The following is a 144,179-nucleotide window of genomic DNA, read 5'->3' as shown; positions in this document are numbered from 1 at the left end:
GGCTAAATTATTACTCTAAGTGGGCTGGTTAACTGGCTAAATTATTATTTATTTTATTTATTTAGATTCTTTTTTATACCGAAGTATAGCGAGAAGCCTTCACTCCGGTGTACATTGAACAACTTCATACATGAAAACATTTAATAACAGAGAATATAAACGTAAAAACATTGGTGTTATAATTAACATCTCAGCAAGAGCAGAGTGATAAGGAACATCATTAGATATCATAACTATAGTATCATATAATTGGGTTTTCTTAAGAAAAGGTGAATATTAGTTTATGCCGGCAGACTCACCCCCATAACTGGCAGTGTGTTTGAGATGGGAAAGTTCACTTTGAGCTAGACATCAGGGCTTTCCAGAGCATTGTAACAGGAGTGATTCACTCTGTTAAACCAAACTTAAAACAATATCTACTGCATATAAAACTATTGCCATAATAAAAATTATTATCCACCTCAAGAAAGGTGCAGACATTCTGCTGCCTCTAAATGAACCTGGACCTTATTTTATCTGATTTAAATGTCAAATGTGTAAGACAGATTATTCCTTACATTCGCCCACAGTCCATCCCACCACTGAAACTGACCACTCTTTAAAAAAACCAATAACAAACTCTTAGCCCCTCAGGCATTGACCCCCTAAGCCCACAGTTATGCGTAAAACATCTGTCTCTTTCTATTTACTTTATAATGAATATCATCTGCCATTGATTGCTGCAATAGTCCAAGCAGGTTGCACAAGCCTTTGCAGTATTTTCCTGGAATATCCTGCTTTGTGCTGGAGCTCCAGTTATTCAGTTCACGTCCCTCGTTTGCAAGCCTCCTAAGCATGCACGTTGTGCAAATGTACTGACCTTTCCAGGCAGGTCTTCCGCCCTCAGCGCAGCTTTAAGTCCATTCCAGGGGATACCCTGAGAAAGCTCTGTTTCTGATTTTACCTCTCATCTTTAAGAAGGCCGTTATTTAATGCCCGTTTCCTGCGTTTGGTTTCCAGGGTTCCTCCAGACAGCTCCATCCAGACGGGGGGAGCAGGATCAGACCAGCTGAGGTGTTCTATTCTGGCGTGCAAGGCTTCGTTGCTCACTAAGATCAGTCCTGGAGTACGATGTGTGTGTGTGTGTGCGCGAAGGGAGAGAATAATATTTACTTGTAAGTTGAGATTCCCTCCATCTACTACAGGCGACAGTTCCCTTAATTTATTTATTTGTTAAAAATTTCTATACTGGTATTTGGTGGGGACCGTCATATCGGTTTACAAGATTACAGAAAAACATTTAAACCAAAAATCAAAAAATTTACAAATAATAAAACGACAATTCTAATAAGTTAAAACTTCATACAATTTTCATAATAATGGCCTAACAGTGAGAGATCTAGACAACATAAGAATGGACCTTTTTTCCTGTGCCTCTTGTGAGAGATGATGAACCTAGATCTGGGGTTGACGCAACATTAAAGTCCCCTTCCAGGATTACAGGAGCCCTAGCAATGGAGGCAAGGTTATCCAGGACAGCCGGGAAGGGGCTCTACTCCTCTTCGGCGCACAAACATTCGCTCTGGTTATAGGGCTTCCTCTGCCGGAATTAGCCCTCTCTTGAATGTGTGTATCCAAACTTTTATTCAAAAATAGTCCAACTCTTCCTGTTTTGCGTGCTGTATTTTGAAGGCTCATGAAATTTCCTATGTCTTGAAAGACTTTTGTCAGATTCTCCGAGATGTGTTTCCTGGGAAAAGAACATATCCCGCCCGTGGATAAAAGACCCCTCTTCTGAGATAACCTGAGTCCTTTGCTATTTGAAGCAATTAGTTGAATGCTCCCATACATTTCAAGTGTACTCAGAAGAAGCAGCAAGACATCACGCATTTAGGCCTCTAGGACTACATCAGGACTAGAGAAATGGCAGACAGAAGGGAGAAGAAGAGAGAAACGTACGCATAGGGCAGAGGCACTCTCACAATTCATGAACATTAAACACAAATATGGGTTACAAAAATATTACGAAACCGTCAGACCAAGGCCGTGGTAATTTGCCTATAGATTGAAACACAACGGTTTTAGCTAAGCTGAGTCTGACTCCGGAGCAGTGACATAAATTCAAATTAAGGACCCGCATGGGAGAACTTCAAAAAGGTCCCCCACAGCCTAGGGGAGCGGCTGCCATTGGGTCCCTTTCTTCCTCGGGCCCCTGCTTGGCAGGAATTTCTGGCCCTGTTCCGGACACAGATGGCGAGAGGTGCGTAGCTTCCAGAATGCAGGAATAAATCGAAGAACAATTCCGGCATCGATTGAATATCCGGAACAGATTTTTTTAAAATCGCGATGCGGTTAAGCACGGCGGCAATCAACTGAAATTACGTGTAAAGGCAACACACTCTCAGGATTGTTGATGCCCCGTGTAAGCAGCAGGAAAATCATTTTCTGGGCTGGGAAGGGGAACTCCTCCTGCGAGTGCTGCAGGGATGCCCATGTACAGCTGCCACAATGTCCCTGATCCATGGGTGCCTTGCTGCCCGTGCCTCGGATTAACTTCTCAGCAACACAGGAATAGTCCACTTTATTCTCCTGCTATCCTCTTACACACATTTCTATTGTACTCTTTAGCAGATATTCTGTTTATGCTGGCAATAAAGAGTGCGACTGTGTCTGCTGATCTCAAGGTAGCAAAACAGTGTGAAAAGACAGAGCTAGAGGGATGCAAAGGTGCATAGGAAGAGAGAGAACCAGCAGAGGACAGGACATGATCATTCTTTTATCCAAATAATTGGTGAGACTGCTCCAAGAATATAATCCAGCTCTGGAGACCATACCTCTGAAAGGACAGACAATGGTGGCAATGTATGCAAATCTGTCTCATGCATATTCATTGTGGATATCCTGAAAACCTGGCCTGTCAGTGGTTCTCAAGGTCCTGAGTTGGCCAGCCCGATCTAGTTTATTTTTTCAGCTTGTTTCTGCTTTGCCCCACTATGTGATTTACTGCCTTAAATCATCACTGTCATATATGAAGCTATATAAAGCTCTTCTGCATAGCCTCAGTATTTCCAGTCATAGTGCATCACTATGCTAGGGAATTTAACTAGGAATTCTCTCTGAATCCAACAATAGTTAATGCATAGAACAGCCTCCCAAGAGAGATGCTGGAAACAAGAGACACATCTCTGTGAGCTCTGACCCTTGACTCCCCTATCCCCAGCATTTTAAATCACCAAAGGGGCCAGACTCCATGGGGGACCCCCTTCCTTGATCCTTTCAGTGATGTGACCTGCACCACACTTGGGAAGGGAGAACCTTCTCATCTTTTGCCTCAGGCAGCAGGTTGCCTTGAGCCACTCCTGCTACCAACTCTTCCCCCTGCAGTAAGTGCAGTTTGAAAATATTTTGTCTCTTTATCTCCCTTCTCGATGCTAAGCTGCCTTGTGATGCTTGCCTTTGTCTCTCTTTCAGCTCTGTGAACAAACTCATCTATGAACCTCCACATCATATAGTTCAATGTTAATTCTTATCCTGGTCTGGTTTCTAATGCATTCATTGAGGAGTCGTATGAATCTGGTAAGCTGCACATTAATACTGTTGACATATGATTATCTTTCAAATCTCCCATGCATCTCAGTCCCTCTGTGATTTCTAACACAGCATTAATATGTTCTACCATTTCTTGGGATTCTTTCAACCTCAGACTGTATAATTTGCAAAGCAGCAACTCTAACCCAGACGGTGTAGCTTTGCACAGTGTCCTGGGAGTCTCTAATTTCAAGTGGGAAATAGCGGGGACATCAGTAACTGAGAAGAGGGACCACACAGTTGATGCTCAAATTATTTATATGTCTGGACTATGGCTTTACCAAGGAGAAAGTGTATTATGGGTGAGGTTAAGACTACTGAGCAAATGCCTTAGTAAAGACTGTATGCTAGAGCATGGTTCATGTGTCCTTCTGGTTTTTGTGCATTGAATGAAGCACTGAAAGACCAGGGCCTAGGAGGGTAACCTTCCCACAGCGAATCCACTATGCATGGCTTAAAGAGAGTGGGTATATTGGACTGAGACTTAGTCCCAGTATTGAGTGAGAGCCTTTGAACCCGCAGTAAGTCAGTTCAGTTGGGGCTACACTTCCAACAGTGACCCACCCTTTAGAGGATGGACCCTCCTATCACTCATGCAAACCACTAACACCCCCTGGGTCCAGGGCCGGTGCAAGGGGATTAGGTGCCCTAGGCGAGCCTTCCCCCTTGCACCCCCCGGTCTCGGCCCCGACTCCTACATCGTTCTCGATCACGCCCGCCGGCTGTGTGGTTTTCTGGGTCGCGAGCAGGTTGGGCACTGCTCGCGGCCTGCCAAATCTCCACTTCTCTTTGCTGCCGCCTGCAGCCCCATATGGTTCGCACCCAGTGGTGCACCAAGGGTCTCCGGCGCCCGGGGGCTAATGCATTTGTGTGCCTTTCCAGCATCCCCCTGTTAATTCTAAAGAAATCACTGCAGCAATATGTAATATAAAACCTTAATGAGAGAGAGACAGAGAGAGAGGGGATAGGGACAACGAGGAGATAGTTTGTTCCGGGAGGCGACAGGTCTATACAATGGTATAATCACCCAGTCACCCGATGTTCCAGTAATACGCATAACCTTATATACCCTTCATACTGACCAATTAGAGCATATTCAGAGTGTTGTTTCTAGATAAGTGCAGGGCATCTGATTTGGGAATGTATTAGACCAATCAGCTAATGGGTCTGGGGTGTTGGCTGGCTGCATTCCAGCACGTAGTCAGAGTCCTCTGCATTCTTTGTCTAACACAGGAATACAGCACAAAGGGGTGTCAGAAAGACAGTGCATACCTACACCCCCCTTAATCCTTCTTGTACTAATGCTTAAGGTCACAGAAAACCAGTGGCGTCTCTAGACAGAAGAATTTTTTTTTGGGGGGGGGGGAGCCAAAATGACATTTCCTCATCACACCCACCTCTATAGCATGGATCCTGCTTTAAAATTGGTTAAAAAAGTGTTAATAAAAAAGTCCAAAGGGTCTTCTGCGTAATTTTAAAAAGCTGGCCAGTTTCACACTATAAAATTATTTGATAGCCTCATTCAACTAATTCTATATCAGAGTGAAGTCTGGAATTTATAGGAAGGAACAGAATGTCAATATAAATCCTGCACCTCCAGTTCTGTAACTCTGTGCATCCACAGAAAATTCCTCCAAAACAATGGAGCTTGGATGTTTCCCTTACAGCTTATCATAGTAAAAGTTATTTTCAAATTCTGGTGTCCCTCACAGTAACAGCAGCACAAACACCTTCCACTGCCAGGCACATTGTGAACTAACACAAAACCCCGCAAAAAAGACACTCAAAATCTATACTGCAATCCCATCATAACATAACAGTAATAACACCAAGGACTCAAACAACAATAACCCTACCTGTGAAAAAGCAAGGGTAAATATTACACTGGGTCCTAGAATACCAATACACCACCTACTGAGGAAACAAAACAAACCAGATTGCTATAGATCCCTATACAGACACTACATGCTAGCTGAATCTCTCATCACGGTCACACACACAGAGCAATGACAGACCCTCACCAAATACAGAATACAAAATAAAGGAGCACAAATTAGAAAAAACTGAAATGGAAACCCCAAGAAGCCAGACTCTGTGTATTAATAATGGAAAAACAGAACCACCATTCCTCATAAAACAAATAAAATCAAAAAACATAAAGCATCAGTTATAATAGTAAAACCATACTAATAAAAGAATATTTTAAAACTATTGATAAATAGAATTTCTATTAATTAAAATCATATACATTTTTTACAATTTCCCAAACACCAATAAAATATTTCAAAACAGCACATATATCAAATAACACCCAATAATTAAAACTAATAAGGATTTTAAAAAGCCCCTGCTGTCCATACGTGGGAGCTCTTGATTTCCAGTCACCCTGATATTGTCAAGGATTAGGAGGTTATCCTCTCTCTCTCACACAGACTCACATGTCCATTCTCTCTCACACATACACTGTCACATACTTACACATTCATGCTCTTATACCCACCATAACCTCTCACTCTCACAGACACTGACACACTCTCAGGCTCTAAGACAATCTCTCTCCCTCCACCACCCCCCCCCCCCCCCAAACTCTTACTCCCCTGGATTTTCTCATACACATTCATGCTCTCACACTCACTGGCTCCCTCACATGCACACAAACGCACACACCCAGGCAGGCTCCCAGTCATTCTCACACACATACACTGACCCCAAGGCAGGCTCCCATTCATTTTCACACCACTCCATCCCCATCCTCTAGGCATGCACACAATCATTCTCACACACACAGACCCTCAGGCAGGCACCAATTCATTCACACACACACACACACCACACACAGGCAGGCACCTGTTCTCACACATACAAAACTCAGGAAGACACCCATACATTCTCATACACAGACACACCCCCAGGCAGGCACCCATGCATTCACACACATACACCCCCAGGCAGACTCCCATTCATACACATGCACACACTAAAGGCAGACCCCCTCTCTTTCTTTTGCCAGCAACCTCGGAGCCTCTCTCATTCCTCTGCTGCCACTGTCACTGCTGCCACATGGCTATTGGGGAGGTGCCGATCGCTGCTACTGGCACTGAAGCCCATTCTGCTGCCTCCTCTGTGCAGGCCCCGTGGGTTTCCACGTCCTCCATGCTGATCTCGTACATTGTGAGATCCGCCATAGAGAAAGTACTATTCTTGCACATTTCCAAAGATTACATGTGCCAATCACTAAAAAGTAATTTATTATTTTTTTTTACCTTTGCTGTCTGATCTTAGTTTTCTAATTGGTTGGTCACAGGCTTTTTTGTTCCACCTCCCCTTTCTTATTTTTTTGCCATTTCCTTTCATATTGTCTTTTTTTCTATTTCTTTTCTCTCCATCTTCTTCCCTCAAACACACAGTCAGGTTCTCATTCTCACATGCATTTCTCTCTCTCTCACACACACACACACACACACAGGCTCTCTCACATGCTGTCTCTGCAAACATTCAGGTCCTCACTCCCACACACAGTCTCTCAACTCATCTCATACACACACACACTCTCTACAGACCCTCAGTCTCTCTCTCACCTCTGGGCCTCCTCTTCTCCGGCCGCTGTGACTTGGGATTCTCGGAGGCCCGTAAGCGCTGCTCCTCTTCTGCACGCGCTGATGCTCCTCCTCCTTCCTGCCCACGCGGCTCCGGCAACGTTTACTTCCGGGGCCGCGCAGGCAGGAAGGAGGAGGAGCATCAGCGCGTTTAAATGCGACCTTTTTCTTCGGGCCGTGGTGACGTGAGCTCCACCACGGCCCCGCTGATCTGCCTGCTTATATGCGTGTCGCTGCTCAGCGGCCGCATGAGCCTCCCTGCGCCCGGGGGCATTGGCTCCCCTCGGGATACCACTGATCGCGGCGCCCCCTAATACTCGGCACCCTAGGCCCAGGCCTAGTTCGCCTGGTGCTTCCACCGGCCCTGCCTGGGCCTCACATCCCTGTAACCTTCCAACATTTTTATGCTATGGCAAGGCCCAGCCGACTCTACATAAGAGAATCACCACGTGCCTTGGGACGAGCGGTTCCGGCTGACCCAACGTGCGAGGGACGGCGCTTTACATCGTAGGAAATGGCGCCAAAAGCAATCACTGAGATATGATAAGGCACCTCCGAAGTTTATTTTGCTGCAAGCTTCCTCCCAGCGAGCGAGCCAGCCTTTGATTTGAATGGCGAGAGCCTTTTCTCTGTTGTCCTGCCCCCCCTGCCCTGGAGCTCTTTGCCAGTCGAGTCGCGAGCCCCCGATTGCAGAAAGAACCTATAAAAGGGGCTTCTAAAGACGAAATCCCCCCGGCAGGCGTTTGACCGTTAAACCTTCCGAGGGCATGATTTACGGTTTTCTGTTTCTTTGTTTTAACTGTATTTGATGTATATTTTAATTGTAAGCCGCCTGGAGCTGTCTGTAGGCGGAATATAAATTTCTTTAAAATCAAAAAAATAAATTATTATTTATGGGTTAAAAAAACCACCACAGGGAAAACTGCTGCTGAACACGGGAGGGGGGCAGTAGTCTTGTCATTTGATTGGCTGAATGGCCCCTGGCAGGGTAAGAGCCCCTGCTTTTTTTTTTTTTTTTTTTTGTTATCAGCTCTTGTACTGAGGCTGCGCGCTGTTTAGCAGCCGGCGGGTCCCTGTCTTGTGTGACAGCGCCTCCTGCTGCTGAGGGCACCACATGGCTCCCCCAGCCCCCTCTAAGGCTGACTGTGCAATGGCAGGGGCTTCGGTTACAGAGCAAGCCCAGGCCTTGCCTTCACGCTCACAGCAGCTGCCCCCCCCCCCCCCGCGCCGGGAGGGGACGAGAACAACGCTGGCCGGGCACTTTAACGCCTGGAGGCTGACGAAGCTGGGCAGAGCTCGGCCCCTAAGGCCGGGGCATGAAAACATGAGGTGGGAGGCGCCTCGGCAAAAGACGAGATGAGCGAGGGAGGGAAACTGTGGCCTGGCGCTCGAAGTAAAGGGGACCTGAGTTCAAATTGTGACCCAGCACGTGCCGTGAATCTGGGCAAGTCATCTTGCTTCAGGGCACTGGTTCCCAGGTTTAGGGCACCTCCTACCCCCCCCCCCCCCCCCAAAAGAGAGAAAACAGCAATAAATGATGACCAGTGCCAAATGTCTTTCTTATAGGTTATTCCTGCTTTTGAGCCTTTTTCTCTGCAGGCTGTGAGTTATCGGACTCTTTCCCACTGTCTGTCCGTGCACAAAGGCCATGCTCATTAAAGTGTTTATAGAAAGAGTTTATGGCCAGGGGAGGGCAAACTTGGATGTTTCTGATTTTCTAGATACATCTTGGGAGGTTGTGGTGACTGATCAAATCAGAAAACAATTTCCTGCGTGCTCCAGATCCCATCTCATGGACTCAGCTCTTTCTTCATCGCCCGTCCTCGTGGGCGTTTCAGGATTTTCCCAAAGATCCTATTCGTGTCAGCAGGCTGAGACCATTGCTCCCGAAGTCACCACACATTATGGTGGCAGATTTACATATTTTTCTAAATGATGGCAAGGTTTTTAATGCCCCCTGAAACTCCAAAGGTGGCAGAGGCTGTAAAGAAGCTGTCACTGGAGTCGCAGGCAGCTGCACCGCCGGCCCTAGGATTTCTGCCTTTCTGGGATTCCCTCCTGTCCCACCGTCTTTGGGTCTTACTGACGCCAGTCACATGAGCAGAGGCTACCTTAATCCGAACTCTGAACTTTGGCAATTAAAAACAAAATGTGTTAGGATGCATTTGCTCTGCCCAGATACAGTAGGTAAGTCCTTCCTGGGGACACAACGTTTACAACGCTGAATGCGCTTCCTGCTTAGACACTCCCAACACTGTCCATTTAAAGTCAGAGCGCCACTGTGCTGTTCACCATCACAGTCTCTCCCACCCACTTCAGGTATGCAAATGGAAACAAATAGAGGGTCATTTTCAAAGGGTAGAAACTGAAAGATATCCAGCTAAATGAGTTAGCCAGATAAGACTTATCCTTCTAACGTACATGGAATATAACAGCACAGCCATGCTGCTGAATATACCTGGATAAGTTTAAGGTTAATCAATAGTAAATCAGGTAATCCCAAGAATATGAATATGGAGAACTATGGCATATACTAATGTGTCAAAAAGATTGCCAAAAGTGCCAACAATACATAAAAGACGCTTTAGTTATGCAGGTTGACCAATCATAATAGGCTTCATCGTATGAGCAGCATCGCTTTATGACTCAGCCTTACAATCATAGGTCAGTTACAGGTGAACATATATTTTTTTAGTTTTTAAATTTGCTTAGTGAATTGTAAGTAAGGCTGAGTCATAAAGCGATGCTGCTCATACAATGAAGCCTCTTATGACTGGTCAACCTGCATAACTAAAGCGTCTTTTATGTATTATTATTTTAAGTTTAAGGTTAGCCAGATAAATCTTATTCTGCTAACTTTAGACTTGAAATTGAGCAGGAATAACATATCTGGTTAACTTAACTAGATAAGTTCAAATATTGCTATATATCTAACAGGGTCATTCATCAAAAGGCGTTATGGCGTTAATACACATGATAACACGCATGTGTTATTGTTCATAATACAGAGCACAAATGCACATTTTTTGGAGGGGTGGGATCAGGGAGGAGTTTGGGCAGGATAAGAACATAAGAACATGCCATGCTGGGTCAGACCAAGGGTCCATCAAGCCCAGCATCCTGTTTCCAACAGAGGCCAAACCAGGCCACAAGAACCTGGCAATTACCCAAACACTAAGAAGATCCCATGCTGCTGATGCAATTAATAGCAGTGGCTATTCCCTAAGTAAAATTGATTAATAGCCATTAATGGACTTCTCCTCCAAGAACTTATCCAAACCTTTTTTGAACCCAGCTACACTAACTGCACTAACCACATCCTCTGGCAACAAATTCCAGAGCTTTATTGTGCATTGAGTGAAAAAGAATTTTCTCCGATTAGTCTTAAATGTGCTACTTGCTAACTTCATGGAATGCCCCCTAGTCCTTCTATTATTCGAAAGTGTAAATAACTGAGTCACATCTACTTGTTCAAGACCTCTCATGATCTTAAACACCTCTATCATATCCCCCCTCAGCCGTCTCTTCTCCAAGCTGAACAGCCCTAATCTCTTCAGCCTTTCCTCATAGGGAAGCTGTTCCATCCCCTTTATCATTTTGGTTGCCCTTCTCTGTACCTTCTCCATCGCAACTATATCGTTTGGTGACCAGAATTGTACACAGTATTCAAGGTGCGGTCTCACCATGGAGCGATACAGAGGCATTATGACATTTTCCGTTCTATTATCCATTCCCTTCCTAATAATTCCTAACATTTTGTTTGCTTTTGACTGCTGCAGGACACTGAGCCGACGATTTCAATGTGTTATCCACTATCATACCTAGATCTCCTTCCTGTATAGTAACTCCTAAGAGGATGTGGTTACTGCAGTTAGTGTAGCTGGGTTCAAAAAAGGTTTGGATGACTTTTTACTGTTCCTAGTTTAAAAGCTGCTCTATCTCCTTTTTAAAGGTTAGCGCCAGCAGTCTGGTTCCACCCTGGTTAATGTGGAGCCCATCCCTTCGGAAGAGACTCCCCCTTCCCCAAAAGGTTCCCCAGTTCCTAACAAAACTGAATCCCTCTTCCTTGCACCATCGTCTCATCCACGCATTGAGACTCCGGAGCTCTGCCTGCCTCTGGGGACCTGCGCGTGGAACAGGGAGCATTTCAGAGAAAGCCACCCTGGAGGTTCTGGATTTAATCTTTCTACCTAAGAGCCTAAATTTGGCTTCCAGAACCTCTCGCCCACATTTTCCTATGTCGTTGGTGCCCACGTGTACCACGACAGCCGGCTCTTCCCCAGCACTGTCTAAAATCCTATCTAGGTGACGCGTGAGGTCCGCCACCTTCACACCAGGTAGGCATGTTACCAGGCGATCCTCACGCCCACCCGCCACCCAGCTATCTACATTCCTAATAATCGAATCACCAACTATGATGGCCGACCTAACCCTTCCCTCCTGGGCAGTAGGCCTTGGGGAGATATCCTCGGTGCGAAAGGACAATGCATCACCTAGAGAGCAGGTCCTTGCTACAGGATCCTTTCCTGCTGCACCTGGTTGATGCTCTCCCATCATGAGACCTTCTTCCTCCAAGGCAGCACCAGGGCTGCCAGTCTGAAGTTGGGACTTGACTACTATGTCCCTGAAGGTCTCATCTATATACCTCTCTGTCTGCCTCAGCTCCTCCAGGTCTGCCACTCTAGCCTCCAGAGATCGGACTCGTTCTCTGAGAGCCAGGAGCTCTTTGCATCGCATGCACATGTACAACTTCTCACCGGTGGGTAAAAAATCATACATGTGAAACTCGATGCAAAAGACTGGGAAGCCCCCCTCTTGCTGCTGGGCTGCTGCCTTCATCTCAAATTTGTTCAGTTCCTACTTAAGCTTTAGGTTGCTAGGGGTGTAGGATTGCATACAATTAGGGGCCTTTAAATGTATTGGTGTATTCACTATATATCTGGCAGTGACCTACAAGGAAATGATCAAACTCTTGGATAAGGTATGGGGAATATCTGAGTTTAAGTTAAAAGGCTGATTTTTTTTATATTTTTTGTTTTTTTTAAGTGTGAAAGTGGCACCTGCCTATAAATTAAAGGATGAGCTAGGGGTGGGTGGGAAATACAAACACACTAACCTCTGTTTGTTGCCTGCCTTTCTGGCTACCTGTTTAAAACAAAACACACAAGCACACTAAATAATATACCCCAATGGTTTACTTCTCCAAGCAGTGCTTACTGATTCTTTCCAGCCGCCAGCACGGTGATCCTCCCCTCTCCGTGCTCCCATGGATGTGCCCGTCCGGGGGGATACGACTGTGGCGCAGACGGTGTGGATCGGACTGCGGGCAGCCTCCCGCCCTGTTCGGGAGTAGCTTGGGTACATCCCACTGGTTCTGGATCCACCCGTCCGTATGCTAAGAAAGGAGAAATGACTACTTACCTGATAATCTCCTTTTCTCTAGTAAGGACAGGTGGCTCCACCTTCGCACCCTTAGCTGCTGGATGGCTGCGCTATTGTCCTCCTGCGTGGCTGCTGGTAAGTGTTACTCCAGTCCTAGGCTAGCGCTGTTGCACTCGTTGCCTGAGCTCAGTGGTTTCCTGTTGGCTGATGGCGGTGCCCTTTTTAAATATCGGGGTTACATCGGCCACCCTCCAGTCTTCAGGTGCACGTCAGACTATGATGAACGGAGGAGGCATCCTGGGCATCGACACAGGTGCTGCCTTGGTTATAGGACCGTGGGCCCTTCGGTTAATGTGTAGACCAAGCCTCTTTTCTGCCCCGCACAGCTGTATTTTCCCGACAGATGTGCAAAACTGCCTCAGGTGCTCCAGCACGGTTTCGGGCCGAGAAATAAATGCACAGCTGGGGCAAGCAGCTGTCAACTCTTGGGCCCTCTCATCCACACGCCGCTGAGAAACTGAACAGGCTGCAGCGGTTCGGGCTCGGTTCTGTACATCCTCTTCTTCCAAATCAACCCCGAGGAGATCCGTCACCCCAGGAGGTGTTGGAAAAATGTTGCTCTCCAGTGTCAGCTAACAATTTCCTGCAGCCCTCACGCCCGACATTCCCCTTTTATTGAGCTGTCCTGATGTTATCAGTATTGTGGACCCGGATCTGAAACATGAAGCATTGACACATCCCCTTCTGATTCTGAGGTGTTATCTGAATTTATAAAACATTTTGCAATGCTTGAAGTGGAAAGCAGGAGGACTGGAAGGGACCTTGGGGGTCATTTAGAATCAGAAAGAGGACTGGAAAGGACCTCAGGAGGTTATCTAGAGTTCCAGACAGAAGGGATTTCAGGAGTCTTAGACAGAGAGGAACCTCAGGAGTCTTCTAGAATCATAGGGCTGGATGCTGGAGAGGGACCTCAGGAGGTTATCTAGAGTTCCAGACAGAAGGGATTTCAGGAGTCTTAGACAGAGAGGAACCTCAGGAGTCTTCTAGAATCATAGGGCTGGATGCTGGAGAGGGACCTCAGGAGGTTATCTAGAGTTCCAGACAGAAGGGATTTCAGGAGTCTTAGACAGAGAGGAACCTCAGGAGTCTTCTAGAATCATAGGGCTGGATGCTGGAGAGGGACCTCAGGAGGTTATCTAGAGTTCCAGACAGAAGGGATTTCAGGAGTCTTAGACAGAGAGGAACCTCAGGAGTCTTCTAGAATCATAGGGCTGGATGCTGGAGAGGGACCTCAGGAGGTTATCTAGAGTTCCAGACAGAAGGGATTTCAGGAGTCTTAGACAGAGAGGAACCTCAGGAGTCTTCTAGAATCATAGGGCTGGATGCTGGAGAGGGACCTCAGGAGGTTATCTAGAGTTCCAGACAGAAGGGATTTCAGGAGTCTTAGACAGAGAGGAACCTCAGGAGTCTTCTAGAATCATAGGGCTGGATGCTGGAGAGGGACCTCAGGAGGTTATCTAGAGTTCCAGACAGAAGGGATTTCAGGAGTCTTAGACAGAGAGGAACCTCAGGAGTCTTCTAGAATCATAGGGCTGGATGCTGGAGAGGGACCTCAGGAGGTTATCTAGAGTTCCAGACAGAAGGGATTTCAGGAGTCTTAGACAGAGAGGAACCTCAGGAGTCTTCTAGAATCATAGGGCTGGATGCTGGAGAGGGACCTCAGGAGGTTATCTAGAGTTCCAGACAGAAGGGATTTCAGGAGTCTTAGACAGAGAGGAACCTCAGGAGTCTTCTAGAATCATAGGGCTGGATGCTGGAGAGGGACCTCAGGAGGTTATCTAGAGTTCCAGACAGAAGGGATTTCAGGAGTCTTAGACAGAGAGGAACCTCAGGAGTCTTCTAGAATCATAGGGCTGGATGCTGGAGAGGGACCTCAGGAGGTTATCTAGAGTTCCAGACAGAAGGGATTTCAGGAGTCTTAGACAGAGAGGAACCTCAGGAGTCTTCTAGAATCATAGGGCTGGATGCTGGAGAGGGACCTCAGGAGGTTATCTAGAGTTCCAGACAGAAGGGATTTCAGGAGTCTTAGACAGAGAGGAACCTCAGGAGTCTTCTAGAATCATAGGGCTGGATGCTGGAGAGGGACCTCAGGAGGTTATCTAGAGTTCCAGACAGAAGGGATTTCAGGAGTCTTAGACAGAGAGGAACCTCAGGAGTCTTCTAGAATCATAGGGCTGGATGCTGGAGAGGGACCTCAGGAGGTTATCTAGAGTTCCAGACAGACGGGATTTCAGGAGTCTTAGACAGAGAGGAACCTCAGGAGTCTTCTAGAATCATAGGGCTGGATGCTGGAGAGGGACCTCAGGAGGTTATCTAGAGTTCCAGACAGAAGGGATTTCAGGAGTCTTAGACAGAGAGGAACCTCAGGAGTCTTCTAGAATCATAGGGCTGGATGCTGGAGAGGGACCTCAGGACGTTATCCAGAATCATAGAAAGGTGACAGGTCCCTGTGTCTGACTTCCCCCACTGACAGAGAGTTCTTTCTTGTCCGGGCCAGCTGGTCTCAAACCAGTGGCCATAGGGACAGCGGGCCAGGATTCTACCAAGAGCTGCGAGGGCAGTACCTTTCCCACCCTTCAGGTATTCAGGACTTGGACGCACCCAATAAGGCCCCTATTGGTTCCACGAGAAACCTGCCCCGATAGCGCACCCTGCTTAAATGGTCAGCAGGCAGAATGAAACACGAAGCTTGTCTCATCCTTGTTTTTGGATTCAGCCTTGCTTCCCTGGACCCTTCTCTTGCTCCTCTCCAATCTCTGGTCTGTAAGTGCTGCCTTGGATCTTGATTGAGTTCTGGTGAGCTCCATTTGCCCTGTCAGGAAGTTATCCTGTGTTTCTCCAGCATGGATCTCGTTATGTGTGCTGCCTGCTTCCGTCCCCTCGTGAGTCCTGAATTGTTCTGCCGGAGCCTGGTAGTGCTCCATGACTGCCTGCGTCCCAGTCAGTCCCTGATATTCCCAATGTCTCACCTACATCTCCTTGTTTGGAATTTAAGTGTTTGACCTTTCCTCAGTGCAGAGCGACACATGGACCATTCTTTACATATTTGAAGCCAACTCTTAGGCCAATCCTCAGGCTTCTCTCAGTGAAATAAATCCTTCCATCTCTCCTTGTAGGTCATATGACCTACAAGGAGAGATGATGGCAGAAAAGGACAGGTTGGGCCTAGCCATTCTGCTCAGTTGTTCCTGTCTACCCTGCTTTACCTAAGGAGATCTCCCAGCTGTCTGCTGTACAAGCTTGACCGCCTGCAGGATATCGCTCCCTATTTCCATTAGTTTCATTGTTTCTCTCCATAGTCTCCTACCATTCTAGGTAGTTGGGTGTGCCTTGTCCTGGACTGCTGCCTGATTGCCCAAACACTCACAAGTGCAGTCAGAGGCAGCTTTGTTTGCCAGGCCAATCACAATTCTGAGAAGAGAGCAGTGCCTTAAGCCTATATTCTGATGCAGGCAGACCTCCTGTTCCCCATAACAGATTCAGGCTGTACTGTGAGCAGCTTTCAGCTGCGGCTCCCACCAGCTTCCCTGCCTCCTGCACGGTGATATCACCGCTCAGGATGTGTTTTGACCACTTCCAGCTGATGGAGCAGAATGGCCAGTGGTGGCCGATGGCTAGCTTGTTGTCCGCTGGCATCAACTTGGCTGCAAACTCATTCTGAGCCTTGTGGTCTGCTTGTGAGGTGATCTCCTTAGCATAAAATCTCCATATATCTACATATGCAGGCAGAGTCTTGCTTTGTTATATTTGCATGCTTAATTGGGAGCCTAATGATGTTTAGATGAAAAAGCAATCCAATTTATTGGTCACCCTAACTGCTAGTGGTGTGCAAGGCCTCATCAGTGCTGTGTACAGGCACGGAGGGCGATCTGGCTTACAATTTCCAGGCACAGCGCCTTGCTCGTGGGGCTAGGGGTCCTGCAGACACGCTGTGCTTATAACTACTGCTGTGATAGCCAGGATTAGGGGGGAGAGGGGACTATAGGGTTAAAAAGGGGGGGATGGGGAGACAGGTACTTGTGAATGATGGCAACGGAGCCATCGAGGAGGATCATTCTGAGAACTGTGGGACCAAAATTAAAAACCACATCCAGTAAAGTGGATACAGAGCCATAGAGGTTGCTGGCCCCAGGCACTGGGGGACTGGCGTGGTGTGTGGCTGATTCAGGTGCTGGAACTGCTAAGAGCACTCGGACACTTCAAGCCTTAGCTTCCCAGGGGATACCGAGTCCGGAGGAAAACATTGGTAAACCTGCATTCAACTAGGAGAGAAACCATTGCATTCACCAGCCGTTTTATAAAATGTACCAAGTCGTTGCAGCAGAAAACAAAATGAGTCCTGAGACCAGCGTCTGCCCCTCTGAGACTGGTAAAGGCAGCTTCGGCCCTGCGTCTGCGTCCTCTCTCCCGCCGTGAGCCTGCCTCCGTGTCACCCCCCCCCCCCAAGATGAAGCCATACTCTCAGGTAAGGAAAACGATTTCATGTCTAAGCTTTGCTGCACTGGGGATAACTGGGAGGGACTGGTCAGACTCTTGTCCAGTTTTGTCCGCGTCCTCTCTCTCTGGCCAGCTTGCCGAGGGTTCACTCGCCGCTCTCTGTGCCCTGCCATTTTATCTTACCGTCGCCGTGACGTGTTGTGATCATTCTTTCTATTTTTATGGTAATCATCACCGAGAAACCGACTCGCCAGTCCCAGGATCGGAAGGCGCAGTGCGGAGCGCGGCTGACATCCCTGGGGGGCTGAGACCGTCTCGACCGGGTGACGCCCGGCCTCAGCTCTTCTCCCCCAAGGAAGGCAGGCGGTCAGCTCGGCCTTCCCCACTCAACCCACCGCATTTCCTCCCAGTACCGGACCCGCGACCGCCGGCTTCCTCCAACACCGTCCGAAGCAGCCCGTTTTCTGTCCACAACAGTGGACAGTTAGCAGTGGGCACCCTGCCCAGCTTTCACCTCTTCACCCCTTCCGGCCTTCTCTGGCTGCAGTGCCCCTCCCAGAACACTCATCCCCACAGAGCACCCCAATATCCTGTAAAGCAGACCCCCACCAGCCCTCCTCCTCTCCACGCTACACCCCCACATTTTGCCTCTGATCCACAGAACATGCCCACGAGCGGCACAAGAGTGTCAGTTCTCCTTTAAAGAGCTTCTCTCCTCTTTTGTTTCCCTTAGCTGGGGATGGAGCTGGCATCCTCCGTTCTCCGACCCGACCCGTTGGGAAGGAAGCATGACTAAGGGAGGAAATATCTATAAATCATCTGTGCGCATACTGCACCCAGCGTGAGCCGGCATGGGAAGGGAAAGAGGGAACTCCAGCTCACGGCAGGATCCCAGGCGGCCAGAGCAAAGGCACAGACCGCCCAAAGCAGGGTCTGCTCTGCACACAGCTATCAAAGGCTTTCCAGAGACCGTCAACCCCTCCCGCAGCATCTCGCAGCTCGGGACAGCCCTGGGAAATGACAAGAGGAGAGGAGAGATTCTCTCTCAACACGGAGTGAACTGGTGTGCAGACCAATAACACCCAGAGGCAGTGATTTACCAAAGGAGCGCACACTGCACTGATAACACCCAGATGCACTGATTTACCAAAGGAGCGCACACTGCAGTGATAACACTGAGAGGCACTGATTTACCAAAGGAGAGCACTCTACACTGAGAGGCACTGATTTACCAAAGGAGCGCACACTGCACTGATAACACTGAGAGGCACTGATTTACCAAAGGAGAGCACACACTGCACTGATAACACTGAGAGGCGCTGATTTACCAAAGGAGAGCACACTGCACTGATAACACTGAGAGGCACTGATTTACCAAAGGAGCACACACTGCACTGATAACACTGAGAGGCACTGATTTACCAAAGGAGAGCACACTGCCCTGATAACACTGAGAGGCACTGATTTACCAAAGGAGAGCACACACTGCACTGATAACACTGAGAGGCACTGATTTACCAAAGGAGCACACACTGCACTGATAACACTGAGAGGCACTGATTTACCAAAGGAGCACACACTGCACTGATAACATTGAGAGGCACTGATTTACCAAAGGAACACACACTGCACTGATAACACTGAGAGGCACTGATTTACCAAAGGAGCACACACTGCACTGATAACACTGAGAGGCACTGATTTACCAAAGGAGCCCACACTGCACTGATAACACTGAGAGGCACTGATTTACCAAAGGAGCACACACTGCACTGATAACACTGAGAGGCACTGATTTACCAAAGAAGCACACACTGCACTGATAACACTGAGAGGCACTGATTTACCAAAGGAGCACACACTGCACTGATAACACTGAGAGGCACTGATTTACCAAAGAAGCACACACTGCACTGATAACACTGAGAGGCACTGATTTACCAAAGGAGAGTACAATGCACTGATAACACTGAGAGGCACTGATTTACCAAAGGAGAGCACACTGCACTAATAACACTGAGAGGCACTGATTTACCAAAGGAGCACACACTGCACTGATAACACTGAGAGGCACTGATTTACCAAAAGAGGGCACACAGCACCGATAACAGTGAGAGGCAGTGATTTACCAAAGGAGCACACACTGCACCGATAACACTGAGAGGCAGTGATTTACCAAAGGAGCGCACACTGCACTGATAACACTGAGAGGCAGTGATTTACCAAAGGAGCGCACACTGCACTGATAACACTGAGAGGCACTGATTTACCAAAGGAGCACACACTGCACTGATAACACTGAGATGCACTGATTTACCAAAAGAGGGCACACAGCACCGATAACAGTGAGAGGCAGTGATTTACCAAAGGAGCGCACACTGCACTGATAACATTGAGAGGCACTGATTTACCAAAGGAGCGCACACTGCACTGATAACACTGAGAGGCACTGATTTACCAAAAGAGGGCACACAGCACCGATAACAGTGAGAGGCAGTGATTTACCAAAGGAGCGCACACTGCACTGATTAATACTCAGAGGCACTGATTTACCAAAGGAGAGCACACTGTGCTGATAACACTGAGAGGCACTGATTTACCAAAGGAGCACACACTGCACTGATAACACTGGAGATGCACTGATTACCAAAAGAGGGCACACAGCACCGATAACAGTGAGAGGCAGTGATTTACCAAAGGAGCGCACACTGCACTGATAACACTGAGAGGCAGTGATTTACCAAAGGAGCGCACACTGCACTGATAACACTGAGAGGCAGTGATTTACCAAAGGAGCGCACACTGCACTGATAACACTCAGAGGCACTGATTTACCAAAGGAGCGCACACTGCACTGATAACACTGAGAGGCAGTGATTTACCAAAGGAGCGCACACTGCACTGATAACATTGAGGATACAAGGCACTGATTATACCAAACTGAGCTAAGCACACTGCACTGATAACACTGAGAGGCTCTGATTTACCAAAGGAGCGCACACTGCACTGATAACACTGAGAGGCAGTGATTTACCAAAGGAGCGCACACTGCACTGATAACACTGAGAGGCAGTGATTTACCAAAGGAGCGCACACTGCACTGATAACACTGAGAGGCACTGATTTACCAAAGGAGAGCACACTGCACTGATAACGCTGAGAGGCACTGATTTACCAAAGGAGCACACACTGCACTGATAGGCACTGATTTACCAAAGGAGCGCACACTGCACTGATAACACTGAGATGCACTGATTTACCAAAGGAGCGCACACTGCACTGATAACACTGAGAGGCGCTGATTTACCAAAGGAAAGCACACTGCACTGATAACGCTGAGAGGCACTGATTTACCAAAGGAGCGCACACTGCACTGATAACACTGAGAGGCTCTGATTTACCAAAGGAAAGCACACTGCACTGATAACACTGAGAGGCACTGATTTACCTTAGGAGCACACACTGCGCTGATAACACTGAGAGGCACTGATTTACCAAAGGAGCACACACTGCACTGATAACACTGAGATGCACTGATTTACCAAAAGAGGGCACACAGCACCGATAACAGTGAGAGGCAGTGATTTACCAAAGGAGCGCACACTGCACTGATAACACTGAGAGGCAGTGATTTACCAAAGGAGCCCACACTGCACTGATAACACTGAGAGGCAGTGATTTACCAAAGGAGCGCACACTGCACTGATAACACTGAGAGGCAGTGATTTACCAAAGGAGCGCATACTGCACCGATAATACTGAGAGGCAGTGATTTACCAAAGGAGCGCACACTGCACTGATAACACTGAGAGGCACTGATTTACCAAAGGAGCGCACACTGCACTGATAGGCACTGATTTACCAAAGGAGCGCACACTGCACTGATAACACCGAGAGGCACTGATTTACTAAAGGAGCGCACACTGCACTGATAACACTGAGAGGCACTGATTTACCAAAGGAGAGCACACACTGCACTGATAACACTGAGAGGCACTGATTTACCAAAGGAGCACACACTGCACTGATAGGCACTGATTTACCAAAGAAGCGCACACTGCACTGATAACACTGAGAGGCACTGATTTACCAAAGGAGCGCACACTGCACTGATAACACTGAGAGGCACTGATTTACCAAAGGAGCGCACACTGCACTGATAACACTGAGAGGCACTGATTTACCAAAGGAGCGCACACTGCACTGATAACACTGAGAGGCACTGATTTACCAAAGGAGCGCACACTGCACTGATAACACTGAGAGGCTCTGATTTACCAAAGGAGCGCACACTGCACTGATAACACTGAGAGGCTCTGATTTACCAAAGGAGAACACACAGCACTGATAACACTGAGAGGCACTGATTTACCAAAGGAGCGCACACTGCACTGATAACACCGAGAGGTACTGATTTACCAAAGGAACACACACACTGCACTGATAACACTGAGAGGCGCTGATTTACCAAAGGAGCGCACACTGCACTGATAACACTGAGAGGCACTGATTTACCAAAGGAGCACACACTGCACTGATAACACTGAGAGGCAGTGATTTACCAAAGGAGTGCACACTGCACTGATAACACCGAGAGGCAGTGATTTACCAAAGGAGCGCACACTGCACTGATAACACTGAGAGGCTCTGATTTACCAAAGGAGAACACACAGCACTGATAACACTGAGAGGCACTGATTTACCAAAGGAGCGCACACTGCACTGATAACACCGAGAGGCACTGATTTACCAAAGGAGAGCACACTGCACTGATAACACTGAGAGGCACTGATTTACCAAAGGAGAACACACAGCACTGATAAAACTGAGAGGCACTGATTTACCAAAGGAGAACACACAGCACTGATAACACTGAGAGGCACCGATTTACCAAAGGAGAGCACACTGCACTCATAACACTGAGAGGCACTGATTTACCAAAGGAGCACACACTGCACTGATAACACTGAGAGGCAGTGAGTTACCAAAGGAGAGCACACTGCAGTGATAACACTGAGAGGCACTGATTTACCAAAGGAGCGCACACTGCACTGATAACACTGAGAGTCTCAGATTTACCAAAGGAGAGCACACTGCACTGATAACACTGAGAGGCACTGATTTACCAAAGGAGAGCACACTGCACTGATAACACTGAGAGTCTCAGATTTACCAAAGGAGAGCACACTGCACTGATAACTCTGAGAGGCACTGATTTACCAAAGGAGCGCACACTGCATTGATACCACTGAGAGGCAGTGATTTACCAAAGGAGCGCACACTGCACTGATAACACTGAGAGGCACTGATTTACCAAAGGAGCGCACACTGCATTGATACCACTGAGAGGCAGTGATTTACCAAAGGAGAGCACACTGCACTGATAACACTGAGAGGCACTGATTTACCAAAGGAGCGCACACTGCACTGATAACACTGAGAGGCTGTGATTTACCAAAGGAGAACACACAGCACTGATAACACTGAGAGGCACTGATTTACCAAAGGAGCGCACACTGCACTGATAACACCGAGAGGCACTGACTTACCAAAGGAGAGCACACTGCACTGATAACACTGAGAGGCACTGATTTACCAAAGGAGAACACACAGCACTGATAACACTGAGAGGCACTGATTTACCAAAGGAGAACACACAGCACTGATAACACTGAGAGGCACCGATTTACAAAAGGAGAGCACACTGCACTCATAACACTGAGAGGCACTGATTTACCAAAGGAGCACACACTGCACTGATAACACTGAGAGGCAGTGATTTACCAAAGGAGAGCACACTGCAGTGATAACACTGAGAGGCACTGATTTACCAAAGGAGCGCACACTGCAGTGATAACACTGAGAGTCTCAGATTTACCAAAGGAGAGCACACTGCACTGATAACACTGAGAGGCACTGATTTACCAAAGGAGAGCACACTGCACTGATAACACTGAGAGGCACTGATTTACCAAAGGAGAGCACACTGCACTGATAACACTGAGAGGCACTGATTTACCAAAGGAGCGCACACTGCATTGATACCACTGAGAGGCACTGATTTACCAAAGGAGCGCACACTGCACTGATAACACTGAGAGGCACTGATTTACCAAAGGAGTGCACACTGCATTGATACCACTGAGAGGCAGTGATTTACCAAAGGAGAGCACACTGCACTGATAACACTGAGAGGCACTGATTTACCAAAGGACAGCACACTGCACTGATAACACTGAGAGGCACTGATTTACCAAAGGACAGCACACTGCACTGATAACACTGAGAGGCACTGATTTACCAAAGGACAGCACACTGCACTGATAACACTGAGAGGCACTGATTTACCAAAGGAGAGCACACACTGCACTGATAACACTGAGAGGCACTGATTTACCAAAGGAGCGCACACTGCATTGATACCACTGAGAGGCAGTGATTTACCAAAGGAGTGCACACTGCACTGATAACACTGAGAGGCACTGATTTACCAACAGAGCGCACACTGCACTGATAACACTGAGAGGCAGTGATTTACCAAAGGAGAGCACACTGCAGTGATAACACTGAGAGGCACTGATTTACCAAAGGAGCGCACACTGCAGTGATAACACTGAGAGTCTCAGATTTACCAAAGGAGAGCACACTGCACTGATAACACTGAGAGGCACTGATTTACCAAAGGAGCGCACACTGCACTGATAACTCCTGATTTACAGCTGTGTTAGCGTTACTCTTTATCCTGGGTCCTTGCAATGATCACATCTTGCTTGCAAACAGAAATGCAGTAGTGCTGTGTGTTTCTGTCAGTCTGTTGCTGGCAGGTGGAACGTATCCTTGCAGTGTGGACAGGAACATGTGCGCAGATGGATGAGCCGCAAGGTCGTTCTCTGCCTCCATCTCCTATGTTAGTATGCAAGGCGGGGACTCTGCAGGACCGAGTGCTCTTCCACTTATTTTGTGTGGTGCATGCGGGACTTTGCAGAAGTGCCGAGTACTGCAAGGCATGAAGCAGCACAGACTATGGGAGGCCGGATGCTCAGTGGAGTTGGGGCTGCCTAAGAGGTTACTGTTGTAATCGTGAGGCCTGAAGCAGGCGCTGAAGGGGGGGGGGGGGGGGGGTGCTGCAGGCAGGTGCAGTCTGTCCAGGCTCCTCCTCCTCCCGTGTCTCTTCTCCTTCCTATCTCGCCTGCCTCCTCCCTTAAGAAGCCTGAAAGTCATGTCCCAAGGTTGTGGTGAAGGGCTCTGGGATCACCGAGCAGATTAGGCTAGCGACAGGAGATGAGTCAGGGCAGTGATAGGGCTGCAGCAGAAGTGGGTGTGAGAGGGGGAGACGAAAGCTTCCGTCCCAAATACTTTGCCGCTGCTTATCTTAAGTGAAGGGGCCCGAGCCACTTACAGGCTCAGTCCTGGATAGCCCTCTGCAGTCTTCGGAGACCTGGGTTTGGTCCTGGACTCCTGCTGCTGGGCAGGGCACGGCAGCGAGAGCGGCGGCATCAGATGCAACAGTGAAGCCAGCCCTGGGTTTTTTTTAAAGTCTTCTGTCCCAGTGCATTCTGGAATTTATCCCCCTGCTGTCCCCGTGGCGCGTACTAGAATACATCAGCAAGCCAAGGCTGCCGTAGAATCCAACAATCCAGTCGCCTGGCGCAGCCTCACTAGTGTATGGATAGTAAGGGTGGGTGTGCATAGGAGGGAGCAGGGGAGAGAGCCATGGGGAATGGGGTGAGGTTCAGAAAGGAATGACAGTGGCATCCCTCCAGAGAGTAAGGATAGAAAAATGTTCAGAAAGGGACACCTACAGCTGTTCTCTCTTCTGGAGGGACAAGGAGTGAGGGGGTGGATGGGATCTCAAGGCTAGTCCCATGTGGGACCCGGTATCCAGGAGCTTCCTATAGTGGTCTTGTGCTGTGGGAGAGGAGAAGATCCCAGAGAGATCAAAGGATGGCTGGGTACTGAGTGAGTTGGAGCTGAGTGGAAACTCCTCAGTCCTCCTCCTTTTAAACATTTCAAACTGGCTGTCACACATTCTCCCCCATCCACCCTTCCCTTTGGAATAAGCTCAGGAGATGTCGATGTTTCCTAAATGACTGAACTTGTGGCTTTTTATACAGGCTTTTTAGCTGGGAACAATTTAGATAGGTTGGGGTGGCTCTGATAAAATTGATAGGTTGGTTCTAAGAGGATTTCAGTATTGCATTGGGATGTGCAGTCTTGGGCGACTGCATGTGGTCTTGTGTGACTGCACTGGGATGCGTGGTCTTGGGCGACTGCATTGGGATGCGTGGTCTTGGGCGACTGCATTGGGATGCGTGGTCTTGGGTGACTGCACTGGGATGCATGGTCTTGGGTGACTGCACTGGGATGCGTGGTCTTGAGCGACTGCATGGGATGCGTGGTCTTGTGTGACTGCATTGGAATGCGTGGTCTTGGGTGGCTGCACTGGGATGCGTGGTCGTGGGCGACTGCATTGGGATGTGCGGTCTTGTATGACTGCAGTGGGATGTGTGGTCTTGTGTGACTGCATTGGGATGCGTGGTCTTGTGCGACTGCATTGGGATGCGTGGTCTTGTGTGGCTGCACTGGGATGCGTGGTCTTGTGTGACTGCATTGGGATGCGTGGTCTTGTGTGACTGCATTGGGATGCGTGGTCTTGTGTGGCTGCACTGGGATGTGTGGTCTTGTGTGACTGCATTGGGATGTGTGGTCTTGTATGACTGCAGTGGGATGTGTGGTCTTGGGCGACTGCATTGGGATGCGTGGTCTTGTGTGACTGCATTGGGATGCGTGGTCTTGTGTGGCTGCACTGGGATGTGTGGTCTTGTGTGACTGCACTGGGATGTGTGGTCTTGTGTGACTGCATTGGGATGCGTGGTCTTGTGTGACTGCATTGGGATGTGTGGTCTTGTGTGACTGCATTGGGATGCGTGGTCTTGTGTGGCTGCACTGGGATGCGTGGTCTTGTGTGACTGCATTGGGATGCGTGGTCTTGTGTGGCTGCACTGGGATGTGTGGTCTTGTGTGACTGCATTGGGATGTGTGGTCTTGTGTGACTGCATTGGGATGCGTGGTCTTGTGTGACTGCATTGGGATGTGTGGTCTTGTGTGACTGCATTGGGATGCGTGGTCTTGTGTGACTGCATTGGGATGCGTGGTCTTGTGTGACTGCATTGGGATGTGTGGTCTTGTGTGACTGCATTGGGATGCGTGGTCTTGGCTGATGCGCTTGAGGCTGGCAGCTTGAAAATGTGCTGGGGGATGTGAAATCTTACATTACTATTCTCAAGGTAGGCATCCTGAACAGTTTGAGAACTTGCGCCAGTATATAGTGCTGGCAACTGGGAAGTAGTGATTATGGTAAGTGTTTGTAATTTTTCTATTTCTTACTTCTGTTGTACTTTTGATTTGATTATGTGTGTTGGATGTAATGCCTGGCAATTGGGGTAGTAGTGATGAAAGTATTAAAGTTAGGGGTGGTTTGTTTATCTGATTACACATGTTGTAATATTTATTTAATTGTAGGCATTGGATGTTATGGTTTGCATGTCCCCTTTTTGGGATCTGCGCCTTGCTTAGAGTTTAATAATATAAGAGGGTAAGAAATTCTTTTAAATAAATGGGAGTAAAACATTTGTATATAACTATCTAGAGTTTGTGGAGGAGTCAGGGGACTGAGGTACATGTTAACAGCAGCTGTCCAGATTCGGGAGGGAATTGTGCTGTAAATATTTCTCCTTCTGTAAGAAGCGCTGTTTATCAGTTCCCGCCAGCAGCTCCTTGGATTTAACTTTCTCCTGTGGATCCGATAAGCCCCTCTGAGGGGAGAACAGGGAAAATGGCGCCCAACACGGGTCCCCCACTGCTGAGAGGAGGGCCGAGGACTTCGTGGCACAGGAAGTTTCTGATGTGTTTTCCCAGTTTCGGGACGGTGCTGTGAGGGGAAACAGGACAGCCCATGGGAATGCCAGCAAGGCCGGTGCTGGGAGCGCGCACCGTCCGACGCGAACGTTTAATGCTGTGAGGCAACCCATCAGAGTGAGAGGCAGGGGTGAGGAGGGCACAGAGAGAGATCCTGCATGCGGCAGGGAGCAGAGGAAGGAGCCTCTGCTGCTTTATTTGCGTTCAGCCCCCTCGGCTCTTCCAGAATAAAATCGTACCACTTTGTCCGGCTTTAGGTAAAAATGGCATGGCGAGGGTGGCCTGGAAACGTACACGACTGAATCCGGGCTGCCATCCGGGAGGGGACGGATTGTACTGTGGTCTGAACGCGGGTCATGCCTGCATGCGTCGCTGGCTGGGCAGGTGAGCGTGGGCTGTGAGGCCTGCAAAACGATATCTGTTTGCTTTGCTAGCACCAGATGTCTGATGGCTCCGGAGGACCCTGGAGTTTTAATGTTGGCGTGCCGGTGTCCGGCGAGCCCGTGAGCACCTTGACCAGCTCTCCCCGCTGTATTATCTGAGGCTGAGCCGCAGGAGACAGTGACGGGCAGAATGCGTGGCAGCGAGGGCGTCCTGCTGGCCCTCGGCCTGAGCTGCACCAGAGGAGACTGCGGCTCACTTTATTTCACTCTGTAAACCATCGTGAGTTTCTGACGAGAGGGGATATATTCAGGGCAGGCCTGACGTGTACAATCGTAGACTGAATACTTGTTTATGTCATTTAATGTGTTGTATTTTTTAACTCGTACACTGCTTTGAGTGGTCTTTGGATCAGAAGGTGGTTTATGAAAAGTGTTTCATGTTTCACTTACCTGAGGACTTCGTTCACCACCTATTCCAGGTGATCCTAGTTTAAAGCCCTCCTCAGTAGCTTTCCCAGCCCATTCTGAAGGACTCTGTGCCCCTTCCTTGACAGGCGCACCCCATCCCTGCTCAGCAGTCCTTGAAATACCATCCCACGATCCAGGAAGCCAAAACGCCCACGTCAACACCATCTACACAGACATTCACTTATCTCCAGAATGCGAGCTTCCCTGCCCGGAAGGATGGAGGAGACCATTACCTGTGCACCCCTCTCCCAGAGTCATGAAAGTACTTTGATACACTCACGTGCTCACTCATCTCACCTCTGTCTCCCACACACTCTAATACATTCACATGCTCACTTTCCTTCACACACTGTTGCACTCACATGCTCACTCATCCTCACCTCTGCCTCCCACTCACTCTAATACATTCACATGCTCACTTTCCTTCACACACTGTTGCACTCACATGCTCACTCATCCTCACCTCTGACTCCCATGCACACCTCTGTCTCCCACACACTCTAATACATTCACATGCTCACTTTCCTTCACACACTGTTGCACTCACATGCTCACTCATCCTTACCTCTGTCTCCCACACACTCTAATACACTCACATGCTCACGTTCCTTCACACACTGTTGCACTCACATGCTCACTCATCCTCACCCTTGTCTCCCACACACTCTAATACATTCACATGCTCACTTTCATTCACACACTGTTGCACTCACATGCTCACACACGCATGCATTCTCTTTCACATGCTCACACACACACACACACTCTCTCTCTCTTTTTAACTCATTCACATGCTCATTCTCACACAATCATTTTCTCTACCTCCCCCTCGGTGGCAGCAATAATTTCCTTTCAGTCACTGCACCCAATAGGCCTTCCCCCTCTTCTGGCCATGCTGACTGACACTGCTGCAGCCACCCGGACCAGATTTGGGGGCCGCACTCTTTTGACTGCACCTCGCTAGACTGCTTCTCTTTCTTCCTGCTCATGCGGGCCCTGGCTACAGAGCTCCCTCTTCTGCGCCCCTCGCAGGCCCGCAGTAGAACTTCTGGGGCCCATACGGGCCTCCTCAGCTGCAGTCTGGGGTTTGCTGGGGCTTTGCCCAGGGACCTGGAAATTTCTTCAGAATTCTAAAGTGTCTGGGTCAGACCTGGAGCGTTCCCGAGCAGGAAGAGGCAGCCTCGCGGGCTCGAGGGTGTGAGTGAGGGAGAGTCAGGCCCCCATGGAAGAGAGTGTGACTCGGGGAGTGTTGGGCCCCATGGAGGAGAGGGTGAGACTGAGGGAGGGTTATGCCCCCCAAGGCGGAGAGAGAGTGAGACTGAGAGAATCATCCCTCGGAGAGGACAGGGGGGCACTGAGGGATTCATCCCTCGGAGAGGACAGGGGGGCACTGAGGGATTCATCCCTCGGAGAGGACAGGGGGGCACTGAGGGATTCATCCCTCGGAGAGGACAGGGGGGCACTGAGGGATTCATCCCTCGGAGAGGACAGGGGGGCACTGAGGGATTCATCCCTCGGAGAGGACAGGGGGCACTGAGGGATTCATCCCTCGGAGAGGACAGGGGGGCACTGAGGGATTCATCCCTCGGAGAGGACAGGGGGCACTGAGGGATTCATCCCTCGGAGAGGACAGGGGGGCACTGAGGGATTCATCCCTCGGAGAGGACAGGGGGGCACTGAGGGATTCATCCCTCGGAGAGGACAGGGGGCACTGAGGGATTCATCCCTCGGAGAGGACAGGGGGGCACTGAGGGATTCATCCCTCAGAGAGGACAGGGGGGCACTGAGGGATTCATCCCTCGGAGAGGACAGGGGGGCACTGAGGGATTCATCCCTCAGAGAGGACAGGGGGGCACCGAGAGATTCGGGCCCCATGGAAGAGAGTGTGAGACTGTTGTGTGCGAGTCAGGTAGCCTGGACAAGGATTTTAGAAATGAGAAGCAAGCAGCTTCTGGCCCTGCCCAGGCAGAATGAAGAAATCCTTGATTTTATCTCATGCGACAGGCAGAGGTTGGCCTGGATGCTGGTGCCATGATGACTCCCACACAGAGAGAGAGAGAGAGAGAGAGTCCGCACTGCGCGCCGCGGCCTGCAGAACACTCAATCATCTGATTTTTCACTGCTTCGCGCCGGATGACATCATGTTTACAGTGACTTTCACATCGCAGGCGTGAGAAAAAAAACAGAGAACTCGTCCATCTTTTCTGACTTGTGAGGTCTCTGAGTGATTAGCATCTCGGCCCCGCCGTATCCATCTGTGTTTGCGCCACCCCAAGCTCCGAGAGCAGGGGAGGGGACCCACCAGGGAGTGGAGGCTGAGTAGCACTGCCCTGCTCAGGAAGGGGAGATAGAGAGATAAAGGAAGAAACCGAAAAGGCAAACGTAGATAAGTCGGCCTATGGGCTGCAGTGAATGAACAATACCGCCAGTCAAAAGAGAAGAAGGAGGAAGGGAGTCCCCTGCCCCGAAGAGCTTACACTCAAAGAAGAGACGTGAAAGTGGGAGCAGTGGCAGGCAGGGTATGGGGGAGGGAGGGGGTGGGATGATGTCCAGAGGAAACGCATCTTAAGGCAGGAAATAAAGGGGGGGAGGAGAAGATTGAGGAAGAAAAAGAAAGAATGGAAACTGCATGGGAAAAGATTTGGAGGTGTGAGGAGGCCAATGGGATGAGAGGAGAGAGGACTGTGCTGAGTGCAAGGTGAGAAGATATAATTGGGGTGGGATGTGGGGAGGGCTATGGAGAAGAGAGACTTGGGCAGAGTGCAGGGTGCATGGAGAGTGGATCTGGAGAGAGACAGAGAGGAGAGAGGCCTGCGCTGACCACAGAGAGATGGAGAAGAAAGTGGAGGTGAGAGAGAGAAATGGGACCGGGGAAATGGAGAGGAAGGAGAGGAACCTGTGTGTGTGTGGTAGAGGAGAAGGGACTAGGGAGGTGGAGAGAAGAGAAACGTGTCTGTGTATGTAGTGAGGGAGATGGACCCAGGGAGGTGCAGAGGAGAGGAGAGGAACCTGTCTGTGTATAGTGGGGGAGATGGGACTGGGGAGTGGAGGATCCTGTGGGTGTGTAGTGAAGGAGATGGGTCTGCAGAGGTGGAGAGGAGAGGAACCTGTCAGTGTGTAGTGAGGGACGTGGAACCAGGAGGCAGGGAGTAAGGGGAGGAACCAGTGTCTGTGTAGTGAGGGAGATGGGATCGGGGAAGTGACGAGGAGAGAAACTTGTGTGTGTAGTGAGGGAGATGGGACAGGGGAGATGGAGAGGAGAGTGGAGGAGACTGCATGTGTAGTGGAGAGAGATAGGACATGGGAGGTGGAGGGAGAGGGGAGTAGTGGGGAAGAACCTGTGTGTGTGTTAAGCAAAGGAGATGGGAATGGTGAGGTGGAGATGAGAGGAAAGAGACTTGTTTGTGTGTTTAATGAGGGAGATGGGACAGGGAAGTGGAGAAGGGAGGAGAGGAACCTGTGAGTGTTTGGTGAGGGAGATGGGACTGGGGAGGTGGAGAGGAGAGGGGAGGGGAGGAACCTGTGTGTGTGAAGTGAGGGAGAAGCGACCGGGGAGGTGGAGAGGGGATGGGAGGAACCTCTGTTGGGCTATAGTGAGGGAGAAGGGACTGGGAAGTGCGGAGGGGAGGAACTTGTGTGTATGTGTGTAGTGATGGAGAAGCAACAGGGGTGGTGGAGAGGAGAGGAAAGGAACCTGTGTGTGCATAGTGAGGGAGAATGGATGGAGGAGGTGTAGAGGAGAGGCAGGATCCTGTGTGTGCATAGTGAGGGAGAATGGACGGAGGAGGTGTAGAGGGGAGATAAGGAACCTCTGTGTGAAATGAGGGAGATAGGTATGCAGAGGTGGAGAGGAGAGGAACCTGTCAGTGTGTGTAGTGAGGGAGAAGGGACCGAGAAGGTGGAAAGGGAAGGGGAAGAGAGAAGAGGAGCTTGTACGTGTGTAGGGGGAGAGATGGGACTGGGGAAGAGGAGAGGGGAGGAACCTTTTTGTGTGTAGTGAGTGAGATGGACTAGGGAGGTGGGGAGGGGAGGGGAGGAACCTGTGTGGGCTGTAATGAGGGAGAAGGGACTGGGAAGTGTGGAGGGGAGGAATCTCTGAGTGTGTAGTGAGGGAAAAGGGACCAGGGAGGTGGAGATGGGAGAGAAGGAACAATGTGTGTGTAGTGAAGGAGATGGGTCTGCAGAGGTGGAGAGGAGAGGAACCTGTCAGTGTGTAGTGAGGGAGAAGGGACCAAGGAGTTGAGGAGGGGAGGAGTCTGTGTATTTAGTGAGGGAGATTGGACCAGGAAATTGGAGAGGGGAGATGAGAAATTTGTGTGTGTGTAGTGAGGGAGATGGGACCGGGGAGGAGAGGAGAGGAACCTGTGTGTGTGTGTGTGTAGTAAGGGAGAAGAGACCGGTGAGGGGGAGAGGGGAGATGAGGAGCCTGTATGTGTGTAGTGAGGGAGATGGACTGGGGAGGTGGGGAGGGGAGGAGAGGAGAGGAACCTGTGTGTGTGTGTAGTAAGGGAGAAGAGACCGGTGAGGTGGAGAGGGGAGATGAGGAACCTGTATGTGTGTAGTGAGGGAGATGGACTGGGGAGGTGGGGAGGAGAGGAGAGGAACGGAACCTGTGTGTGTGTGTAGTAAGGGAGAAGAGACCGGTGAGGTGGAGAGGGGAGATGAGGAGCCTGTATGTGTGTAGTGAGGGAGATGGACTGGGGAGGTGGGGAGGAGAGGAGAGGAACGTGTGTGTGTGTGTAGTAAGGGAGAAGAGACCGGTGAGGTGGAGAGGGGAGATGAGGAGCCTGAATGTGTGTAGTGAGTGAGATGGACTGAGAAGGTGGGGAGGAGAGGAGAGGAACCTGTGTGTGTGTGTGTAGTAAGGGAGAAGAGACCGGTGAGGTGGAGAGGGGAGATGAGGAGCCTGTATGTGTGTAGTGAGGAAGATGGACTGGGGAGGTGGGGAGGAGAGGAGAGGAACCTGTGTGTGTGTATGTGTGTAGTAAGGGAGAAGAGACCGGTGAGGTGGAGAGGGGAGATGAGGAGCCTGAATGTGTGTAGTGAGTGAGATGGACTGAGGAGGTGGGGAGGAGAGGAGAGGAACCTGTGTGTGTGTGTAGTAAGGGAGAAGAGACCGGTGAGGTGGAGAGGGGAGATGAGGAGGCTGTATGTGTGTAGTGAGGGAGATGGACTGGGGAGGTGGGGAGGAGAGGAAAGGAACGGAACTTGTGTGTGTGTGTAGTAAGGGAGAAGAGACTGGTGAGGTGGAGAGGGGAGATGAGGAGCCTGAATGTGTGTAGTGAGTGAGATGGACTGAGGAGGTGGGGAGGAGAGGAGAGGAACCTGTGTGTGTGTGTGTGTAGTAAGGGAGAAGAGACCGGTGAGGTGGAGAGGGGAGATGAGGAGCCTGTATGTGTGTAGTGAGGGTGATGGACTGGGGAGGTGGGGAGGAGAGGAGAGGAACCTGTGTGTGTGTGTAGTAAGGGAGAAGAGACCGGTGAGGTGGAGAGGGGAGATGAGGAGCCTGTATGTGTGTAGTGAGGGAGATGGACTGGGGAGGTGGGGAGGGGAGGAGAGGAACGGAACCTGTGTGTGTGTGTAGTAAGGGAGAAGAGACCGGTGAGGTGGAGAGGGGAGATGAGGAGCCTGTATGTGTGTAGTGAGGGAGATGGACTGGGGAGGTGGGGAGGGGAGGAGAGGAGAGGAACGGAACCTGTGTGTGTGTGTGTAGTAAGGGAGAAGAGACTGGTGAGGTGGAGAGGGGAGATGAGGAGCCTGTATGTGTGTAGTGAGGGTGATGGACTGGGGAGGTGGGGAGGGGAGGAGAGGAGAGGAACCTGTGTGTGTGTGTAGTAAGGGAGAAGAGACCGGTGAGGTGGAGAGGGGAGATGAGGAGCCTGTATGTGTGTAGTGAGGGTGATGGACTGGGGAGGTGGGGAGGAGAGGAGAGGAACCTGTGTGTGTGTGTAGTAAGGGAGAAGAGACCGGTGAGGTGAGAGGGGAGATGAGGAGCCTGTATGTGTGTAGTGAGGGAGATGGACTGGGGAGGGGAGGAGAGGAGAGGAACGGAACCTGTGTGTGTGTGTGTAGTAAGGGAGAAGAGACCGGTGAGGTGGAGAGGGGAGATGAGGAGCCTGTATGTGTGTAGTGAGGGAGATGGACTGGAGAGGGGAGGAGAGGAGAGGAACCTGTGTGTGTGTGTGTGTAGTAAGGGAGAAGAGACCGGTGAGGTGGAGAGGGGAGATGAGGAGCCTGTATGTGTGTAGTGAGGGTGATGGACTGGGGAGGTGGGGAGAGGAACCTGTGTGTGTGTGTGTAGTAAGGGAGAAGAGACCGGTGAGGTGGAGAGGGGAGATGAGGAGCCTGTATGTGTGTAGTGAGGGAGATGGACTGGGGAGGTGGGGAGGGGAGGAGAGGAACCTGTGTGTGTGTGTAGTAAGGGAGAAGAGACCGGTGAGGTGGAGAGGGGAGATGAGGAGCCTGTATGTGTGTAGTGAGGGAGATGGACTGGGGAGGTGGGGAGGAGAGGAGAGGAACGGAACCTGTGTGTGTGTGTAGTAAGGGAGAAGAGGCCGGTGAGGTGGAGAGGGGAGATGAGGAGCCTGTATGTGTGTAGTGAGGGAGATGGACTGGGGAGGTGGGGAGGGGAGGAGAGGAGAGGAACCTGTGTGTGTGTGTAGTAAGGGAGAAGAGACCGGTGAGGTGGAGAGGGGAGATGAGGAGCCTGTATGTGTGTAGTGAGGGAGATGGACTGGGGAGGTGGGGAGGGGAGGAGAGGAACCTGTGTGTGTGTGTAGTAAGGGAGAAGAGACCGGTGAGGTGGAGAGGGGAGATGAGGAGCCTGTATGTGTGTAGTGAGGAAGATGGACTGGGGAGGTGGGGAGGAGAGGAGAGGAACCTGTGTGTGTGTATGTGTGTAGTAAGGGAGAAGAGACCGGTGAGGTGGAGAGGGGAGATGAGGAGCCTGTATGTGTGTAGTGAGGGAGATGGGGAGGGGAGGAGAGGAGAGGAACCTGTGTGGGATGTATTGAGGGAGATGGACCAGGGCTGTGCCTCACCTATTCTTCCTTTCTCCTTACTGACTCTAACCCTTTCTCCATCCCTTGTAGTCTCTCACTCTCTATCTCGTTCAATCTCTTTCAATCTCTCACCCCTTCTCCCTCTGTTCTGTCTCTAACCCTCTCCCCTTCCTTTATAGTCTCTCACTCTATCTCTTACAGTCTCTCACACATTCTCCCTCCCTCCTTACAGTCTCTAACCTCTCCATCCCTTACAGTCACTCCCCCTCTCTCCTTTAATGTCTCTGACCCTCTCTGCATCCCTTAGTCTCTCACTCTCTATCCCTTACTGTGTCTCAAGTATTCTCCATCTCTCCTTACTGTCTCTAACCTTCTCCCCATTCCTTAGTCTTTCATCCTCTTAGTGTCTCTCATCCCTTCTCCCTCTCTTATTATTGTCTCTAAACCTTTCTCCATCCCATATATTCTCTCGTCCTTTATCTCTTACTGTCTCTCATCCCTTCTCCCTCTCTTCTTATTGTCTCTAACCCTCTCTGCATCTCTTACAGTGTCTCACTCTCTATCTCTTACTGTCTGTCACCTTTCTCCCTCTCTCCTTACTGTCTTATCTTCTCTCCATCCCTTACAGTCTCTCACTGACTGTCCCTCACTGTCTCTCACTCCTTTCTCCCTCCCTCCTTACTGTCTCTAACTCTCACTCCATCGCTTACAGTCTCTCGTCCTCTCTCTGTCTCTCACCCCTTCTCCATCTCCTTATTGTCTCTATCCCTTTCTTACAGTCTCCCACTCTCTATCCGTTACTCTCTCTCACCTCTTCTCCCTCTCTCCTTACTATCACTAACCTCTCTCCATCCCTTACATTCTGGCACCTGTATCCCTTACTGTCTCTAATCACCTCTCCAACTCCCTCTCCCTCTCCCATACAGTCTCCCTCTCCCATACAGTCTATCCCTCTCCAACCCTTACATTCTCTCACCCTCTATCCCTTACTATCTCTCACCTTTTCTTCCTCTCTCCTTACTGTCCCTTAACCCTCTCTCCATCCCTTCCAGACTCTCACTCCCTCTCACTCTCTCTCACTTTCTGTCTCTCACTCCTTTTCACTCTCTATCCCCTACTTGTCGCTATCTGGCAGTCTCTCCTGCACCTTCTCTGCTCTCTCACTGCAAGGTATGCAGTGACTCTCTCTCTCTCTCTCTCTCTCTCTCGTTTGTTCAGGCTGAAGGAAAAGGATTTTTCAAAGTCTCTCTCCCTCCCTTGCTGCAGCTCTCAGTCTCTCGGGCTCTGTGTGTGTTTGTGTGTCACAACCTGCCTAATTTAAGAAGCCCGTGGAGGATTTGCCTGTGATAATGAGGTGCAGGGTGGGGGCTCCAAGAGCAGGTCCTGGTCCGCAGCCCGAACATCAAAGCCCCACTGCCCCCTGATAACCCGCTGTCTGGGGAGCCCCGAGGTGCTGCCAGATGAGCACAACTCACTCTCACTGGGCTGCAAGGGGGCCCCGCTCCTTCTTTTATCTTTTACAAAGTTCTTTTATGTCTTGTTGAGTCTCTGTAATGTACTCAGTCAATAACCCTCCACACCACACACAGACACACACAGACATACACACAGACACACAGACACATACACACACACACAGACAGACACACACAGAGACATACACACACACACACACACACACACACACAGAGACATACACACACAGACACACATACACACAGACACACGCACAGACACACACACAGACACACACAGACATACACACAGACACACACACACACACAGACACACACAGACAGACACACAGACACATACACACACACAGACAGACACACACACAGAGACATACACACACACACACACAGAGACATACACACAGACACACAGACACACGCACAGACACACACACACACACACACACACACACAGACACACACAGACACGCACAGACACACACATACCCACACACATACATACCCACACACACACACAGACACGCACACACACACAGAGAGACATACACACACACACACACACATACACATAGACACACACAGACAGACGCCCAGACACCCAGATACACAGAGAGAGAGACACACACACACACACACAGACGCCCAGACACAGAGAGAGAGAGAGACACACACACACACACACAAACAAACAGAGAGCAGATGCACAGACATAGGCACACACAGACAGACACAGAGAAACAGACATTCATGCCTCCATCCCACATACCCTATTCCTTCCCAAACATACAGACACCATCAGCTTCTCTTCTTTATCTAACATTCCCCGCCTTCCCTCCATCCCATGCTCACCTCCTTTCTCGCCTCCACCCCACACACCCCTTGTGTCCTCTCTCCAACCACATAAACCCTCTTGCCTTCCCTCCTCTTCCATCGCACACACAGACACTTTGCATGGCCCTGCTGCATCACACACACATGCAACACACCCAGGCACCCACCCACCCACCTTCCTTCCCCTCCATCAGACACCCCCACACCCCAAAACCACTCTGGCAAGCTGCTCCGGGCTTTAACACTGCCCAGACGTTTTACAGTCAGTGCAAGCGAGCGAGTGCTTGTGAAACGTCTCTCTCTCTCTCTCTCTCTTTTTTCTTTTTTAATATTTTATGTATTTGTTCCGTTCACACCTTCCTAGTGACAGCTTCAGGTGATTTACATCCAGGCCCTGTCCCCAGCAGGCTCATGGTCTGAAGGCTTGCTTTCTCCCATTCCCTGCCATTCTGGCTTTACCCTGCTTCTCAGCCCCTGCCCTAACCTCGGGGACCTCATTTCCAAAAGGTGCCGGTGAGCTCCGCACTTCCCAGGTGAGGCAGGGCAAGTGGCAAGAAAGTTCCAGAACATGCGGGCAGGTGAGGCCGGGACAGGCCGCACCCACCCAGGGGTCACAGAAAAGAGCCCCCGGTGCAGGGCAGGGCGGGGGTCCTCCCAGGGAGCTTTGATCTTGGCAGAGGCCTCCGCTTCCAGCCCACTCCTGGCAGGGCTCTCGGCTTCTCTGCTGAACCACGCTTTCCAGGATGACCCCCACAACACCAGCTCTCCCCTGACAGCTCAAACAAATAGATTAAAATTCTTGAACAAGACAGAAGAATGTAGCCAGGCAAAAAAAAAAAAAAGGTTTTATAATTTGTAATAACATCATAACAAAGGGAGGGGAGGCAGGGGGTCTGGATGTGGACAGCCGGAGAGAAACCAGAGACAAGTAGCTTTCCCTTGCAAGCCGCAGATCTTTCGGTCTCTCTCACACTTAATCAGGGGGCTTGAAGTGGGGCAAAAAGGGGGGATGGCTCTCCTCGTTAGCCTTCTGCCCCCTTTCAGCTCGTCTCTCCTCTCTCCCCCTTCTGCACCCCCCTCTCTAATCACTCCCCCCCCCCCCTTACCCCCCTTCTCTCTCATCCTTGACCTGTGCTCACAATGTGCCCTCCTGTTTTTTTTGGGGGGTTGTGCAAGGTGGAGTACCAGGCTCTGCGGGCTGTTCTGTGAAGCCTCGAGCGTGCGAGCTTCTCCTGTGTGCATGCACACGCTGGGTGCAGCTCACCCGTCTCCTGTCCCCAGGCTCAGTGTTCCCCTCTTCCTGTCCCTCTCTTAGCCCATTCTCATCCCCCCCTTTGCCTCCTGTTTCCCACGCCGGCTGGACGGTCACTGCAGTGGACGTCTGCTAGGGCTTCGTGATTCTGGCTTGCATGGTGCTGGCAGTAGAAGGGCAGCGGAGCTGGCAGCCTGGCAGAGCTCAAACTCAGTCATCCCCTCTGGCTGTAACAGCAGAATCAAGGTCCTGCTGGGTTCAGGAGTCAGGCTGAAGTGGGGTAGAAAGCTGTCACGAGTAGCATATTATATGCCACTCCTTTCCAAACTCTGCTCTCGTGTGTGTGCATGCACATGGGTGTGTGTGTGTGAATGACTGTGTGCTTGCATGTGAGTGTGTGACTGCATCCATGTGTGTGTGCATGTGAGTGGCTGTGTGCATGTGGGTGACTGCATCCATGGATGCATGTGTGTGTGAATGGCTGTGTGCATGTGCCTGGGTGGGTGGCTTCATGCATGGGGGTGTGTGTGTGTGCGCGTGTGAGTGGTGGGCGGGTATGCATGCATGTGTGTGTATATGTGAATGGCTGTGTGCATGCACGTGGGTGTGGGACTGCATCTATGTGTGTGTGCATGGGTGTGTGTATGTGTGTGTGTGTGGGGGGGGGAATTGTGCATTTCACTAGAAATGAATGCTGACTGAGAGTGATCACGCCTCACCTGAACAGGTGAACGAATCTATTGGGGTTGAAGCCAGATCCATTTTGTGCTCCGGGCTGGTTGTGGCTCTGCATTATTATTATGTTATTTGATGGCTGTGCGCTTGGATGTGCAATGACCAGAAGGCAGGAGCTCCTTCCCGCTCTGTTCCTTTCCAGCTCCCCGACTGACCGCGGAGGCGCCCAGACGTCATGTTCAGGGGCAGAGCTGAAGTCTGGGGTTACCCCTTTTGCGACTTGTGGCTGCTGTGTGCAGGACCCCCAGGCTTCTCCAAGACTTGATTTCAGCAAGTTCCAACTCCCAGGTCTAAACTGCAACGGCTGCCCCTATAGACTTCCCCTCCACTGCCTTCCTCCTACTGGGAAGCTGGGAGTTTGGCTATTTGTGAGAGGGGGAGAGTGGGAAAGGGGGACGGCTTACAAAGGAGGATCTTTTACAATGTGCTCAGAAATGGTTTCTCTGACAGAAGCTGTGAAATTCCTGGAATTGTGCTGCTTTTTATCTTCTTGTTACTACTGAACCCCGCTGTAGCGCTACTGTAGTGTAAGCAGCACTGTACAAAAACGTTCAAGAGATCGCCGCTGCTCAGCAGAGATTACCAAGCACTCAAGAGAAACAGACAGGGGAAGCAGGTTCTCGGCGATATCCATCATCTGTCTCACCTTCTGTCCTTCCATCCTTCTGCCTATCAATTTGTCATGAGAGGTCTAGAACGAGTAGATGTGAATCGGTTATTTACTCTTTCTGATAGTAGAAAGACTAGGGGGCACTCCATGAAGTTAGCATGGGGCACATTTAAAACTAATCGGAGAAAGTTCTTTTTTACTCAACGCACAATTAAACTCTGGAATTTGTTGCCAGAGGATGTGGTTAGTGCAGTTAGTGTAGCTGGGTTTAAAAAAGGATTGGATAAGTTCTTGGAGGAGAAGTCCATTACCTGCTATTAAGTTCACTTAGAGAATAGCCACTGCCATTAGCAATGGTTACATGGAATAGACTTAGATTTTTGGGTACTTGCCAGGTTCTTATGGCCTGGTTTTGGCCACTGTTGGAAACAGGATGCTGGGCTTGATGGACTCTCGGTCTGACCCAGTATGGCAGGTTCTTATGTTCTTATGTACACATGAATCCCTCTGTCCATCCATTGGTTTACTCATGCACACCTTAGGGAAATGCATCGTGGCTTAGCTGAACCCCAAACCACTGCAGGATGGTGGCCCCACATCCCAGGGCCACCATCCTGCAAAAGGGCTGATGTGTGCCCAGAGCTCCACCCTGAGCACTAAAATCAATGGAGGCCTCTACAGACCCCTCCCCCCTCGCACCCCAGCTGCCCCCCCTGAGGCCAAACACTGAGGCAAATGAAAAGCAAAGGCCCGAGCTCCTGACTCCAAACCCCAAACCCCACTCCCCTGTCCAAAAATCTCTGCACCCCCCCCCCCCCCACCTGGGATTCCCCCTCACATGGTGTCTTTGTTTATTTATTTATGGTTTTGTACCGCCTGCATGAACAGGACCTTCTAAGCGGTGCACAACAAACATGCAGGTGATATTAAAACACGTTTTACAGCTTCAAAGAAGACATGCGACTTATTCAGAAGCATCATACAAGAAATAAGCCTTCGAATACGATGCCACGTGTTCTGAGAAAGGAGCTCGTACGCTGGCAACCCTTTTTGCTGTGAGGCACTCAGAGCGGAGCCGAGGCGCTGGCCTGCATCTGAGCATCGGGCAGCGGTGACTTATTCGTGGCGCGCCTGATCAGGCCTGAGGGCGCACTGCTTGGGAAGGATTGCACCAGTACATCCTGCAGGTAACTCATGAGATAAACGCCCAAGGTGGCCTTTCATGGAAGAACATCCTACGCATACAGCAGGGCAAGCAGAAGCCAGCATGGCAGCGTCTGAGGACAAGACCCAGAGAACACCAGGGTTTGGAGCCCAAGAGCACCCAGATCGTTACTGCATCCTATGAGTTTGTTATTGTACCTAAACAGCCCCTTGTTGAAAGCTGTGAACCACCGCCTTCAAACCTTGACAGAGTAAACAATCAAAAGCAAACCAACACCAGGATTAATTCACATGTTCTTTGCTGATCTTCCTAGCATCTAAGCTGTTTGCAGTTAGCTGCTTGCCTGAAGGACACGACAGGTGCTTCAGGTACGATGTCACATACTGTACTACCGTATAAAACACCACCCACCGCCCGCGCTCTTCCCTAGCTCAAGACCGCGGCTGCGGTGCTGCTGGAAGCTAGGCATGGCCAGGTTGGCCGCAACTACAGGGAGGCCGCAACACCTGGGCCTCTACCTGCACTGGGACCGCGGCAAGCAAATGCTGGGAGTGCTCTCTACCCCCCCCCCCCCCCCCCGGCTCGATGAGGGAGAGGAGGGACCTGCCGGCACCGCGGCGGCTCCTCACCCACAGCCCGCCCCACTTCCTGCGCTCTTCCCGAGTACAAGACCGTGGCTGTGACGCCGGAGGTGCGAGTCACTACAAGCGCACAACTACAACACAATAATGGAGTCACAACACTTGCTGAAACCCAGACAAAGTCAGAACATATATGGAAACCTAGGGAGAGCCACAAGAAACAACCAAAGAAAGAAAGCTAAGGTGGCCTTCCCGACTATGGGCCAGATTTTCTAATCTACGCCCGATTTTGTGCACCTTGCGTGCGCTGAGCCCTAGGGGAGCCCCGATGGCTTTCACCATTCCTTCCGAGGCCGCTCCAAAATTGGAGCGGCCTCGGAGGGAACTTTCCTTTCGCCCCCTCCCTGCACCTTCCCCTATCTAACCCACCCCCCAGCCCTACCTAAATCCCCCCTACCTTTATTATTTAAGTTGCGCCTGCCTCTGGGCAGGCGTAGGTTGCGCGCGCTGGCCGAGTGCCGGCGCGCGATTCCCCGGCCTAGCAGGCCTTCGGAGGCCTTTGGCCACGCCCCCGTCCTGCCCTGGACTACCCATTCTCCGCCCCTTTTTCAAGCCCCGGGACATACGCGCATCCCGGGGCTTGTGCACATCGCCGAGCCTATGCAAAATAGGCTCGGTGCGCACTGGAACGGGTTTTCGGCCCCTATATGTAACAACACTCCCATTATATCCTCCTCCCTAACGTTTACACTGCTATTATTGAATGTACAAGTCTTATCAAAAAAATTCCACTGATAAACGATCTGCTAGAGGAATTAAATCCCACTCTGGCTGAATGACAAAGACAATGTACTCCTAAGTCAAATTACACATCCCAGCTATGATGTCTTTCACTTCCCAAGATTTAAACATAAAGGAGAGGATGTATTAATAATCTGTAAAAAAGAACTCAAACTAAAATCTTACAAAATAGAGATTAACCCACCCTACGAGGTAGCAATACTAAAACACAGGGATGGTCTACTGCCCCCCCCTAGGAATACTTCAAAATGACTGCTCACAAAAACGTTTCCATCTCCTGACTCTACCCTAATAGAAGGAGACTTTAACCCACATGTAGATAAAACACCAAAAACTACAGCTTGTGAAACCTTCCTAGAAAGAATGGAAGCGATGGGATGATCACAATTTGTTTCTAATCCCACTCGCAAGGCAGGTCACGTTCTTGATCTAATATTTGCCAATAACAACAATTGTCTCATCAATGCCTTCTACACTATACTGCCATGGTCCGATCACCAACTAATCAAAGCAGAAATAACCCTTCCTCAACCAAATGAAAAAAAAAAAAAAATAAAAATCAAACTTTCATCTTCAGAGAAAAGATAGAAGCTGACGTTCCAGCAGAAGCAATTAAAATCAAACTCACCGATTTTAATCAGGTGAATACCTCCTCAGCATTTGACCAATGGGACAAAATTGTCAACAAAACAGCTGACAACGTAAGCCCAATCCAGACAAAAATGCTACAAAAAGAACGAAATTCCACTAAACAGAGGAAACCATGTACAATGAAGAGCTAAGACGCAATAAACAGCCACTGAGAAAATCTGAGAAGCAATGGCAGAAACGGCCATCCAGAGAATCCCTAGGAAAAGGCAGATCCCTCCTAACAAAATACCGTACACTCATAAACAAAGCAAAACGAGAATGCTATGCTAAACAGATTCACAGTCTTGTTTAACTCCAAATTACTCTTCAAAGTTGTAAAACACGTAATCAAAGACCCGTGCTCCTCCATCTCAAACAACCTCAACTTCCAAAAGAAAGCCTGCAATGATTATGCAATCTCATTGTTAGATAACGTCAATGGATTAAAAACACAAATCACCTCCTGCTCGCACCCAAAAGAACCTGATGGAAATCATGAACAAGCTAACTGGACCAAATCTGACACAGTAACTAAACCTGAAACCAGTCAAATCATTTCTAAAATTAAGCCCGCAACACATCCACATGACCCAGTCCCAGGAAATTCCTTGAAATTGGTGCACGGCGTAATAACCCTGACAACTGCAAAAATAATTAATCTTTCACTCTCAGAAGGATTGATCCCAGATGGGGCAAAACAAGCAGAGATAAAACCAATCCTAAAAAAATACATCTGGTAGAATTGACGATTCGGACAACTATCGTCCAAAATTCAACTTATCTTTCCTCTCAAAAATGCTTGAAAAAGCAGTGTTACACCAACTGGAAAACCACCGAGAAGACCATGATATTCTATAGCCAAACCTATTCAGGTTCAGAAAAAATTGCTCAACCGAAACCTTACTCATATCATTAACGGATCCTGTCCTACGTGGTTTTAACAATAATGAATCATAAGAATATAAGAACATAAGAACATGTCATACTAGGTCAGACCAAGGGTCCATCAAGCCCAGCATCCTGTTTCCAACAGTGGCCAATCCAGGCCATAAGAACCTGGCAAGTACCCAAAAACTAAGTCTATTCCATGTTACTGTTGCTAGTAATAGCAGTGGCTATTTTCTAAGTGAACTTAATAGCAGGTAATGGACTTCTCCTCCAAGAACTTATCCAAACCTTTTTTTAAACCCAGCTACACTAACTGCACTAACCACATCCTCTAGCAACAAATTCCAGAGTTTAATTGTGCGCTGAGTGAAAAAGAACTTTATCTGATTATTTATTTATTTGCTTATTTATTTATTTATTTATTTATGTGCTTTTATATACCATTGTTTGGAACTGGCCTTCACAACGGTTTACAGTTCAAGCAACAATACATATAACATTATGTAGGTGGATACATATGGTGTTTAACATAGGCAATTTAACTTTTAACATGAAATTAATGTTTAACATTGGAGTTTATCACAATAGAGATTAACACAACATTAAAATTTAACACAACAATGAGGTTTAACACAAATGTGTCGATTAACAAAGGTAAGGTGGGGAAGTATCTATGAGTACAGGTTGAGATCAATGAGGTGGGTTGCGTTTGGGCAGTAAGGGGATTACAGGGGGTGGGGGGGTGGTAAGTACGGTTGTTGGTAGTTGGGTCGGACCATGTACGTTGATGTTCTATTAATGTACGTTGATGTTCTATTAGTGTACATTGATGTTCTATTGACAGTGTAGGATAGGTGCGATTCTGCTGTTGGAGGGTGTGTGGGGAGATGGGCGCTGATTGTACTCATTTTTCACTTATCCAATGCCATCTCTGTAGGCTCGTTGAAAAAGCCACGTTTTGATGAGTTTTCTGAAGGTTTTTGTGTTGCTCTGTAGTCGTAGTGTTTCTGCGAGTTTATTCCAGAGGGTGGGGCCTGCCACTATGAATGCTCTTTCGTGAATTGTGGTGAGTTTGGATGCTGTAACTGGAGGGACTTCTAGTAGTGCTTTGTTTGTTGATCGCGAGTTTCATCGTGGTATGTGTGTGTGAATTACATCATTTAGCCATTTAATTTCTTTCCCATATATGGTTTTGTGTATCATGGATAGTGCTTTGAATTCGATCCTTTTGTCCATAGGGAGCCAGTGTAGAGCTTTTAAGACAGGGGTGATATGGTCTGTTCTTTTGTTACCGGCTAGGACTCTGGCTGCTGTGTTTTGTAGGACTTGGAGTAGTCGAGTGGTTGCTTTAGGTAGGCCTAACATCAGAGAGTTACAGTAGTCCAGGCTTGTCAGGATTAGTGATTGAAGGATGGTTCTGAAGTCATTATAGTTGAGCAGTGGTTTCAGATGTTTTAGTGTTAGCAGTTTGTGAAAGCCTTCTTTGATCTTTGCAGATATGTGTTTTTTGAGGTTAAGTTCTGTGTCTATCCAGATTCCGAGGTCCTTCGCTTTGTCGTTGAATGTGATGTTAATGTTATCGATTTGGATTGGGTTGGATGTGTTAGTTATTGAAGTTTTTCTTTGGAGGAGAATGCATTCTGTTTTGCTCATGTTGAGGCAGAGATTCAATTGGTTTAGTAGATTTTTAATGCTGTTTAGGTATGAGGCTGCAAGGTTGAGTGTATTCTCGATTGCGTTTGTTATTGGTATTGTATGTCATCGGCATATATAAAGTACGTGATGCCGAGGCTGGATAGGAGTTGGCATAGTGGGAGAAGGTAGATGTTGAATAGTATTGCTGATAGTGATGATCCTTGTGGTACTCCTGTTTCTAATGGTGTTAATTCGGATTTGGAATTGTTGACTTTGACCTGGAATGATTGATTGTGGAGGAAGGATCTGAACCAGTTTAGAGTTGTCACGGTTAGTCCGATTTCAGCAAGTCTGTGTATTAGGCATTTATGGTCGACTGTGTCGAATGGGGCCGAGAGGTCAAGTAATATAATTAATTTTAAATTACTCATATTACTTTAAAACATTTAAAACATTATCATATTACTTTAAAACATTTAAAATGATTAGTTTTAAATGTGCCCCATGCTAACTTCATGGAGTGCCCCCTAGTCTTTCTATTATCCGAAAGAGTAAATAACTGATTCACATTAACCCATTCTAGGCCTCTCATGATTTTAAACACCTCAATCATATCCCCCCCTCAGCCGTCTCTTCACCAATATCCTATATCCTTTGGAATTCCATTCCATTCCAATAGAGTTAAGACTACAGTTAAATTACCAAACTTTAAAAAAAAAAAAGCATTAAAAATCTGGTTATTTAGAAGAGCATTTGGAGAGGAAGTATCATAAAGTATTGTAAATGATGTAATGTTTTTTTATTAGAGCAGTCATGCTAGGAGAAAATGACGTTTTTATGTTAATTGCTATCTTTTATGAACTTTTTCAGTAGATATTTCTTGTTTTAATTTCATTTGTATTTTATGTTTTAATTGTTTTATTTTAAATGTTTTTTAAATTCAGTGTTTTATTTGATGTTATTTATATTGATGCTGTAAACTGTTAGGATTATGCAGAATATCAATATACAAAATAATATAAATAAATGAAATAAATAAATAAATAATCAATCTAAAAGCAGCCTTCGACACTGTGGACCATAACTTGCTATGCCAGCAGCTGAGAAAAACTGGAACAGATGGCAGAGTTCCCAAATGGTTCTCTTCATTCATGTCTAAGAGGACAGTCCTCTTAGACAGGTGATTTTAGTATAGATTAATGTAAGCAATTATTTTAGTATGTATTTAATGTAATTTTAGCATTGAATTTTAGTACTTACTCATACAGTTAGTTTTATCATTTTTGATTTTAACATTGTTTTAGCTGTATTAAGATGATTTTACTGTTATTTTTTAGTTTATTTGTTGTAAACTGATATGATGGCACCCCGATATGTTGGTATATAAAAACTAATAAACTATAAACCATTTATCTGACACCTTCCCCATCAGTACCTCAGGGCTCAGCAATCCTATTCAACATCTACAATGCTTCCTCTGTGTAAATTACTGCCCGAACTAGGAATCACCTTCTTCTTATACGCTGATGACATTCAGTTCTACATCCCATTCGACTCATCGTTTGAAAATACAGCAGCGATACTCTCAAAATACATGAAGGGGAATACAGCAAGAACGCTCTGATCTTAAACTAACACTAAGCACCCCAAAAAACCAAACTCATCTGGTTAAGGAGAAACTCTCCCAGCGTTAAACCTCCTTCCCTAAACCTAGGAAATGTTCATTTCACACCTTCAGATCAAGTAGGGGACTTAGGAATCCAGATAGAAGGGAAAAGAGGACAGAGTGAGGCATCTGTACTGCTAGAGAGGAAGAGAGAGAGGCAGACTCAGGGAGATATAGAGATAGACGAAAATGCTACAATGAAAAGACACATAAATAAATTAATCACTACAAGATATGCAAAACTGCGCATACTGCATAGACTGAAGCCATTACTAACCCTTGAAGGCTTCCATATGGTTCCATAATCTCTAATTTTCTCAAACATAGACTACTCGGACTCCCAACCTGCCTAATAAAAAAACTACAACTACTACAAAATGTTGCTGCAAGACTCTTAAGGAACCAGGAAATGTGATCACATTACACCCCTGCTATGCTAATAGTACTGCACTGGCTACTGATACAATACCTGATCTATTTCAAAGAATTAACCCTCATTTTTAAATTCATCCACACTGATAACCGCGGACTAATAGGCGTGATGCTACAACCATATGCACCACAACGAACTCTAAGGTCCCAAAACAAAGGACTATTAACTGTGCCTACAATCTGGAGCACACGCCTGACGCAAATAGATCGCGTGTTCTCCATAGCAGGCCCTAAACTGTGGAACTCGCTAGCGGTGACCATACACATGATCCCAGAAAGAAAGACATTCAAACATGAACTAAAAACATGCCTAGAATCCAACTTAAATCTATTAGAACGCAGAGTCAACAAGAACAAGAACAAAGACAATATCTAATAACCAGAGAACAAAGCACATTATGGCAACTCCCCTACGATTATGTAAATTACTAAACAGAATCCCTATCCTACTAACCTGATGCTCCTCCTCCTCGGCTGAGACGTACAAGAACATCACCCAAGATTCATATGACCCCCCTCTGTGTTATTCCAGAGTTATGTATCCTAACTAAATTACGTATTATGTATCCTATCAAAGTATGTGTTATACTGGCTTGGCCACTGTTGGAAACAGGATGCTGGGCTTGATGGACCCTTGGTCTGACCCAGTATGGCAGGTTCTTATGTTCTTATGTTACGCCAAAGTTTGCAATGACCTAAAGGATGAATGTCACTTTTGTAAACCGTTGCGACCTTCGCTTGGAACGAGGGTATATAAAATAACGAAATGATTTGTGGTAAACAGTTCCCCTAGAACCCTTACTAGCATCCCTGGGGGTCAAGTGCTGGAAGACAGAGCCCCGGGCACCCCTATACTCCTGCCGCACCCCGTGCAGACCTACCTCATGCACATTCATTGCAGAGATCCTGAAAAACCCCACTGGCTGCCTAATGCGGGGCTGGCCAACTGCAGTCCTTAAGAGCCACAAACAGGTCCGGTTCTCAGGATCGCCACAACGAATATGCGCAAGATAGATCTGCATACAGCGGAGGCAGCACATACAAATTATCTCGTGCACATTCGCTGTGGCGATCCTGGCCACCTGACCTGTTTGTGGCACTTGAAGGCTGCAGTTGGCCACCCCTGGTCCAATGGTTGAAGCCTGTCCGCTGCCTGCGTACTCCTGGGAACTGTACATTGCACCGTTCAGATATCTGCACCCCAATGCGTGATCCGCAATCCTTTGCACCCCCGGAGCGGCTGGGTTTCTAGGCTTCTCTCCCTCTGTCGCTTTCATGTCGACCTGAGAAATGTATAAATGCCATGTGAGAAGAATTCCATCTTTCTTTCTCCCCCTTGTCTCTCTCACTCCATATTCTCCCTCTGCCCTGCCTTTCTCCCTCTGGCTCTTTGCCTTCTGCATTATCTCTGAAAGCGGCTGTTTGTTTTCCACCTGTTAACAGCAGGCAGAGATCGGGCGATAGGAACCAGCCCCTGGATCCTGTTCCCCGGGGCACAGAAGGGAAGCTCTGTCCTGGGGGATACTGGATCCCAGCCGGAGAGAAGGTGAGGCCACCGAGGAGCTGGGCCTGCCAGCTGGGTGCACCTGCAGCCCTCTTAACAGTAAGTCCGGGTCTGCCTGGCTTTTCCGATAGCTGGAGCATTGGCTGAAGTCTCCAATCTCAGCCCTCAGAGACCTTGTGCTCTGTAACCTCCGCATGCCGGGCTCAGTTGTGAAGATCCCGCGTCAGGCTGTACAGGTGTGACTGAAGATGCCAGGTTTCGTGGTGTGTGCGGCACAGAAATACCAGAATTCTTTGTTTTAATTTAGTAAAAAACAAAACAAAAAAAAAACAAAACAAAACCCTGCAACATTTTAGTGAAAATGTTAAACCTTCACATCATCATTGCATATCCTTGCACAATAATAATGTCACTGTTTATGTATGGTCCCTAACGTTACTTGGTTATAGTCTGATGCATTATACAATCATAATATCACCAGCTGTGCACTTTCTATAGTGTTACACAGTTGTAGTGTTACACATTATATAATAACAATGTCACCAGCTGTGCACTTTGTATAGTGTTACATAGTTACAGTTTATCGTTATACATTATATAGTAAAGATGTCACCACTTGTGTGTATGCTGTAGTGTTACACAGTTGTAGTTACACATTATATAGTCTAACCCACAATGTACACATTATATAGTAACAATGTCACCACCCTGTGCACTTTCTATAGTGTTACATTAACAGTTACCACATGTGTGCATTCTGTAGTGTTACATGGTTACAGTGTGATGTGTTATACATTCATAATGTCCCCACCCTGTGCTCTTTCTATAGTGTTACACAGTTGTAGTGTTACATATTATATAATAATATCACCACACTGTTCAATTTCTATAGTGTTACACGGTTACATTCTATTCTTATCTATATAAATAAAAATGTTAAAGAGTTTGTACAAAATCGCTAATCTCAGAAACCACTGCACCGATTGCTTTCAAATTTGGACACAACCTTCCTTTCGCATACGGGAAGGTTCTTCTGTACTTACATTACATATATGTCACACCTGTGACAGGTAAAAAAGGTTTAAAAATTGGTTCCACAAATCAGCGACATCTGGTGGATGTCGGACATCAGCGCAACCTCTTACACCTTTCACAAACACTCACACACCCCACACACATGACAAATGTATTTAATTCACACACCCTCCGAACACACAGAAATCCACACTCCTCACACCCCCCCCCACACATGCCAATTCGACTTACTTCACACACCCTCCCAAAACGCACAAAATTCCAGGCTGCTACACCGGGGGGGCCACGCACAGGTCACATGTTGGCAATTCCCACACCCTCCGAACACACACAAAAACACCCTCCTCACACCCCCCACGCACATGCCTGTTCTACTTACTGCCCGCACCCTCCGAACACACACAAAAGCGGAAACAGGTCCGCGCTGCTCCAGCGGCGGGGCCAAGAACGGTCTGGGATCACATCGCGTACACTACGGCCGTCGGCTGCCAGCAATCAAAATGGCGCCGACGGCCCTTTCCCTTACTATGCCACTCGGAGACAACAATGGCGGCAGTAGCCCGTGTGACATCGTAAGGGCGAGGGCCCATCGACGCCATTTTCAGGACTGGCAGCCAGCGGACCTTTGCCCTTACTATGTCCGGGAACCTAGCGCTCCCACTTCTCCTCCACGGTGACATAGTCAGGTCAAAGGGCCGTCGGAGCCATTTTCATGGCTAGCAGCCGACGGCCCGAACCCAAGACTTCGATGCCGAACCGAACACCCGCTCCACCGACTGACTGTTTGCACAGGTATCCGGGGGGCTGCACGGTGGGGGGCCGTAGTTATTTTCTTGCGCGCGTGTTCAGGGGGGGAGGGGGTGTTTCGTCATTCTGCAACTCTCGCAGGGGGGCGGGAGGGTGGGTTACTGTATTTCGCCGGGGTGTGTGTGTGTGTATTTAAACACTGCGTTTATGGTGGGGTTCTTTTGGGGTGGAAAGACGGAGGGCACACACAATCACAAACACAAAACGTCCCTGATCTCGGAAAGGCACCTAATTAGCCCTCTACAAAACAATTAACTAAACAGAGAGTGGTAACTTGGTTAGCCACTCCCCTATTTTGATACAGAACACGCACAACCTCCCACTGACGGACCACGTTTACCACCACCAATTTCTATTTCGGTGTTTTTTTCTCAATCGGCATCCTAGCTGCTTCTTACAGTCTGGGTCCTCTTACCTAAGAGAGCAGACATTTCAGGGGAGGGAGAATGAGGGGAGAGGTGAGTGTGAGGGGAGGGAGAATGAGGGGAGAGGTGAGTGTCAGGGGAGGGAGAATGAGGGGAGAGGTGAGTGTGAGGGGAGAGAGTTAGAGTGGGGACAGGGGAGGGAAGGGGGGGTGAGTGACCAAGGGGGAGGAGGATGAGTGACTGAGGTAAATGAGCAAGGGGAAGGGGGAGGGAGGGTAAAGAACCTGACTCTGCCACTGCAACACGTGGCCGGGTACCGCTAGTACATTATAAGATAATGTCACAACTTGTGTGTATGCTATAGTGTTACACATTATAGTGGTTCTGTCATACAGTCATAATGCCACCACCCTGTGTACTTTCTATAGTGTTGCATTATATAGTAACAATGTCACCACCTGCGCACTTTCTATAGTGTTACATTAACAGTCACCACATGTGTGCATTCTGTAGTGTTACATGGTTACAGTGCGACGTGTTATACACTCATAATGTCATCACTTTCTATAGTGCTGCATTATATAGTAACAATGTCACCACCTGCGCACTTTCTATAGTGTTACACTAACAGTCACCACATGTGTGCATTCTGTAGTGTTACATGGTTACAGTGCGACGTGTTACACACGCATATTGTCATCACTTTCTATAGTGTTGCATTATATAGTAACAATGTCACCACCTGCGCACTTTCTATAGTGTTACACTAACAGTCACCACATGTGTGCATTCTGTAGTGTTACATGGTTACAGAGTGACGTGTTATACACTCATAATGTCATCACTTTCTATAGTGCTGCATTATATAGTAACAATGTCACCACCTGCGCACTTTCTATAGTGTTACACTAACAGTCACCACATGTGTGCATTCTGTAGTGTTACATGGTTACAGTGCGACGTGTTATACACTCATATTGTCATCACTTTCTATAGTGTTGCATTATATAGTAACAATGTCACCACCTGCACACTTTCTATAGTGTTACACTAACAGTCACCACGTGTGTGCATTCTGTAGTGTTACATGGTTACAGAGTGACGTGTTATACACTCATATTGTCATCACTTTCTATAGTGCTGCATTATCATCACTTTCTATAGTGCTGCATTATATAGTAACAATGTCACCACCTGCGCACTTTCTATAGTGTTACACTAACAGTCACCACATGTGTGCATTCTGTAGTGTTACATGGTTACAGAGTGACGTGTTATACACTCATATTGTCATCACTTTCTATACTGCTGCATTATATAGTAACAATGTCACCACCTGCGCACTTTCTATAGTGTTACACTAACAGTCACCACATGTGTGCATTCTGTAGTGTTACATGGTTACAGTGCGACGTGTTATACATGCATATTGTCATCACTTTCTATAGTGTTGCATTATATAGTAACAATGTCACCACCTGCTCACTTTCTATAGTGTTACATTAACAGTCACCACATGTGTGCATTCTGTAGTGTTACATGGTTACAGAGTGACGTGTTATACACTCATATTGTCATCACTTTCTATAGTGTTGCATTATATAGTAACAATGTCACCACCTGCGCACTTTCTATAGTGTTACACTAACAGTCACCACATGTGTGCATTCTGTAGTGTTACATGGTTACAGTGCGACGTGTTATACACTCATAATGTCATCACTTTCTATAGTGTTGCATTATATAGTAACAATGTCACCACCTGCTCACTTTCTATAGTGTTACATTAACAGTCACCACATGTGTGCATTCTGTAGTGTTACATGGTTACAGAGTGACGTGTTATACACTCATATTGTCATCACTTTCTATAGTGCTGCATTATATAGTAACAATGTCACCACCTGCTCACTTTCTATAGTGTTACATTAACAGTCACCACATGTGTGCATTCTGTAGTGTTACATGGTTACAGAGTGACGTGTTATACACTCATATTGTCATCACTTTCTATAGTGCTGCATTATATAGTAACAATGTCACCACCTGCGCACTTTCTATAGTGTTACATTAACAGTCACCACATGTGTGCATTCTGTAGTGTTACATGGTTACAGTGCGACGTGTTATACACTCATATTGTCATCACTTTCTATAGTGCTGCATTATATAGTAACAATGTCACTACCTGTGCACTTTCTATAGTGCTGCATTATATAGTAATAGTTACTACATGTTTGCTCCTCCAAGAAAGTCAACTATCCAAAGGCTGGAACAGATGTTCTCTTTCTCAACCTTCAGACCCTGCCCTATCCAGAGGACACCCACAGCGGGTCACTGTCCTGTACAGGAGACACCAATCAGGGGCAGCACCACAGCAGAACACCTTTTTGATTGGAGGAACCAAGCCAACGAAGCTCCACCCCCTCTCTCTTTGCTCCTCCACCAGTCTCTTTCTTTCCCTCTCTGTCCCTACCCCTTCTCTCTCTTCTTCTCCTGCCTCCACTCCCTTTCTCTCTTCCTTCCCCCGCCCTCTATCCCTCGTCCCTTTCCGCACCCCCTCTCTTTCTCTCCCTCTGATGAGTGGCCCTGCGGCAGTGCCCTTCTCCTCCTGATTGCACCGCTGCACAGAGCTCCGTTCAGTACAAAGCAGCAGCCAGTCCCGGAGACCCTGAGACACAGGATGCTGCCAGTGCACTGCTGCTCTCCTCCTGCTGCCAAACCTTACTGCCCACCAGACCTCCCACTGCGATTCTGTGGGAGGGGCCAGATTTGGGGCAGGGCCATGACCCCCAGTGGCCCATCCCACTCTGGCACCAACTATCAGGCCCTGCTCTGTCCAGATGGCATCAATAGCAAATCGCAGCCGTATCCAGCCAGTCCCTGCCCTATTGACCTGGCATTAGCCTTTGGCCAGTGCCCAGTTCAGAACTCATGATTGCTTCACATTGGTTAAGGCTAAGCAGCCATCATTTGGGGTCTGGTTGTCGTGCACTGATTCTGCATGAGCAGACAGAAACTCTCCCAGTTTGCTGACTGCTGATAGGCACCCCTCTCAATCCCCATCTCTGCACCCCTCTCCCTCAGTCTGCATCTCTCTCCCTCCCCTCCCCATGTCTGCACCTCTCTACTTTAGTCTGCAGCTCTCTCCCCTCCCTCTGTATATCTCCTTCCCCATTTCTGCACCTCTATCTCCCTCAGTCTGCAGCCCTCTCCCTCCCCATCTCTGCACCTCTCTCCCTCAGTCTGCATCTCTCTCCCCTCCCTTTCCATATCTCCCTCTTCATCTCTTCACCTCTTTCCTTTAGTCTGCATCTCTCCCCCTCCCTCTCTATATCTCCCTCATCTCTGCACCCCTCTCCCTCAGTCTGCATCTCTCTCCACTCCCTTTCCCTTTCCATATCTCCCTCTCCCTCTCTTCACCTCTCTCCTTTAGTCTGCATCTCTCCCCCTCCCTCTCCCTCTCTGCACCCCTCTCCCTCAGTCTGCACCCCTCTCCCTCCCTCCCCATGTCTGCACCTCTCCCCCTCCCTCTCTTCACCTCTCTCCCTCAGTCTGCATCTCTCTTCCCTCCTTTTCCATATCTCCCTCTCCCTCTCCACCTCTTCACTTCTCTCCTTTAGTCTGCATCTATCTCCCTCCCTCCCATGTCTGCACCTCTCTCCCTCCCTCTCTATATCTCCCTCTTCATCTCCGCACCCCTCTCCCTCAGTCTGCACCCCTCTCCCTCCCTCCCCATGTCTGCACCTCTCCCCCTCCCTCTCTTCACCTCTCTCCCTCAGTCTGCATCTCTCTTCCCTCCCTCCCCATGTCTGCACCCCTCTCCCTCCCTCCCTCCCCATGTCTGCACCTCTCCCCCTCCCTCTCTATATCTCCCTCTTCATCTCTGCACCCCTCTCCCTCCCCATGTCTGCACCTCTCTCCCTCCCTCTCCATATCTCCCTCCCGATCTCTGCACCCCTCTCCCTCAGTCTGCACCCCTCTCCCTCCCTCCCCATGTCTGCACCTCTCCCCCTCCCTCTCTTCACCTCTCTCCCTCAGTCTGCATCTCTCTTCCCTCCCTCCCATGTCTGCACCTCTCTCCCTCCCTCTCTATATCTCCCTCTTCATCTCTGCACCCCTCTCCCTCAGTCTGCACCCCTCTCCCTCCCTCCCTCCCCATGTCTGCACCTCTCCCCCTCCCTCTCTATATCTCCCTCTTCATCTCTGCACCCCTCTCCCTCAGTCTGCACCCCTCTCTCTCCCTCCCCATGTCTGCACCTCTCTCCCTCCCTCTCTATATCTCCCTCTTCATCTCTGCACCCCTCTCCCTCAGTCTGCATCTCTCTCCCTCTCTCCCCATGTCTGCACCTCTCTCCCTCCCTCTCTATATCTCCCTCTTCATCTCTGCACCCCTCTCCCTCAGTCTGCACCTCTCCCCCCTCTCTATATCTCCCTCATCTCTGCACCCCTCTCCCTCAGTCTGCACCTCTCCCCCCTCTCTATATCTCCCTCATCTCTGCACCCCTCTCCCTCAGTCTGCACCCCTCTCCCTCCCTCCCTATGTCTGCACCTCTCCCCCTCCCTCTCTATATCTCCCTCTTCATCTCTACACCCCTCTCCCTCAGTCTGCACATCTCCCCCCTCTCTATATCTCCCTCATCTCTGCACCCCTCTCCCTCAGTCTGCACCTCTCCCCCTCTCTATATCTCCCTCATCTCTGCACCCCTCTCCCTCAGTCTGCACCTCTCTCCCTCCCTCCCCATGTCTGCACCTCTCCCCCTCCCTCTCTATATCTCCCTCATCTCTGCACCCCTCTCCCTCCCTCCCCATGTGTGCACCTCTCTCCCTCCCTCTCTATATCTCCCTCTTCATCTCTGCACCCCTCTCCCTCAGTCTGCACCTCTCCCCCCCTCTCTATATCTCCCTCATCTCTGCACCACTCTCCCTCAGTCTGCACCCCTCTCCCTCCCTCCCCATGTCTGCACCTCTCTCCCTCCCCCTCTAGCAGTACGGATGCCTCTCTCTGTCCTCTTCTCCCTTTGCCTGGTTAAACCTCCGCCCATCTGGGTCCTGGTGGCCTTCCCAATGCCCTTCTCTTCTGGAGACCTTTACTTGCATTGCCTTACAGGAAACAGATCTCATCCCAGACCTCGTCCCTACAGTGTCCTGACCTTCCTTCTCTTTTCTGCAAATCGCTGATCTTTGTGCTTTGCGTGTCCGTCTGTCTGTCTGTCTACACATTGTCTCCTGAACCATTTGACCTCCAGCAACCACATTTTCAGAAAAAAAAAACCAGAAACCAACATGTGGTTTTCCCCTAAAATGTCTCAATCTAGTCTAAAGCTGAAGAAAGACTTTTCCCACAAAACAAATAGATCTGGGGCAAAATTGTTTCTAGAACAGAAGGCGCTGCTAGGAGTCGCTGTAGGGTTGTCTTCGTCCTGGTGCTTCCTGCCCCAGCTCCTCTCCTCTGGTTGGTTTTACCACTTCTGCCCCCCTCACCCGCGGCTCCTGGGCTGCTCTGATGTGTTTCTTGGACTTGGCAAAACAGAAGTGAGCAGGTGAATTACACATTTCTCTCACACAACACAATGGGAGACATCGCAGAGCATTCACGAGTTGTGAAAAAACCACACACATTTTATTATAGTGACGTCGTTTCAGAGAGAAAAGTAATATTGTCAATACAAAATTATCCAAAGCATGCACTAATTACAATACTTTAACATCCATGATATAAGATATAGTCTTCTCATCTACGAGATCCACATGTTTAAAAGAACCCCACAAACATAAACCTCACCTCAGTCATAGCACAACGCACCCCCTTCATCCATGTTCACTTTACACCTGTAAAGAACATAAAAATACGGTGACTTCCATGAAGTACTCTGGGCAGGTCATTTCAAGGGCGCCTTGTAAGCTCTTCTCCCTCGCTCACGCTCCGCAGCTGCAGGAAATGTTTGGGTCAATAACCCTTGCTGGCATCTCCTGGGACTTGCCACCTTAGCATTTCTGCGATGGGCGCCCAGAGCCGTATTCAGGACACTCAAGTGTGGCCCCTGAACTATTGGGGGAGGGGACGGAGAGAGAGAGAGAGGAAGAGGTAACACTGAGAGCCTGGAGGGGGTCGTCTGAGACTCCCTCTCCTTCCACAGCGCCCTCCGCCCGTCGTCTTCCCTCCTTCTCGCCTGCCCTCTTTTCCTCTCTCTGCTCACTCTCTTTATTTTTGACCTTAGCCATCCCTCACCCCCACTGATCTCCTCGCCCTCCTCCCTCTCTATTTTCCTGGTTAAAAAGTGCCCCATTGCAGGCGGAGACTGAAAGCCCAAGCTGTGGGAAAGAAAGAACTACAAACCCATGCATGCAGCGGGAGAAAACCCGGGCTGGATATACCTGTTTGGTTGACCCGGGGTGAGCTGGGAACCTCCTCCCACCCCCGTCTCTCCTCCCCCTCCTCCATTTCTGCCTCCTGAACCTTCAGACACAGCAGAGTCTGCCCCAGAGCTAGGTGGGGGGGGGGGGGGGAGAGAGGGGGAGGTAGGAGACCCCCCCAGGACACATCCAGGCAGGTGGATAAAGGGGAACCGGTAGATGTAGTATATTTGGATTTTCAGAAGGCGTTGACAAAGTCCCTCATGCGAGGCTTCTAGGAAAAGTAAAAAGTCATGGGATAGGAGGATTACAAACTGGTTAAAAGCCAGGAAACAGAGTGGCATGTTCTTCTGTTCTTACAGAGAGGAAAAGCGTTACTGGCACCTGCACCCTTTCAGTATTCTCTGTCTCTAGCAGGTGGCAGAGGTGCAAAACCTGCCGTCTGGAGGAAAAGAAAAAAAACCCCAAAGAAGATTCTGCTTCAGGACTTCAGTCCCGGGGTGAATCATGAGGTTCCTGACAAGCAGGGTGTGGGGGGCCTTTGGGACCTCATCTCTGGGTCTGTTGGGGGGAGGCTCAGGAACCCAGCTGCCTCTTAGCCTCACAAAGCCCTTCCCAGCGCAGCAGCTCATCCCAGGAACGGATTTGAAAACTTATTTCGGTGGTGTTTAAAGCAGTTTAAAAAAAAAAAAAAAAGCAGGGAATTGCTTTGGTTGGGACCGGTGTGGACCACAGCCGAGAGGACAGGGAAGCAGCTGCCACTGAGGGAGGCCAGGGAGCGGCAGATGGACGTGCGAGTAGGACTCGGCTGTGAGGGAACGGACAGCGGTGGCGAGCGGTCACGGCGCCGAGGGCAGAATGCGGAAAAAGCTGCCGGTCATGTGGAGAGCTAAGATTGCACTTCACTTTGGGGGGGACCATGCTTTAGGTGCACCGGTGAGGGCGGTTCCGTGGCATCAGCCACAAGAGTGACCTGGTTAGCAGGGACAGGCAGCAGAAGCCTTTTAGAAGGCACGGGAATGGTGGTCATTTTGTCCACATGTGCAGAGGAAATGGAAGCCCTGGGTGATAATTGTTACTTGCCAGGCTATCTGGGCACTTGCCAGGTACTTGTAGCCTGGCTTGGCCACTGTTGGGCTTGATGGACCCTTGGTCTGACCCAGTATGGCAATTTCTTATGTTCTTAAATAGGATTAAACGGTCAATTTTCTCAGTGGAAAAGGGTAAACAGTGGAGTGCCTCAGGGGTCTGTACTTGGACGGTGCCTTTCAATATATATATAAATGATCTGGAAAGGAATATGACGAGTGAGGTTATCAGATCTGCAGATAATACAAAATTATTCAGAGTAGTTAAATCACAAGCAGACTGTGATACATTACAGGAGGACCTTGTGAGACTGGATGATTGGGCATCCAAATGGCAGATGAAATTTAATGTGGACAAGTGCAAGGTGTTGCATATAGGGAAAAATAACCCTTGCTGTAGTTACACAATGTTAGGTTCCATATTAGGAGCTACCACCCAGGAAAGAGATCTAGGCATCATAGTGGATAATACTTTAAAATCGTCGGCTCAGTGTGCTGCGGCAGTCAAAAAAGCAAATAGAATGCTAGGAATTATTAGGAAGGGAATGGTGAATAAAACGGAAAATGTTATAATGCCTCTGTATCGCTCCATGGTGAGACCACACCTTGAATACTGTGTACAATTCTGGTCGCCGCATCTCAAAAAAGATGTAATTGCGATGGAGAAGGTACAGAGAAGGGCAACCAAAATGATAAAGGGGATGGAACAGCTCCCCTATGAGGAAAGGCTGAAGAGGTTAGGGCTGTTCAGCTTGGAGAAGAGACGGCTGAGGGGGGATATGATAGAGGTGTTTAAGATCATGAGAGGTCTTGAATGAGTAGATGTGAATCGGTTATTTACACTTTCAAATAATAGAAGGACTAGGGGGCATTCCATGAAGTTAGCAAGTAGCACATTTAAAACAAATCTGAGAAAATTCGTTTCACTCAACGCACAATAAAGCTCTGGAATTTGTTGCCAGAGGATGTGGTTAGTGCAGTTAGTGTAGCTGGGTTCAAAAAAGGATTGGATAAGTTCTTGGAGGAGAAGTCCATTACCTGCTATTAAGTTCACTTAGAGAATAGCCACTGCCATTAGCAATGGTTACATGGAATAGACTTAGTGTTTGGGTACTTGCCAGGTTCTTATGGCCTGGATTGGCCTCTGTTGGAAACAGGATGCTGGGCTTGATGGACCCTTGGTCTGACCCAGCTTGGCAATTTCTTATGTTCTTATGAGAGCCGGAGACCAGTTCCAGACCCTCTCTCTCCCACTTCTGCCCCTCCCTGCCCTCTTACACCAGAATTGCTGGGTCCCCATTCTTTCCCTTCCCACCCCAGCAATGCCTTCTCTCATCTCTTCTCTCTGGTCCCAGCCCAGCACTGCTCTCTCCCACCTGTTCTCTCCTCTCCCACCCCAGCAAGACCTTTTCTCACTTGTTCTCTCCTCTCCCAGCCCTGTGTGTGTGTGTGAGAGTGTGAGTGTGTGTGTGTGAGTGTGTGTGTGTGTGTGTGTGAGAGTGTGAGTGTGTGTGTGTTTGTTTGTGTCCTTGCTCTGGATTCTCTTGTGGGCAGAGCTGGTTCTAGATTCTCCCGCGGACCTTGCGCGCTTTGCTTGTATGAGCGAGCAGTGCGGTGATTACCGCGGAGGGAGCTGAGTCGGGATTTTGATTCCCTCCCGCATCCTCCAGCCGGGTGACTCTTCTGCTTATGGTTTGGTTTCCCTTGAACTGGACTGGAATCGAATCCCCCCTCCCCAGGTCCGGCTCCGGATTCTGATTTCGGATCCCTCGCCCTCTTTCTGTGCGCACTGCCAGCTCTGGAGTCCTCAGCCCCTCCCGTGACTCTAGCTCCGGGTGCCCCTCCCCCAGGGCACTGCTTACTCCAGATCTTCCCCAGGTGGGACCTTCTGGCTTCGGATTCACCCTCCCCGCTGCGGGCCTGGACTCTCTCCAGGGATTCTGCTTTCGGATTCCCTCGTGCTCTGCTATTTCTTATGTTGGGCAGCGTAACCTTCGCTGCTGCTTGCTCCAGATTTTCCTAAACCAGGCTGACTTCGGATTTTCCACTGCCGAGTCAGGATCACCCCAGGCACTGTGGACTCGGGATCTCCCCGAGGTCTGACCTTCTCTGCTGTCAGCTCCGGCTTTCCCCTGTTGGTTCTGCCCCCGGGGCACTCATTGTGGCCTTGATTCTGATCCCCCCCCCCCCCCCCCCCGCGGTGTCACCTTCCGGCTACCGGGAGGATCGAACTCCGGAGTCCTCTGGAGAGGGCCGGTTCGGGATTTCCCAGTTCCCCTGGGTGTCCTGGCTCCTGATTCCCCCGTGAGTGCAGGCTCCGGATCCCCCCGGTGAGTGCAGGCTCCGGATTCCCCCGTGAGTGCAGGCTCCGGATCCCCCCGTGAGTGCAGGCTCCGGATTCCCCCGGGAGCTCCTGGCTCCGGATTCCCCCGGTGAGTGCAGGCTCCGGATTCCCCCGGGAGTGCAGGCTCCGGATTCCCCCGGGATCTCCTGGCTCCGGATTCCCCCGGTGAGTGCAGGCTCCGGATCCCCTCGGGAGCTCCCTGCTCCGGATCCCCCCGGGTGGTCCTGGCTCCGGATTCCCCCCGTGAGTGCAGGTTCCGGATTCCCCTCCTGAGTGCAGGCTCCGGATTCCCCCGGTGAGTGCAGGCTCCGGATTCCCCCCGGGAGTGCAGGCTCCGGATTCCCCCGGTGAGTGCAGGCTCCGATCTCCCTGTGAGTGCAGGCTCCGGATTCCCCCGGTGAGTGCAGGCTCCGATCCCCCTGTGAGTGCAGGCTCCGGATTCCCCCGGTGAGTGCAGGCTCCGGATTCCCCCCGGGAGTGCAGGCTCCGGATTCCCCCGGTGAGTGCAGGCTCCGATCCCCCTGTGAGTGCAGGCTCCGGATTCCCCCGGGAGTGCAGGCTCCGGATCCCCCCGGTGAGTGCAGGCTCCGGATTCCCCCCGGGAGTGCAGGCTCCGGATTCCCCCGGTGAGTGCAGGCTCAGATCCCCCTGTGAGTGCAGGCTCCGGATCCCCCCGTGAGTGCAGGCTTCGGATCCCCCCGGTGAGTGCAGGCTCCGGATCCCCTCGGGAGCTCCCTGCTCCGGATCCCCCCGGGTGGTCCTGGCTCCGGATCCCTCCCCCCAGGAGTGCAGGCTCCGGATTCCCCCCGGGGAGTGCAGACTCCGGATCCCCCCGTGAGTGCAGGCTCCGGATTCCCCCGGGAGATCCTGGCTCCGGATTCCCCCAGTGAGTGCAGGCTCCGGATTCCCCCAGTGAGTGCAGGCTCCGGATTCCCCCGGGAGTGCAGGCTCCGGATTCTCCGGTGAGTGCAGGCTCCGGATTCCCCCGGTGAGTGCAGGCTCCGGATTCCCCCGGGAGTGCAGGCTCCGGATCCCCTCGGGAGGTCCTGGCTCCGGATTCCCCCGGTGAGTGCAGGCTCCGGATTCCCCCGGGAGTGCAGGCTCCGGATTCCCCCGGGAGTGCAGACTCCGGATTCCCCCGGTGAGTGCAGGCTCCGGATCCCCTCGGGAGTGCAGGCTCCGGATCCCCTCGGGAGGTCCTGGCTCCGGATTCCCCCCGGGAGTGCAGGCTCCGGATTCCCCCGGGAGTGCAGGCTCCGGATTCCCCCAGTGAGTGCAGGCTCCGGATTCCCCCGTGAGTGCAGGCTCCGGATCCCCTCGGGAGGTCCTGGCTCCGGATTCCCCCCGGGAGTGCAGGCTCCGGATTCCCCCGGGAGTGCAGGCTCCGGATTCCCCCAGTGAGTGCAGGCTCCGGATTCCCCCGGGAGTGCAGGCTCCGGATTCTCCGGTGAGTGCAGGCTCCGGATTCCCCCGGTGAGTGCAGGCTCCGGATTCCCCCAGTGAGTGCAGGCTCCGGATTCCCCCGGGAGTGCAGGCTCCGGATCCCCTCGGGAGGTCCTGGCTCCGGATTCCCCCGGTGAGTGCAGGCTCCGGATCCCCTCGGGAGGTCCTGGCTCCGGATTCCCCCGGTGAGTGCAGGCTCCGGATTCCCCCGGGAGTGCAGACTCCGGATTCCCCCGGTGAGTGCAGGCTCCGGATTCCCCCGGGAGTGCAGACTCCGGATTCCCCCGGTGAGTGCAGGCTCAGATCCCCTTGTGAGTGCAGGCTCCGGATCCCCTCGGGAGGTCCTGGCTCCGGATTCCCCCGGTGAGTGCAGGCTCCGGATTCCCCCGTGAGTGCAGGCTCCGGATCCCCTCGGGAGGTCCTGGCTCCGGATTCCCCCCGGGAGTGCAGGCTCCGGATCCCCCCGGGAGTGCAGGCTCCGGATCCCCTCGGGAGCTCCCTGCTCCGGATCCCCCCGGGTGGTCCTGGCTGCCGCCGCTCCCCACCCTCCCCCGCGGGCGGCGCTTCCCCTGCTTCCTCCCCCTCCCCCTCCCCCTGCCTGCCCGGGCCGCCTCCCTCCCCGCGTGCGCTGCAGCTGCGGCCGGCGCCCGCCCCAGGGCTGCGGCGGCGCTCACTGCTCGGCTCTCGGGGACACCATGCTGCCCCCCTCCCGCACCCAGCTCGGGCTCTTCCTCATCCTCCTCTTCCCGGCCGACATCATCGGGCTCTGGTGGTAAGTGGCAGCGCTGCCGCGGCAGCTGCGCCTCCAGCTGTGCTGTCACCTCGGGCTGGGGCTCTCCCACCTGCGCGGGCAGCGAGCGGGGCTTCGCACATCTGGCGCTGGATTGGGAGGGGGGGGGGCACTTTATGCGCGCATTACTGGGAGGGGGGGGGGGCTATTCTGGACGGGACCCGGTGCTGGGGAATCTCCGGCCACGACCCGAGATCCGGCAGAAAACACCAATAAGGGTGAGGACGGCAAGGCGTAGAAATCCGGCGGGGAGAGGAGGTTATCTGAGCCCAGTGCTGTCCCGACAGGAGCTCCCGCCTGCCCAAATGGGGACCTGACCCCCGCCCGTGCAGAGTGGGGGGGGGGGGGGGAGAGGAGACCTGCCGCTCCCCTGCCCCCGGGGTGTGTGGGGGGGTGCCCTTCGCTAGCCTCTCTGATCGCCTTTGGGGCTGGCGAGCCGCTTCCTTCCCTGAAGCCAGAGCGCCCCCCCCCCCCCATTCTGTGGCTATGGGAAACAGCGCCCCTGCTCGCTAGAAGGGGGGGAGAGACGGGGCGGGATGGTGAGCAGGAGGGAGAGCCTGAAAGCCAACTCCGTGCGCAAGGCTGGGATCCGCATCTCTCCCTCCCAGCTCCAGGTTTGCACCTTTGCCGTCTCCCCCTCTGTCCAGGCTCCCCGGGTCACCCAGAGCTCTGTAACGACTGCACCGGGGCGCTTTCCCTCTGTCCGTGTAAAACGTCGGCTTCACGGTGCACAGAGTCGTAGGCCTGGAGAAAGTCCCTCCGGTCCTGACCGAGAGCGCAGGCTCTCTTGCAGGTCCAATATCCCACCTGAAAGATTAGGAGATACAGAGCAGCTCTTAAAGGTGCACAATGTTTTACATGAGTGACGTCCCCTGATGAGAGCTGGACGGTAAAGAGTAAGGGCAGGAGTCACGTATGATGGCTCCCTGATGGGAGCAGGATGGCATAGAATAAGTGGAGGCACCAAAGCTCATGGGTTCCTAGTGAGTAAGGCCAGAGGTCACGCGAGATAACTTCCTGATGAGGAGTATGGCCAGAGGCAATGTTTGATACGTCCCTGATAAGAGCCGGAAATGGGCAGGAGACAGGAGAAACGCTCTCGCCATGGACGCCTTCTAGTGGTGACAGATGGGAAATGCAGCTGACTGGAGCTCCTTACTGCTTGGCCATCGGGAATCTCTGTGGTTTAGGTGGCGCTTATAGTCCTGACCCAGAAACAGGCGCTGCTGTGGATTTCACTTCCTGGGATTCTCACTGGCTCTCCTCTACAGTAATCAGACAAGTGAAGAGGGATCATGAGTAAGTAAATAAACACAGTGCTGGATAACAAGATGTGTGAGTGCTGGGGATCAAGCACTTGTTAACAAGGGAGCACTATGTATTGAGCACCCTCTAGTGGTGAAAGAAAGGAAATGCTTCTTACTGCCTAGAACAGGGGTGGGCAACTCTGGTCCTGGAGTGCCACTAACAAGTCTGAATTTCAGGATATGCACAGAGAATATGTATGAGGTAGATTTTCAGATCCATCTCATTCATATTCATTGTGGATGTTATGAAAACCAGACTTAGTTTGTGGCATTCAATGACCAGCATTGTCTTCCCCTGTTCTAGAAGATAGTGAAAGAGTCCTGATGAAATCCAGGGTGATGAGAGCTAGCTGATGTGGACTATGGAGAATGGCCATGTGTGATAACTCCCTGATGAGATCCTGATGATGAGATGTAAGGGTAGAGGTCAGTATGAAAACTACCTGATGTGACTCAGATGGAGATAGGGTGGAATAAAGAGATAGCAGGCATGAATGATAACTCCCTGATAAGATCCACATGAGAAGGTGTAAGGGTAGAGGTCAGTATGATGTCTACATGAATTGACTCGGATGGAGATGGGGTGGAATAAAGAGGTAGCAGGCGTGAATGATGGCTCCCTGATAAGATCCAGATGAGAAGATGTAAGGGTAGAGGACAGTATGATGTCTACCTGATGTGACTCAGATGGAGATGGGGTGGAATAAAGAGGTATCAGGCATGAATGATAACTCCATGATAAGATCCTGATGATGAGGTGTAAGGGTAGAAGTCAGTATGATGTCTACCTGATTTGACTCACATGGAGATAGGGTGGAATAAAGAGGTAGCAGGCTTGAATGATGGCACCCTGATAAGATCCAGATGAGAAGATGTAAGGAAAGAGGTCAGTATGATGACTACCTGATGTGAATCAGATGAAGATGGGGTGGAATAAAGAGGTAGCAGGCGTGAATGATAACTCCCTGATAAGATCCAGATGATGACACTCCCTGATAAGATCCTGATGATGAGGTGTAAGGGTAGAAGTCAGTACGATGACTACCTGATGTGACTCAGATGGAGATAGGGTGGAATAAAGAGGTAGCAAATGTGAATGATAACTCCCTGATAAGATCCTGATGATGAAACTCCCTGATAAGATCCTGATGATGAGGTGTAAGGGTAGAAGTCAGTATGATGACTACCTGATGTGACTCAGATGGAGATAAGGTGGAATAAAGAGGTTGCAGGCGTGAATGATGGCTCCCTGATAAGATCCAGATGAGAAGATGTAAGGGTAGAGGTCAGTATGATGACTACCTGATGTGACTCGGAGATGGGGTGGAATAAAGAGGTAGCAGGCGTGAATGATGGCTCCCTGATAAGATCCAGATGAGAAGATGTAAGGGTAGAAGTCAGTATGATGACTACCTGATGTGACTCAGATGGAGATGGGGTGGAATAAAGAGGTAGCAGGCGTGAATGATGGCTCCCTGATAAGATCCAGATGAGAAGATGTAAGGGTAGAGGTCAGTATGATGACTACCTGATGTGACTCAGATGGAGATGGGGTGGAATAAAGAGGTAGCAGGCGTGAATGATGGCTCCCTGATAAGATCCTGATGATGAGGTGTAAGGGTAGAAGTCAGTATGATGACTACCTGATGTGACTCAGATGGAGATGGGGTGGAATAAAGAGGTAGCAGGCGTGAATGATGGCTCCCTGATAAGATCCAGATGAGAAGATGTAAGGGTAGAAGTCAGTATGATGACTACCTGATGTGACTCAGATGGAGATGGGGTGGAATAAAGAGGTAGCAGGCGTGAATGATGGCTCCTGATAAGATCCAGATGAGAAGATGTAAGGGTAGAGGTCAGTATGATGACTACCTGATGTGACTCAGATGGAGATGGGGTGGAATAAAGAGGTAGCAGGCGTGAATGATGGCTCCCTGATAAGATCCAGATGAGAAGATGTAAGGAAAGAGGTCATTATGATGACTACCTGATGTGACTCAGATGGAGATGGGGTGGAATAAAGAGGTAGCAGGCGTGAATGATGGCTCCCTGATAAGATCCAGATGAGAAGATGTAAGGGTAGAGGTCAGTATGATGACTACCTGATGTGACTCAGATGGAGATGGGGTGGAATAAAGAGGTAGCAGGCGTGAATGATGGCTCCCTGATAAGATCCAGATGAGAAGATGTAAGGGTAGAGGTCAGTATGATGACTACCTGATGTGACTCAGATGGAGATGGGGTGGAATAAAGAGGTAGCAGGCGTGAATGATGGCTCCCTGATAAGATCCAGATGAGAAGATGTAAGGGTAGAGGTCAGTATGATGACTACCTGATGTGACTCAGATGGAGATGGGGTGGAATAAAGAGGTAGCAGGCGTGAATGATGGCTCCCTGATAAGATCCAGATGAGAAGATGTAAGGGTAGAGGTCAGTATGATGACTACCTGATGTGACTCAGATGGAGATGGGGTGGAATAAAGAGGTAGCAGGCGTGAATGATGGACTCCCTGATAAGATCCAGATGAGAAGATGTAAGGGTAGAGGTCAGTATGATGACTACCTGATGTGACTCAGATGGAGATGGGGTGGAATAAAGAGGTAGCAGGCGTGAATGATGGCTCCCTGATAAGATCCAGATGAGAAGATGTAAGGGTAGAGGTCAGTATGATGACTACCTGATGTGACTCAGATGGAGATGGGGTGGAATAAAGAGGTAGCAGGCGTGAATGATGGCTCCCTGATAAGATCCAGATGAGAAGATGTAAGGGTAGAGGTCAGTATGATGACTACCTGATGTGACTCAGATGAGATGGGGTGGAATAAAGAGGTAGCAGGAGTGAATGATAACTGCCTGATAAGATCCAGATGAGAAGATGTAAGGGTAGAGGTCAGTATGATGACTACCTGATGTGACTCAGATGGAGATAAGGTGGAATAAAGAGGTTGCAGGCGTGAATGATGGCACCCTGATAAGATCCAGATGAGAAGATGTAAGGGTAGAGGTCAGTATGATGACTACCTGATGTGACTCAGATGGAGATGGGGTGGAATAAAGAGGTAGCAGGCGTGAATGATGGCTCCCTGATAAGATCCAGATGAGAAGATGTAAGGGTAGAGGTCAGTATGATGACTACCTGATGTGACTCAGATGGAGATGGGGTGGAATAAAAGAGGTAGCAGGCGTGAATGATGGCTCCCTGATAAGATCCAGATGAGAGAGGGAAGGGTAGGGGGTGGAATAAAGAGGTAGCAGGCGTGAATGATGGCTCCCTGATAAGATCCAGATGAGAAGATGTAAGGGTAGAGGTCAGTATGATGACTACCTGATGTGACTCAGATGGAGATGGGGTGGAATAAAGAGGTAGCAGGCGTGAATGATGGCACCCTGATAAGATCCAGATGAGAAGATGTAAGGGTAGAGGTCAGTATGATGACTACCTGATGTGACTCAGATGGAGATGGGGTGGAATAAAGAGGTAGCAGGCGTGAATGATGGCTGGAGTTAGAGCTTCCTTCAGCTCCTGTGACTCTGACTCTTCCTAATGTGGATTTTATCTGTATCTAGATAAGGAACCAGAGTTTGTCTGGGATCTTAGAAAGTGACTTTAACACTTGGCAGGCAGCGAACCAGGAGGATAGGTGGTAGCATCCTGAGGTTTTTACATTGTGTGGAGAAGAGCACTTTCACTATCTAAGAAAGTGTTTCCCATCCTTTTCAAGCCCAAGGTGCATCTACATTACAAAAACGTTGTGCGGCACAGCAGCCTCCAAGAGGCAAGCAATGTGGGCATGAAGAGGACTCATAGGCCAACACCAAAAACCCCACCAATCTCCCTTCCAAACTCACAGGCCGATACAGTACAGTGCGCTCCGATGGAGCGCATTGTTAACCCGCCATGGGACGCGCGTTTTCCCTTACCCCTTATTCAGTACGGGGCCGAAAACGCGCGTCCAACCCGCCAAACCTAATAGCGCCCGCAACATGCAAATGCATGTTGCGGGCGCTATTAGGTATTCCCGCGCGGTTCAGAAAACAAAATGTGCAGCCAAGCCGCACATTTTACGGCTTGGCTGCACCCATGATACGGCTTGGCTCTACCCATGATACTAAGTCGGAAAGTGCACAGAAAAGCAGTAAAAACTGCTTTTCTGTGCACCCTCCGACTTAATATCATGGCGATATTAAGTCGGAGGTCCTGAAGAGTAAAAAAAGTAAAAATTGAAGTCGGCCAGCGGCTGTCGGGTCGAAAACCGGATGCTCAATTTTGCCGGCGTCTGGTTTCCGAGCCCGTGGATGTCAGCGGGCTCTAGAACTGACGCCAGCAAAATTGAGCGGCGGCTGTCAAACCCGCTGACAGCCGCCGCTCCAGGCCAAAAGGAGGTGCTAGGGACGCGCTAGTGTCCCTAGCGCCTCCTTTTGCCCGTTTCTACCGCCGGGCCTCATTTAAATACTGAATTGCGTGCACAGGCGAGTGGCCTGTGCGCGCGCCGGGAATCCCGCGGACTTTACTGAATCGGCCCGAAAGCGAGAGAAGGGTTGGAGACAGATGAACCCATCAGAACGTACCCGGTTGAGAGAAGCTGGTGTGACATGGGTTGCCGGTTCACTGAGTTTCCTTGGCTGCCGCATGTGGCCGCCTCCACTGCTGCTGCTGCTGCTGCAGCTGCCTGCTTCTAACACTCAGAGCGAGTGCCATCCAGCACTCCGTGCACACTCAGCCTGGCGGTAAGAGAGGCTGGAAGGACACTCAAAGGAGGAAACGGAGGTGGGGGCAGACGAGGAGGTGCTGAGCATGCCACACAAGAAAGGGCCCTGCATGCCGCCTGTTAATTCCCACACTGCAGGGTAAAAGAGGCATGCGCGAGATTATATGTTCTCAGAAAAAGCAGCTCCTCCATGCTTAGGAGCCATTGCAGTGAGTTACTGAGAGCACAGCCCAGCTGCTGATCTGGACCTGAGCATCAGGTGCTGGTGACTTTTCCGTGGCACATCTGATCAGCTCTGAAGGCACGCTGCTTGGAGAAACACTGGTCTAAGAATAAGAACCACCTTCTCTGAAATAATGAACAACTTCTTTGGCCGTCAGATAACCTTCTAAATTTGTAAAAGGTTCCCAGCCTGCACTGGGGATGATTTTTGATGCAACAAATCAGAGAATCTCATTCGCATTGGCCACAGCAGTGGGCAACCAAGGGCTTGAATTACAAAATTGTATTTATCTGCAGATGTCATGAGCCTTAAGAGGCAGACAGACAGTAATCTGCCCTAGGCAGAGGAGGGCTCCCGGTAAGGTGCGGGAATAGACCGAGCCAGGGAAGGAAGGTAAAGAAGCAAGGCTTCATTCATCCTGCAAGTTCCCTCGCTGAAACGTTAGTTATCATCATACAGTTACCTCTCCTGTCCTGCTAATTGCTGGTTTCCTTTTAGCTATTTTCTAAACTCAGCAGACTAGATTTTATAGGCTGAACATCAGATTGCAACTTCTCATGACAAACAGTACAGCAACAAAAAGCAAAAGGTCTGGAACAAGTGCTGAAGAAAAGAAAGGAAATGGAATTCAAAAGGGTATGGGACAAGTACAAAGGATGAGAAATAGAGAAAAGGAGGAACCTCTGATAAACCCAAAGTTTACATTTCTACACGGCAGTACCTGTAGGGAACAGCAATACTATCCTTAACAGAAAGATGGGGTAACCTGTATGGAGCAGCAGTTACTGCCCTTAACAGAAGACATGGGGTAACCTGCATGGAGCAGCAGTTACTGCCCTTAACAGAAAGCATGGGGGTAACCTGCACGGAGTGACAGTTACTGCCCTTAACAGAAAGCATGGGGGTAACCTGCACGGAGCGGCAGTTACTGCCCTTAACAGAAAGCATGGGGGTAACCTGCACGGAGCGGCGGTTACTGCCCTTAACAGAAAACATAGAGGTAACCTGCACGGAGCGGCAGTTACTGCCCTTAACAGAAAGCATAGAGGTAACCTGCACGGAGCGGCAGTTACTACCCTTAACAGAAATATGGGGGTTACCTGCACGGAGCGGCAGTTACTGCCCTTAACAGAAAGCATGGGGGTAACCTGCACGGAGCGGCAGTTACTGCCCTTAACAGAAAACATAGAGGTAACCTGCACGGAGCGGCAGTTACTGCCCTTAACAGAAAGCATAGAGGTAACCTGCACGGAGCGGCAGTTACTACCCTTAACAGAAATATGGGGGTAACCTGCACGGAGCAGGCAGTTACTGCCCTTAACAGAAAGCATGGGGGTAACCTGCACGGAGCGGCAGTTACTGCCCTTAACAGAAAGCATGAGGGTAACCTGCACGGAGCGGCAGTTACTGCCCTTAACAGAAACATGGGGGTAACCTGCACGGAGCGGCAGTTACTACCCCTATCAGAAGGCATGGGGGTAACCTGCATGGAGCAGCAGTTACTACCCCTATCAGAAGGCATGGGGGTAACCTGCCTGGAGCAGCAATCATTATCCTAACCAACTTGCTGAGCAAACTGGATGGACCAATTTAGTTTTTACTTACTATGATCATTGTTAGGATGGACTCTTGCTCTGGCTGCGATCATTTCAGAGGCCTGCCCAGGTGGGGTGCATTGCAGCAAAACAGCCAAGAGTGTGGGTGAGACAGCAGAAGGGTGAGAGGACCGGGGTGTGTGTGACAGCATGCCGACAAGGGGCTCATGGCAATACAGGTGTAGCATAACAGAGGAAAAAGGTGCATTTAAATGATTTATTTGTCCTAGCCCAAAGAGCTTATAATCAAAGTGGGAACCTGAGAAAATAGAAGATAAAATGACTGGAACCAGCTGGGTCCCTTTCCAGTTGAGAGAATTTATGTGACTCAGATGGAGATGGGGTGGAATAAAGAGGTAGCAGGCGTGAATGATAACTGCCTGATAAGATCCCGATGATGAGGTGTAAGGGTAGAGGTCAGTATGATGACTACCTGATGTGACTCAGATGGAGATGGGATGGAATAAAGAGGTAGCAGGCGTGAATGATAACTCCCTGATAAGATCCTGATGATGAGGTGTAAGGGTAGAGGTCAGTATGATGACTACCTGATGTGACTCAGATGGAGATGGGATGGAATAAAGAGGTAGCAGGCGTGAATGATAACTCCCTGATAAGATCCTGATGATGAGGTGTAAGGGTAGAGGTCAGTATGATGACTACCTGATGTGACTCAGATGAGATGGGGTGGAATAAAGAGGTAGCAGGCGTGAATGATGGCACCCTGATAAGATCCAGATGAGAAGATGTAAGGGTAGAGGTCAGTATGATGACTACCTGATGTGACTCAGATGGAGATAAGGTGGAATAAAGAGGTTGCAGGCGTGAATGATGGCACCCTGATAAGATCCAGATGAGAAGATGTAAGGGTAGAGGTCAGTATGATGACTACCTGATGTGACTCAGATGAGATGGGGTGGAATAAAGAGGTTGCAGGCGTGAATGATAACTCCCTGATAAGATCCAGATGAGAAGATGTAAGGGTAGAGGTCAGTATGATGACTACCTGATGTGACTCAGATGAGATGGGGTGGAATAAAGAGGTAGCAGGAGTGAATGATAACTGCCTGATAAGATCCAGATGAGAAGATGTAAGGGTAGAGGTCAGTATGATGACTACCTGATGTGACTCAGATGAGATGGGGTGGAATAAAGAGGTAGCAGGAGTGAATGATAACTGCCTGATAAGATCCAGATGAGAAGATGTAAGGGTAGAGGTCAGTATGATGACTACCTGATGTGACTCAGATGGAGATAAGGTGGAATAAAGAGGTTGCAGGCGTGAATGATGGCACCCTGATAAGATCCAGATGAGAAGATGTAAGGGTAGAGGTCAGTATGATGACTACCTGATGTGACTCAGATGGAGATGGGGTGGAATAAAGAGGTAGCAGGCGTGAATGATGGCACCCTGATAAGATCCAGATGAGAAGATGTAAGGGTAGAGGTCAGTATGATGACTACCTGATGTGACTCAGATGGAGATAAGGTGGAATAAAGAGGTTGCAGGCGTGAATGATGGCTCCCTGATAAGATCCAGATGAGAAGATGTAAGGGTAGAGGTCAGTATGATGACTACCTGATGTGACTCAGATGAGATGGGGTGGAATAAAGAGGTAGCAGGCGTGAATGATGGCTGGAGTTAGAGTTTCCTTCAGCCCCTCTGACTCTGACTCTTCCTAATGTGGATTTTGGGACTTAGGGAACAGTGGGGATAGGCCTCCCCTGCTGGGGCAGCTTTCCTTTCAGAAACAGCTTGGCTTGTCCCTTGTGGGTTTAGCCTTCTTCTGAGGAGGAGTGTGGAAGGAAAAAACATTTGCTCATTTCATGTTTTGTTTCATTTTTTATTTCTTTCTTTTTTTTGTGTGTTTTGGCTCTGTCTTTTGCCACACAGTAAATGTTTCTAGTGCACGCTAAATGCTGGAAGCAAAATGAAATGACAGTTTCCTGTGGTTTGTTTCATTTTGCATCATTTTCTCTGCCATATTTAAATGACAACACACAACTGATTTTATTGAGGTGTTGACCCTTCAGTTCCTGCATCCTCCTATGAATTAATGGTCACCTGTGCTGTGAAAATGATGAATGCAGAAAGCGAGACAAGCTGAAGCATTGATCTTCAATTGAACAGTATTTCAACATGGCACTGCATCCACAAACTTTCAAACAACACCCAGGAAGAAATGTTCTGCTGTGTATCTGCCCCAATAGACAGATATTCCCAGCTGGTGATGTCAGAACATAGCACTGCGTCCTGGAGGCTGTATCTGGAGATTTGTGTTATTTCATTCCTGATCCAGGAAGTCTGGGACTGCCTGTCCCAGTCATCCATGCAGAGCTGCATCCTTGCTCCCAGCCAGTCTGGGGCAGCCTGTCCCAGTAATCCATGCAGAGCTGCATCCCTGCTCCCAGCCAGTCTGGGGCTGCCTGTCCCAGTAATCCATGCAGAGCTGCATCCCTGCTCCCAGCCAGTCTGGGGCTGCCTGTCCCAGTAATCCATGCAGAGCTGCATCCCTGCTCCCAGCCAGTCTGGAGCTGCCTGTCCCATGTAATCCATGCAGAGCTGCATCCCTGCTCCCAGCCAGTCTGGGGCTGCCTGTCCCAGTAATCCATGCAGAGCCTGCATCCCTGCTCCCAGCCAGTCTAGGGCTGCCTGTCCCAGTCATCCATGCAGCGCTGCATCCCTGCTCCCAGCCAGTCTGGGGCTGCCTGTCCCAGTAATCCATGCAGAGCTGCATCCCTGCTCCCAGCCAGTCTGGGGCTGCCTGTCCCTGTAATCCATGCAGAGCCTCATCCCTGCTCCCAGCCAGTCTAGGGCTGCCTGTCCCAGTAATCCATGCAGCGCTGCATCCCTGCTCCCAGCCAGTCTGGGGCTGCCTGTCCCTGTAATCCATGGAGAGCTGCAGCCCTGCCCCCAGCCAGTCTGGGGCTGCCTGTCCCAGTAATCCATGCAGAGCTGCATCCCTGCTCCCAGCCAGTCTGGGGCTGCCTGTCCCAGTAAGCCATGCAGAGCTGCATCCCTGCTCCCAGCCAGTCTGGGGCTGCCTGTCCCAGTCATCCATGCAGAGCTGCATCCCTGCTCCCAGCCAGTCTGGGGCTGCCTGTCCCAGTCATCCATGCAGAGCTGCATCCCTGCTCCCAGCCAGTCTGGGGCTGCCTGTCCCAGTCATCCATGCAGAGCTGCATCCCTGCTCCCAGCCAGTCTGGGGCTGCCTGTCCCAGTCATCCATGCAGAGCTGCATCCCTGCTCCCAGCCAGTCTGGAGCTGCCTGTCCCTGTAATCCATGCAGAGCTGCATCCCTGCTCCCAGCCAGTCTGGGGCTGCCTGTCCCAGTAATCCATGCAGAGCCTCATCCCTGCTCCCAGCCAGTCTAGGGCTGCCTGTCCCAGTCATCCATGCAGCGCTGCATCCCTGCTCCCAGCCAGTCTGGGGCTGCCTGTCCCAGTAATCCATGCAGAGCTGCATCCCTGCTCCCAGCCAGTCTGGGGCTGCCTGTCCCTGTAATCCATGCAGAGCCTCATCCCTGCTCCCAGCTAGTCTAGGGCTGCCTGTCCCAGTAATCCATGCAGCGCTGCATCCCTGCTCCCAGCCAGTCTGGGGCTGCCTGTCCCAGTAATCCATGCAGAGCTGCATCCCTGCTCCCAGCCAGTCTGGGGCTGCCTGTCCCAGTAATCCATGCAGAGCTGCATCCCTGCTCCCAGCCAGTCTGGGCTGCCTGTCCCAGTAATCCATGCAGAGCTGCATCCCTGCTCCCAGCCAGTCTGGGGCTGCCTGTCCCAGTAATCCATGCAGAGCTGCATCCCTGCTCCCAGCCAGTCTGGGGCAGCCTGTCCCAGTAATCCATGCAGAGCTACATCCCTGCTCCCAGCCAGTCTGGGGCTGCCTGTCCCTGTAATCCATGCAGCGCTGCATCCCTGCTCCCAGCCAGTCTGGGGCAGCCTGTCCCAGTAATCCATGCAGAGCTGCATCCCTGCTCCCAGCCAGTCTGGGGCTGCCTGTCCCTGTAATCCATGCAGAGCTGCATCCCTGCTCCCAGCCAGTCTGGGGCTGCCTGTCCCATGTCATCCATGCAGAGCTGCATCCCTGCTCCCAGCCAGTCTGGGGCTGCCTGTCCCTGTCATCCATGCAGAGCTGCATCCCTGCTCCCAGCCAGTCTGGGGCTGCCTGTCCCTGTAATCCATGCAGAGCTGCATCCCTGCTCCCAGCCAGTCTGGGGCTGCCTGTCCCAGTAATCCATGCAGAGCTGCATCCCTGCTCCCAGCCAGTCTGGGGCTGCCTGTCCCAGTAATCCATGCAGAGCTGCATCCCTGCTCCCAGCCAGTCTGGGGCTGCCTGTCCCAGTAATCCATGCAGAGCTACATCCCTGCTCCCAGCCAGTCTGGGGCTGCCTGTCCCTGTAATCCATGCAGCGCTGCATCCCTGCTCCCAGCCAGTCTGGGGCAGCCTGTCCCAGTAATCCATGCAGAGCTGCATCCCTGCTCCCAGCCAGTCTGGTGCAGCCTGTCCCAGTAATCCATGCAGAGCTGCATCCCTGCTCCCAGCCAGTCTGGGGCTGCCTGTCCCAGTAATCCATGCAGAGCTGCATCCCTGCTCCCAGCCAGTCTGGGGCTGCCTGTCCCTGTAATCCATGCAGAGCTGCATCCCTGCTCCCAGCCAGTCTGGGGCTGCCTGTCCCAGTAATCCATGCAGAGCCTCATCCCTGCTCCCAGCCAGTCTGGGGCTGCCTGTCCCTGTAATCCATGCAGCGCTGCATCCCTGCTCCCAGCCAGTCTGGGGCTGCCTGTCCCAGTAAGCCATGCAGAGCTGCATCCCTGCTCCCAGGCAGTCTGGGGCTGCCTGTCCCAGTCATCCATGGAGAGCTGTAACTTTCCATGGCTGGGCAGAGTAAGTCTCAGGCTGTCAGGATGAGCAGAGACAGTGGGTGTCTTTGTTCTTCAATGCAGTCCTGCTACGTAATGTTCAGGCAGTGGATCCTGATGTTCTGCTGCAGCTCCCAGCGTCAGAAGCCGGGGGATGTGGCTGTGGACCAGACTTTTGGTTTTGCAGGTCACAGCGTGGGTCATTTTCACGTGTGACGTCACAGGAGAGCGCAGGTGTGATGTCACTTCCTGGCCGTAATGGGGGACTCTGGGGATAATGCGGTGCTGGCCGCACCTGAGGCCTGCGAGCAGCAGCAGGTAACGGAGGAGAGGGGGGAATCGGTGCCAAGGATCAGTTTAGGCGCTAAAGTTACTCATTCTAGATCACTTCTCATGGACTGAATTATTGGCCTCGCACGTTCGTCCTCTGCTCCTCCTTCCCGCTACCCCAGGACCTTCCCAGACTTTCTAGACGCGAGAGCCCTGGACAGGGGGTCGTGCACCAGGGCTCCTTCCAGAACCTGCCATCCTTGCACAATTATCATGACGCCTCCTTACTCTCCCCCCCCCCCCAGCCTCCTCAGCCGGTCCAGGAAGCAGGAGATGTGAAGCAGGACCCGAATCCTGGTCCTCCGTGTGGCGCTGCATCGGCCTCCAGGTCCCCGGTCCTCACCGGCTCCTCTGCTACTCACGTCAGGTACCCGACCTGGAGCACAGCAGGACTGAGGGGATGCAAACTCATTCCCCGTGTTTATGTGCCAGATGCATTGCAAGTGCCTTTGTTTTGCTTGGCTGGAATAGGGCGCGTCTCTTATTCCCTCACCCCCGCCCCCTGGGTGGCCCTGCTGGTCCTGAGGATGACCGGATCCTGTCTGGGCTGCGTTGCCCTCTTACTGAACCTACGTTAGGATCATCGGGGGTTGGTGCTGAAATCGCACAGGCGGGGGCCCATCTGCAGAGGGACTTCCCGGAAAGCCATCTTAAAGCCCCCCTAAGAAGCCGGCTGTTTAACAAGAAGCGTCAGATGAAAACCTAGAAAAATATTTTCCCTAGACCTCAGATTCCAGCGTAAGAAAAGTGACACCAGGAGCCAACGTTACTCCGGTGGCGCGGAAGCCGGCGCCGGCAGCCTCGGGTTTTAACCGCCGCCCTGTGACGTTTCTCTAGGGTCCCTGGGCCACGGGGGATTTCAGCAGGCGCACACGATCCCTAATGAACTCTGGCCTTCCCCTAGGTGTACGCAGAAATGCCTGAGAAGTATTCATCCCAGCATCTGCAGCGAACCGGGCTGGGATGTGCAGGCTGCATCAGAGAGTCAGACCTGCCACCCTGGGCCAGACAAAGGCACCCTCTCGCCAGCAGTGCTCACAAGTATTTGGTTATTTCATTTACCTTCGGCTTTTTTTCAGCCACTTCCCTGTGCGCAGAGGACTCACCATCTAGTTTTGTAGTAGATCTATTGCCTGCTGCTCCCTCCCAGGGACAGGGGTGGCTTTCCGTAGCCTCCCTGCCGAATGGACTTTCCCTCCAGGAACCCGTCCAAGCCTCTTCTAAACCCCGCTGCGCTCGTCGCTGCCCCGCTCCCGGCCTCTGGCAGCGGATTGCACAGCTCGGTTGTGAGTGCCGAGTGAGGACGCGCTTTCTGTGCGGAGTTATAAACCTGCCGCTCGCTGGTTTCCTGCAGCGTCCCCCCTCGTTGGAGCCTTGCTGGAAAGGATGAAGAAACATCCTTCGTTTCCCCGTTCCACCCCACTCGTGATGTGATAATAAACTTCTCTCACCGTCCACCCCCAGCCCTCTCTTTTTTTCCAAGCTGCAGTGCCCCGGGGCCTGCGTAGCCTCTCTCCTCACCGGGGAGTCGCTTCATCCCCTCTGTCGTTCCTGTCGCCCTCCTCTGCACCTTTTCCAGTTCCGCTGCTGTCCTTCCTGACCAGAGTTGCGGTGTTCAAGGTGTGCTCGCACCGTGCCTCGATTGCAGAGGCATTGTGACGTTCTCCGGATTATTCTCCAGTCCTTTCCCAGTCCTGCTAAACCATCGCTGAGCTGAGGATTTCCATATTTTGTGCATAAGGGCTCCAGGGTCTTTTTCCTGAGCGTCTGCCCAGCACTGCGCACTGCACACCCGTGGTTGGGATCATTTCCCCCCCTGTGTGCATTACTTTCCTCTTGCCCCCATTCACTTTCACCTGCCTTTAAGATGCCCAGTCTCCGAGTCTCTCACAAGGTCCTGCCGCAATTTCCTCACAGTCCGCTGCTATTTTATCAACTATTTGATTAATTTTCGTGTCATCTGCAAGTTCTATCAGCTCACGCGTTCCCTTTTCGAAATGGTTTGTGAATATGCGAAACAGCGTAGGTCCTAACACCGATCCCTGTGCTGCTCCACCAGCAACCTTTCTCCCACCTGCAAAAACCGATCATCTAGCCCGACCCTCTGTTTCCAGCCTTTCAACCAGTTACCGGTCCACAAGAGGACACTGCCTCCTATCCCATGACCCTTCAAACAGCCCCTGAAAATCCAAATACGCCATATCGACCGGCTCACCTTTATCTACGTCTATTTACACCTTCAAAAAATGCTAAAAGATTGGTAATACAAGATTTCCCCATTAAGCCAGGTCTAACTATACAGCCAGTAATATTGTTTTGGTAGAAAAAAAAAAAGGCTTCTGCCATTTTGCCTGGCACCAGCTTCAGTTTCCTGGATCAGCCATGGCGTCCTTTTTCAAAACCAGCATTACGTCTGCACCCTCCACTATTCAGGGATTGTGTCCGTTTTAAACGGTAAGCTGCAGAGTACTAGTAACAGCTCTGCCACGTTGTGCTACCCAGCAAGCGAGACACAAGGTTAAAGTAACAGGGAGAAGAAAACCGTGAACTATAGCAATGAGCCGCCAGCTGGCGTCTATCTCTAGGCAAGGTTAACATCTCCAGCAGATACCATTCGGTCTCGGCGATTTGTTACTCTTTAGTTTCACGGTTTGATCTATTGCATCTCCCATTTGCACTGCGATTTCCTTCAATTGCTCAGAAACATCATCATCAATACATGTTTCCCTCAGTATTTGGTTTTTCTGCTATTTCCTTGTCCTTCCCTTGGTCATCTGGTGGCTGAATTGATTCCCTCATGGTCTTTTTGCTTCGAATGTACTTGAAAACGTTTTTATTAGTTTTTGCATCCATGGCAAGCTTCTTCTCAATTTCTCTCTTGGCCTGTCTTACTGCTCTTACCACCCCTTGCGTGCACAGCGGCCGACCCGCTGTTCCCAGGGCAGCATTTCTTCCCAGTTAACGTTGGCTGCGTCTGCCCCTAATTGTTCCAGGCAGTTGCTCCCTGCCAGTACTTATGCTCATCCCTAGTTTCCTCATTTGGGTCTGCTTTCCATTTTTTGAAAGATGCCCTTTTGTTTTAAGTACCTCTTTCACCTCGCCATTAAACCATGCTGGCATTTGGTCTTCCTTCCACTTTTTTTTAATGCATGGAATACATTTTTTCTGGGCTTCTAAAATAGTATTTAAGAACATAAGAAGTGCCATGCTGGATCTGAACCATGTTCATTGCGCCCAGCATCCTAGTCTGGGTCGCAAGTAGGGATATGCTTTCATTTTTAACGACCTAGGCAATGTTGTCGACATGCCCTATTTTGTTTCATATCATTTCTAAACTGAAATGATAAAAAAATTCACAAAAGTTTGTGTTTTTTAAATTTTTCATGCGGATGGTAACTTTCAAACTGGCGCGTGGGCACACATTGGCGCATGCCCGGGGACATGGCCATTTTATAACTTGCACGTGGATATGTGTGTGTGTTATATTAAGGCCTGGCCTTGTGCACGTGTGGGCCTAATTTTAAGTGGGGTCTGCAAATCCCGATTCTCCTGCGTAAGCCGGGGGATTTTAAAAGGGGCGCATGTCCATGCCATTGCCAGTTTCACCAGTTCTTCCACCAGTTCACCCAGTTAAGAGCTAGGTCCTCCAAACCCCACCCCCCCTAATTTGATAGCCACTCCCCTATTTAGTCTAGACCTTTACTAGAGCTGGGCCCGCCCCCAGGCGTATATTTGCGCACACATCTATTGACCCCGTTCTGGGTTGCCGTGGCCCGCCCAGACTCCAGCCTGACCACGCCGGTTTCTGAATCGGCGTGAGATGTGCTCGCTGCGGGAGATACAAGCGCGTCTGGGGGGGGCTTTTAAAATATGGGCGAGAGCGAGCCTCTCCCTCATGCACACTCTGGGCTTTAAAAATTCACCTTTTAGTGCACACTGTTTTGAGTTAGTGCAAGCTAATTTGATTTAGTGTCACGAACTCAACGTAGTGTGCACCGAACAAAACGTAAATGACCAACAAAACAAAACAAAATAAAAAGGGGGGAGGGGAGATCGAAATTAAACAAACCGAAAGTTTTATCGATGCACAACCCTAGTCACAAGTACTCGTCAGATCACCAATAGCTGATTTCTTTCTTGTATTTCACTCCTAGGGATGAGCACCGGCTTTCCCAAATCTACCTGGCTAATACCTGGAGACTTTTCCTCCAGGAGCTTGTCCAATCACTATTTACCCTTCCCTCCCCCATTCATGATTTTATGAATCTCAATCCATTTTTAAACAATGCCCATGCCTCATGCAAACTTTTAACTTTTGCAACGGCTCCTTTTAATTTTTTTCTAATTTCCTCATTCTATCACTGTTCACCTTTTTAAAGTTATATGCTGCTGTAGAAACTTTCCTTAAGTCCTCCCCGCAGTGATTACATCAAGGTTAACCACATTATGATCGCTATTGCTAAGCAGCCCCACCACAGTAACCCCTTGCACTAAGCTGTGCATGCCACTGAGAACTAAATGTAAAGTAGCTGCCCCTCTCTTCGCTTCCAGGACTGGCTGCTCCACGAAGCAGTCATGTATGGCATCTAGAAACTTAACCTCCTTGGCATGTCCTGATGAGACAATACTGGGCTAACTGAAATCTCCCATTATTATTGTGTTGCTTTCTGCCTGAGGACTGCAGAGTAGCAAATGTGTTGCCAGATGGCTAGTAGTATACCCCCACCGCTATACTCTTACCTAACACTCGTGGAATTCCTATCCGTATGGATTCCACAATGCATTTTGCTTCTTGCAGGATTTGTATCAGGTTTGATTCTATGTCATATTTTATATCTAGGGCCCATCCCTCCACTAATTTGTTCTGCTCTTTATTATGTTTATATAGTTTACACCCTGGTATCACAGCATACCATTGGCTATCCTCCTTCCACCACATCTCTGAGATGCCTCGTATAATGCCATGCCTTCTGACTCACCATGGACTTTCTGGCATCCACATACAGACATTTGCATTTCTACTTCTGTTGCATTCACTACCTGCCGATCATTCCTGGTGTGTATTTGCATAGGTTTGCTCTAATCTGTGTAAATGCTGATTAGGTGGGCATTCCCTGGGACTGGATTTGGGTGTTTTTGCTGTAAACTAGGACAGACTTGGGGGTCTTGCATCTCAGGAAGCCCACAACGTTTTGTCGGGCCTCAGTAAAATGTCCCTGGAGCCTCTTCCTGGCATTAGCAGCTTCTTATTCGCAGCTGGAAAAGCCCCCGGTCCCCCTTCTGACTCCCAGCGCTGCGGTTCCCTAGATCTCCGAACCCCCACCAGCCATGGTGCGGTGACAGCCACCTCTCCCACCCCGTCTTTATGTGAACGCCTCTCTCCCCCCTCCTCCAGAGAAAAACCTGGCTCAGCTCCGTAGGAGTGGGAAGGGACCAGTATCTTTGGCTTTTGGCCCTGCGGACAGGGAGACAGTTGAGAAGAGCTTTGATAGCTTCAGTGGCCGGGAGTAGCCACTTTACCAAAAGAGTAACAAGCGAGCACGTGCCCTCCCTTTCCCCTGCCCTGCCAGGTGAAACCCAAAGCCGACCACCAACAACTGGGCATGCACAGCCTTCAGGAAACGTGGAAGGCAGGGGTCTGCGCCTCTCCCACAATTTTACTTTTCAATAACTTCTCGCGCAGCGTTTATGCCAATAATATTTAGTGAATGAACTTCTGCACTTTCCGAACGCTGGCACTGCCTGCCCCAGCTTCTAGTGTTACCCTGACTTCTATGGGCCGATTATGTGGAAGTGGGCGCCGTGCCCAGCCCTGGGGAAAGGCAGATAGCACAGGAGTAAGCCCAGCACTAATCTCTGCTGGGGAAGTCCGGAGCGTGGGGGACATTCAAGCCAACCCCCCCCTCTCGCGCAGGGCGGCAGAGGAGAAGCCAGTAAACCATTTTCAGCTCAGTGCCCGGGGCTGTCCATCCTCCCCAGGCCTTGTGCCATTGTGCTGGGTGGCGAGGTGGGATCGGATCATTCTGCGCCCCTGTGATGTCATTCCAGCACCCGACGCGCATCACAGCGGCACCGCCACGCCCTGCTTTTCCGCCTCTTGGCGCTGTTACGTCACGGGGTGTCACGAGGTATTTCTAACCCGTGCTCTGTTTCTTTATCTGATTTTTAGATTCTGCCTTTCAGGCACTCCAAAGTAGATTTCAGTCTGGTGTGGTAGGGAAAGCTTACACTCCAAGGCTTTTCCTCCCACTCTATGTCTGTGGGAAAGATGCTTAGAGCCTAGGTTTGTACCGGAGGCGATGGATGGGGACGTGACTTGCCCGGGTCACAATGGAGCAGCTGTGTGGTTTGAGCCTTGCCTTCCTCGATTCGTGGCTTCTCCCGTGCGTCTACATTACGTGGGAATATTCTGCATGCTGCGTGGTCACAGGGGATTACTTCCCGGTGATGTATGTTAGGGAGATTGCTCAGTACGTCCTAACATCCATGAATAATTCCTCCTCTTCTCTGATCCAATAGCGATCTCTAAAGTCGTGCAAAACGAGATTGGTGAGGAGGTCTTGAGAAACCGTCAACGTATCCCTTCCTGAGGGTCGCCTGCCGAGTCATTTGAAACAGGCAAGCATTTGCCCCATATTGCAGACACCGAAGCCCCGCAGGCTGCCGCCCGGTGCCGTCGCTTCAGTGTCCGGCCACGGAGACTGAGGAGGTTCCACAGAAGCAGCCGCGGGAGTTTCCAGAAGAGCAGGGCTTACCACATCTCTTCCAGCTCGCTTTCCCACCTAACCGGAGTACGGAAACCTTATCGCTATCGAAGCCTGCCCATGTCTCGGAGGGGTATTGATGGGGGAAAGAGACGGGCGCTAGCACGTCTCGCTATATCCGCTGCATCTGATATAGCGCCATCACGGCTATCAGCCTTGGGGGAGCCAGGGCACTGTGCTGAGATGGTTTACACCGCACTCAGTGGAACGTGTTCAACAAATCAGCCTGTTCGACATGGGTTCCACCAAAGTCCGGGAGGCTCCTCCGAGGTCCTCGTTGTCCACGGCTCTTTTCTGAAATTTGTTAAGATGTCTCACGTACGTGAAACAGCCACGAGGGAGCAGGTCCCACACTCCTCTGTGAATTACGGGCGGAGATCTGTCGCAGGGCATTCAGGGAGAAGCTGAAGGCCTTCGTGCTTAAGCAGGCATTTAAGATCTGGGTCGGGCTCAACGGGCATAGAGGAATGGATCTCCGAGTCATTATTTGCTATTCAAAGCAGGATGGAAAAGATGTTTATTGTGTTTGGATCGTAAATGGAGATGCATAAAGTTTGTAGGAATGTGATCTTGTACCCAGATCGGTCCCTCCTATTATAGGTGATAATTCAGAGGCCCTGAATGAGATCTAGAGGTGCCAGAGCAACTTGACAAACTAAATAGTAGCAAGTCACCAGGACCTGATGGCATCACCCTGGACTACTGCAGGAACTCAGCTATGAAATTGCCGACCTGTGGCTGGTAATCTGACATTCAAATCTGCTTTTGTAGAGTCACAAATGTAAAATCAATTTTCAGAAAGGGCTCCAGGGGTGGCCCAAGCAACTACAGATCACTGAGCCTGACCTTGGTGCTGGCTAAAATGGTGGAGGCTACTGTTAAAGAACAGAATTACAAGCCATGTGGATAAACAGGGATGAATGGGGAAGAGCCAGCATGGAGGTCGTGCCTTACTAACCTCTGAAGGTGTGAAGAAGCATGAAGTCAGAGGTGAATGAGCAGGTTGATGTGGTGTAGTTGGACCTCCAGAAGGCGTTTGACAAAGTCCCTCCTGAGAGGCTCCTTAGAAAACTAAAAAGTCCTGGGATAGGAGGTGAGGTCTTGCTTTGGATCGCTGGCTGGTTAGAAGACAGGAAATGAAGAGCAGGACTAAATGCTCAGTTTTCCCCATGGAGAAAGGTGAAGAGTGGGGTGCTCAGGGATATGCACCAGCACCTGGGTGGTTTTAACTTATTCATTAATGGTCTAGAAAAGGGAGCAGAGAGTGGAGGAATAAAATGTGCAGGTGGCACAGAAATACTGTGAGGAGGTGCAGGGATGGCCTTGGAAGACTGAGGACCTGGGGATCACAATGCTGGCGTCTGCATTAGGTGTCACCGTGGACGTGCAACAGGTTGAAATTCTCAGCTCCGTGTCGGCCACAATCAGAAAACCAAATACAGCTTCGGGACTATTCAGAAAGAAACAGAGGTTAAAGCTGTAGCCATCATAACGCTTTGTACAGATCCACCTTGAGTACCGTGTGCAGTTCTGGTTGCCCCCATCTCACGTAGAGACACAGTGGAACTAGAAAAGATGCAGAGGAGAGCCACCAAAAATGATAACGGGGGTGGAACATCTCCCCGTTGATGCGAAGCTACACAGGTTAGGGCTCTTCAGCCTGGAGAAGAGACGGCTGAGGGGGGACTTGAGAGAAGTTTATAATATCACGAGCGGGCTGGAACAGGTGAACACAGGGTGGTTATTTGCCCTTTTAACTACTCCATGGAACTAAAAGGTTGCAGATTAAGATCAAATTGGAGAAAGCATTTTCTTTACTTAAACGCGCAATCAAGCCGTGGACTTTGTTGCTGGAGGACGTAGTCAAGGCACCTGGAATGGAGGAGTTTGGAGAAGTTCCCGGAGGAAAACTCCATAAACAATTCTCAGCCAGGTGGACTTGGGGAAAGCCAGTGCCTCATCGTCGGGAGTGAGCAACAAAGTGCTGGATTTACTCTTTGGGATCTGCCAAGTTGGCTACTGTTGGAGAAAGGATGCTGAGCTTGATGGACCTTTGGCCTGACCCAGCAAGACACATCTTATGTTCTTATGGACTGATGTGTCTCTATAGCACTATATCTCACCAGCAGATATGTCTGTGTAGCACTATACCCACTATCAATTCTGTGTCTGTATTGCACTATACACCACCTGTATATCTCTGTAGCACTATTCCTTTCCAGAATATATTTGTCTGTATAGCGAGCACCATACCATGCCACCAGATCTTCCAGAAGATATCTGTCTGTATTACACTCCAGCAGATCTGTATCTCTGTAGCATTGTGACTTTTGAGATGTATCTATGTACCACTATATCCCACCTACAGATCTGTTTTTCTATAGCACTGAACCTCACAGCAGATATGTCTATATAGCACTATACCAGCAGTTCTGTCTGAGCATTTTATCCCGCCAGCAGATATCTGTCTTTATAGCACTATTCCCTTCCAGTAGAGTTCTCTCTCTGTAATACTGTACCATTCCAGATTTCTGTGTAGCACTACATCCCATATACACATGTTTCTCTGTAGTACTGTACCCCTCTAGGAGATCTGTATCTGTAGCACTATGACCTATTGATTTGTGGCTCTGTAGCACTATATCCTACCAACTGATTTGTCTCTGAGCACTATACCCCTCCAGGCGAACTGTCTCTGTAGCACTATACCCCTCCAGCAGATCTCTCTATTTGTTCACTATTCTGCAAAGAAAACAGTTGCTATTGTTTTCTAAAATGTGTAGATAAAAATAAACACTTCAGGGTATGAGACTGGATTGCCCTCTCCAAATACGGTTTCCCAAAAACTTTCTTTCTAAAAGATCAGGCAGAGAGAGTTTTAATAAGAAATAGTGGAGGGAGAAGCTATAGTTGGTGGCTTCCTGGTGAGATCTGAATAGAAAGGAGTGAGCAGAAAGCTATGATGAGAGCCAGCTGGTGAGGAATCAGGAAAGAGGCTGTGCATGATGTGTCATTGATAAGAGCCAGGTGGGAAAAGAGAGGTGATGTAAGAGAAGAAAAGTGGTGCTGAAGTCTCAGAAGACTGATACTTGGTCCTCCTCTTCCCCTGCCTTTGCTCTGTGATGGGAGTGTTAGAGCAGTGCACACTCTAGTGCCACTCCTTATGATGTGAGTGTAACCACAGTGCACACCCTAGTGCTATTCCTTGTAATTGGACTGTTAATCTAGTGCACACTCTCAGCCACTCCTTGTGATGGGAATGTTAACACAATATACAGTCTACTGCTGCGCCTTGTGATAGGAGTGTTACCACAATGCACACCCTAGTGCTGTTCCTTGTAATGGGAATGTTAATACAGTCCACACTCTCAGCCACTCCTTGTGATGGGAGTTTTAACACAAATCACAGTCTAGTTCTGCTCCTTGTGATGGAAGTGTTAATGCAGTGCACACTCTCAGCCACTCCCTGTGATGGGAGTATTACCACAGTGCACACACTAGTGCCGCTCCTTGTGATGGGAGTGTTACCACAGTGCACACACTCAGACACTCCTTGTGATGGGAGTTTTACCACAGTGCACACACTAGTGCCGCTCCTTGTGATGGGAGTGTTACCACAGTGCACACACTAGTGCCGCTTCTTGTATTGGGAGTGTTAGTGCAGTGCACACACTCAGCCACTCCTTGTGATGGGAGTTTTACCACAGTGCACACACTAGTGCTGCTCCTTGTGATAGGAGTGTTAGTGCAGTGCACACACTAGTGCCACTCCTTGTGATGGGAGTGTTAGTGCAGTGCACACACTATGCCGCTTCTTGTGATCCTTGTGATGGGAGTGTTAGTGCAGTGCATACACTAGTGCCGCTTCTTGTGATGGGAGTGTTAGTGCAGTGCACACACTAGTGCCACTTCTTGTGATGGGAGTGTTAGTGCCGTGCACACACTAGTGACGCTTCTTGTGATGGGAGTGTTAGTGCATTGCACACACTAGTGCCACTCCTTGTGATGGGAGTGTTAGTGCAGTGCACACACTAGTGCCGCTTCTTGTGATCCTTGTGATGGGAGTGTTAGTGCAGTGCATACACTAGTGACGCTTCTTGTGATGGGAGTGTTAGTGCAGTGCACACACTAGTGCCGCTTCTTGTGATGGGAGTGTTAGTGCAGTGCACACACTAGTGCCACTTCTTGTGATGGGAGTGTTAGTGCCGTGCACACACTAGTGATGCTTCTTGTGATGGGAGTGTTAGTGCAGTGCACACACTAGTGCCACTCCTTGTGATGGGAGTGTTAGTGCAGTGCACACACTAGTGCCGCTTCTTGTGATCCTTGTGATGGGAGTGTTAGTGCAGTGCATACACTAGTGATGCTTCTTGTGATGGGAGTGTTAGTGCAGTGCACACACTAGTGCCGCTCCTTGTGATGGGAGTGTTAGTGCAGTGCACACACTAGTGACGCTGGTTGTGATGGGAGTGTTAGTGCAGTGCACACACTAGTGCCGCTCCTTGTGATGGGAGTTTTAGTGCAGTGCACACACTAGTGCTACTTCTTGTGACCCTTGTGATGGGAGTGTTAGTGCAGTGCACACACTAGTGACGCTTCTTGTGATGGGAGTGTTAGTGCAGTGCACACACTAGTGACACTTGTTGTGAAAGGAGTGTTAGTGCAGTGCACACACTAGTGACACTTCTTGTGATGAGAGTGTTAGTGCAGTGCACACACTCAGCCACTCCTTGTGATGGGAGTTTTACCACAGTGTACACACTAGTGCTGCTCCTTGTGATGGGAGTGTTAGTGCAGTGCACACACTAGTGCCACTCCTTGTGATGGGAGTGTTAGTGCAGTGCACACACTATGCCGCTTCTTGTGATCCTTGTGATGGGAGTGTTAGTGCAGTGCATACACTAGTGCCGCTTCTTGTGATGGGAGTGTTAGTGCAGTGCACACACTAGTGCCACTTCTTGTGATGGGAGTGTTAGTGCCGTGCACACACTAGTGACGCTTCTTGTGATGGGAGTGTTAGTGCAGTGCACACACTAGTGACGCTTCTTGTGATGGGAGTGTTAGTGCAGTGCACACACTAGTGCCGCTCCTTGTGATGGGAGTGTTAGTGCAGTGCACACACTAGTGCCGCTCCTTGTGATGGGAGTGTTAGTGCAGTACACACACTAGTGCCGCTTCTTGTGATCCTTGTGATGGGAGTGTTAGTGCAGTGCACACACTAGTGCCGCTCCTTGTGATGGGAGTGTTAGTGCAGTGCACACACTAGTGCTGCTTCTTGTGATGGGAGTGTTAGTGCAGTGCATGCTCAGGTTCCCAGTCCATTCTGAGCAGTGAGATCAGACTTTGGCACTGGACTAGCAGTGCCGCTCTCCCTCTCCCCCAACCCTGAAGCTGGTAGAGTAAGACAGTCAGAGCCTGTGTTAGGGCTTCCCTCTCCCTGGGGTTTGCTGCTGCAGTGAAGTCCTGCAGAGGGCGGGGGGATGTGATCGAGGGCTCCACCCCTGTGCAATTTCTGAGCTCTCAGTCCCAGAGACCTTTGCTGGTTTAATAGTTTCCCTTTAAAAGTCAGGAACTCACTGAGAGATTTATGCGGCGGGGCTTGGGCATCTCATTTCAGCCTGGTCTGGTCCCCTCGTGGCCTTTTTCCTTAAGGGGTAGGGAGCTCTGCTTGGGAGGTGAACGGCAAAGGCGGCCACAGACAATCCTGGAAAGTGGCCAGAGAGGCTGGGGGCTTTATCTTCTACAAGGCCATTCATATTTCGTCCTCACACCATCGCACACGGAGGGGAGTGGATGCGAGAATGCAGCCTCCCTCCCTATCGCCCTCCCACCTCTCCCTCCCCCCACTTCCTGCATGGGAGGGCATGGAGAATGTTTCCTTGGCAGAAACCTGGCAGAAGTGGGATCTCGCCTCCGTCTCTTCCTGCTTCAGAAGCACAGTAGAACCGTGGTGGTTGCCGTGATAGCTCACGTGGATGGTTTAAAGGTCATAAAACAGGTTGCAGGTTAGACCTTTTTATTGGACCGAGGTATTGCATGTGGAAGAAGCTTTCCGGCAGAGGTCAGCGAAGGAGTAGCCTCGTGGTGAGAGCAGCGAGCTATCAACCAGGGTTCACATCCCCACTGCTGCTCCTTCTGACCTTGCACAAGTCACTTTACAAAATTAGACCGTGAGCCCTCTGGGGATAGGGAAATGCTTACAGTACCTGAACGTAACTGGCTTTGAAGTGCTGAGAAGCAGAAAATAAAAATCTAAAATAAAATAAATAAATGGTACAGAGTCAGTAAGGGCTCAGGCTGTCTGCATGCGTGTTTCAGCCCGGTAAAGGCGAGGGGTGGCGGGTGGAGTGGCCAGACACTAAAGGCGAGGGGTGGCGGGTGGAGTGGCCAGACACTAAAGGCAAGGGGTGGCGGGTGGAGTGACCAGACACTAAAGGCGAGGGGTGGCGGGTGGAGTGACCAGACACTAAAGGCGAGGGGTGGCGGGTGGAGTGACCAGACACTAAAGACGAGGGGTGGTGGGTGGAGTGACCAGACACTAAAGACGAGGGGTGGCGGGTGGAGTGACCAGACACTAAAGACGAGGGGTGGCGGGTAGAGTGGCCAGACACTAAAGGGGAGGGGTGGCGGGTGGAGTGACCAGACACTAAAGGCGAGGGGTGGCGGGTGGAGTGGCCAGACACTAAAGGGGAGGGGTGGCGGGTGGAGTGACCAGACACTAAAGGGGAGGGGTGGCGGGTGGAGTGGCCAGACACTAAAGGCGAGGGGTGGTGGGTGGAGTGACCAGACACTAAAGGCGAGGGGTGGCGGGTGGAGTGACCAGACACTAAAGGTGAGGGGTGGTGGGTGGAGTGACCAGACACTAAAGGGGAGGGGTGGCGGGTGGAGTGACCAGACACTAAAGATGAGGGGTGGCGGGTGGAGTGACCAGACACTAAAGATGAGGGGTGGCGGGTGGAGTGACCAGACACTAAAGGGGAGGGGTGGCGGGTGGAGTGGCCAGACACTAAAGGCGAGGGGTGGCGGGTGGAGTGGCCAGACACTAAAGGCGAGGGGTGGAGGGTGGAGTGGCCAGACACTAAAGGCGAGGGGTGGCAGGTGGAGTGACCAGACACTAAAGATGAGGGGTGGCGGGTGGAGTGGTCAGACACTAAAGATGAGGGGTGGCGGGTGGAGTGACCAGACACTAAAGGCGAGGGGTGGCGGGTGGAGTGACCAGACACTAAAGGGGAGGGGTGGCGGGTGGAGTGGCCAGACACTAAAGGCGAGGGGTGGCGGGTGGAGTGGCCAGACACTAAAGATGAGGGGTGGCGGGTGGAGTGACCAGACACTAAAGGCGAGGGGTGGCGGGTGGAGTGGCCAGACACTAAAGGCGAGGGGTGGCGGGTGGAGTGACCAGACACTAAAGATGAGGGGTGGCGGGTGGAGTGACCAGACACTAAAGGCGAGGGGTGGCGGGTGGAGTGGCCAGACACTAAAGGCGAGAGGTGGCGGGTGGAGTGACCAGACACTAAAGATGAGGGGTGGCGGGTGGAGTGACCAGACACTAAAGATGAGGGGTGGCGGGTGGAGTGGCCAGACACTAAAGGCGAGGGGTGGCGGGTGGAGTGGCCAGACACTAAAGATGAGGGGTGGCGGGTGGAGTGGCCAGACACTAAAGGCGAGGGGTGGCGGGTGGAGTGGCCAGACACTAAAGATGAGGGGTGGCGGGTGGAGTGACCAGACACTAAAGGCGAGGGGTGGCGGGTGGAGTGACCAGACACTAAAGATGAGGGGTGGCGGGTGGAGTGACCAGACACTAAAGATGAGGGGTGGCGGGTGGAGTGGCCAGACACTAAAGATGAGGGGTGGCGGGTGGAGTGGCCAGACACTAAAGGCGAGGGGTGGCGGGTGGAGTGACCAGACACTAAAGGCGAGGGGTGGCGGGTGGAGTGGCCAGACACTAAAGATGAGGGGTGGCGGGTGGAGTGACCAGACACTAAAGGCGAGGGGTGGCGGGTGGAGTGACCAGACACTAAATGCGAGGGGTGGCGGGTGGAGTGACCAGACACTAAAGATGAGGGATGGCGGGTGGAGTGGCCAGACACTAAAGGCGAGGGGTGGCGGGTGGAGTGACCAGACACTAAAGGGGAGGGGTGGCGGGTGGAGTGGCCAGACACTAAAGGCGAGGGGTGGCGGGTGGAGTGGCCAGACACTAAAGGCGAGGGGTGATAGGTGGAGTGGCCAGACACTAAATGCGAGGGGTGGCGGGTGGAGTGACCAGACACTAAAGATGAGGGGTGGCGGGTGGAGTGGCCAGACACTAAAGGCGAGGGGTGGCGGGTGGAGTGACCAGACACTAAAGGCGAGGGGTGGCGGGTGGAGTGGCCAGACACTAAAGGCGAGGGGTGGCGGGTGGAGTGGCCAGACACTAAAGGCAAGGGGTGATAGGTGGAGTGACCAGACACTAAATGCGAGGGGTGGCGGGTGGAGTGGCCAGACACTAAAGGCGAGGGGTGGCGGGTGGAGTGACCAGACACTAAAGGCGAGGGGTGGCGGGTGGAGTGACCAGACACTAAAGATGAGGGGTGGCGGGTGGAGTGGCCAGACACTAAAGGCGAGGGGTGGCGGGTGGAGTGACCAGACACTAAAACTTTGCAGTTGAAAGGGCCTTTAACTGATAGTGGGTGAGAAAGCCATTATGAGTCCTCTTGTGTTTCTTTCAGTGGCCAATGTTAAGAACAACTGGTGCGCTGTCCTTATAGTGAAGACGCCCGCAATAGGCAAGTCTGGGTCGGGAGCCAGTGATCTGTCCACGTTGGACCTTTAATCTTCCACAGACATGGAGGTGTCTGCAAAGCACCCGCTGACCCTGAGCGACGAGAACCTTTTCCGATGTAGGGGCAATGAATGATTTCTTGCCCAAAAGTAACCTGCCGTAGGGCTGTCCTTAATAGGCAGCCGGTTTTTTGCAACAGAAATGGTGACTTTGGTTCCCACCAGTGCTTGCACGGGCAGAAGAGCAGGCTAATCCTGTGGGATGCCCTTGAAACGGCAGGACCCGCTCCCTGCAGGTGCTGAGCGCGGCTGCCTCTGTCTCTGGGACGTCCGGGCTGGCTGCCAGCTCCTGCACACCTGGGCCTTCTCCGAGCCCCTGCCTGGAGCTCCCCTGCACAGATTGAAGCAGTGGTTGGAGAGCCCCCTCCACCCTCAGTGCAACTCAGACCTGACCTTGGCTGTCATCACTCTGCCCCTCCTCCACCAGAGCTTGCCGGTCACCCCTGGGGCAGCCTTAGCCTGGGTTTCCAGAACGCTCCGCCAGCATTCCCGGGAAGCGTAGATTACAGCCACAAAAACGGAGATGGAAACCTTGCAAAAACCCGCAGCTTGTTTTTCCGGGTACACGAAGGGGGCGAGGGTGGGGGGCAGGTGATTGTACCGGGGAGGCGTTTAGGCAGATGACATGGTACTGGGGGTGAGGGGGGAGTCCATCCAGGCCAGGCACAAATTCTGCAGATCCAAGACAAGATTCTGTGTGCCGAGTGGAACAAAATTAGGGTGAAATGCAGTGAGAACTCAATAAGATTTTTTTTTTTTAAATTAAACCCAAGATTATCATTCAATAAAATTGGGTTAAACAGAAAAAGAAGGGGCCTGAAAGAGCTTCCCAACAGGAGACCCAGGCAAAAGCTTCCACGTGGAATGTTGGGTACCTATCCTGATGAGCTTATAGTCTGGGTCAATGGCAGGAAGGTGAGGGATGGGCTGTGGAAATTGGGGGGGGGGGGGGGGGGGGGGAATTCACCATGGCTGAGTCGGGGGCTACAGAAAGGATTTCAGAAATTAGGAGGTCAAACGTCAGTGCTGCTTAAGCTGGATAAGTCCAGAGTTATCCGGCTAAGTGGCACCGTTTCACTATTCAGCTGCAGTCAGCAGTTGCCACTTACCCGAATAACTATTTATTTGGCTAAATGATTATCTGGCTAAGTGTGTACGTGTGTTGTGTGTGTGGGGGGGGGGGGGGGGGGGGGGGGGGGGGTGGGGGGTGACGGGACGACAGGGATATTTTGGGATGGAGGTACTTATCTGGCTAACTATTAAATAGCTGGGTACTTTCTGTGGTGTGGCTGCACCGCTAACTTACTCAGCAGAATAGTAGCTGAATAGAAACCTCCAGAAAATTTCGAGGAGAGTAGTGAAAGCTGTTTGGCTGAGAGAGCTGCTGAGATATGGTGTGGAGAGGGAGACCTGCCTAGAGAGCATCAGAGATGGGGTGTGGATAGGGAGACCTGCCTAGAGAGCATCAAAGATTGGGTGTGGAGAGGGAGACCTGCCTAGAGAGTATCAGAGATGGGGTGTGGAGAGGGAGACCTGCCTAGAGAGCATCAGAGATGGGGTGTGGAGAGGGAGACCTGCCTAGAGAGTAGTGTGGAGTGGGAGACCTGCCGAGAGAGTATCAGAGATGGGGTATGGAGAGGGAGACCTGCCTAGAGAGTATCAGAGATGGGGTATGGAGAGGGAGACCTGCCTAGAGAGCATCAGAGATGGGGTGTGGAGAGGGAGACCTGCCTAGAGAGTATCAGAGATGTGGTGTGGAGAGGGAGACCTGCTTAGAGAGCATCAGAGATGGGGTGTGGAGAGGGAGACCTGCCTAGAGAGCATCAGAGATGGGGTGTGGAGAGGGAGACCTGCCTAGAGAGTATCAGAGATGGGGGTGTGGAGAGGGAGACCTGCCTAGAGAGCATCAGAGATGGGGTGTGGAGAGGGAGACCTGCCTAGAGAGTAGTGTGGAGAGGGAGACCTGCCTAGAGAGTATCAGAGATGTGGTGTGGAGAGGGAGACCTGCCTAGAGAGTATCAGAGATGGGGTGTGGAGAAGGAGACCCGCCTAGAGAGTATCAGAGATGTGGTGTGGAGAGGGAGACCCGACTAGAGAGTATGAGAGATTGGGTGTGGAGAGGGAGACCTGCCTAGAGAGTATCAGAGATGGGGTGTGGAGAGGGAGACCTGCCTAGAGAGTATCAGAGATGGGGTGTGGAGAAGGAGACCTGCCTAGAGAGTATCAGAGATGTGGTGTGGAGAGGGAGACCTGCCTAGAAAGTATCAGAGATGGGGTGTGGAGAAGGAGACCTGCCTAGAGAGTATCAGAGATGTGGTGTGGAGAGGGAGACCTGCCTAGAGAGTATCAGAGATGGGGTGTGGAGAGGGAGACCTGTCTAGAGAGTATCAGAGATGGGGGTGTGGAGAGGGAGACCTGCCTAGAGAGTATCAGAGATGGGGTTTGGAGAGGGAGACCTGCGTAGAGAGTATCAGCGATGGGGTGTGGAGAGGGAGACCTGCCTAGAGAGTATCAGAGATTGGGTGTGGAGAGGGAGATCTGACTAGAGAGTTTGAGAGATTGAGTGTGGAGAGGGAGACCTGCCTAGAGAGTATCAGAGATGTGGTGTGGAGAGGGAGACCTGCCTAGAGAGTATCAGAGATGGGGTGTGGAGAGGGAGATCTGACTAGACAGTATCAGAGATGGGGTGTGGAGAGGGAGATCTGACTAGAGAGTATGAGAGATTGGGTGTGGAGAGGGAGACCTGCCTAGAGAGTATCAGAGATGTGGTGTGGAGAGGGAGACCTGCCTAGAGAGTATCAGAGATGTGGTGTGGAGAGGGAGACCTGCCTAGAGAGTATCAGAGATGGGGTGTGGAGAGGGAGATCTGACTAGAGAGTATCAGAGATGGGGCGTGGAGAGGGAGACCTGCCTAGAGAGTATCAGAGATGTGGTGTGGAGAGGGAGACCTGCCTAGAGAGTATCAGAGATGGGGTTTGGAGAGGGAGATCTGACTAGAGAGTATCAGAGATGGGGTGTGGAGAGGGAGACCTGCCTAGAGAGTATCAGAGATGGGGTGTGGAGAGGGAGACCTGCCTAGAGGGTATCAGAGATGGGGTGTGGAGAGGGAGACCTGCCTAGAGAGTATCAGAGATGGGGTGTGGAGAGGGAGACCTGCCTAGAGAGCATCAGAGATGTGGTGTGGAGAAGGAGACCTGCCTAGAAAGCTGCAGAGATGGGGGCGTGGAGAGGGAGACCTGCCTAGAGAACTGCAGAGATGGGGACCAGTGAAGGAGACCTGCCTAGAGACCTTGAAAGACGGGACACGGTGAGGAATAGGCTGCCTGCTCCTTCCTCTTCTCTTCCCAGTTATCCTCAGCCTGCTCTGTGGAACAGCAGTGCGAGTCAATCCACGGGGAATGCTCACTGCGACCCAGAGAGGCAGTGCCTGTTTCCCTGAAGACAGGTGTAATAAGTAACACGGACAGAGGTGCCCTGCTAATTATGGAAAGTTTATTTGAGCCCTTCCTGCCCAGCATCCTGTCTCCGATCATGGCCGATCCAGGTCACAATTACCCGGCAGGATCCCAGTGAACAGGATCCATACTTCCTGCTCACAACGATGAGCAGCGACTTTCCCAAGTCTACAGGGCTAATTGTGATTTCTAGACTATTCCTCCAGGAACTTGTCAAAATCATTTTTAAACCCAGCTACACTGACTGCTTTCACCACACCCTCTGGCATTAAATTCCACAGTTTAATTGTGCACCGAGTTAAAAGAAATACTTTTTACTGTTTGTTTTAAATGTGCTACCTGTTAACTTCATGGAGTGTCTCCTAGTCCTAGCACTCTCTGAAAAAATTAAATAAGTGTTCCCTATTTACCGCTTCTATTCATGACTTTATAGACCTCTATCGTATCCCCCCTCAGCCGTCTCTTCTCCAGGATGAAGAGCCCTAACCTCTTCAGCCTTTCCTCATAGGGGAACTCTTCCATCCCCTTTATCATTTTGGTTGCCCTTCTCTGTACATTTCTAGCACTGCTGTATCATGTTTGAGATGGGGGTGAGCAGAGCTGCTTGCAGTACTCTAGGTGCAGTCACACCTTGCATCGATACAGAGCCATTGGGAGATCTTCTATTCTGTTTTCCATTCCTTTCCTAATAACTGATGCTTTTCCAACCAGAGCCCATGATTTCAATTCAAGGCATTGTCCTGTCCACAAGGAGCCCAGGATCCTTTTCCTGGACGGTGACGCTTAGCACGGAAGCCAGCACCGTGTGCCTATAGTCTGGGCAATTCTCCTTTGCTCTTGTTCTCTGGCTTTTAGACGTCCAATCTCCCAGAATCAGCCCATGTCACGCTGGTCCCGGTGCAGATCCTTGGGGAGCTCCCCGTGTTTCCTCTCCTTCAGGAGGACATTGCCTGCCTCTCGTTCGGGAACACGCCCGGGGCTGGTCCCAGACTTCTTTACAAACCTGCGGTTTGAGCATTTTCCCAGCCCTCCTCTCCTCCTCCTCTCCCCTCCATCTCCCCTCTCTGGGCCTGGCCCAGGCTTCCTCTCTCCTCTGCGTCCCCTGGAAGGCTGTGCCGGGCGCGTCCCCTGCTCAGTCCCTCTCACTTTTCTCCTGAATCCCGAGCTCTTCCTTTCGCATTCTTTGTATCTACCACATCCCCATCCCGCTCCCCTCCTCTGGGGCTTCCCGTCTCCTCTCCCAGCGCTTTCATAGCCTCTCTGGCCCTTTCTCGGCCTTTTGGAAGTGGACGCGGCATTGCAGGTGAGGCCTCCTCGATGACCTCCCGTGCACCCCGACATCCCCTCTGGCTCTGGTCACCACCGCCTTATGGCGCTGCCTCGCCACCTTGAGATCATCAGGGTCTCTTTCTCTCTCTCCTGGGTGGTAGCCCTCAGTATCTCAATCCTTTTGCATGTCTGCAGCCCAAATTCAAGGCTGGACACTTGCATTTGGGAAGCAGGTTTTTTTTTTTTTTGCATTAAGTCTTACATTGCTAAAGGCCTTGAGGCCCTCCTCGAGCTTTCTTGCCCCTTTCCCCATTTCCTGCCCCCGTCGTGGCAGCTGGGTTCTCCTGGCCACAGTCCTGCCTCGCTGCGCGTGGTGGTGGAGCGGCGGGCGACCCCCCCATGGTTCCCGGTTAACGTGGGCTGCGTCCGCCCGTAATTGTTCCGGGCGCTCGCTCCCTGTTATTTCCTCGAGCTTCAAAGGCCGCCTTATGTTTCAAAGCGCTGCCAGGTTACCCCTGCGCGCCGCGTGTCTGTCATCTGCCGCCCTGAGGGGAGGATTTACTGCAGCGCTCACATTTTATTCCAGGGTCAAGTTGACGGGCTGTACAACACGGGGATAGGTGGGGGATGGGGGGGGGGGGGGGAGGTCTGGGAAAGGCGATGTGAGGGAAGGGAGACAGCACATCACCGAAGGAGGAGAGAGAAAAAAAAGTCAGAGATGGGTCTAGGGCTGAGGAGAGGAGCCAGGATGAGGAAAACAGAAGGCCCCAGTGACCCGAGGGGAAGAGAGAAGGGAGCAGCGCCATGCATTTGGACTCCTGAAGCCGGCCTGACCTCTGACCCTGCCGTGGGGGGCGGGGGGCACATTATTCTACACAACAGATGTGACAGGACACACGGGGGGGGGGGGGGGGGCCCCGCCCGGCCCCGGCTGCTCCTCCTTCCCTGCTTTCAGGGCTCTTCCTTCTTTTCGCAGGGCAGTGGGAAGCCCTCTCGTGATGGAGCCGAACAGCATCTGCAGGAAGACGAAGCGCCTGGCCGGAAAGCAGGCAGAGCTGTGCCAGACGGAGCCCGAGATCGTCAGCGAGGTCTCGAAGGGGGCGCGACTTGGGCTTCGGGAGTGTCAGTACCAGTTCAGGTCACGGAGATGGAACTGCACCAACCACAACAAGTACTTTGGAAAAATACTACAGCAAGGTAAATAAACCCTGAGGCCTGCGCGCACTCCTGCATTTTCTGTAACATACGGTGAGGTGGCACACGAGGGCCGCAGTCTCTCCTTACCTGTAACACACAGTGAGGTGAAGCCTGAGGCTGTGGTCTCTCCTTACCTGTAATGTAAGGCAAGGTGAGCGTGAGGGCCACAGTCTCTCCTTATCTATAACAAACAGTGAGGTGTTGCCCGAGGGCTGTGGTCTCTTCTTACCTGTAATGTAAGGCAAGGTGAGCATGAGGGCCGCAGTCTCTCCTTATCTATAACAAACAGTGAGGTGACACAATGAGGCCGTGGTCCCTCCTTACCTGTAATGTAAGGCAAGATGAGTGTGAGGGCCACAGTCTCTCCTTACCTATAACATACAGTGAGGTGAAGCCTGAGGCTGTGGTCCCTCCTTACCTGTAATGTAAGGCAAGATGAGTGTGAGGGCCGCAGTCTCTCCTTACCTATAACATACAGTGAGGTGAAGCCTGAGGCCGTGGTCCCTCCTTACCTGTAATGTAAGGCAAGGTGAGCATGAAGGCCGCAGTCTCTCCTTACCTATAACATACAGTGAGGTGAAATCTGAGGCCATGGTCCCTCCTTACCTGTAATGTAAGGCAAGATGAGCGTGAGGGCCGCAGTCTCTCCTTACCTATAACATTCAGTGAGGTGATGCCTGAGGCTGTGGTCCCTCCTTACCTGTAATGTAAGGCAAGATGAGTGTGAGGGCCGCAGTCTCTCCTTACCTATAACATACAGTGAGGTGATGCCTGAGGCCGTGGTCCCTCCTTACCTGTAATGTAAGGCAAGATGAGTGTGAGGGCCGCAGTCTCTCCTTACCTATAATACAGTGAGGTGAAATCTGAGGCCATGGTCCCTCCTTACCTGTAATGTAATGCAAGATGAGTGTGAGGGCCGCAGTCTCTCCTTACCTATAACATACAGTGAGGTGATGCCTGAGGCCGTGGTCCCTCCTTACCTGTAATGTAAGGCAAGATGAGTGTGAGGGCCGCAGTCTCTCCTTACCTATAACATACAGTGAGGTGAAGCCGGAGGCCGTGGTCCCTCCTTACCTGTATTGTAAGGCAAGATGAGTGTGAGGGCCGCAGTCTCTCCTTACCTATAACATACAGTGAGGTGATGCCCGCGGCCATGGTCCCTCCTTACCTGTAATGTAAGGCAAGATGAGTGTGAGGGCCGCAGTCTCTCCTTACCTATAACATACAGTGAGGTGAAGCCTGAGGCTGTGGTCCCTCCTTACCTGTAATGTAACACAAGATGAGTGTGAGGGCCGCAGTCTCTCCTTACCTATAACATTCAGTGAGGTGACGCCTGAGGCCATGGTCCCTCCTTACCTGTAACATATGGTGAGCTGATATGTGAGGGTCAGGACCGCTGGATGTATGAGGGCCGTCTGGCTGAATACGACATCACTTTACTTAATACGTGGTTCACACTTTTTTTCTCACATACAGCTCTATCATAAAAGCCATTGATTTCTTCGTCCCTAAATACTTGTCCACTTTATGTTTCAGCTGAGCTGGGTGCCTATTTACTAAGCTGCGCTTAAAACAAATTAATTCTGGTACACGAGTGGTGCAGTTCAATAAAGGCCGTGGTGGCTTCTGGATCACAGATTATGGAGATAGGTGGGAAACTATGCTCTTTGCACAGGCTCCCAGCTTCCACCCCCCACCCATGCCGGGTTGATCCCCTCCATAATCAGAATGCCCATCCCCCCACAGATCCCCCTGCCAGCTTGGGCATAACCCCCAGCCCCCCTCGCACCTGACTTTGAAAACATTCGGCCCCCATAAATCCGCCCCGGATCTCCCCTACCCTTTCACCCCAGGGAAGCCGAGGTCTTCAGGGTCAGGAGGAGCCATGGCTGCAGTTGACCAGCAGCCTCCCCTTTCCAGTGCAGGTGCTCTCAAGATGCAGTCAACTTTCAAAGCAGTAGCGCAGCTCAAAAAATGCACCAGGCTCTGCCTTACTCCACTGCCGTGTTCAGGAGCTGCTTTGCATGCGTTTGCATGCAAAGCAGCTCCTGAATACTTTACTCATGTTGGGCCACGGGATCTCGGTGATACTGAAAACTCTCGCGCGAGCGCTGCTAATCGGGCGCGACAACACCGATTTAATGCGGGTTAAAAGCCGAGCTTGGTCTTTAATGAGGGTCGTGCGTCCTCGCAGCTTTGTAAATTGGCCCCTTATTCTTCTAGTGATAACCAATTCTCCTGGCAATACAAACTCCTTCTTCAGGGTCCGGATGATCTGCTCATTCTTTAATGCACCCACCTGCAACCTGCTTTTGCCGCTGATTTCAGGCGCCTGCACTTATCCCATCACGGCAGACCAGGCCTCTGACCCTGGGTTTAGGTTTGAAGCAATAAAAACCAATTATTCTACCCTCAAAGACCCCTAATTAGCTGAGCAAGAAATACCTAAGCCTGTTCTGGGGACCCCCAGCCATGCGGGTTTTCAGGATATTCATGATGAATATGCATGTGGTATATTTGCATATACTGAATCGCCCATATATGTAAACTTATCTCATGCATATTCATTGTGGACATCCAGAATACTTCACTGGCTGGGCGGGGGGAGGGAGTCCCCTGGGCAGTATAGGTAAAGCTTAGTAGCTGTGTTTCCTTTACAGAGATAAAGTGAGAATCCTGCCCTTCATCCAGGAATGCAATACAAGCAAAGAAAAGGGATAGAAATGCCCCTGGATGGTCTTTATTCCCTGCAGCATGTGATAGAGTGAGATAGAAGGGATAGGAGCACCTGGGGATGGTCTTTATTCCCTGCAGCATGTGATAGAGTGAGATAGAAGGGATAGGAGCACCTGGGGATGGTCTTTATTCCCTGCAGCATGTGATAGAGTGAGATAGAAGGGATAGGAGCACCTGGGGATGGTCTTTATTCCCTGCAGCATGTGATAGAGTGAGATAGAAGGGATAGGAGCACCTGGGGATGGTCTTTATTCCCTGCAGCATGTGATAGAGTGAGATAGAAGGAATAGGAGCACCTGGGGATGGTCTTTATTCCCTGCAGCATGTGATAGAGTGAGATAGAAGGGATAGGATGCCTGGGGATGGTCTCTATTCCCTGCAGCATGTGATAGAGTGAGATAGAAGGGGTAGAAATACCCGGGGATGGTCTTTATTCCCTGCAGCATGTGATAGAGTGAGATAGAAGGGATAGAAATACCCGGGGATGGTCTTTATTCCCTGCAGCATGTGATAGAGTGAGATAGAAGGAATAGGAGCACCTGGGGATGGTCTTTATTCCCTGCAGCATGTGATAGAGTGAGATAGAAGGGATAGGATGCCTGGGGATGGTCTTTATTCCCTGCAGCATGTGATAGAGTGAGATAGAAGGGATAGGAGCACCTGGGAATGGTCTTTATTCCCTGCAGCATGTGATAGAGTGAGATAGAAGGGATAGGAGCACCTGGGGATGGTCTTTATTCCCTGCAGCATGTGATAGAGTGAGGTAGAAGGGATAGGAGCACCTGGGGATGGTCTTTATTCCCTGCAGCATGTGATAGAGTGAGATAGAAGGGGTAGAAATACCTGGGGATGGTCTTTATTCCCTGCAGCATGTGATAGAGTGAGGTAGAAGGGATAGGAGCACCTGGGGATGGTCTTTATTCCCTGCAGCATGTGATAGAGTGAGATAGAAGGAATAGGAGCACCTGGGGATGGTCTTTATTCCCTGCAGCATGTGATAGAGTGAGATAGAAGGGGTAGAAATACCTGGGGATGGTCTTTATTCCCTGCAGCATGTGATAGAGTGAGATAGAAGAGGTAGAAATACCTGGGGATGGTCTTTATTCCCTGCAGCATGTGATAGAGTGAGACAGAAGGGGTAGAAATACCTGGGGATGGTCTTTATTCCCTGCAGCATGTGACAGAGTGAGATAGAAGGGGTAGAAATACCTGGGGATGGTCTTTATTCCCTGCAGCATGTGATAGAGTGAGATGGAAGGGGTAGGAATATCTGGGGATGGTCTTTATTCCCTGCAGCATGTGATAGAGTGAGATAGAAGGGATAGGAGCACCTGGGGATGGTCTTTATTCCCTGCAGCATGTGATAGAGTGAGATAGAAGGGATAGGAGCACCTGGGGATGGTCTTTATTCCCTGCAGCATGTGATAGAGTGAGATAGAAGGGATAGGAGCACCTGGGGATGGTCTTTATTCCCTGCAGCATGTGATAGAGTGAGATAGAAGGGATAGGAGCACCTGGGGATGGTCTTTATTCCCTGCAGCATGTGATAGAGTGAGATAGAAGGAATAGGAGCACCTGGGGATGGTCTTTATTCCCTGCAGCATGTGATACAGTGAGATAGAAGGGGTAGAAATACCTGGGGATGGTCTTTATTCCCTGCACCATGTGATAGAGTGAGATAGAAGGGGTAGAAATACCCGGGGATGGTCTTTATTCCCTGCAGCATGTGATAGAGTGAGATAGAAGGGATAGAAATACCCGGGGATGGTCTTTATTCTCTGCAGCATGTGATAGAGTGAGCTAGAAGGGGTAGAAATACCTGGGGATGGTCTTTATTCCCTGCAGCATGTGATAGAGTGAGATAGAAGAGGTAGAAATACCTGGGGATGGTCTTTATTCCCTGCAGCATGTGATAGAGTGAGATAGAAGGGGTAGAAATACCTGGGGATGGTCTTTATTCCCTGCAGCATGTGATAGAGTGAGATAGAAGAGGTAGAAATACCTGGGGATGGTCTTTATTCCCTGCAGCATGTGATAGAGTGAGACAGAAGGGGTAGAAATACCTGGGGATGGTCTATATTCCCTGCAGCATGTGACAGAGTGAGATAGAAGGGGTAGAAATACCTGGGGATGGTCTTTATTCCCTGCAGCATGTGATAGAGTGAGATGGAAGGGGTAGGAATATCTGGGGATGGTCTTTATTCCCTGCAGCTTGTGATAGATTGAGACAGAAAGGATACAAATGCCCAGGGAAGAAGAGACAGCTCTGGTAGGCTGGTGGGAAGTGATTGAGTTTGCTCAATAAGCAGGTCTCACCATGCAGTTGTTGACTTTATTTACGTGTGCACGGCTGCTGCTCAGTTCTAGAGAGAGTCAAAGCAGGGCTGAGGTTGTGAGTCTATTTCAAAAGTGTGAAGCCTTCCCTGAACACTGGAGCTTCCTCAGTCTATCCAGGGTTTGCAAGATTTGCAGGTAGAAATATTTTGGGGTGGGGGATAAGTTTTCTGTCTTTAGGATCCGTGTCCCAGAAGATGGGCTGACAGTAGCACAGGACTGTGTTGTAAACACCCCTGCAGGCAGCGCAAAGAATCCTGCCGCTCCTGGAAATGCTGTAACATGTTCCCTGGTGTGGTAATGAAGGAATTATGTACACAGCGAGACAATGTGTGGTTTAATAAGGGAAGGAATGTCTGTCTGAACTCCAAGACATCCAGGGCCCCTCCAGACCTGCTTACACAGATGCATTAGAATTAGGGCATCCCGACAAAAACTCACCTGAGCTAAAAAAGTCTAACTTATCCCTATCAATTAAAAAGCAGAATGAAAATACAAACAAAAAACACACTTTGAGATGTTTGTATGCTAATGCCAGAAGTCTAAGAAGTAAGATGGGAGAATTAGAATGTATAGCAGTGAATGATGACATAGACTTAATTGGCATCTCAGAGACATGGTGGAAAGAGGATAACCAATGGGACAGTGCTATACCGGGGTACAAATTATATCGCAATGACAGAGAGGAGCACTCGGGAGGAGGTGTGGTGCTTTATGTCCAGGATGGCATAGAGTCCAACAGGATAAACATCCTGCATGAGACTAAATGCAAAATTGAATCTTTATGGGTAGAAATCCCTTGTGTGTCGGGGAAAACTATAGTGATAGGGGTATACTACCATCCACCTGGTCAAGATGGTGAGACCGACAGTGAAATGCTAAGAGAAATTAGGGAAGCTAACCAAATTGGTAGTGCAGGTCACGCTAGTGAGATAACATTCCTGGATGGAATAAATGATAGCTTTATAGAGCAATTGGTTCAGGAACCAACGAGAGAGGGAGCAATTTTAGATCTAATTCTCAGTGGAGAACAGGATTTGATGAAGATAGCAAGTGGCACATTTAAAACTAATCTGAGAAACTTCTTTTTCACTCAACGCACAATTAAACTCTGGAAATTGTTGCCAGAGGATGTGGTTAGTGCAGTTAGTATAGCTGTGTTTAAAACAAGGATTGGATAAGTTATTGGAGAAGTCCATTACCTGCTATTAATTAAGTTGACTTAGAAAATAGCCACTGCCATTAGCAACGGTAACATGGAATAGACTTAGTTTTTGGGTACTTGCCAGGTTCTTATGGCCTGGATTGGCCACTGTTGGAAACAGGATGCTGGGCTTGATGGACCCTTGGTCTGACCCAGCATGGCAATTTCTTATGTTCTTATGTACCTGTATGTATACTGCTTCTTTCCTCCTGTCTCTCCATACCATGTGCTGACTCTTCATTCACAGAGTGTAGGCCCCTGACAGGGCCCCACAGGAGTCAGAGAGAGGGTAACAGAGCACAGATTCTCTGACAGGGCCCAACAGGAGTCAGAGAGAGGGTAACAGAGCAGAGATTCTCTGAGAGGGCCCCACAGGAGTCAGAGAGAGGGTAACAGGGCAGAGATTCTCTATCAGGGCCCCACAGGAGTCAGAGAGATGATAACAGAGCAGAGATTCTCTGAGAGGGCCCCACAGGAGTCAGAGAGAGGGTAACAGAGCAGAGATTCTCTGAGAGGGCCCTACAGGAGTCAGAGAGAGGATAACAGAGCAGAGACTCTCTGAGAGGGCCCCACAGGAGTCAGAGAGAGGATAACAGAGCAGAGATTCTCTGAGAGAGCCCCACAGGAGTCAGAGAGAGGGTAACAGGGCAGAGATTCTCTATCAGGGCCCCACAGGAGTCAGAGAGAGGGTAACAGAGCAGAGATTCTCTGAGAGAGCCCCACAGGAGTCAGAGAGATGGTAACAGGACAGAGATTCTCTATCAGGGCCCCCCAGGAGTCAGAGAGAGGGTAACAGAGCAGAGATTCTCTGAGAGGGCCCCACAGGAGTCAGAGAGAGAGAATAACAGAACAGAGATTCTCTGTCAGGGCCTCACAGGAGTCAGAGAGAGAATAACAGAGCAGAGATTCTCTGAGAGGGCCTCACTCACAGGAGTCAGAGAGAGGATAAGAGAGCAGAGATTCTCTGTCAGGGCCGCACAGGAGTCAGAGAGAGGATAACAGAGTAGAGATTCTCCGAGAGGGCCCCACAGGAGTCAGAGAGAGGATAACAGAGCAGAGATTCTCTGTCAGGGCCCCACAGGAATGAGAGAGAGGATAACAGAGCAAAGATTCTCTGAGAGGGCCTCACAGGAGTCAGAGAGAGGATAACAGAGCAGAGATTCTCTGAGATGGCCCCACAGGAGTCAGAGAGAGGAAAACAGAGCAGAGATTTTCTGACAGGGCCTCACAGGGGTCACAGAGAGGATAAGAGAGCAAAGATTCTCTGAGAGGGCCCCAAAGGCGTCAGAGAGAGGATAACAGAGCAGAGATTCTCTGACAGGACCCCACAGGAGTCAGAGGATAACAGAGCAGAGATTCTCTGAGAGGTTCCCTACAGGAGTCAGAGAGAGGATAAGAGAGCAGAGATTCTCTGAGAGGGCCCCACATGGGTCACAGAGAGGATAACAGAGCAGATATTCTCTGATAGGGCTCCTCAGGAGTCAGAGAGAGGATAACAGAGCAGAGATTCTCTGAGAGGGCCCCACAGGAGTCAGAGAGAGGATAACAGAGCAGAGATTCCCTGACAGGGCCCCACAGGAGGTCAGAGAGAAAACAGAGCAGAGATTCCTGAGAGGGCCCTTACAGGAGTCAGAGAGAGGATAACAGAGCAGAGATTCTCTGAGAGGGCCCCACAGGAATCAGAGAGAGGATAACAGAGCAGAGATTCTCTGAGAGGGCCTCACTCACAGGAGTCAGAGAGAGGATAACTGAGCAGAGATTCTCTGAGAGGGCCGCACAGGAGTCAGAGGATAACAGAATAGAGATTCTCCGAGAGGGCCCCACAGGAGTCAGAGAGAGGATAACAGAGCAGAGATTCTCTGTCAGGGCCCCACAGGAATCAGAGAGAGGATAACAGAGCAAAGATTCTCTGAGAGGGCCTCACAGGAGTCAGAGAGAGGATAACAGAGCAAAGATTCTCTGAGAGGGCCCCACAGGCATCAGAGAGAGGATAACAGAGCAGAGATTCTCTGAGACGGCCTCACAGGAGTCAGAGAGAGGATAACAGAGCAGAGATTCTCTGAGAAGGCCAGACAGGAGTCAGAGAGAGGATAACAGAGCAGAGATTCTCTGACAGGGCCCCACAGGGGTCACAGAGAGGATAACAGAGCAAAGATTCTCTGAGAGGGCCCCACAGGGGTCAGAGAGAGGATAAGAGAGCAGAGATTCTCTGACAGGGCCCCACAGGAGTCAGAGGATAAGAGAGCAGAGATTCTCTGAGAGGGCCTCACAGGAGTCAGAGAGAGGATAACAGAGCAGAGATTCTCTGAGATGACCTCACAGGAGTCAGAGAGAGGATAACAGAGCAGAGATTCTCTGAGAAGGCCAGACAGGAGTCAGAGAGAGGATAACAGAGCAAAGATTCTCTGAGAGGGCCCCACAGGGGTCAGAGAGAGGATAAGAGAGCAGAGATTCTCTGACAGGGCCTCACTCACAGGAGTCAGAGAGAGGATAACTGAGCAGAGATTCTCTGAGAGGGCCGCACAGGAGTCAGAGGATAACAGAATAGAGATTCTCCGAGAGGGCCCCACAGGAGTCAGAGAGAGGATAACAGAGCAGAGATTCTCTGTCAGGGCCCCACAGGAATCAGAGAGAGGATAACAGAGCAAAGATTCTCTGAGAGGGCCTCACAGGAGTCAGAGAGAGGACAACAGAGCAAAGATTCTCTGAGAGGGCCCCACAGGCATCAGAGAGAGGATAAGAGAGCAGAGATTCTCTGAGAGGGCCTCACAGGAGTCAGAGAGAGGATAACAGAGCAGAGATTCTCTGAGAAGGCCAGACAGGAGTCAGAGAGGATAACAGAGCAGAGATTCTCTGACAGGGCCCCACAGGGGTCACAGAGAGGATAACAGAGCAAAGATTCTCTGAGAGGGCCCCACAGGGGTCAGAGAGAGGATAAGAGAGCAGAGATTCTCTGACAGGGCCCCACAGGAGTCAGAGGATAAGAGAGCAGAGATTCTCTGAGAGGGCCTCACAGGAGTCAGAGAGAGGATAACAGAGCAGAGATTCTCTGAGATGACCTCACAGGAGTCAGAGAGAGGATAACAGAGCAGAGATTCTCTGAGAAGGCCAGACAGGAGTCAGAGAGAGGATAACAGAGCAAAGATTCTCTGAGAGGGCCCCACAGGCATCAGAGAGAGGATAAGAGAGCAGAGATTCTCTGACAGGGCCCCACAGGAGTGGGAGGATAACAGAGCAGAGATTCTCTGAGAGGGCCTCACAGGAGTCAGAGAGAGGATAAGAGAGCAGAGATTCTCTATCAGGGCCGCACAGGAGTCAGAGAGAAGATAATAGAGCAGAGATTCTCTAAGAGGGCCCCACAGGAGTCAGAGAGAGGATAACAGAGCAGAGATTCTCTGAGAGGGCCCAACAGGAGTCAGAGAGATGATAACAGAGCAGAGATTCTCTGTCAGGGCCGCACAGGAGTCAGAGGATAACAGAGCAGAGATTCTCTGAGAGGGCCCAACAGGAATCAGAGAGAGGATAACAGAGCAGAGATTCTCTGACAGGTTCCCTACAGGAGTCAGAGAGAGGATAAGAGAGCAGAGATTCTCTGAGAGAGCCCCACATGGGTCACAGAGAGGATAACAGAGCAGAGATTCTCTGATAGGGCCTCACAGGAGTCAGAGAGAGGATAACAGAGCAGAGATGCTCTGATAGGGCCTCACAGGAGTCAGAGAGAGGATAACAGAGCAGAGATTCTCTGTCAGGGCCGCACAGGAGTCAGAGGATAACAGAGCAGAGATTCTCTGAGAGGGCCCAACAGGAATCAGAGAGAGGATAACAGAGCAGAGATTCTCTGACAGGTTCCCTACAGGAGTCAGAGAGAGGATAAGAGAGCAGAGATTCTCTGACAGGGCCCCACATGGGTCACAGAGAGGATAACAGAGTAGAGATTCTCTGAGGGCCCCACAGGAGTCAGAGAGAGGATAACAGAGCAGAGATTGCCTGACAGGGCCCCACAGGAGTCAGAGAGGAGAAAACAGAGCAGAGATTCTCTGAGAGGGCCCTTACAGGAGTCAGAGAGAGGATAACAGAGCAGAGATTCTCTGAGAGGGCCCCACAGGAATCAGAGAGAGGATAACAGAGCAGAGATTCTCTGAGAGGGCCTCACTCACAGGAGTCAGAGAGAGGATAACTGAGCAGAGATTCTCTGAGAGGGCCCCACAGGAGTCAGAGAGAGGATAACAGAGCAGAGATTCTCTGTCAGGGCCCCACAGGAATCAGAGAGAGGATAACAGAGCAAAGATTCTCTGAGAGGGCCTCACAGGAGTCAGAGAGAGGATAACAGAGCAAAGATTCTCTGAGAGGGCCCCACAGGCATCAGAGAGAGGATAACAGAGCAGAGATTCTCTGACAGGGCCCCACAGGAGTCAGAGAGAGGAAAACAGAGCAGAGATTCTCTGAGAGGGCCCCACAGGAATCAGAGAGAGGATAACAGAGCAGAGATTCTCTGAGAGGGCCCCACAGGAATCAGAGAGAGGATAACCGAGCAAAGATTCTCTGACAGGGTCCCTTCAGGAGTCAGAGAGAGGATAAGAGAGCAGAGATTCTCTGAGAGGGCCCCACAGGAGTCAGAGAGAGGATAACAGAGCAGAGATTCTCTGACAGGGCCCCACAGGAATCAGAGAGAAGGTCACAGAGCACAGATTCTTACAGAGGGCCCAACAGGAGTCAGAAGAAGAAATCAGAGCAGAGATTCTCTGAGAGGACCCCACAGGAGTCAAAGAGAGGATAACAGAGCAGAGATTCTCTGAGAGGGCCCCACAGAAGTGACGACTCTTCTTGTGTATGATAGAAGTTAATAGATACTGGAAGGGATTTTATTCTTGTGTATGATAGAAGTTAATAGGTGCTGGAAGGGATGTCTATTCTTGTGTATGATAGAAGTTAATAGGTGCTGGGAGGGATGTCACTTCTTGTGTGTGATAGAAGTTAATAGGTTCCAGAAGTGACGTCTCTTCTTGAGTATGATCGAAGTTAATAGGTGCTGGGAGAGATGTCTCTTCTTGAGTGTGATAGAAGTTAATAGATGCTGGAAGGGATGTCTATTCTTCTATATGATAGAAGTTCATAGATGCTGGGAGGGATGTCTGTTCTTGTGTATGATAGAAGTTATTAGGTGCTGGGAGGGATGTCTCTTCTTGTGTATGATAGAAGTTCATAGATGCTGGGAGGGATGTCTCTTATGATGTGTGATAGAGGTTAATAGGTGCTAAGAGCGATGTCTCTTCTTGTGTATGATAGAAGTTAATAGGTGCTGGGAGGGATGTCTCTTCTTGTGTATGATAGAAGTTAATAGATGCTGGAAGGGATGTCTATTCTTCTATATGATAGAAGTTCATAGATGCTGGGAGGGATGTCTATTCTTGTGTATGATAGAAGTTAATAGGTGCTGGGAGGGATGTCTCTTCTTGTGTATGATAGAAGTTCATAGATGCTGGGAGGGATGTCTCTTATGATGTGTGATAGAGGTTAATAGGTGCTAACAGCGATGTCTCTTCTTGTGTATGATAGAAGTTAATAGATGCTGGAAGGGATGTCTATTCTTGTGTATGATAGAAGTTCATAGATGTTGGGAGGGATGTCTCTTCTTGTGTATGATAGAAGTTCATAGATGCTGGGAGGGATGTCTCTTATGATGTATGATAGAAGTTAATAGGTTCCAGAAGTGACGTCTCTTCCTCAGTATGATCGAAGTTAATAGGTGCTGGGAGAGATGTCTCTTCTTGAGTATGATAAAAGTTAATAGTTGCTGGGAGGGATGTCTCTTCTTGTGTATGATAGAAGTTAATAGGTGCTGGGAGGGATGTCTCTTCTTCTGTATGATAGAAATTAATAGGTGCTGGGAGAGATGTCTCTTCTTGTGTATGATAGCAGTTAATAGTTTCCAGAAGTGACGTCTCTTCTTGTATATGATAGAAGTTAATGGATGTTGGAAGGGATGTCTATTCTTGTGTATGATAGAAGTTAATAGGTGCTGGGAGAGAGAAATCTCTTCTTGAGTATGATAGAAGTTAATAGATGCTGGAAAGAATGTCTATTCTTGTGTATGATAGACATTAATAGGTGGTGGGAGAGATGTCTCTTCTTGAGTATGATAAAAGTTAATAGTTGCTGGGAGGGATGTCTCTTCTTGTGTATGATAGAAGTTAATAGGTGCTGGGAGGGATGTCTCTTCTTGTGTGTGATAGAAGTTAATAGGTGCTGGGAGAGATGTCTCTTCTTGTGTGTGATAGAAGTTAGAATAGATGCTGGAAGGGATGTCTCTTCTTGTGTATGATAGAAGTTAATAGGTGCTGGGAGAGATGTCTCTTCTTGTGTATGATAGAAGTTAATAGGTGCTGGGAGGGATGTCTCTTCTTGTGTATGATAGAAGTTAATAGTGCTAAGAGTGATGTCTCTTCTTGTGTGTGATAGAAGTTAATAGGTGCTGGGAGAGATGTCTCTTCTTGTGTATAATAGAAGTTAATAGGTGCTGGGAGCGATGTCTCTTCTTGTGTATGATAGAAGTTAATAGGTGCTGGGAGAAATGTCTCTTCTTGTCTATGATAGAAGTTAATAGGTGCTGGGAGGGATGTCTCTTCTTGTGTATGATAGAAGTTAATAGTGCTAAGAGTGATGTCTCTTCTTGTGTGTGATAGAAGTTAATAGGTGCTGGGAGAGATGTCTCTTCTTGTGTATAATAGAAGTTAATAGGTGCTGGGAGCGATGTCTCTTCTTGTGTATGATAGAAGTTAATAGGTGCTGGGAGAGATGTCTCTTCTTGTCTATGATAGAAGTTAATAGATAATGGAAGGGATGTCTCTTCTTGTGTGTGATAGAAGTTAATAGGTGCTGGGAGAGATGTCTCTTCTTGTGTATAATAGAAGTTAATAGGTGCTGGGAGCGATGTCTATTCTTCTGTATGATAGAAGTATATAGATGCTAAGAGCGATGTCTCTTCTTGTATGTGATAGAAGTTAATAGGTGCTGAGAGGGATGTCTCTTCTTGTGTATGATAGAAGTTAATAGGTGCTGGGAGAGATGTCTCTTCTTGTCTATGATAGAAGTTAATAGATACTGGAAGGGATGTCTATTCTTCTGTATGATAGAAGTATATAGATGCTAAGAGCGATGTCTCTTCTTGTGTGTGATAGAAGTTAATAGGTGCTGGGAGAGATGTCTCTTCTTGTGTGTGATAGAAGTTAGAATAGATGCTGGAAGGGATGTCTCTTCTTGTGTATGATAGAAGTTAATAGGTGCTGGGAGAGATGTCTCTTCTTGTGTGTGATAGAAGTTAGAATAGATGCTGGAAGGGATGTCTCTTCTTGTGTATGATAGAAGTTAATAGGTGCTGGGAGAGATGTCTCTTCTTGTGTATGATAGAAGTTAATAGGTGCTGGGAGGGATGTCTCTTCTTGTGTATGATAGAAGTTAATAGTGCTAAGAGTGATGTCTCTTCTTGTGTGTGATAGAAGTTAATAGGTGCTGGGAGAGATGTCTCTTCTTGTGTATAATAGAAGTTAATAGGTGCTGGGAGCGATGTCTCTTCTTGTGTATGATAGAAGTTAATAGGTGCTGGGAGAGATGTCTCTTCTTGTCTATGATAGAAGTTAATAGGTGCTGGGAGGGATGTCTCTTCTTGTGTATGATAGAAGTTAATAGTGCTAAGAGTGATGTCTCTTCTTGTGTGTGATAGAAGTTAATAGGTGCTGGGAGAGATGTCTCTTCTTGTGTATAATAGAAGTTAATAGGTGCTGGGAGCGATGTCTCTTCTTGTGTGTGATAGAAGTTAATAGGTGCTGGGAGAGATGTCTCTTCTTGTGTGTGATAGAAGTTAGAATAGATGCTGGAAGGGATGTCTCTTCTTGTGTATGATAGAAGTTAATAGGTGCTGGGAGAGATGTCTCTTCTTGTGTATGATAGAAGTTAATAGGTGCTGGGAGGGATGTCTCTTCTTGTGTATGATAGAAGTTAATAGTGCTAAGAGTGATGTCTCTTCTTGTGTGTGATAGAAGTTAATAGGTGCTGGGAGAGATGTCTCTTCTTGTGTATAATAGAAGTTAATAGGTGCTGGGAGCGATGTCTCTTCTTGTGTATGATAGAAGTTAATAGGTGCTGGGAGAGATGTCTCTTCTTGTCTATTATAGAAGTTAATAGATAATGGAAGGGATGTCTATTTTTCTGTATGATAGAAGTATATAGATGCTAAGAGCGATGTCTCTTCTTGTATGTGATAGAAGTTAATAGGTGCTGAGAGGGATGTCTCTTCTTGTGTATGATAGAAGTTAATAGGTGCTGGGAGAGATGTCTCTTCTTGTCTATGATAGAAGTTAATAGATACTGGAAGGGATGTCTATTCTTCTGTATGATAGAAGTATATGGGTGCTAAGAGTGATGTCTCTTCTTGTGTGTGATAGAAGTTAATAGGTGCTTCGAGAGATGTCGCTTCTTGTGTATGATAGAAGTTCATATATGCTGGGAAGGATGTCTCTTAGGATGTATGATGGAAGTTAATAGGTACTGGAAAGGATGTCTAGTCTTGTGTATGATAGAAGTTAATAGATACTGGAAGGGATGTCTCTTCTTGTGTATGATAGAAGTTAATAGGTGCTAAGAGCGATGTCTCTTCTTGTGTGTGATAGAAGTTAGAATAGATGCTGAAAGGGATGTCTCTTCTTGTGTATGATAGAAGTTAATAGGTGCTGGGAGGAATGTCTCTTCTTGTGTATGATAGAAATTAATAGGTGCTGGGAGAGATGTCTCTTCTTGTGTATGATAGAAGTTAATAGGTGCTGGGAGAGATGTCTCTTCTTGTGTATGATAGAAGTTAATAGGTGCTGGGAGGGATGTCTATTCTTGTGTATGATAGAAGTTCATAGATGCTGGGAGGGATGTCTCTTATGATGTATGATGGAAGTTAATAGGTACTGGAAGGGATGTCTCTTCTTGTGTATGATAGAAGTTAATAGGTGCTAAGAGCGATGTCTCTTCTTGAGTGTGATAGAAGTTAGAATAGATGCTGAAAGGGATGTCTCTTCTTGTGTATGATAGAAGTTAATAGGTGCTGGGAGGGATGTCTCTTCTTGTGTGTGATAGAAGTTAATAGATACTGGAAGGGATGTCTCTTCTTGTGTATGATAGAAGTTAATAGATGCTGGAAGGGATGTCTCTTCTTGTGTATAATAGAAGTTAATAGGTGGTGGGAAGTATGTCTCTTATGATGTGTGACAGAAGTTCATAGATGCTGGGAGGGATGTCTCTTATAATGCTGGGTGTAATGTCTCTTATGATGGCAGATGAAATTTAATGTGGACAAGTGCAAGGTGTTGCATATAGGGAAAAGAAACCCATGCTTTAGTTACACGATGTTAGGTTCCATATTAGGAGCTACCATCCAGGAAAAAGATCTAGGCATCATAGTGGATAATACTTTAAAATCGTCTGCTCAGTGTGCTGCAGCAGTCAAAAAAGCAAATAGAATGTTAGGAATTATTAAGAAGGGAATGGTTAATAGAACGGAAAATGTTATAATGCCTCTATATCGCTCCATGGTGAGACCAAACCTTGAATACTGTGTACAATTCTGGTCGCCGCATCTCAAAAAAGATATAGTTGCGATGGAGAAGGTTCAGAGAAGGGCAACCAAAATGATAAAGGGGATGGAACAGCTTCCCTATGAGGAAAGGCTGAAGAGGTTAGGGTTGTTCAGTTTGGAGAAGAGATGGCTGAGGGGGGATATGATAGAGGTCTTTAAGATCATGAGAGGTCTTGAACGAGTAGATGTGAATCTGTTATTTTCACTTTCGAATAATAGAAGGACTAGGGGGCATTCCATGAAGTTAGCAAGTAGCACATTTAAGACTAATCGGAGAAAATTCTTTTTCACTCAACGCACAATAAAGCTCTGGAATTTGTTGCGAGAGGATGTGGTTAGTGCAGTTAGTGTAGCTGGGTTCAAAAAAGGTTTGGATAAGTTCTTGGAGGAGAAGTCCATTAAGGCTATTAATCAAGTTTACGTAGGGAATAGCCACTGCTATTAATTGCATCAGTAGCATGGGATCTTCTTAGCGTTTGGGTAATTGCAAGGTTCTTGTGGCCTGGTTTTGGCCTCTGTTGGAAACAGGATGCTGGGCTTGATGGACCCTTGGTCTGACCCAGCATGGCAATTTCTTATGTTCATACATGCTGGAAAGGATGTCTCTTCTTGTGTATGATAGAAGTTAATAGGTGCTGGGAGGGATGTCTCTTCCTGTGTGTGATAGAAGTTCATAGATACTGGGAGGGATGTCTCTTATGATGTTTGATAAAAGTTAATAGGTTCTGGGAGGAGTGTCTCTTATGGTGTGTGTTAGAAGTTAATAAGTGCTGGGAGAGATGTCTCTTTTTTTGTATGATAGATGATAATAGGTGCTGGGAGGGATGTCTCTTCTTTTATATGAAAGAAGTTAATAGGTGCTGGGAGGAATGTCTCTTCTTGTGTATAATAGAAGTTAATAGGTGCTGAGAGGGGTGTCTCTTCTTTTGTTTGATAGACAATAATAAGTGCTGGGAGGGATGTCTCTTCTTTTATATGAAAGAAGTTAATAGGTGCTGGGAGGAATGTCTCTTCTTGCGTATAATAGAAGTTAATAGGTGCTAAGAGCGATGTCTCTTCTTGTGTGTGACAGATGAAAGAAGTTAATAGGTGCTGGGAGGAATGTCTCTTCTTGTGTAAAATAGAAGTTAATAGGTGCTGAGAGGGATGTCTCTTCTTTATTTATTTATTTATTTATTTATTTTGTATACCGACATTCGATCGAGATATCACATCGGTTTCCAGATTACAGGTTGAATAGAGCGGGAACTGCCCTATTTTACATTGTAACAAGATAACAGTTGATTAAACAATTAATATATGAAACATTGTAACAGATGAATAAAATTAAAAAGTGGGTATAGAGATGTGGCATATAGCCTATATACAATATATACAATATGACTTGGTTACGAGTCATATTGTATGATAGACGATAATAGGTGCCGGGAGGGATGTCTCTTCTTTTATATGAAAGAAGTTAATAGGTGCTGGGAGGAATGTCTCTTCTTGCGTATAATAGAAGTTAATAGGTGCTAAGAGCGATGTCTCTTCTTGTGTGTGACAGATGAAAGAAGTTAATAGGGGCCGGGAGGGATGTCTCTTCTTTTTTATGAAAGAAGTTAATAGGTGCTGGGAGGAATGTCTCTTCTTGCGTATAATAGAAGTTCATAGATGCTGGGAGGGATGTATCTTCTTGTGTATGTAGAGTAGATGATGATCCACAGAGCGAGGTACACCGATGAGGTCCTTAGTGGAGGTGTAATGGTCCGTGAAGCGGGGTACACTGGAGAGGGTTCTCAGTAGTGATGATAGCGGTCAGCAGAGCAGGGCACGCTGATGAGGTCCTTACTAGAGATGGTAATGGCCCGTGGAGCGGGGTACTCACGGTGAAGGTCCTCAGTAGAGATAATAGTGATCCGCAGGGCAGGGAGCACCAGTGAGGTCCTCAGTAGCGTTGGTAGTGGTCTGCGAAGCAGGGTACACCAGAGGAATCCTTGGTAGAACAGAAGTAGGCCGTGGGGCGGGGTACTCACAGAGTAGCGAAGGTTCCAGGGAAGCCCCGGGGAATGGGGCAGGCAGAAATCCCAAGTGGTAGGCCCTCCGAGGAGCGGATAGCCAAGATGAGGAGATGGCCCCCGAGGATCGAGTTCCCTAGACGCCTATGCCTGGAAGCATGAACTGGAACGCAGGTCCTCTGAGAATGAGGTGGATTTAGCAAGAAGGGTTCTCTTTGCCTAAGGACTTCTGATGACAAGTGTTATGGTTGAGCGGTGTTTGGGTGAATCCTTGGGTACTGTGGCAGATGACTACGCCCACGAGGAGGAGCCCCGTGAGGAGCCACAGTACTAGGCTAGACTCAGAACGCACAAACACAGTTAGTTCTTTATTATACAGCTTGAAGAGTACCTCCAGAGGTGGCAGTAGTGAGGCAGTCTGGTAGTTGCAGTCTCAGGGACCTCGGCAGAGGGAGCCCTTCTCACCCCATTGGTATTCAAAGGTTCCGAAGCAGGTTTCCCAGCAAGGAAGTACTGTGGATGAGATAGACTGAGAGTTAGAGTACTCACTAGGTGTTTGCTGTAGGTATGCGATTCCACCAGGTTGTAGAAGAAAGTACAGGCACAGAGGCAGGGAGAGCAGGCCCTCGAGGAGCGAGTACCTGTTTCCTGTAAGGCACCTGAAATAAAGCAGAGGGCCCCCGAGGAGCGGGTACCCAGGTTAGCAGTTACTCCGTAGGGCAGAGAGAGAGCTTCCAGTGGCAGGACAGAAGTGGCAGAGTAGCGTAGACAGGAACGGATTCGAATCCAGATTCAAGTCCTTGCTAACTCAACGAGCTAGCAAATTAGAATAGGTTATATACCCGGATGGCGTGACGTCAGCAAGGGGGAATGCTCCCGAGGTTCGCGCCAAGGCTGGAATAAAGACGTGGGTGATGCGCGCACACCCTAGTAGGTACCTGGGAGGAGCATGGCGGGAGGCTACACCATAGCTGTTCCAGGGACGCCGGAGAGGTCGGCTTGTAGACACGGCGGTAGCCATCTTTCCTAGGTAAGCGGGAGGAGCAGTGAACAAGGTGAGGCAAACGGGGCAAAGCCATCTAGCACCGACGGACGCAACAACAAGATGGCGGTCGGTGGCATCTGTGCCGCCCCGGGAGGCCTGGGAGTAGTAGAAAGGCTGTCAGCAACTGGCGGAGGCTTCCAGTCTACCCTATGGAGTCAGGGAAGCAAAGAAAGAGGTGAGCAACAGTGGTTGCAGCTGTCTGCGACCGACAGGTATAACAACAACTTTTTACTAATAGGTCTGAAATTTCATTTTTTAGTTCTTTCAGAACCTGGGGTGTATGCCATCCGGTCCTGGTGATTTGCTATTCTTCAGTTTGTCAATCAGACCTACCACATCTTCCAGGTTCACTATGATTTGGTTCAGTTGATCTGAATCATCACCCATGAAAACCTTCTCCGGAACCGGTATCTCTCCAACATGAGAGGTCTAGAACGGGTAGATGTGAATCGGTTTTTTACTCTTTCAGATAATAGAAAGACTAGGGGGCACTCCATGAAGTTAGCATGGGGCACATTTAAGGCTAATTGGAGAAAGTTCTTTTCACTCAACGTACAATTAAGCTCTGGAATTTGTTGCCAGAGGATGTGGTTAGTGCAGTTAGTATAGCTGTGTTTAAAAAAGGATTGGATAAGGTCTTGGAGGAGAAGTCCATTACCTGCTATTAATTAAGTTGACTTATATAATAACCACTGCTATTATTAGCAACGGTAACAAGGAATAGACTTAGTTTTTGGGTACTTGCCAGGTTCTTATGGCCTGGATTGGCCAATGTTGGAAACAGGATGCTGGGCTTGATGGACCCTTGGTCTGACCCAGTATGGCATATTCTTATGTTCTTATCCTCTTCAGTAAACACTGAAGCAAAGAAGTTGTTTAATCTTTTCTTCTGAAGGATCATTCTTCCAATTTTTGAATAAAGATCTTTTGGCTAAAATAGCCTTTTCCACCTCACCTTTTAACCCTTGCCGGTAATCGTTTTGCCTTCCTTCCACCCTTCTTAATGTGTGGAATACATCTGGACTGTGCTTCGAGGATGGTATTTTTTAACAATGTCCACGCCTCTTGCATACTTTTTTGATTGGGTGACTAAGGAATTGGATCGAGGAAGAGCGCTCGATGTCATCTACTTGGATTTTAGCAAAGCTTTTGATATGGTCCCGCACAGGAGGCTTGTGAATAAAACGAGAAGCTTGGGTGTGAGTGCCAAGGTAGTGGACTGGATAGCGGTGATGAGCGGAGTGCCGCAAGGGTCAGTGTTGGGACCGGTCCTGTTCAATATCTTTGTGAGCGACATCGTGGACGGGATAGAAGGTAAGGTTTGTCTATTTGCGGATGATACTAAGATCTGCAACAGAGTGGTCACGCTGGAAGGAGTGGAGAGAATGAGACGGGATTTAAGGAAGCTCGAAGACTGTTCAAAGTTATGGCAGCTGAGATTCAATGCCAAGAAGTGCAGAGTCATGCATATGGGGAGTGGAAATGCGAAAGAATTGTATTCAATGGGGGGTGAAGGACTGATGTGCACAGAGCAGGAGAGAGACCTGGGGGTGATAGTGTCTAACAATTTGAAGTCAGCGAAACAATGTGACAAGGCGATAGCTAAAGCCAGAAGAATGCTGAGCTGCATAGAGAGAGGAATTTCGAGTAAGAAAAGGGAAGTAATTATCCCCTTGTACAGGTCCTTGGTGAGGCCTCACCTGGAGTACTGTCTCAGTTCTGGAGACCGTATCTCCGAAGAGACAGAGACAAGATGGAGGCAGTCCAGAGAAGGGTGACTAAAAAGGTGGATGGTCTTTATCAAATGACTTATGAGGAGAGACTGAAGAATCTAAATATGTATACCCTAGAGGAGAGGAGGAGCAGGGGGATATGATACAGACTTTCAGATACTTGAAAGGTTTTAATGATCCAAAGTCAATAACAAACCTTTTCCGTTGGAAAAAAATCAGCAGAACCAGGGGTCACGATTTAAAACTCCAGGGAGGAAGACTCAGAACCAATGTCAGGAAGTATTTCTTCACGGAGAGGGTAGTGGATGCCTGGAACGCACTTCCAGAGGAAGTGGTGAAGACCAAAACTGTGAAGGATTTCAAAGGGGTGTTGAAGTCAGGCTAACCAGTCTGTAGTTTCCCAGATCGCCCCTGGAGCCCTTTTTAAATATTGGGGTTACATTTGCTATCCTCCAGTCTTCAGGTACAATGGATGATTTTAATGATAGGTTACAAATTTTTACTAATAGGTCTGAAATTTCATTTTTTAGTTCCTTCAAAACTCTGGGTTGTATACCATCCGGTCCAGGTGATTTACTACTCTTCAGTTTGTCAATCAGGCCTACCACATCTTCTAGGTTCACTGTGATTTGGTTCGTACCATCTGAATCATTACCCATGAAAACTTTCTCCAGTATGGGTACCTTCCCAACATCCTCTTCAGTAAACACCGAAGCAAAGAAATCATTTAATCTTTCCGCGATGGCCTTATCTTCTCTAAGTGCCCCTTTCACCCCTCGATCATCTAACAGTCCAACTGACTCCCTCACAGGCTTTCTGCTTCGGATATATTTTAAAAAGATTTTACTGTGAGTTTTTGCCTCTACGGCCAACTTCTTTTCAAATTCTCTCTTAGCCTGTTTTATCAATGTCTTACATTTGACTTGCCAACACTTATGCATTATCCTATTTTCTTCTGTTGGATCCTTCTTCCAAGTTTTGAATGAAGATCTTTTGGCTAAAATAGCTTCTTTCATCTCCCCTTTTGTCTCTTATGTTTTATAATATAAGTTAATAGATGTCATTTATCTCTTATAGAAACATAGAAACATAGAATTGATGGCAGAAGAAGACCAATGGCCCATCTGGTCTGCCCAGCAAGCTTCATACTTATTTTTCTCATACTTATCTGTTACTCTGACCACTGAGGTCAGGGCCCTTATTGGTAACTTTTAGGTTCTAATTTCCTTCCACCCCCACCATTGATTTATAGAGCAGTGCTGGAGCTGCATCAATGTGAAGTATCAAGCCTAATTGGTTAGGGGTAGTAGTAGTAGTAACCGCCGCAATAAGCACGCTACTCCCACGCTTATTTGTTTACCCAGCCTTTGCAATTCAGTCCTTGTTGGTTGTTGTCTGAATATAAATCCTCTTTTCTTCATTCCCCCTGCTGTTGAAGCAGTGAGCTGCGCTGTATATGTATTCAAAGTGAAGTATCAGGCATGATTGGTTCAGGGTAGTAGCCGCCGCAACAAGCAAGCTACTCCCATGCTTATTTGTTTTTCCAGCCTGTGCAGTTTAGCCCTTGTTGGTTGTTTGAATATAAATTCTCTTTTATTTATTCCCCCTGCCATTGAAGCAGAGAGCTGCTTGGATATGCATTGAAAGGGAAGTATCAGGCTAATTTGGGTTGCGGTAGTAACTGCCGCAACAAGCAAGCTACTCCCTCGCTTTTTTGTGAATGCAGATCATTTTCCCCACATTTTCTCTTGCCATTGAAGCATAGAGCAATGTTGGAGTCACATTAACTGTGTGTATGTTTATTGAGTAAGGGTAGTAGCCATCATTCCCGCAAGCAACCCCCATTGCCTCTTCTCTTCATTTCATTCACATCCTCAAGACTTTACTTCATTTCCCCCCTTCCATTGAAGCGGAGCTATGCTGGATATGCGTGAAGTATCAGTCTTCCTCCCTTTGCTGTTGAAGCAGAGAGCTAACTTGCATTGAAGGTGAAGTATCAGACTTCTCCCCTGCCGTCGAAGCAGAGCTGTGCTGGATATGCGTGAAGTATCAGACTTTCTCCCTTGCCGTTGAAGCAGAGAGCTATGCTGGATAGGCATTGAAAGTGAAGTATCGGCTTATTTGGTTAGGAGTAGTAACCGCCGTAACCAACAAGCTACTCCCCACATTTTTTGTAACTGGAAATCCTTTTTTATTTTTTTTCCCACATTACCTCTTGCCGTTGAAGCTTAGAGTAATGTTGGAGACGCATTAACTGTGTGTATGATTATTGAATAAGGGTATTATCTCCAGGTAATAGCCGTCATTCCTGCGAGCCACCCAATCTTCATACACATCCTCTAGACTTTATAGATCCACAGTGTTTATCCCACGTACCTTTGAAGTCCTTCATGGTTCTGGTCTTCACCACTTCCTTCGGAAGGGCATTCCAGGCATCCACCACCCTCTCCATGAAGAAATACTTCCTGATATTGGTTCTGAATCTACCTCCCTGGAGCTTTAAATCGTGACCCCAGGTTCTGCTGATTTTTTTCCGACAGAAAAGGTTTGTCGTTATCTTTGGGTCATTAAAATCTTTCAAGTATCTGAAAGTCTGTATCATATCACCTCTGCTCCTCCTTTCCTCCAGCGTGTACATATTTAGATTCTTCATACTCTCCTCATAAGTCATTTTATGAAGACCCTCTACCTTTTTGGTCGCCCTTCTCTGGACTGCCTCCATCCTGTCTCTGTCTCTTTGTAGATACGGTCTCCAGAACTGAACACAGTACTCCAGGTGAGGCCTCACCAAGGACCTGTACAAGGGGATAATTACTTCCCTTTTCTTACTCGATATTCCTCTCTCTATGCAGCCCAGCATTCTTCTGGCTTTAGCTATCGCCTTGTCACATTGTTTATAATAGGAGTTCATAGATGTCTCTTGTCTCTTATGGTTTATAATCTGAGTTAATAGATGTCACTTTTCTCTTATGGTTTATAATAGAAGTTAATAGATGTCACTTTTCTCTTATGGTTTATAATGGGAGTTAATAGATGTCTCTTGTCTCTTATGGTTTATAATAGGAGTTAATAGATGTCTCTTGTCTCTTATGGTTTATAATCTGAGTTAATAGATGTCACTTTTCTCTTATGGTTTATAAGAGGAGTTAATAGATGTCACTTTTTTCTTATGGTTTATAATAGGAGTTAATAGATGTCTCTTGTCTCATATGTCTTTCTAGATATCCGAGAGACAGCCTTCGTGTACGCCATCACGGCAGCAGGCGTGATCCATGCGTTGACTCAGGCCTGCAGCATGGGGGAGCTGCTGCAGTGTGGCTGTGAGGTGATCCGCAACCGGGCCCCCCCACTCCCCATCACTGGAGCAGGCACTGAAGCGTCAGCCTGGGAGTGGGGGGGCTGTGGCGATGATGTGCAGTTTGGCTACGAGAAGTCTCGGCAATTTATGGATGCCAGAAGGAAGAAAGGGAAGAGTGACATCCGGACACTCATTGATCTCCATAACAATGAGGCTGGCCGCCTGGTAAATACCCAACACTCTACTCATAGAGTAATGCATCATTGGCCTGGTAAATACCCCACAATCTACTCATAGTATAAAGCATCATCTGCTTGGTAAATACTTTACACTTTACTTATAGAGTAATGCATCATGCACCTGGTAAATAACCAATATGCTACTCATAGCATAATGCATCAGGGGCCTGGTAAATACCCTGATATCTACTCGGGGTGTAATGCATCATCCACATGGTAAATACCCCACAATCTACTCATAGTATAATGCATCATCTGCTTGGTAAATAATTTACACTTTACTTATAGAGTAATGCATCATCCACCTGGTAAATAACCAATACTCTACTCATAGCATAATGCATCAGGGGCCTGGTAAATACCCTGATATCTACTCAGGGTGTAATGCATCATCCACATAGTAAATACCCAACACTTTACTCATAGAGTAATGCATCATTCGCTCTAATAAACACTCTGCAATCTACTCATAATATAATGCATCATCTATTTAGTAATGTAATCATCCACATGGTAATTACCCAACACTGTACTCACAGAGTAATGCATCATTCACTGTGATAAATACTCTGCTATCTACTCATAATATAATGCATCATCTACTTGGTAAATCCTTCACACTTTACTTATAGTGTAATGCATCATCCACATGGTAAATACCCAACACTGTACTCATAAAGTAATGCATCATTGGCCTGGTAAATAAACTATGAGTAGAGTGTGGGGCATTTATTAGATGGTCAGTAAGTTACATTCTGAGTCGATTGTGGGATATTTGTACATTACACTATGAGCAGAGTGTGAGGGAATGCACCAGCTGCTTGGTAAATGCCCCATGTTCTACTCATAGTATAATGCACCAGCTGACTGACTAATATCCTGAACTTCACTGATCGTGAAATGCACTGGCTGCCTGATAAGTAGACTACCACATACAGAACTGCAAAACAACCCTCATCAGACATGAAAGTAATCCAAAAGGGGATGGGGTCACTGTGTATAGAGAATTGATCCCTGCTTAAACTGCACGCTAGTCAATGAAATGGGATTTGTAGCAGTTTGGACTACTCCAAGGCACAACTGTATAATCACTTACCACAAGCATAGATAGTATATCATGTCCTTTTTTCAATATTTTGTATGTATAGATAATATATATTGCACTTTTAAAAATATATTTTATGCAGTTAAGAACTTGAAACCAATCTTCAAAGATTTATTATATCGCAATGATAGGGAGGATCAATTTGGTGGGGGTGTGACACTTTATGTCCGGGAGGGTATAGAGTCCAACAGGATAAAGATCATACAAGAGACTAAATGCTCAGTAGAATCTATATGGGTAGAAATCCCATGTGTGTTGGGTAAGAGTATAGTGATAGGAGTATACTACCGTCCACCTGGACAAAATGGTCAGACAGATGATGAAATGCTAAGAGAAATCAGGGAAGCTAACCAATTTTGCATTGCAATAATAATGGGAGATTTCAATTACCCCAATATCGACTGGGTAAATGTAACATCAAGACATGCTAGAGACATAAAGTTCCTGGATGTAATAAATGACTGCTTCATGGAGCAATTGGTTCAGGAACCAACAAGAGAGGGAGCCATTTTAGATTTAATTCTTAGTGGAACGCAGGATTTGGTGAGAGGGGTAACGGTGGTGGGGCCACTTGGCAATAGTGATCATAACATGATGAAATTTAAACGAATAACTGGAAGGGGGACAATAAGTAAATCTGCAGCTCTAACACTAAACTTTCAAAAGGGAAACTTTGATAAAATGAAAATAGTTAGAAAAAAAACTGAAAGGTGCAGCTGCAAAGGTTAAAAGTGTTAAGAACATAAGAAAATGCCATACTGGGTCAGACTAAGGGTCCATCAAGCCCAGCATCCTGTTTCCAACAGTGGCCAATCCAGGCCATAAGAACCTGGCAAGTACCCAAAAACCAAGTCTATTCCATGTTACCGTTGCTAGTAATAGCAGTAGCTATTTTCTAAGTCAACTTAATTAATAGTGCCCCCTAGTCTTCACTCCATGAAGTTAGCATGTGGCACATTTAAAACTAATCGGAGAAAGTTCTTTTTCACTCAACGCACAATTAAACTCTGGAATTTGTTGCCAGAGGATGTGGTTAGTGCAGTTAGTATAGCTGTGTTTAAAAAAGGATAAGTTCTTGGAGGAGAAGTCCATTACCTGCTATTAATTAAGTTGACTTAGAAAATAGCCACTGCTATTACTAACAACAGTAACATGGAATAGACTTAGTTTTTGGGTACTTGCCAGGTTCTTATGGCCTGGATTGGCCACTGTTGGGAAACAGGAACCTGGGCTTGATGGACCCTTGGTCTGACCCAGTATGGCAAGTTCTTATGTTCTTATGTCTTTCTATTATCTGAAAGTGTAAATAACCGATTCACATCTACCCATTCTAGACCTCTCATGATTTTAAACACCTCTATCATATCCCCCCTCATCCACCTCTTCTCCAAGCTGAAAAGTCCTAAACTCTTTAGTCTTTCCTCATAGGGGACCTGTTCCAGCCCCTTTATCATTTTGGTTGCCCTTCTCTGTACCTTCTCCATCGCAACTATATCTTTTTTGAGATGTGGCGACCAGAATTCTACCAGTAATCACGGTGCGGTCTCACCTTGGAGCGATATAGAGGCATTATGACATTTTCCGTTTTATTCACCATTCCCTTTCTAATAATTCCCAATATTCTGTTCAATAGGCATGGACATTGTTTAAAAATTATTTTAAAATGCAATCCTAGAGGCGCAGTCCATATGTATTCCACACATTAAGAAAGGTGGAAGGAAGGCAAAATAATTACCTTCATGGTTAAAAGGTGAAGTAAAAGAGGCTATTTTAGCCAAAAAAACATCCTTCAAAAATTGGAAGAAGGATCCATCTGAAGAAAATAGGATAAAACATAAGCATTGTCAAGTTAAGTGTAAAACATTGATAAGACAGGCGAAGAGAGAATTTGAAATGAAATTGGCCATAGAGGCAAAAACTCATAATAAAAACTTTTTAAAATATATCCGAAGCAAGAAACCTGTGAGGGAGTTGGTTGGACCATTAGATGACCAAGGGGTAGATAAGGGAAGATAAGGGAAGATAAGGCCATTGCAGAAAGACTAAATGAATTCTTTACTTCCGTGTTTACTAATGAGTATGTTTGGGAGATACCAGTTCCAGAGATGGTTTTCAGGGGTGATGACTCAGACGAACTGAACAAAATCACTGTGAACCTGGAAGATGTAGTAGGCCAGATTGACAAACTAAAGAGTAGAAAATCACTTGGTCCAAGTTGGTATGCATCCTAGGGTACTGAAGGAACTCAAAAATGAAATTTCAGACCTATTAGTTAAAATTTGTAACCTATCATTAAAATCATCCATTGTACCTGAAGACTGGAGGATGGCCAATGTAACCCCAATATTTAAAAAAGGCTCCAGGGGTGATCCGGGTAATTATAGACCAGTGAGCCTGACTTCAGTGCCGGGAAAAATAGTGGAAACTATTCTCAAGATCAAAATTGTAGAGCATATAGAAAGACATGGTTTAATGGAACACTGTCAACATGGATTTACCCAAGGAAAGTCTTGCTTAACAAATCTGCTTCATTTTTTTGAAGGGGTTAATAAACAAGGGGATAAAGGTGAACCCATATTTGGATTTTCAGAAGGCATTTGACAAAGTCCTTCATGAGAGGCTTCTAAGAAAACTAAAAATTCATGGGATAGGAGGCGATATCCTTTCGTGGATTACAAACTGGTTAAAAGGAAACAGAGTAGGATTAAATGGTCAATTTTCTCAGGGGAAAAGGGTAAACAGTGGAGTGCCTCAGGGATCTGTACTTGGACTGGTGCTTTTCAATATATATATAAATGATCTGGAAAGGAATAAGATGATTGAGGTTACCAAATTTGCGGATGATACAAAATTATTCAGAGTAGTTAAATCACAAGCGGATTGTGATACATTACAGGAGGACCTTGCAGGACTGGAAGATTGGGCATCCAGATGGCAGATGAAATTTAATGTGGACAAGTGCAAGGTGATGCATATAGGGAAAAATAACCCTTGCTGTAGTTACACGATGTTAGGTTCCATATTAGGAGCTACCACCCAGGAAAAAGATCTAGGCATCATAGTGGATAATACTTTAAAATCGTCGGCTCAGTGTGCTGCAGCAGGCAAAAAAGCAAACAGAATGTTAGGAATTATTAGGAAGGGAATGGTTAATAGAACGGAAAATGTCATAATGCCTCTGTATCGCTCCATGGTGAGACTGCACCTTGAATACTGTGTACAATTCTGGTTGCCGCATCTCAAAAAAGATATAGTTGCGATGGAGAAGGTACAGAGAAGGGTGACCAAAATGATAAAGGGGATGGAACAGCTCCCCTATGAGGAAAGGCTGAAGAGGTTAGGGCTGTTCAGTTTGGAGAAGAGATGGCTGAGGGGGGATATGATAGAGGTCTTTAAGATCATGAGAGGTCTTGAACGAGTGGATGTGAATCCGTAATTTACACTTTCGAATAATAGAAGGACTAGGGGGCATTCCATGAAGTTAGCAAGTAGCACATTTAAGACTAATCGGAGAAAATTCTTTTTCACTCAATGCACAATAAAGCTCTGGAATTTGTTGCCAGAGGATGTGGTTAGTGCAGTTCGTTTAGCTGGGTTCAAAAAAGGTTTGGATAAGTTCTTGGAGGAGAAGTCCATTAATGGCTATTAATCAATTTTACTTAGGGAATAGCCACTGCTATTATTTGCATCAGTAGCATGGGATCTTATTAGTGTTTGGGTAATTGCCAGGTTCTTGTGGCCTGGTTTTGGCCTCTGTTGGAAACAGGATGCTGGGCTTGATGGACCCTTGGTCTGACCCAGCATGGCATGTTCTTATGTTCTTTATTTATTTGAACAATTTTTATATACCGATTTTTTTTTTACTAGGAAGTAGTCAAAACGGTTTACAAAGGTGGACATACATAGTAAAATCCACCTTGACCTGCAACATAAAACCTACCAGGGATGGAAACCACATAAGAACAATTACTTACCGACCTCCTTTTGATGGCAATACACTTCAACTAAAACTGCAAGAAGAACTCACAAACATTGACTTTACAAACGCAGAAACAGCCACAACCTCATGGCTCAACATTACCAAAAACAAAATAAACCCAACCATCATAAAGACAATAAAACCCCCAAAACATCAAAATCAATGGTACAACGACAGCATAAGAACAGCGAAACGTGAACTCAGAAAAAAAGAGAGATCAAGGCGCAAGAATAAAACAGCCCTACTACTCACCACATACCGAACCTATCTAGCATACTACAAAAAATGTATTCACAACGCTAAGAAAGATTTCTATTCAAGCAAATAAAGAAATACCAACATAACCCCAGAACGCTATTCTCCATTGTACATAATATCTCCAAACCATCAAATGAATCAAGAATACCAAACAACCCTATCAAAAGTAATGAATTCGCTGAATTCTTTACCGAAAAAATAATAAAACTAATAAACAACAGCCCCATCACACATGCCCAAAACTTAAAAATACCACAGAAACTGACTACAACCTGGTAGCTGGGTTCAAAAAAGGTTTGGATAAGTTCTTGGAGGAGAAGTCCATTAACGGCTATTAATCAATTTTACTTAGGGAATAGCCACTGCTATTAATTGCATCAGTAGCATGGGATCTTCTTAGTGTTTGGGTAATTGCCAGGTTCTTGTGGCCTGGTTTTGGCCTCTGTTGGAAACAGGATGCTGGGCTTGATGGACCCTTGGTCTGACCCAGCATGACAATTTCTTATGTTCTTATGTTCTTATGGTCAAACTTCGACCCCGCCTCCTCGCTGGAAATTCAAAAAATGATCAAAAACATGAACCCAGCAAATCATCCCATTGACAGCATCCCCATACCTACAATTAAACTGATCGAAAATACAGTAACCAAAACGATAACAGACATTGTCAACCTCTCACTCACCGAAGGAATCTACCCAGAATGCCTAAAATCAGCAATCATTAAACCTCTAATAAAAAAGAGCAACCTAGATCCCGAGAACCTTCAAAACTACTGCCCTATATTCAACCTACCTTTCATTGCAAAAATCATAGAAAAAATCGTACACTCCCAGCTCTCGAACCACCTCGAATTTAACAACATATTTCACCCTTCACAATTCGGCTTCAGGAAAAACTTAAGCACTAAACGACACTATACTCAGAGGATTCGACAAAGGACAGAGCTATTTATTAATCCTTCTAGACTTATCGGCCGCCTTTGACACAGTCAACCATACCATTCTTCTCGACAGACTATCGGAAATACGGTAGGAGCCACAGGTATAACCTTACAATGGTTTTCATCCTATCACACAGAAATTTCCAAGTACTATACAACAATACCCTCTCGAACAAAGTCAACCTTAACACTGGAGTTCCACAAGGATCTGCCCTATCAGCAACACTCTTCAACATCTACCTTCTCCCAATTTATCACACACTACAACGACTTGGTCTGACTCACTTCCTATATGCTGACGATATACAAATACTTATCCCTATACAGAATACAGTAGAAGAAACCTACAAAAGACTAACCTTTTATCTTTCGGAAATCAAACAATGTTTATCTGTCCAAAAACTCATAATAAACCTCGAGAAAACCAAAATAATCACACTAGATAGAAAGAACAACACTCTCTTGCAACCACTCAAAATGGAAAACCCAAAATCATCAATCTCCCCTGTCACGCATGCTCGAAACCTAGGAATCACCATAGACAAAGACCTATCATTCAAAATCCACATAACTAACAAGATTAAGGAAGGATACCACAAACTACTTACCCTCAGATGCCTTAAACCTTTCCTTTCACAGGATGACTTCAGAACTGTCCTGCAACTACTCATCTTCACCAACCTTGACTACTGCAGTGCCCTACTACTGGGCCTACTACTCGCAACTATCTGCCCGTTCCAAATCCTGCAGAACACAGCCACCAGAATCCTAACTGGAACAAAGAAACACGAACACATTACGCCAACTCTCACATTACTACACTGGCTCCCAATAAAATATCGAATAGACTTCAAAGTACTAACAATTCTGCATAAACTAATCATAGGACAACAATCCAACTGGCTAAGCAAAACCATCGAGCACCATGCTCTGAAACGAGACTTACGCTCAAAGAATAAAGGCCTCCTCAAAATCCCTCCAGCCAGAAACACACTACTAAAAACAACCCGTGAGAAAGCTATAACCATCGCCAGCCCCTCACTATGGAACTCACTCCCAACCGAATTAAGAACGCAACCCACATAAAAACCTTCAAAAAAGAACTGAAAATCTGGCTATTCACCAAAGCCTACGCAAACTCACACCATCAACCGCATTGCCAGACACCAACGCATACCAGCAACAAGAAACAACAGTCCATTCCATGACCTCTCGAAATTCTAAGACATTTATAACTAGCCTAAAAAGCATATTTAACTGTATATTAACTATATGTCCAACCTGAAAGCCTGTTTTACTAATCAACTTGTTTGACTCATCCCAGTTACTTTCCGACCCAACTACCTCACCCTGTAACCCCATTCTACTTGTATTAGCACATGTTATACCAACTAACCACAACTTATCACGAATTTGTAAACCGATTTGATGACAATACGTTGTAATGTTATTTTAACTAATACACTTTCCAAATTCTGTAAACTGTTCTGATGGCGAAACCGATTGACGGTATACAAAATACGACAAATAAATAAATAAAGAAAACCAAAATAAAATACTGAATACAGACAAAAGTACATATTAAGAAGGAAAAAAATTAAAAGGTTTAAGTTAAATTAAAATTATAACAGGTAACATATTAAAATAGGAGGGAATAGTAGTTGGATTCCAACTGGATTGTGAAGGGCAGGCATCTTTTATATATAATGAAGGTATTAATGGCGGTCTCCGGCTAGAGATTCCAGCTCTAAAGTATGCTCATCTAGGTAAGTTCAGAGAGAGATCTTTATTATAGACAGAAACCTACCAAAGGAGATCAGGATTCATTTTTTCACTTTAGCATTTTCTGCCCATTTGCTCAAATACATTGGCATGGGTACCTGTATCGTTTTTGGCCAGCAAGCAGTCAACTATGTAATTTTTATGCTGATGCTGAGTTATCATTTTGGTTTTTTGTTACTTTTTTTTTTTTTGTTAAGATATTTTAGACCATTACAATACACTAAAACTATTCTTTAATGCATTATCTTGATTCTTCTGTATTTTGTTAGGTCTGTATATAATCCGTTGAGATTTGTGGATAAGCAGAATATAAATTTGCCAAATAAATAAATAAATGTCTAATTCAGAGCAAAACGTGATCAGCAGGGTAGCCCTAGTATATCTTGAGGATTCTTTAAAAATAAAATAAAATAAAATAAAAATAATCAGATAAACCTAGTTTTCCAAGGATACCAACGTATCCGAATCTCCATCCTCTCCACATTCACTCTTTTACATCCTAGAGACTTAGTATATCCTAGAAAGCACATTTGCTTATCTGTAACGGGTGTTCTCCCAGCACAGCAGGAGGTTAGTCCTCACACGTGGGCGAAATCATCCGATGGAGCCCAGCAGGGAAAACTCCCGTCAAAGTCTCCAGAAGCCCTACATCTTAATCTCGCCTAAAAGTGGCAGTAATTGTCCAGACTAAGAAAAGCTTAGCGGTCCAACTCAACGGGCTTACTCTAGGAAGAGAGTGGAAGCCACTGTAGGTCTTTAAGTGTTCAGTAAGCAAGCAAAAGAGTCCCTGAAAAGAGCCTAATACCATGGGCGTTTCGGCAGGATAAATACCTTTCATCACAGAAGGACCTTCCTGGTGTACAGTGATTTCTGCTTCTAGGCAAGATTGAAGATTGGTCTCAAGTTCATAACTGCATAAAATATTTGTAAAAAATTATACTATATATTATTTTTGTATTTAAATTTATATTCTGCTTTTCAGACACTTCAAAGCAGGTTACATTCAGGTACTGTAGGTATTTCCCTGACCCCAGAGGGCTCATAATCTAATTTTGTACCTGAGGCAACAGAGGATAAAGGGACTTGTCCAAGGTCACAACAAGCAACAGCAGCATTTCCATGGGTCATGGCCCTCTGCTCTAACCACTAGCCTACTCCTCAAATTAACTTACCCAAGGTCACAAGTAGAAGGAGTGGGCTGCTAGTGGTAAATTGTTATACGGCTGTGCCATGGAGTAGTCAAGACCACTAGAAATCCCACTTTACTGACTTTCTACGATACCACTTTAAGCATGGACCTAACCACCTGATAGATACTCCATACATTACTCTTGCAGGTGAATTTTCAAAGGAGCTACGTGGGTAAACGTAACATACTATTGTAGCAATTTTCAAAAGCCCAGTTACACGGGTAAAGTGCATTTACACGTGTAAAAGCCAGTTTTAAGCATGTAAATGCTTTTGAAAATCAGGCCCTTACTGTAATATAGATGCTATCTGATAAGTACCCACACTCTTCTCATAGTACAATGCATTGGATGCCTGATAAATACTCTGCATTTTACTCATAGTGTGACATACCATCTGCATGGCAAATACTCAACACTCTACTCATAGTGTCATGCACTGGATGCCTTTTAAATACCCAACAATCTACTCAGTGTAACGCACCATCTGCCTACTAAATACCCCATGCTCTACTCATAGTGTAACATACCATCTGTTTGGCAAATACCCCACACTCTACACATAGTGTAATATACCATCTGTCTGGTAAATTCCCTGCATTCTATTCATAGTATAATGCACTGGACACCTGAAAAATACCCTGCATTCTACTCATGGTATAATACAACATCTGCCTGATAAATACCCTCCAATCTACTTATAATGTGACACATCATTACCCTGGTAAATACCCCGCATTCTACTCATAGAGTAACACACCATCTGTCTGGTAAATAACCCGCATTCTACTCATAGAGGAACACACCATCTGTCTGGTAAATACCCCGCATTCTACTCATAGAGTAACACACCATCTGTCTGGTAAATACCCCACATTCTACTCATAGAGGAACACACCATCTGTCTGGTAAATAACCCACATTCCACTCATAGAGGAACACACCATCTGTCTGGTAAATACTCCGCATTCCACTCATAGAGGAACACACCATCTGTCTGGTAAATACCCCGCATTCTACTCATAGAGGAACACACCATGTGTCTGGCAAATACCCCACATTTTACTCAGAGAGGAACACACCATCTGTCTGGTAAATACCCCGCATTCTACTCATAGAGGAACACACCATCTGTCTGGTAAATAACCCGCATTCCACTCATAGAGGAACACACCATCTGACTGGTAAATACCCCGCATTCTAGTCATAGAGTAACACACCGTCTGGTAAATACCCCACATTCTACTCATAGAGTAACACACCATCTGTCTGGTAAATACTCCGCATTCTACTCATAGAGTAACACACCATCTGTCTAGTAAATACCCCACATTCTACTCATAGAGTAATACACCATCTGTCTGGTAAATACCCCACATTCTACTCATAGAGTAACACACCATCTGTCTGGTAAATACTCCGCATTCTACTCATAGAGTAACACACCATCTCTCTGGTAAATACCCCGCATTCTACTCATAGAGTAACACACCATCTGACTGGTAAATACACCACATTCTACTCATAGAGTAACACACCATCTGTCTGGTAAATACCCCGCATTCTACTCATAGAGTAACACACCATCTGTCTGGTAAATACTCCACATTCTACTCATAGAGTAACACACCATCTGTCTGGTAAATACCCCGCATTCTACTCATAGAGTAAACACACCATCTGTGTGGTAAATACTCCACATTCTACTCATAGAGTAACACACCATCTGTCTGGTAAATACCCTGCATTTTACTCATAGAGTAACACACCATCTGTCTGGTAAATACCCCACATTCTACTCATAGAGCAACACACCATCTGTGTGGTAAATAACCCGCATTCCACTCATAGAGTAACACACCATCTGTCTGGTAAATACCCCGCATACTACTCATAGAGTAAAACACCATCTGTCTGGTAACAATTTACACTATACTCGTAGTGTAATGCACTAGATGCCCGATAAATGCCCCACACTCTGTTTATATGGTAACACACCATCTACTCATAGAGTAACACACCATCTGTCTGGTAAATACTCCACATTCTACTCATAGAGTAACACACCATCTGTCTGGTAAATACCCCACATTCTACTCATAGAGTAACACACCATCTGTCTGGTAAATACCCTGCATTCTACTCATAGAGTAACACACCATCTGTCTGGTAAATACCCCACATTCTACTCATAGAGTAACACACCATCTGTCTGGTAAATACTCCGCATTGTACTCACAGAGTAACACACCATCTGTCTGGTAAATACCCCGTATTCTACTCAAAGAGTAACATATCATCTGTCTCGAAAATACCCCGCATTCTACTCATAGAGTAACACACCATGTGTCTGGTAAATAACCCACATTCTACTCATACAGTAACACACCATCTGTCTGGTAAATACCCCGCATTCTACTCATAGAGTAACACACCATCTGTCTGGTAAATACCCCGCATTCTACTCATAGAGGAACACACCATCTGTCTGGTAAATACCCCACATTCTACTCATAGAGGAACACACCATCTGTCTGGTAAATACCCCGCATTCTACTCATAGAGGAACACACCATCTGTCTGGTAAATACCCCGCATTCTACTCATAGAGGAACACACCCTCTGTCTGGTAAATACCCCGCATTCTACTCATAGAGTAACACACCATCTGTCTGGTAAATACCCCGCATTCTACTCATAGAGGAACACACCATCTGTCTGGTAAATACCCCGCATTCTACTCAGAGAGGAACACACCATCTGTCTGGTAAATACCCCGCATTCTACTCAGAGAGGAACACACCATCTGTCTGGTAAATACCTCGCATTCTACTCATAGAGGAACACACCATCTGTCTGGTAAATACCCCGCATACTACTCATAGAGTAACACACCATCTGTCTGGTAAATACCCCGCATTCTACTCATAGAGGAACACACCATCTGTCTGGTAAATACCTCGCATTCTACTCATAGAGGAACACCACCATCTGTCTGGTAAATACCCCGCATACTACTCATAGAGTAACACACCATCTGTCTGGTAAATACCCCGCATTCTACTCATAGAGGAACACACCATCTGTCTGGTAAATACCCCGCATTCTACTCATAGAGTAAAACACCATCTGTCTGGTAACACTTTACACTATACTCGTAGTGTAATGCACTAGATGCCCGATAAATGCCCCACACTCTGTTTACATGGTAACACACCATCTACTCATAGAGTAACACACCATCTGTCTGGTAAATACTCCACATTCTACTCATAGAGTAACACACCATCTGTCTGGTAAATACCCTGCATTCTACTCATAGAGGAACACACCATCTGTCTGGTAAATACCCTGCATACTACTCATAGAGTAACACACCATCTGTCTGGTAAATACCCCGCATTCTACTCATAGAGGAACACACCATCTGTCTGGTAAATACCTCGCATTCTACTCATAGAGGAACACACCATCTGTCTGGTAAATACCCCGCATACTACTCATAGAGTAACACACCATCTGTCTGGTAAATACCCCGCATTCTACTCATAGAGGAACACACCATCTGTCTGGTAAATACCCCGCATTCTACTCATAGAGTAAAACACCATCTGTCTGGTAACACTTTACACTATACTCGTAGTGTAATGCACTAGATGCCCGATAAATGCCCCACACTCTGTTTACATGGTAACACACCCATCTACTCATAGAGTAACACACCATCTGTCTGGTAAATACCCTGCATTCTACTCATAGAGTAACACACCATCTGTCTGGTAAATACCCCGCATTCTACTCATAGAGTAAAACACCATCTGTCTGGTAACACTTTACACTATACTCGTAGTGTAATGCACTAGATGCCCGATAAATGCCCCACACTCTGTTTACATGGTAACACACCATCAGCCTAGTGAATACCCCACAATCTGTTCATAGTGGAATGAGCCTGCCACCAGGTAAATAACCTACAAAAATAGGACACAAAAGTAACAAAAGCCTGGAGATCATTTTGAGGTCAATGTTCGGCCTTCCCTCCAAGACTGTAGGCCTGGCTCTTTGTAGCCGGGAGCCTGAAATTTGATTCCCCATGGGTCCGGCACAGGCTGCAGGTTCCTGTGTCCCCCAAATAGTGTGCTAAAGATACCCCCCCCCCCCCCCACCCCTAACTTTCTTCAGCTCCCTTTTGCATGACAGCTCTAAAGTGACCCAACGTCAGCTCATCGACATCATCTCCTGCCGCCTTCAGGAACGGGGACCTAACACCACCCACAGCCACAGCAGGGGCGAGATTCAGGGCCTGAGGGGAAAGCACCCACGAATTCTGCCACAACCCGGGCGCTTTCGAAAAATTCCCTCACCCCCCCCTTAAATCCTCGAGGAAAGATTCCGCGGTTTCCAAGTGACGCAAAGGGGGCTGGCCAGAGAGGCTCCTGGGAGCTGTGCCCGACGCCTCCCTTCCCGCCATTCTGCAGCCGGCACCGGGACTGGCGCGTGGCGCCCCCGCCCATCCGGGTCCTGGCCGAGCTGCGGCGCAGTCTCTCTGCTCCCCGCGCTCGCACATCTGTGCCCCTCTGCCCCCCCCCCCTTCAGTCCATGCGGCTTAAATCCCCCCCCCCTTCAGAGCGGATCGCGGTCGGCTACTGCGGGGGTTTCCCTGTCCCCCAGAGGGCTCGCCTGGCCCAAGGTCACACGGAGCAGCTGCCGCGGGATTTGAACCCTGGCTTGCAGCCCCCCCCGCTCTGCTTTGCAACAAAGTGGGAATCGTCATAGGAGATAAAAATTAACAAAAGATAGCAATAGCGATAATAATAATAATAGGGTAAGAAGGAAAGCCCCAGGTCCTGTGCTGGAGGCAGTGAGAAGCAGCAGCTCTGAAAACTTTGCTTTTGTAACTGTGCCCCTGCAGGCTGATCTCAGTGAGAACTGCATGGGATGGGAGGTAGAGTCAGCGGGGGGAGGGGAAGCTGGCACGGAGCATGCCCGGGGCAGAAAGCTGCCTGCGCGCCTCAGGATGCACTTTGCAAGCCGCTGTTTACACAACTTACCTGCAGTCTCTCTGACTAATCCCTCCAGAGACCCGGCAGGTCAGAGCGCACATGCAGGCACAGGCAATGCTCCTCCGCGCACAGAGCCGGGGACGCAGGCCTGCAGCAGGCAGCCAGGGCTCCACTTCCCAGCCTCTGCAGCCAGGCTCCTATATCGACACTTTACTGGGGCTGAATCCCTAAATGTAGGCCTCTAAAAGTGGGGATACAAAGAATTGAGCTTAGCACTGATTTTTAAATCCAGGCCGGAGTCGAAATCCAGGCCAATGAATAGCAGGCTTGAAATTAGGATCCTCAATTTATGTCAGATTTTTTGCACACACACGACACAAACCTACAGAAGACACACACACATGACAGATAAGTGCACATCCCTTAGTCAATCTTTGATTGTGAGCCTTCTGGGGAGCGGAGAAATACCAACAGTACCTGAGTGTAACTCATCCTTCAGCTAAATACAAATGAATATATAAAAGGGGGAGGATTGCAGGGAGTGAGGCAGGAAGTGGGTGGACATAGAAAGAGAGAGAGTGAGATACACACACCGAACCTATAGAGAGACATGCACACATAGCCACAGCTCTCCACACACACACAACCACAGAGGAAATGACACACAGAACAGAGAGAGGCACACTCAGAAAACCAGAGGATAGGAAACAGACAGAAAGTCATAGTCACACGCATGTGCACGCACAGCCACAACACCACATACACACAATCACAGAGAGAATGACACACAGAACAGAGAGAGGCACACTCAGAAAACCAGAGGATAGGAAACAGACAGAAAGTCATAGTCACACGCACGTGCACGCACAGTCACAACACCACATACACACAATCACAGAGAGAATGACACACAGAACAGAGAGAGGCACACTCAGAAAACCAGAGGATAGGAAACAGACAGAAAGTCATAGTCACACGCACGTGCACGCACAGTCACAACCCCACACACACACACAACCACAGAGAGAATGACACAGAGACAGGTACACTCAGAAAACCAGAGGATAGGAAACAGACAGAAAGTCATAGTCACACGCACGTGCACGCACAGTCACAACCCCACGTACACACAATCACAGAGAGAATGACACACAGAACAGAGAGAGGCACACTCAGAAAACCAGAGGATAGGAAACACAAAGAAAGTCATAGTCACACGCACGTGCACGCACAGTCACAACCCCACATACACACAATCACAGAGAGAATGACACACAGAACAGAGAGAGGCACACTCAGAAAACCAGAGGATAGGAAACACAAAGAAAGTCATAGTCACACGCACGTGCACGCACAGTCACAACCCCACATACACACAATCACAGAGAGAATGACACACAGAACAGAGAGAGGCACACTCAGAAAACCAGAGGATAGGAAACAGACAGAAAGTCATAGTCACACGCACGTGCACACACAGTCACAACACCACATACACACAATCACAGAGAGAATGACACACAGAACAGAGAGAGGCACACTCAGAAAACCAGAGGATAGGAAACACAAAGAAAGTCATAGTCACACGCACGTGCACGCACAGTCACAACCCCTCATACACACAATCACAGAGAGAATGACACACAGAACAGAGAGAGGCACACTCAGAAAACCAGAGGATAGGAAACACAAAGAAAGTCATAGTCACACGCACGTGCACTCACAGTCACAACACCACATACACACAATCACAGAGAGAATGACACACAGAACAGAGAGAGGCACACTCAGAAAACCAGAGGATAGGAGACAGACAGAAAGTCATAGTCACACGCACGTGCACGCACAGCCACAACACCACATACACACAATCACAGAGAGAATGACACACAGAACAGAGAGAGGCACACTCAGAAAACCAGAGGATAGGAAACACAAAGAAAGTCATAGTCACACGCAGGTGCACGCACAGTCACAACCCCACGTACACACAATCACAGAGAGAATGACATGCAGAACAGAGAGAGGCACACTCAGAAAACCAGAGGATAGGAAACAGAAAGTCATAGTCACACGCACGTGCACGCACAGTCTCAGAAAGTAAATGAGCACTGCACACATTCTGAACCACAGTGACATGCACATTGACATTACCATACACATAAAAAACCACAGACAGCGACACTCATGCCCCACACCCCACACCCCATCCTCCCAAAGCCGGAGCAGTAATGGCTAGCAGCAGGAATCCCCTTGATAAGTATCTGGCCCAGAGGCCACGGGGAGCAGCACATCCCCAGCCCACAGCCCGAAGATATTTTAGTTACAGAGTTGGTGCAGACAAGAGGCTTCCATTAATCATGAATTAATTAGCGGGCAGTCAGGGAAGGTTCAGTGCACCATTCCCGAGGGTGAATTCCTCCTCTCACCCTGCGCTCTGTCTGTCTGTCCCCCTCCAGGCCCTGAAGAACCACCTGCGCACCGAGTGCAAATGCCACGGCCTCTCCGGCTCCTGCACCCTCAGCACCTGCTGGAAGAAGATGCCCCAGTTCCGGGAAGTGGGTGACCGGCTGCTGGAGAGGTTCAACGGGGCCTCCAAGGTGATGGGCGGCAACGACGGCAAGACCCTGGTGCCGGTGGGACAGAGCATCAAGCCGCCGGACCAGCAGGACCTCATCTACTCAGCCGACTCGCCGGACTTCTGCAGCGCCAACCGAAAGACGGGCTCGCCGGGTACCCGAGGCCGGGCCTGCAACAGCACCGGCATGGACCTGGGGGGCTGCGACCTGCTGTGCTGCGGCCGGGGCCACCGGGAGGAAGTGCTGATCCTGCAGGAGAACTGCCTCTGCCGTTTCCACTGGTGCTGCGTGGTGCAGTGCAAGAAATGCACCATCCACAGGGAGCTCAGCCGCTGCCTATGACAGGAAAGCAGGGGGCAGGGGATGGTGGGGAGGAGAACGAGGCCTGACTCTACAGCACTCCTATTCTCCCCCCCACCCAGGAAGATCACGCGTGCCGGTGCCCACGCTGCCCCACGATGTGTGTGTGTGGGGGGGAGGGGGTGCTACCTCTCGGATTACAGGGAGCCTCAGTGGGGCAGGGGGGGCCAGGCATTCCGGCTCGCCAGCTTCTACAGCGGACTCCACCCTCCCCTCCGCTGAACTGGGGGGGCGGGGGAAGGGGGGATCTTCAATGCATTCTCCTGTTCACTGCCACTGAATCCAAAGCAGGGAGGTGCTGTAAGAGATTGGCAGGAAAGGCTCTGAGGGACTGAATCTTGTACTCTTTTTCATATAATAATAATAATTATTGTTACTGCAAGTTTTGTAGTACATGAGGCTTTACAGACTGGGCTCGATGAAAGCTGCATGGTTTTTCTACCAATAAATCTATTTAAACAATAGTAAGTAGGGCTCTTCTTAGCAGCTCACTGGGGGCGACTGGAGGTGCCCGGGGCCCCCTCGCTAGCTCGCACACCTGGTCACAGGTTCAGAGGAGAGCTGGGAGGGGTCAGAGCCATTGGGGCTAGAAGGAGCCTCGCCGACAGTCGAGAGTGGCCCCTGCTGGTTGGCTGAGAGCCACAGATACGGGCACAGCCCTACAAAAACATCACACCACTAATGGCAGGGCCTGCAATAGCACCCTCCACTCCTACCATCGCCAAAGCTCCTCCACTCCTACCACCACTGCTTCTCCAAACATCCCCATCACTGTCAAAAACACTGCTCTTCTACAGTCTTCCCTATCATCGCCATCACCACTGCTCCTCCACCCCAACCACAACCATCACCACTGCCTCTCCAAACATCCCAACCATCACCATCACCACTGCTCCTCCACCCCAACCACAACCATCACCACTGCCTCTCCAAACATCCCAACCATCACCATCACCACTGCTCCTCCACCCCAAACTCCACCATCACCACTGCCTCTCCAAACATCCCAACCATCACCATCACCATTGCTTCTCCACCCCAAACACCACCATCACCACTGCCTCTCCAAACATCCCAACCATCACCATCATCACTGCTTCTCCACCCCAAACACCACCATCACCACTGCCTCTCCAAACATCCCAACCATCACCATCATCACTGCTCCTCCACCCCAAACACCACCATCACCACTGCCTCTCCAAACATCCCAACCATCACCATCACCACAGCTCCTCCACCCCAAACACCACCATCACCACTGCCTCTCCAAACATCCCAACCATCACCATCACCACTGCTCCTCCACCCCAACCACAACCATCACTACTGCCTCTCCAAACATCCCAACCATTACCATCACCACTGCTCCTCCACCCCAACACCACAATCACCACTGCCTCTCCAAACATCCCAACCATCACCTTCACCACTGCCTCTCCAAACACCCCCATCACTGCCAAAGCCACTGCTCTTCCACAGTCTTCCCTATCACCACCATCACCACTGCTCCTCCACCCCAACCACAACCATCACCACTGCTTCTCTAAACATCCCAATCATCAACACTGCTCCTCCACCCCAACCACAACCATCACCACTGCTTCTCTAAACATCCCAATCATCACCACTGCTCCTCCACCCCAACCACAACCATCACCAATGCCTCTCCAAACATCCCAACCAACACCATCACCACTGCTTCTCCATCCCAAAGACCACCATCACCACTGCCTCTCCAAACACCCCATCACTGCCAAAGCCACTGCTCTTCCATAGTCTTCCCTATCACCAACTTCACCACTGCCTCTTGAAACTCCACCATTACCACTGCTTCTCCACCCAAACCATCACCATCATCACTACCTCTCCAAACATCCTTAACATGACCATCACCACTGTTCCTCCACGCAAACATCATCATAATCACTACCTCTCCAAACATCCTAAACACCACATCACCAATGCCCCTCCACTCCAAACACCACCATCACCACTATCTCTCCAAGCACCATGATCAACACTGCCTCTCCAAAGATCCCAACCATCACCATCACCACTGCTCCTCCACCCCAAACACAACCATCACCATTGCCTCTCCAAACATCCCAACCAACACCATCACCACTGCTTCTCCATCCCAAAGACCACCATCACCACTGCCTCTCCAAACACCCCATCACTGCCAAAGCCACTGCTCTTCCATAGTCTTCCCTATCACCACCATCACCACTGCTCCTCCACCCCAATCACAACCATCACCACTGCCTCTCCAAACATCCCTATCACCACCATCATCACTGCTCCTCCACCCCAATCACAACCATCACCACTGCTCTCCAAACATCCCAACCATCACCATCACCACTGCTCCTCCACCCCAACCACCTCCATCATCACTACCTCTCCAACTCCACCATCACCACTGCTCCTCCACCCCTACATCCACCATCAGCACTTCCTCTTCAAACATCCCCGCCACTGCTCTTCCAGTCTTCCCTATCACCAACTTCACCACTGCCTCTTGAAACTCAACCATTACCACTGCTTCTCCACCCAAACCATCACCATCATCACTACCTCTCCAAACATCCTTAACATGACCATCACCACTGTTCCTCCACGCAAACATCACCATAATCACTACCTCTCCAAACATCCTAAACACATCACCAATGCCCCTCCACCCGAAACACCACCATCACCACTATCTCTCCAAGCACCATGATCACCACTGCCTCTCCAAAGATCCCAAACATCACCATCACCACTGCTCCTCTACCCCACCAACATCATCATTGCCTTTCTAAACATCCCAAACACCATATCTCTAATGATCCTCCATCCCAACCACTACCATCACCACTGCCTCTCCAACCATTCCAAAGACCATATCACCAATGCTCCTCCACCCCAACCACAGCTATCACTACTGCCTCTCCAAACATCCTAAACACCACCATCACCACTGCCTCTCCAACCATTCCAAAGACCATATCACCAATGCTCCTCCACCCCAACCACAACCATCACCACTGCCACTCCAAACATACCAAACACTGCCTTCACCACTGCTCCTCGAACCCAATCACCATCATCACCACTGCCTCTCCAAATACCACCATCACCAATGCTCCTCCACCCTACCACCAGCTTCACCATTGCCTCTCCAAACATCCCAAACACCACCATCACAAATGCTCCTCCACTCCAACCACCTCCATTACCACTACCTCTCCAAACACCACCATCACCATTGCCTCTCCAAACATCCCAAACACTGTGTTCACCAATGCTTCTCCAACCCAACCCCTACCATCACCACTACCTCACCAAACATCCCAAACACCGCCATCACTACTACACCTCCACCTCCACCTCCACCCCAACCACCACCATTACCACTACACCTCCACCCCAACCACCACCATTACCACTACATCTCCAAACATCCCAAACACCACCATCACCACTGCTCCTCCACCCCAACCCACCACCATCACTAGGTCAAGTATCAAACATTTCCTGACTGTGACCGTAAACTATGACAGCCCGGGGACAGAGAACTGCTTACCCGACGGGAAGGAGGATTTAAAGAGTTGGGGGTTATAGGGCTTTCTTAAATTCCTTCACATCCTTCAGCTGCCTTTCTAGGCAGAGGTGAACAGTTCCAAAATATCGCTCCTGCCATGGAGAAGGCTCTCTCGGGGGTTACTGCCAGGCGGGAGTGGCATGTAGCAGGGATGTCTGGTAGGGACTGGGAGGCAGAGCGAAGGGGTTTGGAAGGTGTCTATAAGGATGGGACTGATCCAGGGAGAAGAAGCATGATGATTATGTAGGCTATGAATACTTACTGCTAGTTTATACTGAATGCGCAATTGTATTGGTAAAAATGGGGGAAATGTGATCTTGATATCTAACGCCAGTTAATAAATGAGCGGCTGAGTTTTGCACCAATTGCAAAGGTTTAATGTGGTCTGAGGAAGGCCTGTGTACAGCGAGTTACAATGATCTGAGGAAGTTTAGCAAAACCGGAGTGAACAACAGACTTAACCTGACGGTCCGCGGAGAGGAAGGCATCAAACATCACCCCTGAATGATGTGCTTCACTGGGGATATGAATGGTGTAACCTGGTCAGGGATCTGATTTGAGGATCTACAGCCCAGTACCATGATTTCAGTTTTGCTGATGTTTGAGGAGAGCTTGCTGTGAGCAAGCCAGCTTCTGATAGCGGTCAAACATGGAGAAAGAAACCGCGAGGTGGTGGACCAAGAGGATTTCAGAGGAAAGAAAGCCGGCGGAGAGTCCAAGAGAAAGGCCGAGAGTGAACAGAAGGCAGCAGAGTGGTGCATGAGAAATTCTGGGAGGATCTGGGTCAGGATGAGGCCCGACAAGACTAGGAATGCAGAGGTAACATCGAGGAAGACGAGTGAGCAAGAAACACTGCCGGGAGAAGGAGAGATTCCCTGCTGTGAAATTTCCTGAAACCAGTGGGGAGTTATTGTCTAAGTTTTGCCATCGTTCTTTTACAACAGCTGCTTCTATGATTTTTGGCTAAAGTGGGGAGGGAGGATAGCGTAAGGTCTGCATTTGCTTGCTTTAGACTCGGTGTCTCACAGGCTCTTTTTCCTCGCCAGCCTCTGCGTATTCCTCCCCTTCACCTCCGAGCCTGGCAATGCCACTTTTGCACTTCCTTCTGTCACTAACAGATCTTTAAAAAAAAAGGCCTTGTTCCCCCGTTTTACTGCATTTGCTAATTTTATTTCCGTTTGAATCTTCACTCTCCTGACTGCTTTCCCAGCTTCTCTCAGCTTTCCCAGATATTAGCACCTGTCTTCCTCTTTCTGCAATCTCTTGTAGTTTATGAACGCTTAATCTTTTCTCTCTTACCTTTTCTGTTACTTCTTTAAAAAACCTTTGTGGCCTGTTTTTCCCTCTTCCCTTTGTTTACCTTCCTAATGCCCTTACGATATCTCCTTTTAAAGTTGCCTGCTGCTCTCCTTCTCC

At 48.9% G+C, this 144,179-nt stretch overlaps 1 protein-coding gene across 4 annotated transcripts; it reads left to right on the top strand.

Annotated features, from left to right (window-relative positions):
- The first annotated feature begins 63,062 nt into the window (after positions 1–63,062).
- Positions 63,063–139,621, top strand: WNT6 (Wnt family member 6). Of its 4 annotated transcripts, none has more exons than XM_029605036.1 (4): positions 63,063–63,228; positions 97,553–97,773; positions 121,663–121,964; positions 138,692–139,314. In XM_029605036.1, the coding sequence occupies exons 1-4, from the start codon at positions 63,152–63,154 to the stop codon at positions 139,151–139,153; spliced, it is 1,062 nt and encodes a 353-aa protein (XP_029460896.1). In that variant the 5' UTR covers positions 63,063–63,151; the 3' UTR covers positions 139,154–139,314. The 4 variants fall into 4 exon arrangements, with proteins under 4 accessions (XP_029460896.1, XP_029460895.1, XP_029460898.1 ...); XM_029605035.1 differs by lacking the exon at positions 63,063–63,228 and adding an exon at positions 63,410–64,545 and having other exon boundaries at positions 138,692–139,621; XM_029605038.1 differs by lacking the exon at positions 63,063–63,228 and adding an exon at positions 63,410–64,545 and having other exon boundaries at positions 121,663–122,010; positions 138,692–138,931.
- Positions 139,622–144,179: the final 4,558 nt, after the last annotated feature.

This window comes from Rhinatrema bivittatum, chromosome 6, assembly GCF_901001135.1.
Source record: "Rhinatrema bivittatum chromosome 6, aRhiBiv1.1, whole genome shotgun sequence".
NCBI classification, from domain to species: Eukaryota; Metazoa; Chordata; class Amphibia; order Gymnophiona; family Rhinatrematidae; genus Rhinatrema; species Rhinatrema bivittatum.
Note: the sequence above shows the minus strand (reverse complement) of the source record. Positions and strands in the feature narration are given on the sequence as shown.

Bases quoted from the DNA above. Each gene is read 5' to 3' on its own strand.
- WNT6 (XM_029605035.1), top strand. From the start codon at position 64,289: ATGTTTGATACGTCCCTGATAAGAGCCGGAAATGGGCAGGAGACAGGA. The intron at 64,546-97,552 runs GTAAGTAAATAA...TTCTTTTCGCAG, and splicing joins CAAGTGAAGAGGGATCATGA to GGCAGTGGGAAGCCCTCTCG. The intron at 121,965-138,691 runs GTAAATACCCAA...GTCCCCCTCCAG, and splicing joins ACAATGAGGCTGGCCGCCTG to GCCCTGAAGAACCACCTGCG.